This window comes from Thrips palmi, unplaced genomic scaffold, assembly GCF_012932325.1.
Source record: "Thrips palmi isolate BJ-2018 unplaced genomic scaffold, TpBJ-2018v1 HiC_scaffold_1, whole genome shotgun sequence".
Classification (NCBI taxonomy): domain Eukaryota; kingdom Metazoa; phylum Arthropoda; class Insecta; order Thysanoptera; family Thripidae; genus Thrips; species Thrips palmi.
Window position 1 is genome coordinate 7,550,107 of NW_023144620.1, and position 130,920 is coordinate 7,681,026.

At 50.6% G+C, this 130,920-nt stretch overlaps 19 protein-coding genes across 34 annotated transcripts; 8 read left to right on the forward strand and 11 right to left on the reverse strand.

The window, feature by feature from the left end:
• The first annotated feature begins 11,283 nt into the window (after positions 1-11,283).
• On the forward strand, positions 11,284-17,458 carry LOC117639447 (probable sodium/potassium/calcium exchanger CG1090). The gene is made up of 8 exons (XM_034375113.1): positions 11,284-11,455; positions 11,551-11,714; positions 13,479-13,603; positions 13,752-13,981; positions 14,122-14,436; positions 14,567-14,668; positions 14,747-14,878; positions 14,989-17,458. The coding sequence occupies exons 2-8, from the start codon at positions 11,553-11,555 to the stop codon at positions 15,186-15,188; spliced, it is 1,266 nt and encodes a 421-aa protein (XP_034231004.1). The 5' UTR covers positions 11,284-11,455; positions 11,551-11,552; the 3' UTR covers positions 15,189-17,458.
• A 64-nt stretch (positions 17,459-17,522) lies between these two features.
• Positions 17,523-20,957, reverse strand: LOC117639438. 2 transcript variants are annotated; one of them, XM_034375099.1, is made up of 3 exons: positions 20,808-20,957; positions 19,909-19,990; positions 17,523-19,822 (listed from the first exon to the last, which is right to left on the reverse strand). In XM_034375099.1, the coding sequence occupies exons 1-3, from the start codon at positions 20,939-20,941 to the stop codon at positions 18,185-18,187; spliced, it is 1,854 nt and encodes a 617-aa protein (XP_034230990.1). In that variant the 5' UTR covers positions 20,942-20,957; the 3' UTR covers positions 17,523-18,184. The 2 variants fall into 2 exon arrangements, with proteins under 2 accessions (XP_034230990.1, XP_034230980.1); XM_034375089.1 differs by lacking the exon at positions 20,808-20,957 and adding an exon at positions 20,538-20,801.
• A 643-nt stretch (positions 20,958-21,600) lies between these two features.
• Positions 21,601-28,752, forward strand: LOC117644544 (nucleolar protein dao-5-like). Of its 2 annotated transcripts, none has more exons than XM_034384097.1 (12): positions 21,601-21,787; positions 22,432-22,610; positions 22,697-22,848; positions 22,935-23,022; positions 23,105-23,142; positions 23,237-23,912; positions 23,998-24,103; positions 24,176-24,525; positions 24,635-27,154; positions 27,234-27,334; positions 27,411-27,455; positions 27,532-28,752. In XM_034384097.1, exons 2-12 carry the CDS (start codon positions 22,443-22,445, stop codon positions 27,596-27,598), a joined length of 4,311 nt encoding a protein of 1,436 aa, XP_034239988.1. In that variant the 5' UTR covers positions 21,601-21,787; positions 22,432-22,442; the 3' UTR covers positions 27,599-28,752. The 2 variants fall into 2 exon arrangements, with proteins under 2 accessions (XP_034239988.1, XP_034239997.1); XM_034384106.1 differs by lacking the exon at positions 21,601-21,787 and adding an exon at positions 21,824-22,161.
• Positions 28,747-41,668, reverse strand: LOC117644535 (pecanex-like protein 1). The gene is given in 32 exon segments (XM_034384086.1): positions 28,747-29,664; positions 29,742-29,882; positions 29,977-30,849; positions 30,852-31,102; positions 31,182-31,294; positions 31,372-31,541; positions 31,623-31,806; positions 31,902-32,053; positions 32,133-32,280; positions 32,377-32,711; positions 32,807-34,855; positions 34,938-35,169; positions 35,255-35,508; positions 35,599-35,772; positions 35,853-36,272; positions 36,357-36,643; positions 36,715-36,811; positions 36,896-37,142; positions 37,223-37,316; positions 37,416-37,438; positions 37,530-37,758; positions 37,855-37,944; positions 38,030-38,182; positions 38,272-38,346; positions 38,426-38,602; positions 38,684-39,487; positions 39,570-39,783; positions 39,871-40,085; positions 40,320-40,385; positions 40,457-40,647; positions 40,731-40,954; positions 41,405-41,668. Coding segments are annotated over 32 exon segments (8,976 nt in total). The 5' UTR covers positions 41,558-41,668; the 3' UTR covers positions 28,747-29,523.
• A 2,636-nt stretch (positions 41,669-44,304) lies between these two features.
• On the reverse strand, positions 44,305-45,036 carry LOC117644962 (phosphopantothenoylcysteine decarboxylase). Its single transcript, XM_034384798.1, has 2 exons — positions 44,708-45,036; positions 44,305-44,622 (listed from the first exon to the last, which is right to left on the reverse strand). The coding sequence occupies exons 1-2, from the start codon at positions 45,014-45,016 to the stop codon at positions 44,365-44,367; spliced, it is 567 nt and encodes a 188-aa protein (XP_034240689.1). The 5' UTR covers positions 45,017-45,036; the 3' UTR covers positions 44,305-44,364.
• Positions 45,037-45,064: 28 nt separating this feature from the next.
• LOC117644971 (cytochrome c oxidase assembly protein COX19) lies at positions 45,065-45,499 on the reverse strand. The gene has a single exon (XM_034384836.1). It carries the CDS (start codon positions 45,349-45,351, stop codon positions 45,088-45,090), a length of 264 nt encoding a protein of 87 aa, XP_034240727.1. The 5' UTR covers positions 45,352-45,499; the 3' UTR covers positions 45,065-45,087.
• A 365-nt stretch (positions 45,500-45,864) lies between these two features.
• On the forward strand, positions 45,865-51,462 carry LOC117644946. Its single transcript, XM_034384757.1, has 4 exons — positions 45,865-46,807; positions 50,557-50,689; positions 50,884-51,013; positions 51,092-51,462. The coding sequence occupies exons 1-4, from the start codon at positions 46,095-46,097 to the stop codon at positions 51,175-51,177; spliced, it is 1,062 nt and encodes a 353-aa protein (XP_034240648.1). The 5' UTR covers positions 45,865-46,094; the 3' UTR covers positions 51,178-51,462.
• A 58-nt stretch (positions 51,463-51,520) lies between these two features.
• On the reverse strand, positions 51,521-59,665 carry LOC117644886. 3 transcript variants are annotated; one of them, XR_004587678.1, is made up of 10 exons: positions 59,201-59,634; positions 58,282-59,107; positions 57,512-58,161; positions 56,372-57,390; positions 55,663-56,294; positions 55,299-55,577; positions 54,340-55,215; positions 53,012-54,245; positions 52,739-52,790; positions 51,521-51,953 (listed from the first exon to the last, which is right to left on the reverse strand). XR_004587678.1 is itself a non-coding variant. In XM_034384569.1 (9 exons), exons 2-9 carry the CDS (start codon positions 59,496-59,498, stop codon positions 54,122-54,124), a joined length of 4,704 nt encoding a protein of 1,567 aa, XP_034240460.1. In that variant the 5' UTR covers positions 59,499-59,517; positions 59,598-59,665; the 3' UTR covers positions 51,521-54,121. The 3 variants fall into 3 exon arrangements, 2 of the variants coding, with proteins under 2 accessions (XP_034240460.1, XP_034240471.1); XM_034384569.1 differs by having other exon boundaries at positions 51,521-54,245; positions 59,201-59,517; positions 59,598-59,665; XM_034384580.1 differs by having other exon boundaries at positions 51,521-54,245; positions 59,201-59,517; positions 59,592-59,654.
• A 242-nt stretch (positions 59,666-59,907) lies between these two features.
• Positions 59,908-63,265, forward strand: LOC117644925 (ATP synthase subunit beta, mitochondrial). The gene is made up of 9 exons (XM_034384668.1): positions 59,908-60,080; positions 60,943-61,122; positions 61,195-61,329; positions 61,400-61,561; positions 61,650-61,834; positions 61,909-62,190; positions 62,262-62,474; positions 62,548-62,727; positions 62,819-63,265. The coding sequence occupies exons 1-9, from the start codon at positions 59,960-59,962 to the stop codon at positions 62,936-62,938; spliced, it is 1,578 nt and encodes a 525-aa protein (XP_034240559.1). The 5' UTR covers positions 59,908-59,959; the 3' UTR covers positions 62,939-63,265.
• Positions 63,266-63,488: 223 nt separating this feature from the next.
• Positions 63,489-64,699, reverse strand: LOC117644964 (signal peptidase complex subunit 1). 2 transcript variants are annotated; one of them, XM_034384824.1, is made up of 4 exons: positions 64,509-64,699; positions 64,089-64,148; positions 63,911-63,997; positions 63,489-63,804 (listed from the first exon to the last, which is right to left on the reverse strand). In XM_034384824.1, the coding sequence occupies exons 1-4, from the start codon at positions 64,539-64,541 to the stop codon at positions 63,685-63,687; spliced, it is 300 nt and encodes a 99-aa protein (XP_034240715.1). In that variant the 5' UTR covers positions 64,542-64,699; the 3' UTR covers positions 63,489-63,684. The 2 variants fall into 2 exon arrangements, with proteins under 2 accessions (XP_034240715.1, XP_034240705.1); XM_034384814.1 differs by lacking the exon at positions 64,509-64,699 and adding an exon at positions 64,304-64,426.
• Positions 64,700-64,793: 94 nt separating this feature from the next.
• On the reverse strand, positions 64,794-70,644 carry LOC117644920 (proton-coupled folate transporter-like). 2 transcript variants are annotated; one of them, XM_034384652.1, is made up of 11 exons: positions 70,518-70,644; positions 67,039-67,365; positions 66,790-66,964; positions 66,510-66,698; positions 66,287-66,430; positions 66,075-66,212; positions 65,868-65,969; positions 65,651-65,788; positions 65,486-65,569; positions 65,252-65,408; positions 64,794-65,180 (listed from the first exon to the last, which is right to left on the reverse strand). In XM_034384652.1, the coding sequence occupies exons 1-11, from the start codon at positions 70,530-70,532 to the stop codon at positions 65,111-65,113; spliced, it is 1,539 nt and encodes a 512-aa protein (XP_034240543.1). In that variant the 5' UTR covers positions 70,533-70,644; the 3' UTR covers positions 64,794-65,110. The 2 variants fall into 2 exon arrangements, with proteins under 2 accessions (XP_034240543.1, XP_034240532.1); XM_034384641.1 differs by lacking the exon at positions 70,518-70,644 and adding an exon at positions 67,882-67,994.
• LOC117644954 lies at positions 68,858-71,313 on the forward strand. The gene is made up of 4 exons (XM_034384784.1): positions 68,858-69,176; positions 69,280-69,551; positions 69,629-69,762; positions 70,002-71,313. The coding sequence occupies exons 1-4, from the start codon at positions 69,125-69,127 to the stop codon at positions 70,150-70,152; spliced, it is 609 nt and encodes a 202-aa protein (XP_034240675.1). The 5' UTR covers positions 68,858-69,124; the 3' UTR covers positions 70,153-71,313.
• Positions 70,822-73,034, reverse strand: LOC117644937 (protein CLP1 homolog). Its single transcript, XM_034384728.1, has 8 exons — positions 72,844-73,034; positions 72,489-72,650; positions 72,192-72,414; positions 71,938-72,108; positions 71,654-71,844; positions 71,359-71,578; positions 71,186-71,279; positions 70,822-71,105 (listed from the first exon to the last, which is right to left on the reverse strand). Exons 1-8 carry the CDS (start codon positions 72,952-72,954, stop codon positions 70,994-70,996), a joined length of 1,284 nt encoding a protein of 427 aa, XP_034240619.1. The 5' UTR covers positions 72,955-73,034; the 3' UTR covers positions 70,822-70,993.
• Positions 73,035-73,066: 32 nt separating this feature from the next.
• LOC117644906 (MICOS complex subunit Mic60-like) lies at positions 73,067-78,042 on the forward strand. Of its 2 annotated transcripts, XM_034384621.1 has the most exons (15): positions 73,067-73,278; positions 73,675-73,742; positions 73,835-74,017; positions 74,104-74,144; positions 75,077-75,157; positions 75,468-75,578; positions 75,667-75,805; positions 75,896-76,100; positions 76,173-76,310; positions 76,390-76,527; positions 76,607-76,835; positions 76,921-77,079; positions 77,183-77,286; positions 77,361-77,545; positions 77,632-78,042. In XM_034384621.1, the coding sequence occupies exons 1-15, from the start codon at positions 73,234-73,236 to the stop codon at positions 77,801-77,803; spliced, it is 1,998 nt and encodes a 665-aa protein (XP_034240512.1). In that variant the 5' UTR covers positions 73,067-73,233; the 3' UTR covers positions 77,804-78,042. The 2 variants fall into 2 exon arrangements, with proteins under 2 accessions (XP_034240512.1, XP_034240521.1); XM_034384630.1 differs by lacking the exon at positions 75,077-75,157.
• A 46-nt stretch (positions 78,043-78,088) lies between these two features.
• LOC117644862 (dedicator of cytokinesis protein 1) lies at positions 78,089-90,821 on the reverse strand. 4 transcript variants are annotated; one of them, XM_034384537.1, is made up of 37 exons: positions 90,651-90,821; positions 89,426-89,606; positions 89,097-89,339; positions 88,875-88,998; positions 88,546-88,773; positions 88,217-88,458; positions 87,989-88,118; positions 87,680-87,886; positions 87,435-87,592; positions 87,237-87,354; positions 86,980-87,148; positions 86,713-86,900; positions 86,531-86,631; positions 86,310-86,453; positions 86,030-86,209; positions 85,775-85,949; positions 84,687-84,797; positions 84,144-84,299; positions 83,844-84,037; positions 83,532-83,764; positions 83,241-83,443; positions 82,917-83,159; positions 82,580-82,831; positions 82,277-82,477; positions 82,062-82,197; positions 81,829-81,922; positions 81,513-81,746; positions 81,202-81,325; positions 80,891-81,106; positions 80,684-80,808; positions 80,483-80,605; positions 80,203-80,406; positions 79,982-80,023; positions 79,644-79,800; positions 79,411-79,567; positions 79,149-79,327; positions 78,089-79,067 (listed from the first exon to the last, which is right to left on the reverse strand). In XM_034384537.1, exons 1-37 carry the CDS (start codon positions 90,694-90,696, stop codon positions 78,894-78,896), a joined length of 6,192 nt encoding a protein of 2,063 aa, XP_034240428.1. In that variant the 5' UTR covers positions 90,697-90,821; the 3' UTR covers positions 78,089-78,893. The 4 variants fall into 4 exon arrangements, with proteins under 4 accessions (XP_034240428.1, XP_034240419.1, XP_034240436.1 ...); XM_034384528.1 differs by having other exon boundaries at positions 80,203-80,415; XM_034384545.1 differs by lacking the exon at positions 79,982-80,023 and having other exon boundaries at positions 80,203-80,415.
• Positions 90,822-90,936: 115 nt separating this feature from the next.
• On the reverse strand, positions 90,937-92,928 carry LOC117644949 (heat shock protein sti1 homolog). Its single transcript, XM_034384772.1, has 6 exons — positions 92,560-92,928; positions 92,352-92,442; positions 92,112-92,276; positions 91,901-92,034; positions 91,731-91,820; positions 90,937-91,638 (listed from the first exon to the last, which is right to left on the reverse strand). Exons 1-6 carry the CDS (start codon positions 92,715-92,717, stop codon positions 91,470-91,472), a joined length of 807 nt encoding a protein of 268 aa, XP_034240663.1. The 5' UTR covers positions 92,718-92,928; the 3' UTR covers positions 90,937-91,469.
• Positions 92,929-93,062: 134 nt separating this feature from the next.
• LOC117644944 (xyloside xylosyltransferase 1) lies at positions 93,063-94,947 on the reverse strand. The gene is made up of 4 exons (XM_034384741.1): positions 94,435-94,947; positions 94,123-94,349; positions 93,760-94,006; positions 93,063-93,651 (listed from the first exon to the last, which is right to left on the reverse strand). Exons 1-4 carry the CDS (start codon positions 94,825-94,827, stop codon positions 93,445-93,447), a joined length of 1,074 nt encoding a protein of 357 aa, XP_034240632.1. The 5' UTR covers positions 94,828-94,947; the 3' UTR covers positions 93,063-93,444.
• Positions 94,948-95,071: 124 nt separating this feature from the next.
• Positions 95,072-98,901, forward strand: LOC117644888 (ATP-binding cassette sub-family B member 10, mitochondrial-like). 3 transcript variants are annotated; one of them, XM_034384604.1, is made up of 12 exons: positions 95,072-95,224; positions 95,327-95,807; positions 95,901-96,122; positions 96,229-96,431; positions 96,513-96,626; positions 96,706-96,876; positions 96,961-97,192; positions 97,276-97,565; positions 97,650-97,907; positions 98,015-98,049; positions 98,148-98,257; positions 98,344-98,901. In XM_034384604.1, the coding sequence occupies exons 2-12, from the start codon at positions 95,477-95,479 to the stop codon at positions 98,463-98,465; spliced, it is 2,088 nt and encodes a 695-aa protein (XP_034240495.1). In that variant the 5' UTR covers positions 95,072-95,224; positions 95,327-95,476; the 3' UTR covers positions 98,466-98,901. The 3 variants fall into 3 exon arrangements, with proteins under 3 accessions (XP_034240495.1, XP_034240487.1, XP_034240500.1); XM_034384596.1 differs by having other exon boundaries at positions 95,098-95,233; XM_034384609.1 differs by having other exon boundaries at positions 95,098-95,233; positions 97,279-97,565.
• Positions 98,902-99,716: 815 nt separating this feature from the next.
• Positions 99,717-108,299, forward strand: LOC117644932 (facilitated trehalose transporter Tret1-like). Of its 4 annotated transcripts, none has more exons than XM_034384682.1 (8): positions 99,717-99,859; positions 100,484-100,566; positions 105,235-105,423; positions 105,985-106,334; positions 106,462-106,893; positions 106,975-107,136; positions 107,213-107,321; positions 107,409-108,299. In XM_034384682.1, exons 2-8 carry the CDS (start codon positions 100,506-100,508, stop codon positions 107,672-107,674), a joined length of 1,569 nt encoding a protein of 522 aa, XP_034240573.1. In that variant the 5' UTR covers positions 99,717-99,859; positions 100,484-100,505; the 3' UTR covers positions 107,675-108,299. The 4 variants fall into 4 exon arrangements, with proteins under 4 accessions (XP_034240573.1, XP_034240595.1, XP_034240584.1 ...); XM_034384704.1 differs by having other exon boundaries at positions 99,850-99,896; XM_034384693.1 differs by lacking the exon at positions 99,717-99,859 and having other exon boundaries at positions 100,390-100,566.
• Positions 108,300-130,920: the final 22,621 nt, after the last annotated feature.

A 130,920-nucleotide genomic window follows, 5' to 3' on the forward strand; every position in this document is an offset into this window, starting at 1 on the left:
GGTGAGGTCACACGTTCGGTTCGAGTCCCATTTATCGACTCTGGAATTTCGACCGCCTCCACTGTTCTTCTGGCCCTGGCGCGAGCCCCGTCTGGCCGCCTGGCCGGAAGGAAAAAGGAACGACAAGGTCGGCGTAATTGTGGGCTGGGACGCCGGGTAAATGCAGGGTGTGTGCGCGCACCGCGGAGCAGCCTGTTACAGTGTACAGGTCCAACCGGGTCCGACACGCGCTCTGGCTACCAAACGCGGGCCGAGTTGAAGGCCTGTCTCTCGCACTCAAGGGGCGTCCCGTAGGGGTGCGAGAGAGACACACCACCGTGTAAATTTGGGGCCTTTAGAGCACTCGGGCGGTACGGGACGCCCCGAGAGTGGGGGTCACGGCGCGTCATCTTGATGGTGGCAGCACGACAGCACCGGTACTTCTGCTCCTAGCATCCCCGTCGGCGGCCTTCGTCCTCTCGGCACGGCGCTCCCATCCACGGCGCGCCCCAGGCTGGGCTGGGCTGGGCATGCACCCGGAGGCCCGGAGGAGCCTTAGCCTTTACGGCCTGGTGGAAGGGGGCGGGGCAGGTCGCCGGGACACCCTGCCAGCGCCTCCCCCTCTCCGCGCGCCCCAACTTCGGAAGCAACATTGCCGTGGCCCGTGGCAAAGGGAAAGGCGGGAGGAAAAAACTCGGCTGGCTGTGCCGTGTTGTCGAACAATGGTCAACTTGATTATGACGTTGATTCGATGGACCATGGCCCCCCTCCGGTGGCGCCACTCTGCGCTGGCACTCTCTCTCGCTCCCTCGCTCTCTCACTCTGAGCGCCGCTGTGCCGCCGTGCCCGTCTCTCCCGGACGGGTCGCGGTCCATGCCGGTATTTAGAAGGTCCCCGGAATAATACACACAACAAACTTCTCTTGAAAACTTTTGCCGGGACGCGGGATTGCGCGGCCCTCCTCCCCCTTTTTTTCTTTCGTCCGCACCGAAAAGCACACTCAACAAATTAAAATGAAAGAACTGGCCGATCCGCGCTGCCCCTTCTGTGCCTTATCCAACACAATCCCCGTTGTTCGCGCTCTGTGCGGCCGACGGGCCGCGGGGAGGGGAGGGGCGGGGAGGGACGGGGCAGCTGGGCCGCGTGGAGCGAAGCAGCGAGGCAACGGAGGCAACCAGGGCCGGCGTGGTGGTCGGGACGCTCCGTGGCCACTGGTCGCCTTGCCTGACTGGTCGCCCACCAAAGTGCAGCGGACAGTTTGGGGTCGTGGTGGACGGACGAAGGCCCCCTGCCTCTCCCCCCTCCCTTTCCCCTCCGGCGCCAAACTCCTTGCGCCGCTTGCGCTGCTTGCTAGCGGCCCGGCAATCCGCTGGCAGCACTCATCATTTGATATCCAATCTCCAGAGCATTATGCCGAGAGGGCGCGCTGGCGCGCTGCGAGGACGGGGCGCCGGGGAGGGGGCGGGGGAGCCGGGGCCAAAATGACAGGCCGGTCGAGGCGGGGCGGGGCGGGGCGGGGAGGTAAAGGAGTTAGGGGCTGTCGTTTCACTGTCAGATTACGATCCATCCGGTCCGCCAGCCAAAAGGGCGTCTCGTCTGCCCCGGCCTGCCTGGCCCGGCCAAAGGGCGTTGGGGGCGTTGGGGGCCTTGGGGGCGGAGGAAGGTGACAGCACGCCAAGAGAAAGGAACGGCATGCAGGCCGCCCATTCCTTTGATGCAGGATGCAATCTCGTGCGCCTTTTGAACGGAACGGAAGGGGAAGGAACACGGTAAAAACGGTACCTGGTTTTTCTAGGAACCCCCTGGAAATCGCCTATGTCTTTACCACAGTCTTCCTGGGAAAACCAGGTACCGTTTCTGCCGTGAAGTGGAGCGACCCGGCCGCGACCTCCCGAGCACACACACACACACACCGTCCCGCGAATCGACTCCCAACGCGCGGCGCTACATCGTCTGCACTAATGGCCACCGCGGCCGTTCTTATAGACTCGTGGCAAACGGCGGCTCAAGGGCGGAGCGGCGGAACACCAGTGCAGCAGTGCTGCCCTAATCCCAGCCCCGGGCAGCTCTTCCACAACTCCCCCAACAACCCATCCCCATTTCAAACTTTACTTGGCGTTCACCTCGCACTCTGCTCCGCGGAGGAATCCGAGGCATGCCGCCTTTCTTTTTCGCGCGGGGCGGCCTACGCCCAATGTGCGCGGCTGTGTCTGTGTGCGCCCCGAGTCCTTGTACAACGAGATGAAGAGCTCCCTCAGTGCGAGTGCGGCGGGGCCGGCGGGCCGCGGGGTGGGGTGCAGCAGACACAGAGGCGCCCCTCCCTTCGGCCCTCCCGCCACCCCTCCTTCCCCTTTGCCGCGGAGACCTCGCGTCGCCGCGCCGCCGCGCCGCCGCGCGCGTTGCCCGGAAAGACAATGCGTCAACGAGCCGCCAGGGTGGCTGGCTGGCTGGCTGGGCCGCGTAAGTGGGGGTGGTAATCCCATTCCTGCGGCGTGACAATTCAGCGCGCTGGTTATTCGCCCCGCCCCGCCCCGCCCCGCCCCGACCTCATTCCGAACGGCGACACGCGCGTGCAACAAAAACAACGACGGCAGGCCGATGTCTGGAGGTTGGCTTTTTTTGGTGTTCTGTATTTTTTGCGGGGAGAAGGGGGGAGTAGCGGCAGAGGTCGGGTTCACGGTGCGGCTGTGTCCGTGTGTGGTGAGTGAGTTAGTGTGTGAGTGCGTCAGTTGTGTGTGTGTGTGTGTGTGTTCCGGTCGCGCAGGCCGGCTGTGCCGGTGCTTGGCGCGGCGGGGAGGCAGGGCGGCAGGCCACAGGGCCGCAGGGTGGGATTAGGTCGTTGAAAGCCGCACATGCCCCAAGTGGGGCCCAGGGCTCTGCCCAGGGGGTCCATGGGGCGCATGGCGGCCTGTCTGGCGGCGCGGCGGCCGGCCCGGCTTGCCCGGCCCTCCGTAAGGCGCTTTGCCCCATAAGTGAGAAGCACTGCACGCCCCTTCGTCGTTAGGCCGAGGTTGTTGTTGTCGCTCTCGCTCTGTCGCGCAGGACCGCCGAGGCTCACGTTGCGTTCTCTCTCTGTCTCGCAGGACCGGCCGGCCGGGCATGGCCCTGCCCATGCCGAGCTGAGGCAGCCTGACTGCACCGCCAGCGCCACCCAGAGGCACCATGGAGGGCCCAGCGAGCCCAGCGACTCTCAGTCACGGTAAGTGCCCGGGTTCGAATCCCGGCCACCTCTCCTTTCAATTTTGCCAGTTTCCCCAAGTCGTGCGCTCAATTTATCCCCAGGTTTCCGATCGGGCGACGCGGGCCCCAATTCGCGGGGCCCGGCGTGCAGTGCACTGTGCACTCACTCGGCTGATGGGGCGAGGCGAGCGCAGCCTGGCGCAGCCTTTCCACTGCCGCGCTCGGCTTGTCGTTTCTCCCGTGCCGCGGCCCGACGATGCGGCCCGCCCGGGCGAATCCCTTTGCGTCGCTCGGCGCGCTGCGTGCGCCGTGCCGATGCCGAGCCTTGTGACTCAGCGCAGCGCACTGCATGCGGCACGGCCGTCGCTCTGTCTCTCTCGCGCCCATTCGGAAACGCCCCACAAGAGCGAGGGAGGAAGACGCCTGCGCCGTGCGTGTCCACGCTGCTGCCTGCGCTTTTCCGAGCAACCGTATTAGTCACTTGTTGCCCTCGTCATCAGGGGCTCTCCTTCCTTTCCCCTTTCCCTCCGCGTGTCCTGCCTCGGCCCGCACCGACTCCCCCCCCCCTCCTCCACGTAATTTGCACCGCACCGTGTCAATAGCAGACGAAAGCCGAGCCGCGTCGCCGGAGCCTGCTCCTCAATCAGTGTCGAGTCGACCTTTCCCTCCGCAGTCTCCGTCTCTCTCGCACGCCGTGCGGAACGCCCCGTGAGCGCGAGAGAGACAGAGAGACGTTCGGGATCGCTCTCCTCCGGCGAAGGACGAGGCGGCGCAAGCAGAGTAATACGCTGCACAAACCGGGCGGACTGGCGGACTAGTGCCGGTTGTCGAGTCGAGCAGGCGAGTGTCGAGTCGAGTGCCTTCCCCTCCCTCCCCCTCCCTTCCCTCGCCGCGCATCGTCGCGGACTGCACTGCCAGTGTGTGTGTGTGTGTGTGTGTGTGTGTGCGTGTGTGTGTGTGTGAGGCAGGAAGCAGGAAGGGCTTCGCCAGCCGCGTCAGCCTTCCAGTGGCGTCGGCCCGCCGCCGGGAAAAGGGGGGGGGGGGCTGTGCCGCTTGCGCAAAACATTTCACGCATTTACCGGTTTTGTCGCTTTCTACCAGTGTCGCTAAATTTTGGCGTCTATGCTTTACCTTTAGTCTGCACGGCCTGGTGATGATTCGCCGGCCGCCGAGCTGGAGGTGGGAGCTAGGTCTCTATCTCTCTCGCACCACTCACGGGGCGCCCCGTGCGGGGTGCGCGAGAGAGATAGACGGCGTGCTCGGCGCGGCACCCAATGAGCGGCTCGTCACTTTGCCCGCCAGAGTGGCGTCAATTTGAGCGGCAATTTCGAGCAGTCGATTGAGCGCTGTTTTCACGGCGAGAAACGGGGCGACCCGGCCAGGCGGCCAGGCAGGCAGGCAGCCAGGCGCCCCGATAATGGGTGTCCTTTTCCATTGAAAAACAGTCTGGCCGCGCGCCGCGCTGCTGACTCTGCCAGTGGAATCTTTTTTATTTGTCTCTTCCCCCGCCCCGTGCTTTCTCTCTAATTCTGCCAAACTAAATCTCCCTCCATCGATCCTCTCGCTCCCGGGCTCTCTATCTCTCCACGAATCTGCCCCCTCCCCCCCCCCTCGCTGCACTCGCTCCGATTCACACATGGCTGCACGCAGGGCGTCGCAGGGCGTCGCAGGGCTGCGGAGGGAAATGGGGTGGCGCGATAAATATATAGGCAAAGTTGGTAACACTGCGAATGCCTCCTTCCCCTCTCCTCCCCCTTTTTCTCGCTCTCTCCCTCCCACGCGCGCCTCGCCTCGCCTCGCACATCGAAACCTTGAAAGGTGTTATTAGTCCCGCAGCGAGGGATTCCTGGATTCCTGGATTCCTGGGACGGGACGCGCGGCACCTCTGCCAGCGCGATGTGGGGCCAGCGGAGCCGGGCGAGTGAAGCCTAGCCCAGCGAAGCCAGGCCAAGCCACCGTTATTAAATTCCACGCCGCGCGTCTTTAACAGTGACGTCGCCAAGAAAACTCATCAACAGTTTCTTTTTTTAACACACAAAAAAGTATGTAACTACTCTTAGTTTTATTAGTATTTGTCAAAGTGGTGAAAGGCCTAGTTTGCGAATTTAATAAACAGCGCGTGCGTCCACGGGAAGGCAATTTCAGTTTTACCGGTCTGCGAGGCGTGGGCGGGGCTGGAACGAGTTTCCCCGAGGTTGCCGAAAATGACGCCGTGCCCGTGGTCGTCGTCGTCCTCCTCGACCGGGCGGTCTGGCAAGGTCTGGCAAGGTCTGCCTGCCGGGCCGCTTTCCAGCTTCCCAGCTCCCAGTGCCGTAAAGCATCCTCACTTCGGCCGGCCGGAGGCCCATCCCATCGACCGTCCCCTGTAACTAAACCGTACCACCTAAGAGCCGTAAAAATCCGCCCCCCCCCCGCCACCTCTCCCTCCCTCCCTCCCTCTCCGTCGCTCGCCCTCCACTGTCCGCCGTGGAGTGGCTGGTTCTGCTCCCGTGTGGCTCCAGCGGCTCCAGCAGCCTCCAGCCTCCGTCGTGCTACTGTAGTCGATTTGGATGCGGTTCCCATGGCAACGCCGCTCGTCCCCCCACCCCCTTGCCGCCCCTGCCCCGCTACGGCGTCGACGCTTCGTGCCGAGCCCCCCTCGCCCCCCAGCCATTCCCACCACGCCCTTAAGCCCACCAGGCCCCCTCCGCCCCCTCCGCCCCCGCCTGCGTCGCCAGAGTGAGCGTCGCCCACCCGCCAGCCCACCAACCCACCGCCCCCTTAAGCGCTGCCGCCAAATATGACTGCCCCTTGCTTCGCTTGCTTCGCTCGGACCGTTCTTTGCTGGCTCAATCCACCGCAATGCCGTGTCCGTGGCAGTACAGCCGCAATACAACGGCATTGCCGTCGCAGCTCCCCTCGCCGCCTTGCAGTGCCGGGGCGATGGACGGAATGAAGCAGCTCGCTAACGCCCGGCCGCGCCGCGCCGCGCCGTCAGCAAGGAGGAAGAGGGCAACCAGCTCGCCAGCCAGCCCCACGCCACTGGCCCGCCACAGCCCCCCCCCCCCTTTCCAAGCCACAGCCCTGAGACCAGCACCCAGCTCCTAGTTGCATACAAGACGTTTGTTTTGCTCCACCCAGGGACCGGGGCCCGCCAAGGCCCGGGCACACCGGCAGACCCACCCCCTGGCTGTGAGAGCGGCTGGATGCTCTGCTGTGAAGTGGCGGTACAAGGCACACCCCGGGCACACCCCCTCCCCTGGGGCCCGCCTCGGCCGTCCTGGTGTCTCAATATTCACTGCCACACGGTTAGAATTCATGCAAGGGAACGACTTTGCACAAGGGCCGTCCGGGGGGCTGGAGGTCCCCGCGGCCTCCCCCTCCCCCTTTCCACTCCGTTATCCCTTCCTCGGCGCGTCTTCCCCCACCCCACCCCGCCCGCTCCGTGTCTGGAATTCCAGAATCAGCGGAGAAAAACGGCGGGTCATGAGCGGAGCCGCTGCTCGCCCCGTTTGCTTCGTTTGCGCGTTTGGGAAGTAGAAGTCGGCCGGGGCGGCTGGCGGCCAAACCCCGAACCACGCCCCGAGGCGCCCCGAGGCGGGGGCGGCCGCCGTCGCCGCGCTGCGCCACGCCCTCCTCCTCCTCCTCGTGGGATTATCCCGCTTGCCTCCCCTGTCGCCACGCACCGCGCCCGTCCCGACGCTCGTGTCCGTGTCGTGTCCGTTGTCCGTGTTCACCAGGCAGCGCGCGGTGGAGCCGGGCAGGGCCGGGTGGAGCCCCTGCGGTCGGCAGGGTAGGCAACGCGGCGCGAGGCCGAGCGCGGCGGGCCCGCCTGCCGTCACGGCGCTCTCCACTCCCGAGCGACGCCGCGAGGAGAGAGAGCTTCTTCACCTTGCGCCGTGTCCGTGCCGCGTACTGTCCGCTTTCGGCGCCACCTTCGTCTCGGGCGTCCCCGGCCCCCGGAAAGTTGTCCCTCATATTCAAACTAACGCTGGCGCCAACTTTCTCCTTCTCTCCCTGCGGCTCGCCTCGCGGGCCTTGCGGTCGTCGGTCGTTCGTCTCGCGGCGCTCCCGGCAGCAGCCGTGCCGCCGTGTGGCCGTGCCTTGCCGCCGCGGCGCCGAGAGTGTGTGGCGTAATGCCTAATCAGCAGCGAGCAGACGCGGCCCGCGGCCTAATGGTGGCACCGGGGAGGCGAGGCCGTGGCGGAGGCCGTGGCGGAGGCCGTGGCGGAGGCCGTGGCGGAGGCCGTGGCGGAAGCCTCGGAGCGCGCTCGCCTGCGCCGAGGCCGTGGACGAGGCCGCTCTCGTCTTAATGAGGCCTTCATTACGATTTGCCGCGACACGGCCCCGCCCCGGAGTAGGCGGAGTAGGCGGGGCCGGCGGGGCTTTTCCCTTTGTCTCCCCCTTCCGGTCAATGTACTCGGACAAAATGCCGGTTTAATTAGTGGAAATGCAGCGGCCTTGCATTCAAATTAGTGGGTGGGTCTCGGGCCGGCCGACTGCCCGGGCCGACTGCCTGGGCAGCGGGCGGCGGCGGGGGTGGGGGTGGGGGAGGGTGGTGCCAGTCCGGCCGGGCGCGCGCCGCCCTTGCTGGCCCACTATCGCCGCGTCTTCCACTTGGGGGCGTCCCTGAAGACCGGGCCGCCAGGGGATGGTGCCGCCCCGCCGCCCCGCCGCCCCGGCCTCAATGTCAGCGCTTAGCACGTCGTTGGCAGACGCCCCCTGCAGGGCCTGCCCTGATCCTGTATCGCCCCTCCGCCCCGGCCAGCCAGCCTGCCCGACTCGACAGCCCTGAATCTATAGCGCGCTGTGGCACGCTACGGTTCCGGTACCTAGCCCCCCCCCCCCCTTTCACCCGCCCTACCGCGACCAGACTATTCACTAAACTCGACTTGAGCCGACCACGACCACGGCCACCACGAGCGCGGGCCGGGGGGGGGGGGGGGGGGGGGGAGGGAGGGGGGAGGAGAGAGACCCTGCGGATGGCGGATGGCGAGCGCCAGCAGTCTAATTCACCCTGTCTCTCTCGCACCCCCTTCTGAATGTGTCGGGAGAGCGAGAGAGACAGAGCGACAACTAGTCGGAATAAGAGCGCTGCCGGCCCGGGCAATAGCGGAGTGGATGGTGGATGCGGTGCCGCAGGGCGAAAGCACAAATGTGGCGGAGGGGGGGAGGGGGGAGTTTGCCAAAGGAAGGGCGTGGGATCAGCACACTCCCGGCCGATGCCGGGGAGTGTAGCGAAGCAAGCGGAGTGTGGGAGAGCCGAGAGAGTGGCGTGGCTGAGCCTGCTTTCGACTCCAGCCAGGGGAAGGGATGGCAGGCGAGGGGGGCTCCGCCTCGCTAACGTGTGACATGGCAGAGGCAGGCGTGGCAGGGCAGGGTAGTTGCCAGTTTATGAAGTGCCCAAGTGCCCCCGGAGCGTGGAGCGTCACGAAGTCACCAACCAACACAGCCACGAAGAGCGCGAAGTACGTGGCGAAGAGCGCGTCCCCTCGGGTTGGAAAACAGATGGGGGAGCACGCTCTCTGGCCCGGCCCGGCCCGGCCCGGCCTGACGCCAATTCGATGCATAATTCAAAAATGGCAGTTCGGACTGGCGCGCCTCGCGCCGCCGCACTCAGCCAGCAGTCGCCAGTCCGCGACGCGAGTCGGCAGTCGGGCCGAGGCTCGGTAAACCACCGCCCTACATTCAGCGTGCTGCCATCTTTTTTGTGGCGGCGCGGCGGCAGACTCACTCTGGGGGTTTCGGATTCCGGATTAACCCCCTCCCCCTCCCCGCCAACTCGGCCTTGATTCCCATACATGTGCCACGGCGGCCGGGGAGCCGTCAAGCCGTCGCCGCCCCGACAGTCGTTCCGGCCCGCCTTTTTGCGCCCCTTGTCCTCTCGCAGGTGTGCGGACGTGGGTTCGATTCCCGGCCGTGCTGACACGTGTTTTTCTTGTCCTCGCCCTCACAGGTGCCGCGGCTCTGCGCTACCACCAGCTGCGGCGCGCGCGCCGAAAATCCTTCCGATGGCCGTTCATCTGGGCCGCCGTGGTGCTGCTGTACGCCGTGGCCACGGACATCATGGCGGCGCAGACCTCGGCCGGGCCCTCGCCGACCACGCAGGCCCCCAGACAGGTAGGTCCCCCAGGCACTCGCCGACTGGTTCCAACCGAACCGTCTTGCTGGCACTCGTGGGATGGGTGGCCCCGCAGGGATGCGAGGGATCCTATATATTTAGAGCGACGACTGGACGCTTCGTAATCGCTCGGTGGACCCGCAAAAGAGGGGTGAACTTGGCTCGCTGGCCGTTTGGCCGACTGGGCGGCATGGCCATGGCAGTGGGCAGGGCACGCCTCGCTGGCGCTGATGCGATGTGCCCCGCCACGCCCCGCCACGCCCCGCAATGGGCGGCCCTCGTCTGGCCGCTGGTCGGCCCGTCGGCGTCGGCCTGGTCGATGGCGACTTGATTGTTCTGCCTGTGAATGCCGAACGAGAACGCGAATGCGAATGCCGGCCCGGCCCGACTGAAGCTGAAGCCACCCGATGATGATGGGGTGGGACTCGGGGAGGGCGAGGCGAGGCGAGGCTGTGCCGCGGCAGAAAAGAACGAGAGAAATAGAGCAATGAATGCGGATGCGGCGCGGAACGAGCGAGTGGATGGAGCGAGCGGTGAATGGAGGCCGAGGCACGCGCCGCCGCGCCGCCGCGCCGCCGAACCGCACAACGACGACGTGCTCGTCGCAGTCGCGCGGGGATCGGGGGATCAGGGGTTCGCGCCGAGCCAGAGGCGCCAGAGCCCCCAGGGGGCGCGGCGTGGCTCCGCCAAACCGATTCCATCTCAGACTAGACATGGAATAAAAAAGGAAGAAAAAGCTGAGGTTGATTTTAAAAGTACCCCCACACGCGGCCTATTGGCGCTTGGGGTCGACCGCGACAGGGCGGCACAAAAAGAAGAATGACACACGCGCACACAGACACACGCACACGCGCGCATCCTGTTCTGTGTGTGGGTGCTTGCCGACTTCCCCTTCCACCGTACAATGAGGCGGCCGGTCCACCGGTCGGAAATTTGCCGGAAATGAACCCCGAGGGCCATTATCGGGGCGCCCCGCCCCGCCCCGTCCCGCCCCACGCCGTTGCAGTGTGCACAAAGGCAATGGCGGGGGCGCCTCCCCGCTTCACTCCGTCACTCCGTCACATCGAGTCTCGCGGCAGCATCTTGGATGGCTGCCGCCGTCAGCGCGACGCGGAGAGAGAGAGGGGGGGGTGCGGGGGAGGCTAAGCTTGAGCCTGGACAGCCCCTGCCGTGCCCGCTCTTGCGTTTCCGATAAGTAGCGCGTAATCGGGGGGAGCGATCCGCGCGCCGACAGTGGGCCGGTCTTGGTCTTGCTGCTCTGGCTGCAGCAAACTCATCCCAAAGTTGCATTCTTTGCTCAGCTCCTCTCGCACTCGCGTGGGACGCCGCGTATAGGTGCGAGAGAGACAGAGCGATGAAAACGACTCTCAGTCTGCAGAGGCTGCAGCAGGCGATGCGTCACATCCAGGCCAGCGCTGTGCCAGCTCCCCGCCCCGCCCCGCCCCGCCTGTATGGCTGTACGGCTGTATGGGCGCTGCCTATAGACCCCTCGCCCTCGGCCCTCACAGCCCTGAGAGGGGGCTCCAAGTCAAGGACCCAAGTCAGCAGGAGCTGAGCAGAGAGGCGCGGCGGGACGCGAGACGCGACGCCGCGGCGGATAGGGGATGAACCGTTCGTGGAAGGGGCGGGGGTGAGGGCGGGCCGGTTGGATCCGTAACGAGAGAGGCAGAGAGAGAAAGGTGTGCTGCCGTTGCGGGGTGGCGGGGTGGCCGGCCATCGGGAGGGTAGTGCGTTCGGTTTGGGGATGCGCCGTCTTTACTCTCGCCGACTCACGTCAAAGCACTATAATTGGACACTGCTTTCCCTCTCTGTCCGCCTTGCAGAGAGCCGCCACGTCGCCGCTGCCCAGCGCCGAGCCGGTGCGGACCACGCCACCCACGGGCTCTGGGGGACGGACCACGGCGGCGTCGGGCAAGTCCAAGGCGGCGTCCGGGCCACCCGGACGCACCACGGCGACGCCGCCGGGCCGCGTGCAGAACGTGTCCTCCACGACGCACCCGCACCCGACGTGGCGGCCGAAGCGCGCCAACTGCACGCCGCCCGCCATCGAGCAGTTCCCCGACCCGCTGATCGGGCCCTCCGCGCGGCGCCACGGCGGCCTCATCATCCACCTGCTGCTGGCCGCCTACACGTTCGTCGGGCTGGCCATCGTGTGCGACGACTACTTCGTCGCCTCCCTGGACCGCATCTGTGAGGGTAAGCCAGCGCAAGCTAGCGCAAGCCGGTGCCGCCGCCGGGGAAAAGTTGGAGTTTGAAAGGACTTTTGTGTGACGACACCCTCGTTCTGACAGAGATGAAGCTCTCCCCCGACGTGGCGGGGGCCACCTTTATGGCCGCCGGGTCGTCGGCGCCGGAGCTGGCCACCGTCATCATCGGGGTGTTCTTCGCCAAGGACGACATCGGCATCTCCGGCGTCATCGGCTCCGCCGTCTTCAACATCATGTTTGTGATCTCGGTGAGTCTGGGCGTGCCGTGCCCCAACGCTGAGAACGCCAAGCCACGCCAAGCCGCAGCAGGAGCCGCAGGAGCTGCCTGCTGTGTCTGTGTCACCCCTTCGCAGCGACCGGCGACCACAGTCGGATCTGCAGAGAAGGAGAGGACACTTGATTGCGTTGAAAATTGAGAGGCTTATTTCGGAGAGCCGCTTTAGTCCCCTCTCCTGGTCCGGGGCGGTCCGGGGGCGGCTGCGGCGGGCTGGGGCCCTCCTGTCCCTCTGTTCTCTTCTTCTATTTGTCCTCCCCGGCCGTCCCGGTCGTCCCGGTCGTCCGGGCCGTCCGCTGATCGCGTTACACCCTAGAGAAGGCGGCCGCCCCCGCCCCCACTCCCGCCCCCGGCCCCAGAGAGCCCCCTCCGTGGCAGCCCTAGAGACCCGAGGCGAGTCGAGTCGAGGGAAGAACTGTCCGGAGCCGAGCCGGGCCCCGCGTCTCCGCTCCCGCCCGAAGAGCCCAAACAATGCTGCTGGCACGTCAGACCACCAAGCCTTGCCCTGGCCAAGGCGCCAGGCACGGCACGGCGTGAGAGGCCTCAAGTCGGCTGGCCTCGCCCAGAGTCCTCGAGAGCGGGGCAAGTCGTTGCAGGCAGAGGTTTGCCACCCACACTTTTTATTGCGCGGCAGACGGGGCGCGAGCCAAGCGTCTCGTCACCTCTCGTGACTCGACTCTCGACGCGCGGCGCGCGGCCGGGCGATGGCGCGAATGGCGCGGCGACGACTTGTTTACCCGGATGCCATGCCGCTCTCGGCGTCTCGGCGTCTCGCCCGGGCCAGCCTGGGACCGGCGACGCCGAGGGGCTTTGAATTTGTTGGCTCTGCGGGCCGCACAGAGCTCCAGGGCTCCGCGCAGTGGCCGCGCAAAGGCCACATCCCTCGCAGACAAGTCGAGACTCGCTGCGTCTGCGACGGAGCACTCCGAAGGAGCACCCCCAACCCCTCCCTCTGGGGGGCCTTTTCTCCCATTCAGTTCGGCGGAGCCGCGCGCATGCATCTTGTGCTGCCGCTGCCGGCCCGGCGGGGTCATCCGTCGTCGTCGTCCCTCCTCACCCCTCCTTTCCCCGCGGTGGCGGTCGGCGGGGGAAAAGGTGCGGAGCGCGGAGCCGCGTCGCCACGGCGCTCAGGGCGACGAGGGGGACGAGGGGGACGAGGGGAAGCACGTTCCGTTCGGCTGTTCGGCGGCGACAGCCTTCAGGCTTGGCGACCGCGCTGCCTGCGGCTGCCTGCGCAAGTCGCGACCAGCAAGGACTGCCTCGTCTGCTTGCTCGGCCTGCTCGGCCTGCTTGGCCTTGGGGTGGGGACCGTGGGAACACGCCGTCTGCGCCCGGGCCGGGAAGGCTGGCAGGGCTGGCAGGGCGCGGCCCCTTCGCAATCTTTCCAATATGCCGCCGTTTTGTTTGACTATCAGTGGGCACACGGAGAGCTCGTCAGGGCGAGCAAACGAACAGGGGGCACGGCGGGGCACGGCCAGGTGCCCCTTCACTGTGCTCGCTGTGGGGGTGGAGGAAGGGTTGAGGAGATGCCGAGAATGGTGGGCGAGGTGGCCCACTTCGCGTTTCGCGGCCGCGGCCCGGCCGGGCCTTAGGTTCGGGCCTTTCCTTCCCTCCCCTCCCCCTCCCCCTCCCCAGGACGGGCAATCGGCACCTGCCCATCCAGCGGGCTCGCTTGAGGCTCGTCTCGAGTCGAGGCACTGGTAACTACAACTCATGGTTTTGGCCTTTCGGCCCGCAGGTGTGTGCCCTGTGCGCTGGCACCGTGTGCACCCTCAACTGGTTCCCGCTGTGCCGGGACTGCTTCTGGTACGCGCTCAGCATCCTGGTCATGCTGTTCGTCATCTGCAACGACCTCATATCCTGGTTCGTACTTGTCCACCCTCTGTCTCTCTCGCACTCAAGGAGCATCCCGTGTACTTGGTGCGAGAGAGACAGAGCGGCCTCCGCCCCGTACGGCGTGCGCGGAAGGACTTGAGCCAGGACTCAGCGCCGCCATGGTGCCACGCCGCAGGTTCGAGAGCCTGTTCATGCTGCTGGTGTACGTGGCGTACTGCGTGTCGCTGCACTTCAACGAGCTCGTCGAGAAGTGGGCCAACACGCTGCCCCTGCCCTGCAAGCCCGCCTCCCCCGACGAGGAGGCCCACCTGGTGACGTACCGCACCCTGGCCGAGGACCCCAACAACCCCAACAACCCCAACAACGCCAACCAGCAGCAGCAGTACCCCGACATGCAGACGAACGGTAACCATGCTGCAACTGTGAACACCAAGTACCGCCTCTCGTCCTGACTGAGTCCTCGAATAAGTTCCGGGGCTTCAGTCCTGACTAGAGGCCTAGAGCCTCGTCCTGACCCTCCGTTTGTCCGACCGCCGGCTTTGCAGGCGAGGGCGGCCAGCCCGTCGCTCCCCAGGGCGCCCCCGCGGCCCCCGGCGCTCCCGGCGCCCCAGGCCCGCAGTACTACAAGCCGAAGGAGCCCACCGGCGAGGAGGTGTCGCCGCTAGAGATGCCGCCCAACATGAACCAGATCGAGACGCTGCGCTGGTACTCCGTGTACCCCATCCACTACCTGTGCCGCCTCACCATGCCCGACTGCCGGCAGCAGCAGTACCGCCAGTGGTACCCCTTCACCTTCGTCATCTCCATGGTGTGGATCTCCTTCTACTCGTACATCATGGTCTGGATGATCACTGTCATAGGTGAGTCGCCGATCGGAGGATCATTCTTTCTCGGAGAAATCGCGTTTCCAGCTTCCCCCGCCCCCTCCTTCAACTTGAACTTCCCCCTGTAACTCCGCGCTCACTGCTTGGACTGCTTGTCGTGCCGCAGGGTCCACGCTGGGCATCCCCGACACCGTCATGGGGCTCACCTTCGTGGCCGCCGGGGTGAGCGTGCCGGACGCACTGTCCAGCCTTGCCGTCGTCAAAGAGGGTAGGTCCTGGCTGCCAAACTGGCATCGCATCACATCACAGTTCCGCCTCTATGCTAATCTCTTGCCTCCCCTCCAAGGGTACGGCGACATGGCGGTGTCGAACGCTGTCGGAAGCAACGTGTTCGACATCCTCATCTGCCTGGGACTTCCCTGGTTCTTGCAGACGGCCATCATCGCCCCGGGCAGCCACGTCAACGTGTACAGCAAAGGTAAGCATGCGTGGCGCAGGCCGAGAGGCTTATTGGAGAGGGAGCGGAGCCAAAACGGAGTCAAAATGGGGTTTGTTTGACGGATTTGCTGCACTTTTTGCTCTTTCCAGGGCTCACCTACTCCACCCTGTCCCTGCTGTCCACCGTTGTCTTCCTGGTCGTGGCGACGCACCTCAACGGATGGAAGCTCGACAAGAAGTACGGCGTGATCCTGATGCTGTGGTACTTGGCCTTTATCAGCTTCGCCAGTCTCTACGAGTTGAATGTGTTCGGGGACTTGAACCCCCCTGAGTGTCCAAGTACCTACTAGATTGGCCGAGCCGACTGCATGCCGGATTCCGTCTTTCAAAGAGAGCCGAAATGTGCTGATCACAGTTGGATTTTGAATTTTCCCCTGCTATAAGCACAAAATGATTTAAATTAAATCACTTGTTGAATGGAATAATTTAGAATGTCTGGGTGAATTAAAGCTGGAGGTCATATCAGTTGAAAAAAAAAAGCTGGTCGAGAGATATAAACCTAGGTTTGAACAATATTTGTCGTTTAGCCTGACTGCTTTTTACCCCTATTAAAAAAGCTGTCTTTGATTTATGCTGACTGTTATGTTTTGAATGTTTATATGGATTGCTTGTTGAGTTTTAGCCTAATAATTTTAGATACACTTGTTATGGCCATAAAACCTAAGATTTTTCTTTGAAAATCCATTAAATGTTAATCACAAGTTAGAATATATATTTAAATTTTAAATGTGCATCTCAACTTGATATGTATGTAGACATTATTTTGTCGCGCAAAACATAAATAGCTTTCTCATTCGCCCTAAAAATGGAGTCATATTTATTTTTGAGAAATTAATCCCTACAAGGTGCTCCAATTGTTTATTTTAAAAGAAATTTATTCAATGTAAATCAAGTGATAGAAGATTTAGTATTATGCCCCATTCATAAGAAGAAAATAGATAATAATGTCTGGAGAATTAGCATCTGAGGCTAACCAAGGATGGCTGCCTCTAAACTCTATTCTGAAATTTGAATGGGTAGTTAGGGGTGTCATACGGATGGATTGAACCTGATAAGAATAACTTTGTCATTTTGACATATTACTTCTTCTCCCATCATGTGTGGATATGTCCGCACATTTGCAATTTATCAAGAGTTCTGTCTCACCCCATTCACTCCAGCTGCTTTCTGCTGATTTTATTTTGTAGTCTGTGTGTGTTATGCTATTGTGAGTTCTGCCATTCAACAGTCATTGAAAATTTCCACAATTCCTACTCTTATCAAACCCTTTATCATTACTTATTCATATTCTCATTGTGTGATCTCAGTTGTATTGAGATCACAAGTCACTGACTGCAGTGACATTGATGTAATATTATGAAAGTATTGGAGTGACCTAAAGAAATAAGTTAATCTTCTCTCTTCATCATTATCTATCATTATTATCACAAGTAATAGACGATGCAGATCCCCATATGAGTTATGTGGTATCCAGCTAAATTTCATCACTGCATCTGCTGGAAATCAAATATGGTTGTGATAGATTAAGACATTCCAAATGTTCTTGCATTAAAATGCTGTAAATGTTGGAACCTGAAACCAACAAGCACCATGCCAAAGCAAACATCTTAGCTCAGTCAAAAACTTCAGTTTTTAGCTGGATTTTGTGACACATTTCATGGTGATAGATAACAAATGATTTTATCATGGCCTTTTGTTCTACATGGGTTTAATCATCCACATCCATTAAGGTATGAACATCAATTGCAAAGATAGAAGATTTTTTTTTTAGAAATTGTCTTGGAAACATTTTGAATGCAAGCATAATCAGTTACAATTATTGAGATTCTTTTTCTAAGGTACACCAAAGTTTGTTTATGTTACTTAATGTGAAAAGAAATGGAAGAAAACACTTCAGTTAAGTTGATTTATAGTGCAAAATATAAGAGCGGGGCTCCAGCTCTGATATACAAGTAAAATGTATTAGAGAGACAGAGTTCACTTTTGGGTGTCAATTCAAACAATGTGATTGTAAGTGTTTAGATCCATAACAAACGGCGCGAGAAGACCTCGGTTATCAGGTCAATTTCCTTGACCCTGGTTCTATGCAAAGTGACTGCCTTGCAAATGAAATAAAGCCTGATGTTAGTATTGCAGAGGGAAAGCAAAAGGCCTGTATGTTGATATACAATAGAATAGCATAAGTAGTATGATAATCCCTTGGAGTAAAGGGCTCATTAGGGGATGATACATAAATTTATTGTTAGTACATCCCTGTCATATTGCAACACGTGACAATAATTATAAGTCTTGTTACAATAGAGATAAAAGCTCATGATTGGTGATTTATTTGCCTAAAATGCAGTAAGGTCTAATCTTGACTTAAGTTAAAAATTCAACACCACAAAATGATAAACTCATGTGAAGCTTTGAGATCTATTGCCAAAGTTCTCTCCAAGTAAATAATTTGACCTGCGTTATTTCTCATTTATTACGCTGCGTGTTCAATGTGTGATGAATGTTCATTCCCTTTCTGCATATACCATCGCATTTATATAAATACAATATCAAAGTTAACGTTCTTTTGTGAAGTCCATTTGTGAAGCACCATCCTTTACCCATTCAGGAACAGGAAAAAACACAAGTAAAATGAAACATGTCTTTAATACTAAATTGAAGTACATTATGTTCAACATAAAATTTACTTAAAATACAACAAAGGAATATGAAACAAAAATCATAGCATGGAAGCTACTACTTTATCAAGAGAAATGAGTAGGTTTGGAACGTAATAATGTCCCACCAATTACCAGTGTCATGGGAAGGGCTAGCCTAAAGTAAAATGAAAAATACTGTGATCAGTCTCATACGATACATAACTTAAAAAAACAACATATGTACCAAAAAGAAATAGGATGGAACCATGGATTTACTAGACTATAAACATACTTTGTAAAGGTTCAATTTACGTCATAATTTCAGATAAAATGTTGATCAGAATACTAAAGTCATTCACAATAAAACAAACGATACAAAGACCCTAAAAGCATAATCTGCTAATACCAAGGAGAATCAAAGCAAATGAATGTTGAACTATAACACAACTTTCATGAACTAAAATGTCCAAAGAAGCTGGTAGAGAAAGTGAATTAACATATTTGCAGACACACAACACAAATTCAAGACAAAATCATTATCAGTTTAAGATACTTCCTCACCAGACTGACTATACTAAAAGCGAGCAAGTGACTAAATCAAGTAAAAGTGTGTGTTGTGTGTAAGCAAATACACAGAAAATTTACAATAATTACATAATTGAGCACCAGTTTCGGTTTACTTGTACTTCTGGTGCATCCACGGTGGAGGTGGGTGAAGCTGAAGCTTCTTCAGGAACATCAGCATCTTTCTTTTCGGCATCTGCTGCAACCTCCACATCCTTATTATCAGCATCCAATGGTTCGGTTACATCCATTTGGGGGTCAGCTAGCTGCTCCTTGACAGGTGTGCTGCTGCTCACGTAAGATCCTCGAAGTTTGTTCTTCAGTAGCATAATTGGGGAAGTTATAACAGAGAAGAAACTAGAGGTTTGACTCGCAGACGAATTATCCAAATCTGTGCTCTCCACACACATTTTCTTCTGGCCTCGATCATTCTCTTCCTCATTTTCATCTTCAGCTTTGCGCTTGACAGGAGTACTGATGTCCACATTGTCAGAAACGGATACATTGTGAACAGATACACCACCACCACAAGGAGTGAGAACTTTGAACTCATTATCCCAGGGAGAGGACTCATTGTGAAGAGATGAATTGAGAGCACTGATATTGCGAGACTTCCGCAATGATCGTCTGCCTTTCACACTGCGAATTGCAGTGCTGAAAGGTGCATCAGAATTGTTCAAACGGTCTTCATCCCAGTAAGACTCAACATATTGAGCGCTGTTATATTTTTGAGGAGTTTGTCGAGTGCGAGAACTTCTCCTCGGAGCAGGCTCAACCTCTTCCTTGTCTTCGGGCTCCAATTCATCAACGGGGGCCAGCTTGGGTGGTGTCAATTTGGACCGCTTGGAAGGAGACTTCTGGTATTTCATGTTGAGATCTTCAGATTCAGTGTCATCTTTGGAAACTGAGTTGGTATCAGAATAATCATCTACTTCATCAAAGATCTTGGGAGCTGTTTTGCTTCCTTTCCTGGCACGAGGCGTCTTCACTTTCTCATGGCTCACTTTCAGCTCAGCTTTAGTTTTAGGCGACTTGCCAATTTTAGCAGCCTTTGGGGGCTTTGGAGATTTCACCTTCTTTGGCACCTCTGCCTCTGATGCCTGCTCTGACCCAACACTCTCGTCTTCATACTCATCATTATCAACGGGTACCTCTACAGGGGCTTCCGAGTCAGTAGTGACACCATCATCAGCATCGTCATGAGATACACTCATGCTAACTTCCAGATCCTCAGCAGTGCCTTCAATGATAAGTGGCTCCATGTGTTCCCTTTCATCATAATCCATGCTGACTTCCATCTGCAAAGCTGTAGGCAGTTGTTGCTTCAGAGAACGGGCAGATGAGACAGAGGAAGAGCGACTGCTTGTAGAGTTACGCCGAGAACTCTTGAGACGCAGAACAGATTTCACGTCAGCACCATTGAAAGGTTCAGCTTGCAATTTCTCTTCAAGTGGAACTTCATTCTTCTCTGCTTGAGGATGAACAGAGTGACCATTTTCCTTGTGGTGAAAGCCATTACCATTTAGCTCTTCATTATTCCCATTTTCTGTGCTCAATTCCACCTCTTCAACATCAATGTCATCTTCTAGGCCTTCTTGTGGTTTCAAATTCTTCACTTCCATTAAACCCGCCAACGGTCTAGAAATTTGAACCTCTTCAGGATGCATAGCTTTCTTTGTGTTGATGTTGACTAAGACTGAGGATCTTGCTTTTTGCTGAGGGATCTGAAAGGGACAGCAACTGGTAAGTACTTTTTAATTCATACTTTTAAAATATTAGAAATTGATAAAAAATATTGAGAACAAATTACCTTAGAGCTTGCACCTTTCTGTTTCAAAGACTGAACAGGCTGAACATTCCTTGAAGAATGAAGGCCGTAAAAAAGATCTTTCCTGATCAACAGAACCAGAAAGAACAAAAGGGTTAGGTGGAGAATATTTTGTAACAAAGGTAGGCTAGGAGGCAGCCAGAAATAAAACAACAGATACTATCATGTTGATGTACAGAAAGATTCTTCAAATTTTGACAGAAAGAATATAAAAGAGAGCAAACTTTTACATAAGTTACAATGTCATGAGATTGCAGTATAATGCTTAACACAGCCATAAAAATACCGAAATACAGAAAGCAATAGAGTGAAGCCTAAAACCACTTGTGCACTCAGCTATACTTAAACAATGGCATGAAGCGAATATAGCACTTTCCGAAAGTATTTACTATATCCGGCTACAACTTTCAGATAGCTGCTCGAGGGTAATTATAGCATCCGAAAGGTATGTAGCGGCAGAACATTAAAACAAGAAAGTCGGTGTTAATGACCTCTGTTCCACTAGGCCGTGTAGGCCAGGCCGGGGCCATGCCAACAACTTGTAGTGAGGAATGCGACGCCGGGGCGTCGAGACTCGGGATGAACAAGCAAGAGGCGATGTTGGTATATACCTTGATAAACGCCGAGAAGACACAGTAAGCGTTTTCTCGGCAATATTGCGTTTGGTCCCTTCACCGATAAGAGACGCGGAACTGCGAGCCTTTTGCTTGAAACCAAAATGTCTGCTTTGATCCTGTTTACTTCCCGCCGCGTTGACCATCACAAACTCGAAAACGTGACTAAAGGTTTCGTAAAATCCGAATCGGGTCCCGACGCACGGCTCGCAGTTTCGGCCAAGGACCTGGTGCTTTGAGCGCACTAGAGGATAGCGAGCTACGTACTTGAGACTGGAGCCGGCGGGGTTGAAGCGAAGCTTAGAAGCTGGACACCAAGTTCCAAATTTCTGAAGTGTACCAGACTTGCAGACCACCAAGTCCGCGGCGGAAAAGGTCACCCAGTATGAGAAACTCAACATGGCTAGAATTTCTCATGACTTCTGCGCTGCCAAAGGAAAAAAAATGTCTTTCGGACCATGAGCAACTCGATTATACTCAACTAAAACTTACTATTCAAATCAAATTTTATTTTTGACACGTATCACAAATTGAAAGATATTGAATGAGCAAGTAGAACCAAACATTGTCCCCTCGTGGCAGAACTGGGTAACGAATAAGAAAACATGTAAATCACCAACCCGACCACAGCAAATTTTAAAAGGATTCCTTCTTGTAAGGGCGTACAAAAGAACAAAAATATTACGATAAATCTACAAAATAACTGTATTTTATTAACAGAAAATTCACAATAGTACTTTTCATAGACCGCAGGAGGGTAACCGCACCAAATAATAGAAGTGCTTCGTGTGACATGGTTGGTAGTACACTTAAAATAAGTTCCCGATGCTCCTCTGTTTTTGCCCGCCACTTCTCTTGATAAAGTATCAGTCCGCGTGCTGGCAAATAGATGGCAAATAGTTGCACATATATTATTTCTCAGTAAATCTGGTATAAATATTTCGGAAAAGCTCGCATGTGTCAGGGAAAACTCCCTGCAGTGACCTAGACTGTTCTATTCTTGAGCTGTGCGCCCCTCACAGCGGCCTACATTGCGAGTGCGGAATGTTGTGAATGTAGTTCAAAAAATTACGTTACAGTTCAGTCAGAGACACGCACAGTTAGTCGTTGGTGCTAAGCCGTCCGCGTACGTCCTTTTCGGGTAGAATGTTGAAGACGCGCTAACCAAATGTCTAAAATTCCCCCGTTAAGGGATTAGATCTCACGTTAAGCTCGCGTTTTATAAAGTTTCGAAGGCTAGATAAGGGGTGAGTTAATTTATTGACTTTGGCAGCGAGGAGGCGGCAAACCTCACAAAACCCACACAAGTCTCATCGTGAATTTCAATTCAAGATTGAAAGAAATGTTCCGTTTCCGTTGATTAAATAGGAATATCTTGTTTCATGGCAGCAAATCAATGTCTGAATGCACCAGTGTTTTATCAGGTCTTGTTCTTTTGGCGATAAATGCGGGTTGGCGGCAGTGCTCGCGTCCTTCCTCCTCACTCAGTTTGTTTTCAAATTCGTGGAGTTGTAACCGCCAGATGGCGGGCTCGGAGCGTTCTGCTTGTACAGTAGGCCCAATCTGAGGACCAACATTCTTTTGAACTCTTTTCTGTCGCTGTCGTGAATGACACGCTGAGGTTACTAAATTTCTATTTCGCCCCTCGTATATTTTTGTTTGGTTATCATCTGTGCAAGTCTGAACATGTCCAAGACTTGGTTACTGGACCCCTTGTTTCTGTGATCATGGTTTTTCACTCATGTACCTTACATTATTTATGAATTTTATGTTCAGTAATTTTGATTTGACATAATTTTTCTTGTGAATCTGAGAACACTGATTCCTTACTGTTTGTGTGGGGCTATTTATAGTTAGTGTTCATGACTGGTTTCTTCGTCATTGTTTCCAGGTTATTGAAAAATGATTCACGGGTACATTATTGTGCGCAAGAGGAGTGGCTCAGATGGCCCCCAGTATCCGGTAAAGAAGAGCCTGAAGATTGGTCGTGGGACACACTGCGACATAAGAATTCATGTGCAGTCAGTGTCAGAGCAGCACTGTCTTGTACTTGTGGAACAGGGGAAACGAGTCAGTACTTTTGTGCTCAATAAATTGACTCATCTGTGTTGGTAAATGCCTTGCATATTCTAGACTCTGCACTTGTTTTCATTCAGGCTCATATCCAGAACTTGAGTGCCACTTCACAAACAGTGGTGAATGGAGTCTCCATTGGGAAAGGGGCTCATCCGTTGAACCATGGTGATTCAGTTTGTGTTGGTGAAAGGTCATTTCAATGGCATTATGCACCAGGGACACCTTTCTTTGAGTGAGTTCCATTGTGTTTTAAATGAAAAGTCATTGGACCTACTTCAAACGTATTTGGTTTTTATTTGATTTCTTATTTTTGTCTAGGGGCCAAAAAGTTTCTCCTCAGAAGCGGAGGAGGTCTGAAACAGATTCTGGTGTAGGTTCCCAGAATATTGCTGTTGTTAACCCTCTGGTAAGTTGACGCCTGCATTTAAGATTTCGTTTTTTGATTTATATTCCCTAATTCATTTTATTTTACTTGTTTCTGTTATCAGTTTCACAAAAGGCGAACAATTTCGGTAGCTGAATCAAGGTGAGAGACTTTGATTTTTGACCTGCGCATCTTACTAATTTTTATTTGTCCTGGTCTCGTTCAATGTAAGCTAACTCACTTTGTCCCTTGTCAGATCTCCGAAAGTGTTACTGAAGCATGGTGCTCCTGCAGATCTCAAAGAGACCCCTCCTAAGTCCACAGATGACGTCTCATCAAAAGTCAAAACGCCAAAGTCATCTGTAAAAACTACTCCTGCTCGAATGTCTCTGGGTAAAACTCCCAAGTCCAGGCAATCTGCTGCTAATACTCCGAAAGCAAAGACTCCTGTTGCTTTTTCTCCTAAAGAGAAGACTCCTCTTAAGGTGAAAACTCCTAAATCCAGGACCCCAGTCTCCAGCTCTCCTGCAGCTAAAACCCCAAGATCTGCCATGAAAACTCCTGCTCTGAAGACCCCTGTTGTTAATTCTCCTGCTCTAAAGAGCCCTGCACGCAAGACTCCTGGTCGTAAGGCATCAGTCTCAAAAATCCCTGTTGTTAGTACTCCTGCTCTGATGAGCCCTGTGAGCAAGACTCCTGGTCGTAAGGCATCAGTCTCAAAAACCCCTGTTGTTAGTACTCCTGCTCTGATGAGCCCTGTGAGCAAGACTCCTGGTCGTAAAGCATCAGTTTCCAAAACCCCTGTTGCTAATTCCCCTGCTCTGAAGAGCCCTGGGCGCAAGACTCCTGGTCCCAAAGCATCAGTCTCAAAAACCCCTATTATGTCTCCAAAGGCTAGAACTCCAGGAGCTAAATCTTCCAGGAAGTCTAAGGTACATCTCTAGATTTCCTTTACAGTGCCATTTACAACTCATGATTTACATGATTTACCTCATCTAATTTTTGTTATCCTTTCAGTCTGTTTCAAAGTCAGCTAAAAGCACAAAGGGCTTGAAAAGAAAATTATCTTCTGCCTCTCCTGTAGCTTCAAAACGCCTGAAGATTGAATCTCCTAAATCTATTGGTATGTGAGCCTGCCAGGTTTTCTTTAAAACCAATATACAAGATGCTGACCAATGCTTTTTTTTCCCCCCAGACAAAAAGAAAATGGCGGTCCTTATGGGCATACATGGCAAATCTCCAAGGGTGGCTTCTTCATCTACACTCTCCTCTGTGAAATTAGTTTTGTCTGCCAAGAAAACTCCAGTAATTAAAGCAATTAAAACACCACGGTCCAGCACTGTCAAAAAGAGCACAGCTAAAAGCTCTGTCAAAAAAAATCTGACTAAGAGCTCAGTAAAACAAGCACGTCGGCCTTTGTTCTCAGAAGTTTTGAAGAGGAAAGCTGTTCAGAGGGCAAACACTGCTGTTAAGAAGTTGACACTTGTTCCTAGAGCCCCTCCGAAAGCAGGAGCCAAAAAAGCTGAAAAGGCTGCTCTTTCCATGGTAAGGTTTTGTTCTAAAGATTTTAATGTTTGTGATTTTGTTTGCTTATCATATTTTATTTTTATACATTTTATTTTTTTAACTACTTTTTTTTCCTTTGATGCTTTAGGAAATCCCAAAGCACTTCAAATTTGGCTCTACTGGCCATGCTAACTCGCCGGAAACAATATTTATTAGTAAGAAAGTCACCAAGACACCTGTTGTTACAAAGAAAGGCCGTAAAGAGAACTTGTTGGTTGTACATCAGAAAGAGGCCCACAATTTGTCTGGTGTTGGTGCACTGTTTAAAACTCCTGCCAAGGGCAGCGCTCTCGAGATTCCTACAAAGGGAAGCTCCCCCAAAACTCCTGCCAAGAGAAACTTGCCTAAAACTCCTGCCAAGAGAAGTTCGCTTAAAACACCTGCCACAACAAGCTCCCCCACAACTCCTGCCAAGGGAAGCTCGCCTAAAACTCCTGCCAAGAGAAGCTCGCTTAAAACTCCTGCCACAACAAGCTCCCCCACAACTCCTGCCAAGGGAAGCTCGCCTAAAACTCCTGCCAAGAGAAGCTCGCTTAAAACTCCTGCCAAAAGAAGCTCCCCCAATACCTCTGGTGCTGCAAGTGGAAACAAAATTCAAAGGCTTTCAACTAATCCTAAAGAGTCACCAGCCAACTCTTCAAGAAGGTCGATAACTAGAGATAATGAAGAAATGCTGTCAAAAAAGACGCCCATCAAGCCTGCAAGTCCACCTGCAAGTCCCAAGAACAATTCAATGTCTCCTGGAAGGTCAGCCACTCGTTCATCATCTGGAAAGAGTTCCAGTGGCAGGAGCCCTTCAGCCCCTCAGAGCGCTTTGAAATCAGCAAAGAAGGCACCAAGGATGTCATCCTCCAAAAAGTCACACGAGCTTCTCACATCAACCCCTGCCGTGTTGGGAAAGAGGCAGTCATTTGCTGAATCCGCCTTTGAATCCCCGTCAGCTTTGTTGACTGGCCACATTAGCGCACCGCAGAGTCCAGCATCTGGCAGGAAATCCAGAATGGAAATGGTAATGCCTAGAACACCCTACATTCATTCTCCTCATGCTTCTCCTTCCAAATCATCTCTTAAGAGTTCACCAACCAAGAGTCCTCCATCAGGACAAAGCAGAAATCTCTCTGTTTCTTTTAATGACAACATCCACATTCAGGTGCTTCTTCCAGGCTCTCGAAAAAGTCTTAGCTCTACAGCTTCACTTAGCTCCCCAGCTTCTCCTCGTAGTGAAGGTAACAGTGGTGCAGCTACCCCGGATATAACCACTTTTGATTTCAATAGCATAAAAACACCCAATGTCCCTCATGAAATGTTCGTTTCATCTATTTTGAGCTCCGGCGCAAGTAGCAGTAGTCAGGCTTCAGGCAGTGCTAAGAGGAAAGGTAGACCCCCTAAGACTCCTCAACATGATGTGACAAATCTGCAAGGTGTTCGTCGTCTCTTGAAAACTCCCTCCAGCCCTCCTGGTTATGTTGATGTGAAGGGTGTCAAACGACTTATGACTGCTGAATGCAAAACTCCAACTTATCTGGCTGTTGAGGGTGTAAAGAAATTATTTGGTGAAGCATCTGCTGCTGCTGGAAATGATTTATCTAGCTTTGCTGGTGTTCGGGAACTGTTTGCCTCTCCATCCCCATCCAGAAGATTCCCTTCGAAAGGGCCTAGCAAAGCTACACCCAGGAAGACTTCTCCTGTTGCCAAAATTCAAGCTGAGGTAGAGAGCAAAGGAATATCATCTGTGTCTCCATCAAAACCAGTTCGGAGATCTGTAAGTGACACAACAGAGCGAGAAGTTGCTGTTGTTTCTCCCAACAGGTCCAGGATCACACTAGTGTTGGGTTCCCGCAGAGCATCTCTGAAGACAGGCAGTGAGCAGCCTTCATCTTCTCCAACTCTCACACCTGTTGTGTCTGAAGAAAAGATTGCCCCTAAGAGAGGCAGGGGCAGGAAAGTGCAGCCTACTAAGACTTCAGAACAGTCGGTGAACACAGTTTCTTCTCCCAGAGGCATCGAACCTCTATTAGATTCTCCGCCGAAACGAAGGACTAGGAAAGCTGCCAAAGCAGCTACTCCTCTGCAAAAGTCTCCTGCAGGAGAATTGCCTAAACCAAGGGGACGTACGAAACGTACTGCTCCAGAATCTTCCCCTGCTGTTGCAGAACTGCCTCTCAAACCTGTGAGAAAGAATGCCCGATCCGCTAAAGCAACATCACCTGCCAGGAAAGTGAGCACCTCTCCTGTCAAATCAATGTCGCCTAACAAAGCAGATTCCCCAGTCAAGGCTACCTCAAGAAGAACAAGAAAAACTGTAGTTGCTAAATCACCTTCACCTGTTAAGATTTCCCCGGCCAAACGTACGCGACGGGGTGTCAAAGCTGCCACTGCAGTTGCAAGTCCAGTAAAATCCAAATCTTACAAGAGGAGTCTTTCGCCTTCTAAGGAAATTGAGTCACCATTGAAGAAAGCAAAGAAGGATTCACCGGAGAAATCCCCTGCCCAGAAAGTGGCTACAAGGAGAACGAGGAAGAATGCTTCTCCTACCCCACAGGCCTCTCCCAAGCCAAAACCTGCAACTCCTGGGAGGAAGCGGAAAGCAGTTACTTTCGAAGATGATGTAAGTTTAGCCTATCCTCAATTCACTATATTTCTAGAAAATTTCGTTTTTTATTTTTATATTTTTATCTTTACTTCAGGCTACACCTCAGAAGAAAGACAAGCCTGCCAAAGTCAATGTCAAAGCAGAATCGCCAGAGGTTGTCAGCCCCAAAGCCACTAGAGCAAAGAAGGCAGTCAAGTACGTAGTTTTTTCTTTGTTGTTTTGTTCTTTTTGGTAAAAGAGATGTCAAAAATCATTACTATTTCATTTGCAGCAAAAAAAGCCAGCCTGCAAAGAAAGCATCTCCTAAGAGGAGAAAGTAAGTCTAGGACAGTTGTAGAAATTCTTACAATGTTCTGTGTTCTGTCCTTATTGACCAAATTTTTTTCCAACAGGGCTACCAGCAAAGCAGCATCCCCTGCTGTGTCTCTATCACCAAGAAAGACTAGAAGTAGAAAGTAGACTTATAGCTCATCAATTCTCCCATAGACTGTGCATTTATAATGTAATACAGCTGCGCAGCTGAATAGGGAGGAGTGGTCAAGAGCAGAAAGTGAATTGATTTTATTCTTCAAACTTTTTTGAGGTTTTAAAAATAATCTGGAAACTTGCTTTATGTAATGCGTACGTGTGTAAACCTTTCAGTTACTCTTATTTTTACTTGCATTTTGACTCTGATTTTTTTTTCTTCTATTTTCATCAATTTTTGTGACACATTCTTTTTTCCATTATGCTTTAAGTAAACCATGATTTTATGTTGTGACTATTATTCTACTCTGATCTAGATAGGCTCATACAAATTGCTTGAGAAAGTTTTGATTGACGGCACAGTAATTAATTCCTTGAATGCACTACTTCATGAATTGTGGGAGAGCAACAGTTACGCTCAACATTAACATGTGAGTTTGATTTTGTAGAATGAAATCACTTTGTGTTCACCTCTCCATTTTATTTTTGTATTAAACTACCAACATTTACTTCTTTATTTGTTATGAAGTTAGATGTTGAAAACTGTGCAAGTACAAATTTATTTATTAGATAAAAATATTGTAACCATCTTCAAAGCTGGTATAATATATATTGTTTGTTGAGCCTCAATTGGCTGTCCTTTATTGGTTTAGATGTAGTTTCCTGAGTCAATAATTATGGTCTGTTCCCTAATTATCTAATGAGCTTTTCTGTACATTAACTTATCCTAGGAGCACAATTTATGTACTGTAACTCCAATTGCAATATTCTGTATATATTGTTCTATTCAAAATGTAATATTTAAGTTGTGAAGAAAGTGCAAGTGCTAACATTTGCACACCATCACACATGATTTTGGTTGTAATGAATTTGTTCAATACTTGTGTGTGCTAAGGAAATCCTTCAAATCTCAAGCCAAATATTTGTACCTTGAAATACCTTAACTAACTTCCTATTTTGTGCCCTCCCACTTGTTTCATGGTATGCGACCCAAAAGCAGTCTACTCTGTTTGTTTCTGTAACATCAGAGATGTGTTTGGAGTTGTAAAAATGGGTTCTGGTTTAGATCTCAGCTTTTGTTAGATTTTCAATAGTGTAGGTTTATGGTTCTTTAGTTATTTTTAGAACTGAATAAAGATGTCTATGTATTTCAATGAAAATTTATTTTACACAGCCATTTAACATTAACATAGTAGTAATCACATACAACAAGTATTCTATTTAAATCATTGCAATGATAAACTTGCACATAACGAAGAATATATTTACATTAAATCAGTCCAATGCATTAACTAATACCATATACTGTTTAACTGTGATGGTGTGTGCAGATATCAAATTTCAGGAGGAAACAGTTATAAAGTGGGTCAAGTGTGAACCAATTGTATCTGCTGTGACGAGATCGCGCTTTCTCCAAATGCAAGATTTCCAGCCTTGAAAGTCCTTTAGAAATAGCAATTAAATAAACAATATAAAAGGCTATAACATGAAAATTATAAGAAATTAACACAGATGAAGAAGAAAACAATAGCCAACTTCTTTCACTTGCTTCTATGGTGAGATGCAAAGTCAATGATATAATAAACTCAAGATTTTGAGCAGAAGAACTAATCACCTCCTTGGTCTTAGAATAAACTAAAAATTAGATTAACAAAAGCCACAGCTTACATAGCTAAGTCTACTATAAAGAGAAAAATGTAAAATAAATCACAGATTCCAGCCAAAGAAAGTTCATGGCTACATAAAGAATTTGTGAATAGTGCTTTTCTGTCTCCTTTCCTTCCACACATTCACATTAGGATGATCATTAAAACAAAGAAATTCTCATTTATTCTAGTATTCCTCCTAGTCTCATGCACCAGCAATGAAAAAATTATGAATACTATCACAAAGTAAAGTCTGCAAAGCCAAGCGCATATTCAAACTTCTGCACCCAAGTCCTGCACGCCACTTTCAGCAATGGGTACATAATAGTCACTAATCTTCACTAAAAGTATTACACGGTCAACATGTGAGCGACAGTTAGGATCTCTGTGTGATGGCACCCAGCGATGGACAACCTGAAATAAAATAATAATACAGTCAACTTTTTCGAAGGCTAGATGATGAGATGATAGGTGCAGTGCATCTTCAGTACCTGTCCTTCCATGCCTTTTTCTGGTAACCAATCCCTCCAGTACGATCTTCCTCCTCTCTGTCGCATGGACTCATCCGGCCAAGCCACATCAATTCGTCGCCCAAGATTAATTGCATCATAGACCTGATTGGGATCTACTATCTGAAGCGAATAAAAAGAAAAACAATTTTATTACTTCACATATTTTTGGAATGACAAAACGACTGCAATTTAAATCTTTAAATGCTGGTCTTACCCTGACTCTTTGGTACACAGGCTCCTCCGATTCAGCTCGTCTCTCGGACGACGACTCCCAGCCTTTTTCGCTGCTTCTATCCCACTTCTGCTCACCGCTGTGATGCTCCCGCTGCTCTCTCTGCTCCTTCTGTAGATCGCGCAGGGGAAGGTGAGACCACGCAAAGCCTTCGGTGCTGTCCTGGTCTGGCTTGCCCTCCGGGTCCTTCTGTTCCTTTTGGTCCTTCCACTCGCGCTCCTTCCACTCCTTCACAAAGCGATCACGGTCCCTGTCAGTCTCTCGGTTCCGGTCCTTGTCTTTGGCTTTATCCTCGCGCGCTCTCTCCCGGTCCCTCTCCCGGGCTCGTTCCCGGTCCCTGCTGCGCTCTTTCTCCCTGTGCTCCCGCTCCCGGTAGCGATCCCGCTCGTGGTCTCGGTCGCGATGCCTCTCCCGGCCTCGCGAGTCCCGGTCTGGGTCGCGCTCGCGACGGTCCCGCCCCCGCTCCAGGTAGGCGCGGTACCGCTCCCAGTCGCGCAGGTAGGGGTCCAGGTCCCGGCGATCCCGGTCCCGATCGGAAGAGTCCCGCCGGTCGCGATCCCTATCCCTGTCCCGGTCGCGGTCGGAGCCCCTTCGGTCACGGTCGCGCTCCCGGTCCGGGTCTCTGCGCTCTCGGTCCCGGTCCGACCCCCGGCGATCCCGATCTCTGTCATGGTCTCGCCGGTCTCGCTCTCGCTCCCGTTCAGGATCTTGTTCACGGTCGCGGTCTCTTTCCCTGTCCAACTCCCAGTCTCTCTCTCTGCCCAGGATCTTGTCTCTCTCTCGCAGGTAGTATTCCATGACGCGCTCTCTCTCCTCGCGCTCCCGGGCCCAGTCCACGTGGCCCGTCCGGGCCCGGAGCGGCAGGCCTCCGCCAGCTTGGCAGACTCGGTGGCGGTCAGCAGGGTGGCCAGGCTGGCGAGGGTGGCCGAGGAGGGCTTCCACTGGTGCAACTGGTGCACCGACCCAAGGCTTCCACGGTTACCCGTCATGGACCCCGTGCCGCCCGTGCCGCCCGCCCCTCGGCCCAGGGACCCACTGCGCACGCAGAAGGCTGAGTCCATGGACTGACTGCCTGATGTGTTCTGCCCAGTCGATGGGTGCCCATAGCCTGCCAGAGAACATGAATGCTGTGAGAATTTCTTCGCAGACATCAGGAAGGTTTGTGAACATTCTACGACCATATTTACCAGCATGGATGTTAAACGTTGTCATAGCATAAACACCATCATTGCCAAAACCCCCTTCATCTTGTGGTGCAGATCCTCCACTGGAACATCCCTCCCCACATCGTTTGCGAACTCTGCAAGAATGTCATGTGTCAATGAGCTGAACCAACGTAATTAAGAAATTAAAAAGAACGAAACGAATAAGTCCTACCTATGCCAAGTACGAATCACAGCTTTCTTCATGGCACCAAAACTCAGAGGTCCGCCAACAAGTTGACTTAGCTGCTCATTGGTATCAGCATATGAGGTTGTGAGAGGAGACACATAAATAGGATACCCAATAGGTTGATCACAAGATGAATTAATAATATTCCTCAATGCCTGCAGTTCAGAACATATTTTGAATTTACAGAAGAAATAAGCTAATAAAAACTGTGAGTTAAGCAGATGACTTTAGCCTACCTGTTTTGCATTTTGAATACTACCACGTTCTGGGTTACGGTTGCGCAAGTAAACAAGTTCTTGCTGCTGGCCAGCCCATAAACCACGAACACATTCCCGATTGATTTTGATGACACGAAAACTTAAATAACGTTTGTTTAACATGATGATTTTGTATTCATCAGAACCATCATCCAAAACATGCCTAAAAACAAATAAGTGCAAGTTTTAAAATGTTCTAAGAAGAATAAGAATAAAAATAGGTAGGACAATTTCAATCAGAGAACAAAAAGGACATACCGGAGAGCAAGAAGAGACGGAACACCAGCCAGAACAGCATTACGCCATGCAGGGTCTCCCTCATGAGAAATTACCATGCTTTGTTCATGATGAGATATTGCCGCATAGAGAGCGACAGGATCCTTGTACTCTTCAGGTGACATGAAGTGATCCTGTAACAGACATTTATTGACGATTCTACAGTTATCACCAGTTACACATTGGATAAATGTCATTTATAATTCTGCTTACTTGATGAAGCTTCAGGGACATCCGCACACCAGGTGCTACAACTTTTCGGAGGAGTTCCATATCTGTGAATATCCATTCATCTCTGACACTTGTGATCCTGAAGTCACCCTTGAAGAGAGCATGAAGTCCATACAGGAAAAATTCCACACTGTCAACAAAAGCAGAAACACCTTTTATTTTCTCCTACTATACAAATTTTGGAGCAGGGGTAAAAAATAGTAATAAAAAAATCAGTTACACTGACCTTGAAACTGTGTTATGTGAAGCTGCACCAAGCGATCTCCTGCCAAGTAGACTTAAAGCAAAGCACATAGCCACTAAAAGATTAAATTTTTCTTTGTCCATAAGTTTGTCTCTTTTAGCCAGACAATATGTGATCCATTCTAAATAAACTGAACAGAAGCTGTAAAAGGTTACACCCGATGCCCGAAAGTCATAATCTTTGTCAATATTAACATTGAAGACAGGATCCAGGTCAACAAAGTTTCTATCGGCCATTGGAAGGATGGCTTCTAAAATTTGAGGTGTAGCTAGCCACTCATCAAGTTTAGGGGAATGGATTGCATAGTATATCATACTCTGGAAAAAATGTGGAAAAAAAATGTTTAAAATACACAATATTTTTAAAAAAATATAATTTTTTTAAAATACTTTTAAAATTTGAAAACACGTACCTTAACATAATATGTAATAAGGACTTTCCTAAATTCAAAAACTTGTAGCATTGAAACAGCCGAGTTGTCAGAGATACTATAGCCTTCAAGCACATATTTAGCTGATGTAACTTCCCATGCCAACCAACGCTGGCTAAAAGCAGCATTCACACTTAAAACATGGCGAAAATGTCCAGGCTCGCAGCAACAGCAACCATCATTATCTTCAACTCCTTCCGATATAGCTGCAACTTCTCTTTGTTGGCAGTATGTTCCTCTGAACTCCAGTCCTCTCATTTGAAATGTGACAAGTCCATTGCCAAGTTCAACAATGTGCACAAGACAATTTAGATAATCTGATGCAAGGACAAAGCAATCTCCTTGCGACACTGGGCCCCACCGACCCATCATAAGATCGCCGCAAAGTGAATGCTGAAGAGATCTTGTAAGATGCTCATAAAATATTGAGTTCAAATTGTTGTCATCAGCTCCCAAGTTTCTTTCTATTTGAGATGAGAGTCTTGTGTTGGAGTGGTCCACTCTCTTGGTATTATAATCACGTTCCCAAAATTTCACAGGGCGTACATAGGAGGCAATGAAGATGGCACTTCCTAAGAAAGGCGTCAGGGGTGTGGAGAGAACGGCCGAAATGAAAGCTTGAACGAACAGCATCGCTGAGTGAGGCACTGAAAAAGGCTGGGCAAAGGCATGGAAGGCAGAGCCCCATGTTATTTGCCAAGGTGCTATGTACGTCACCACAAATTGGACTTTCAGTAGGAATTCATAAAATTTGCTGAAGATTATGCTCATTACAAAGAAGTCTACCAGGAATGTTTCACTTGCAGAAGCAAAGTCAAGTTGGAAAAATAAAACAGCAAATACAAGAATCAAATATTGAAAAGCAGTGTCTGAATAGCAGCTTCTTAAGCACTTCAAAGCACACACTGTAATGATGATTGCACCAGTTCCCGGTCCAGTTCTCTTGATTATTTCTGGAGCATCCATAGTTACTGCAGACAAAATTACAGCTGGGTACAAAACATTTCGTTCGAAGAAGCTCAGAATAACAAACATCTTCTCAAACCACATGACTCGAGCAACATTTTTGGTTTCAAATTGTCCATATTCATCTGATCGAAACACTGGCCGAGCCAGACAAAGCCAGGGAAGTTGCTTCCTTAGTTGAGGCATAATGTAATGCAGCATCAGTCCAAGAGAACTCGTGATTCCCCAAAGAACAGGGCTTAGTTTGGGTTGAAGTGCTGAGAAAACAGTGCTGCAATGAACACCAAACACAAAGACAGTTAAGAGGGTGCAGACAATCATGTCTGATTTCAAGCGTGCATTAACTGTATTCTGCAATTTCAATGGTAATGGATCCACAAGTTCATCTCCATTATTGTTTCCAAGAAATCTCTGAACATTTTCAGTTTTGTTGTCAGTAGCCTCTTGTGCCTCAACACCTCCAACACTCGCAGTTGTTGAGAGATTCTTGTTCATGTTCAATGAAAGATCCTGAGCTTCAACAGTCCTATTAGTGGCTAAAGAAGGGTTGGATATGGATGCTGACTCCGAGCCTGAAGTAGAGCGGTTGTCCACAACCCTTGCCCGAACAGTAGTTAAACTGCTTGCACTTGCTGTTGTATGCTGACGCTTCCTCCTCTGTCGTTCCCTTTTCCTTTCTTCTTCTCTTTTCTTCTCATCTTCCTTCAGTTCTTCTCGTCTTCTTTCCTCTCGCTCACGCTCGTCTTTTAAGAGTTGTTTCTTTTGTTTTCTTCCTGCTTTTTCCTCTTCGCTGAGATCAAATATGGACCAAAACTGATCCTTGAATATTGTCCATAATGGACCAGGGTCACTTGCACATCGGCTGAGGTGATATGCAGTGGCCACAAGTAACCCACAAAACACAGAGAACAGGAGGTGTTGTTGAGATCTGGGGTCACAAGGAGCACATAATCCTAAATATGCAAAACCAGCCAAGAGGCCTACAGCTACCACACTCCTTCCAACACAAAATGCAGCTGCTCCAAGAGAAGATGTGGCATTTCCACCAAATATATGAATGTCAACCTGAAGAAAAAAAGAAGGAATTATAAAAATTTGGAAACTTGCTATTGAAATATAAAGGCTGGCAGAAGGTTCAATAAACTACCTGTTCCAGAAGGTACATAGTAAATGTATTGACTTGAGGGAAGAGTCCAAAACTAAATGCAACAGGGAAACAAACAAGAACTGATGACAATGTTTCTCTGAGAGTAGCTAACAAATGGTAACTACTAAAACTGAAACCATAAAATTTCAGAGTTCTGTCATCAATCTCGCCTCCACTTTGCCAGTCAAGAAGCAGTATCATTGTACCAAGAAAACAGAAGTAGGCAGGTCGGCTGGAAATGTAAAACGAAGATAAAACCTTTTTTTTTTACTCTCTAAACCTTCAAAAGTGAATGCAAAATTTTCAGAAAGATATACCTAAAAGCTACTAGACGGTTATGTCCATGGGTTGGTGAGGCTGCATCAGGTTGAACACTCTTTAATAGAGAATACTGGCAGCCAGCAATAGTGAAACACAACAAGAAAGCCATTACATCCCGATAAAACCCTGAATATAAAAGTCCTGCTCCAATGACTGCAACAAGAAATGAGAGCACAACTGATAGTATTGTCTCCCACAAAGAAAGAGTGCGATCTAGGAGAGCCAAGAGAGCTAGTCGGTCAAACCGAATCTGGAAATGAATAAAGAAACAAATTAGTAATAATAGATTCTAGTCTAAGGAAACAAACAAAAAAAATATGAAAAAATACATGGTCATTACCTTTATATATGCCCATGGTAGAAAATAGAACTTATAAAAATGGCAAGGTTGATTACTACTTAAAGTATCTAATGTGTCTAAGAAAGGGAAACGACTCTTTGAAACAGTTATATCGGTTTCTGTCTCTCCCATGGAGCTTGTAGTCATTGGAACAGGCAGCACTCGATCAAGAAGCTGAAAAAATTATCAAAGGGTTAAAATTTGAAGGGTTTTTTAGGGAAAAATATTTAAGAGAATTATCTTTTATCACTTACAGATTGACTTAAATGAGACAATGATATGCGAGCCCGCCTTTCACGGTTAGTTTGTTCGGTGGGCAATTCAGTGTTGACATAAAAATGGTATGAGGAATCGGCACTGGTTGAACTCATAGGTAAGTACACGGAGGGAGGAGAGGCACGTAATGGATGATGTGGCTGAGCCATTAGTGCAGCGGTGGCCGCAGGGGGCTGGGAGGTAAATATGGGGTGCAGAAGGGGGTGGGGAATGTGGCAAAGAGCAGGGGGAGGTGTTGTCGCTGGAAGCACAAAGGGTGGTGATGGCGGGGCATGGGCGGCGGTAGCGGCGGTAGCAGTGTTCGGTGGATGTCCAGCTTGAGTAGATGGTCCAGGAGGGCTAAGATAGTTGGTGGGTGCAGGTGTGGCTTGTGATGTCCCAGATGCATCCACTGTTATCTGAAAATAAGCCATCATCAAGTCAGAAAACAATGAAAGCCGGAAGAATTCGCTAGTTAAGAGATAGAAAAGATCTATGCTAACCAAGTCCGCATCCACTAGTTTTTCCCAACGCTCGCGTTCACGTTCTCGGCCACGTTCGCGTTCCTGCTCACGAGTTGTGTCTCGATCTGCATTACGCTCCGCTTCACGCTCCCTGTCACGCTCCCTGTCACGCTCCCTGTCACGCTCTCTGTTGTCACGCTCCCTGTCACGAAGGCGCTCTCTTTCTCTCTCAAGCTCTACTTCAGAAAGATACCGCTGTAGCTCTCGGTATCTCCGAAGCAGCATATCTCTGGAGTAAGATTCTAGAACATCCCTCTCGCGAGAACCTGTAGAGAAAGAAAACACATGTAAATATTGGGGCATTTAAAACACTGTGGTCAAATAAAACGGAAGTTACCATGTCTTCTTCTGAGAAGCATGTTGAGAAGTTTGTTGTTCTGGGCGCTTGTGGCAGATGCAGACGATGGTGGAGCAGCCCCACCGGTTCCCGTAGTCTAACCAGTGGACATGAGAAAACACCCAACTTTATGAAAGGTCTCAATCAAATTAAAAATGGCATTCAAGTTCAATCAACTTACCTTATCATCAAATACGTATGTCATAGGGTGTCCATGCTCATCCTGAAAGACATGAACAGCACCCTGGCTTGTATCATCATGTGACGATGCAAAGTGCTGAAGACTTGGAGTGGTGAGTAACTGCATCATTGCTTTCGCATCAAACTGAGGGTCACCAGCAGCAGCACTTTGAAATAATAGGTCCAAAGTGGTGCGATGGAATCCAGAATTTCGGTTTGTTGCCAATGTCTCTCTCTGTCGCCAAATTCTGCAAATACAATGATTAAAGGTCATATTTTCCCATACCTTCAACATCAGAAGAGGCTCAAGCGCTATAAAAACATTTACCTTCTTGTTCCAGCAGCCCTTTTCAAACGGCTGGGAGGCTCCTCTTCTAATGCATCCTGGAGTATCTGTGATGTAGCTGCATCTGGTAGGTTGACTAGAAAAAAAAATTATAGAACAGAAAAGAATTTACATCCTTATACCTAAATTTAGCCCACGAAACTTTGGAGAGGATTCGCAAGCAAAAGTTGCTTACCTCTTGATGTTGCTCGGCTGGTACTGTAATGATCACACAAAAGCCAACAATTACCAACAAAATAGAAATGGAACTCTATTTCAATAAGAGAAAGAACTGATTAAAAATAAGTACCTTGGGTAGCAGTCTACATCTTGAGGTTTGGAAGGGACAATTTGAGTGTCTTGATTGGAGCCTGATGTAGTATCCATTTCCTCTGTTACAAAAGATACTGCGGCATTTGTTAGTCGACATTGTTGTCCTCCTCGATACATTGCAACTTCATTTGAACTATCTGGCTGACTGTCACCCTGTTGCCCACTGGGTGCTGATGTACTTTCAGATGTGTGATGAGTCAGCCCTCCTGAAATTATTATCATGAGTACATTAATATTATCATACATTACAAAAGCAGTAGATAAAAAATTACTAATAAAGTAAGAAACAGTAAAAAAATTACTTGATCTGTCTTTTTTGTGTCTTCGAGATTTGGGCTCTTCATATTCTGTTAGATTACTGGAAGTGGCTTCCTCTTTTTGGTCCTTTTTAGCTAGAAAGATGAAAAAGAAAAACAAGTTTATGAAAGTATGAGAAGCCATGAGAGAGGTAAAATGTAGAAAAGGGGGCTGAGTTACCTGTCCCATATGTAGCACCAACACGCTTTTTGGGTATTGCCCCTTGACTTCTATGTTGTTCAGTTGTTGAAGTCTTCTGTGCTGGTAACAATTCTGTTGATTCCAGGGCTGAATTTGGACTGGACCCACCCGAAGAATTTGAGCTTCCTTTATCTAGGTCATTAAAACAATTACAATATCATTAATTTGCTTTATTAAAGATTTATTTTAATATTGACACCAGAGAGAGTGACTGGAATTACCATGAGGAGGTGATACTGTAGTATGTCCTAGACCATCACTGTCATCTGAATGTGTGTAATTCCACTGAGCAGAAGCTGAATGAAAGGTCAAGAGAAATTGTAGCATCCAAGAGGATTATTATTACATAAAAAGATACTCTAAATGTTGCCTTACCTGGCCCATTACAAGACTTCTCTGATTCACTGTCTGTATGTTGAAAGAGCCAGTCCAATGCTATGGGACTGGTATGTTCTGAGGTTTTAGATCCCTCAACATCACTACTAGTTCCAGGTGAGGAAAGTGAGGCAATTTTTTGGCTTAATTGTTTCCAAGCAGACTTTGGTTGTTCGGCTAGAGGCAAAGAAAAACAAAAACTAAAATTAAAGCAGACTATTTGAAGCAGATGCTAAAGATAGCTTCAAATAGACTCACCCCTTTGTTCTTTGGGCAAAGATTTTGGTCGAGCAGTTTCATTACCGTCGTAACGTTCCAACCTTGCAGCTTTAGGTTTCCTGCACCAATTGGGCCTCTCCTCACCAACATCACTTGCAGCATTGTCACTTCCAACACTCTCACATTCACTGCATCCACTATCTACATCCTCAGATTCTCTTGAGTCTGTTTCTCTGTCTTTAACGTTTTCTGTTTCATCAAGATGACAATCTCCGGGCTCCAAAGCCATGGCACCCTCTGCATCCAAAAGAGCATCTTTCGAAGATGCACTGCTTTGATCTGGCTCTATGCGGGACGGATGATCATTTGAGTTGGTAACCTGTATTGAGTCTACAGACCTGGACTCAGGCAAAGGCCCATCTTTTGAAGAATATCTAATTGAAGAGCCACTATGACTTAAGGGACGCATCTGACCTTTCCTTTCGCTGTCTGTGTCATCATTAGTGTTTTTCTTAGATATGGTTGTGTCAAGTGAGACCGCTCTTGAGACCTTGTTGGTGCTACTAGAACCCTGACGGCTGAGTAGAGGAGATCTGCTGCCAGTATTATTATGGTCTTCATCTCGGTCTTCATTGTCGCTCTCGGCACAAGGGCTACTTTGCCCATCATGTTCTTCCTTTTGTTCACTGGGAAGAGAAATGGGAGAGTGTGGTTGCAGCGCTTCCAAACTGGTGGCCGATGGTGATGGCAAGGCCTGTGCTGCAGTTTCTAGTCCCGTGCTGCAGACATGTCTTATAGGGGCCTCCCCACAGTGACATTTTTGGTCTTTCCAATACAGTAAGCCTGATCAGAACAAATAGAAAGTTATTTTTTAAAATGGGGGAAATTTTGATGGCGAAGAAAAAATTAAGGGCAGTTGATTTACCTTTCTCTGGTGGAGGAAAGTTGTCAATTTTCTCAATATTACATCCTAACTCTAGAGATCCTGTTGGTTTCATGTTGTGAGCACAAGTGAGAGCCACAGTCGGAAGAACACTTAGACTGCCATTTGTAGGATGGGGAAAACGCCGGCTTGGATTATGGCTCTGTCCCACAATACTACTGTCTTCTAAAGATCCTCCATTGCAAGGAACTTGTTCCTATTACAAATAAAATTAAATCAATTTCTCCATAATATCCATAATATCTTATTTTCGCAGAGACATTAAAGCAAAGTGTTATCTTACTGAGCTTAAGGCAACAGCTCCCAGCTCCTCGTCATTGCTATTTTGTTGAGACAGTTTCTGAGTGTTTGTACTGCTGTCAGTGCTCAATGCTCTGCTTGGAAATCGCTGGACGCTACTGCCACTGACATCTTCACTAATGTCAGTGACAGTTGAAGCATCAAAGCAAGGACTCACTGCGGCATCTCTTAGCTGCACCCGTTGGCTGTTGCTTGCTCCTGTGGACAGGTAAAAAAAATTGGAATTAACGGCATACTAAATCACATGCTCTCTCACATACATAGATAACACAAACAAGGAAAATGATTATGAACATGAGAGAGGGAGAGAATGTGAGAGAAAAACACAACCCCTTCAATTCTGATTCTAATTTGAGCATTTTAATGTGACCATTACAGAAAGCTATTCAGCTTGTTGAAAATTGAGAACCTGAACTAAAGGACTCATCATACCTAGGCTGTTAACGATTTCTTCACTACTCTCAGAGCTGTTTTTGCGATGGACATCCACCTTCAAATCTAGAATCATGAAGATAACAGATTAGTTTCAGCAAACCCATAGAAGTATGAATGAAAATGTAAAGTTGTACCTATTGTGCTGCCCCCAGCTTTGAACCCGGTCTCTTTGGATGTTGAGAGGGCTGGGAAACCTGCTGAGGAGTGTATGCTGTCATCAGAGCCAGCCATTGGCTCTGTGTAAGATGTTCTGGAACTGCAGCCAGCGGGAGGCGTCTGAGTACTTTGCTTGTTTCGTACTTGCATTTCAATGCCCTCTTCAACGCTAGAAAAGAACAGCAGAAGAAGGTCAAGTACAATTACACATAGGACAGTAGTTAATTTGTAGGAAAAAAAAGCAATACAAACAGTTGGTCAAGTGCTCCCTTCCTTCTGCGTCGATTTTGACGGTTGTTATCAGCAGTTTCCGTCCCATTTTGATCCCCAACTTCGTCAACAGAAGGGGTTTCTTGAATACACTCGGAGGTGTCATACATGTGATGGAGGCCATAACTGATGAGGCGTAATACACCAAATAAGGATGCTACAATGAAGCAATATATTCCCCACACCAAGAACGTGGCAGGAAAATACTGAAAATAACACAAATGACAAAATCTTGAAAATTCAGTCACACAATAAGAAACTGAGATATGAGTGTGTCATACGCAACCACAGTGCAACAAAACATGAAGTAAATGGTGTTCTAAATTTGTTTTGACAGGACTTTAGCATGGTGTTTTCCACACACTGTAAATGATGCATTTTCAACTGTATACCCATTTACATAGGGTTCAGACTAAGGACAATACAAAAAGGAAAGACAAGTAACGTCATTAAAGACAAATGACTCGTTTAAATTGATGTAAACAGACAAAAAAGGACTTTGACCTCTTTGATTAGAAGGCAATTTTTCTGCAGCAGCTCAGCAACTTAAGACAGCTCACTAAGACACCACAGTCATTGAGAAAATCATTGACAATCGAAGGAAGTCACTGATGCAAACAATAATAAAGCTTCTGTACAAAGATAAAGAAGCTTACCAAGTAAATAGTAAAAGGCAGACACAGAAGTATGAGCCAGAGGTACAGATGAAATGTATTGCAAAATATACTTTGGTGTGGGTCATAAAACCAACCACCCGTCAAAGACGCCCACACTCCTTGGCGTAATATCTCAAGTGTCTGAGATCCCATTGTGGAGAAAATTCATTTTCCGCCTAGAAGTGTGTTTTCAATCACTTCTTGGCTGCAAACGTCCAATGCGGATGCAAGCAGCCATCTTGAAAATCATCACATGTTTGGGAACGATAGATCGACTTAACTTCCATCTCCTTTCGATATATCGTCAAGAGTGCGGAAACTGGCGGGAGGTTTGAACGGATGGAGAATACAGCACACACAACAGCTCTTGTTCGATGCGTAATTTAGTGTTTGTGCGGCTCGCTCGAACTGCATAATGGCACAGTGCCACACAGCGAAATTTTTCAGCTGAGATAATTGGGAAGGGGGAGGGTCTGGAGACCGTTGACAGTCTGAAATCCGCAAGTAAGGCGGGGGAATTCCAGATTGCACTCCATCCGCGGCAACAAAGCTCACCGCTCATGCGATCCAATGAGTAGTTACGTGGAGCGAGGAAATGGTTTAGGTCTCAATAAAATGTACGGTGCAACAAATTTGCGCTGCAAAAGAATAAATGTGTGTGTAGTGGAAGAGAGAGAGAGACAGAGAGCGCACGCGCGCACGAGGGAGGGGGACAACAACAAGCGGAAAAGTACCGACACTTCCATCCAGCTGTGAGGTGAGGTAGAGAGGGAAGTACGGGTCACTGCGGGCCACTCGCACCCCCGCGCCTTCCCCTCTTGCCTGCCTTGCCTGCCTTGCCCCCGGTCGTCCGTGCGGTCCGTGCTCGGACAGCTGCACGGCACGGCTTGGCGGCTGCCTATCCTATCCGTGTCGTCAGCAAGCACGCCGCCGCAATGATAATATTAACAGAAGCGCGCCATCGCAAGCAAGGACGCCGTCGTGCCAAGCGAGTTCCCCTCATCGCCGGCGCGCCTCGCCGCGCCCCGCCGCGCCCCGCGCCCGCCCCGCCCCGCCTAGCCCCGCCACGCCCGGCATCGCGCTGCGGTCGCGGGCTGGGCTCGGGGCAGCAGGGGCAGCCCGTCAGCCCGATGGGGCCGATGGGGCCCGCGCTCGCCGCTCGCTTCGCAGCAGCAGTTTGTGGTGGTCGGTGTCGGTGCGTGGCTCGCCCCGGCGATCGCCTCGCCACGCCTTGGGCTTGGCTGCCTCGGCCCCGTCGTGCTGTCGTGCCCATGTCGCGGACAGCACCGTGAGGCTGCAGCGACGCCAGCGCCGACGCCATGACCCTCCAGTTCCTCGGCTATGCCCTGCCGGGCACCGTCATGTTCCTCTTCGGCGTGGGCTGGTGTTGGGGGCACGCGCTCCCCGCCCTGCCCGCGTCCAGGATCGCGGCGGCCCGGCGGCACAAGACCTTCCCCGGGCTGCTTCGCCTGGACCGGCACCCGGTGCAGGGCGTGCTCAAGCTAGTCGTGTCCCTGGTGGGCATCGTCGGCTCCCTGTTCGCCGCCTACCCTGACGGCTCCTTCCAGTACGTGGGCGACATGCCGTTCGCCACCGTGTACCTGTTCTTCGCCTTGTCCGGCGCCGTGGACGTGCTGGCGTGCTACTGGCCGGATGCCGTGAGCCGCGGCCACGCGCGCCTCGTGCTGGCGCTGGCCTTCTTCATGGAGGCCTTCCTGTTCTACGGCTGGGAGATGGGCCTGGCTGGTTTGGCGGGGCCGCAGAGTTCGGCCGAGGGCCACTTCTCGCTGCAGCTGCTGGTGGCCGTGATGGTGACGTGCGGCCTGGCCACGGCGTTGTGCGCGCTGCTGGACGGCGGCGGCCGCGAGGTGGCCGACGCGGTGCGGTGCGCGGGCTGCGTGGTGCACGCCACCTGGCTCTACCACTGCGGAGTGCTGCTGTACTGGCCGCTCTCGTCGGCGTCCCCGCCAGAGGCAGGGGCGGCAGGGGCCTCGCTGCGAGCGGTGCAGGCCACGCAGTGGGTCACGCTGTGCTTCGCCTGGCACTGTGCCGCCGCTGCGTCGCTGCTGCTAGTCTTCCTGGTGGGTCGCAGGTCGCCGTGCTCCAGGAAGCGGCGCTCGCAGCCGCCGCCGCCGCCCCTGCCGTACCCGCACCCGTTCGGCAGCCCAGTGCCCCAGCTCCAGCCCCACGGCCCGCACGTCGTGCCTCACGGCGTGCCTCACGGCGTGCCTCACGGCGTGCCTCACGGCGTGCCGCACCAGCCCCGCGGCCCCTCGGCGAGCCCCTCCTTCCCGCAGCACTCGTGCGTCCTGTGCGACGCGTCCACGACCAGCTCGTACCACCGCAACGGGTCCTTGGTCTTAGTGTAGGGCAGCAGGCTGATTCCGAAGCAGAGTCGAATCGCTCTGTCTCGGGGCGTCTCGATAGAGTGCAAGCTACGACGGGGCTCTCTGGCGCGACCGCGACGAACGGATGCCCGCCTTCTGGAAAGCGATAGGGAAGTCCGAGTCCCCGCGCGTCCCGCATCTGTCGCTCGCTCGCTTTTCTCTGAGGGGATTTGCTCAATTTGTCTTGTGCTGTTGACCTGCTTGGACGCAGCGGGACTTTTCTAGTTAATGGCTGTGATGTTATGTTTGTTATCCAGAGCAAGTCAATTATGAGACAGTCTGTGATTTATAGATCTAGTGAATTAACTAATTAGAAGTACACGATGTAAAGCCATGTTCTTTTGTACTGTTGAAAGGGATCAAATGTCATGAAATTTGTGTAACTCTTAGACTATAAGATATGTAAGACAAAAAATGTAATCTGAAGGTAATGTTTTGGCTTTTACCAAGAATAAAATACTTTAAAAGAATATTTGAATCAAAAACTAGGATTTTTTAAAAAAGAGAATAAGGTTGAAGCTAGTGGTTACAAAGCTTTAATTACCAACCCATACAACATTTACAATATAAGAGTTAAACAGTACTAATGGTCCCCAATAATGCATTAACAATAGTATCTAGTTCTGCCATAGCACCGAGACCTGTATCACCGCACACTAAAGTTTTGGCAATACAGGGAACTTCGGTGTAGCCCCAACTCTTCAAAATACATATTTGTGATGCTGTCACTGGATGCTCCCACATCCGAGTGTTCATAGCCGGGCAGAAAAGAAGAGGTTTCCTCACATCCCATGCACGGATGACACATGTCAGTAGGTTGTCGCATATACCCTAAAAGAAAAAAAAAACAAATGTAATGTGTTAAAATGCACTAAGATACAAAAAAAAAAGAAACAACAAATTTAAAATACTTTACCTGTGCTATTTTAGCAAGAGTGTTGGCGTCTAATGGTGCAATGAGTATGGCATCTGCCCATTTACCCAAGTCAATGTGCAGGACTGGGTCGCCTCTCTTCTTCCACATGGACCATTCATCAGAGTCTTGGAAAACTTCAACACCATCAGGTATATCACCGGCACTGAAGAAATGCTGAGCATGTTCAGTGACAACAACACGCACTACCGTCCCATGCTTTAAAATTTCGTCAAGCAATGGTTTCAGTTTGATAGTTGCTACGCTGCCTGTGCAGCACAGCAGCACATTTTTCTTATTCTTCTCCATCATTCAAGACAAGCAGCTGCGATAAGAGATCACGTGGGCACCGGTGGTGCTAGTAAACAGAACAGGAAGTAACCTCACTTCTGTATCACTTTTGACTTAGTTTCAACATCATCTAAGCCGAGGGTTCTCCAATCTTCTTTGGTCATCAAATTGTTGTTCATTCGGCAATCTAAATATAACTTTATTTCCTCTCGGCACTTAGTATTGTCCTGTTTGTTGGTGGCCAAACATTTCATGTAAGTACTCATCAAATTCTTGCAAACACCATCATGATCCAAAGGGAAACTTCCCTTATCCGGCGGAGTTGGCACAAAGCGTGGTTTAGCAAACTGAGCCATTTGTCGAAAACCACACTGTTCTACGTATTATTCACTGTGATCTCATGCTCTTCTAAGCGTGACAATTAAAATAAATGAGAGGTTTAGACTTGCAGCAGATTCGACTCTCCGTCCGCTGCCACTGCAGACGACAAACTTTAAGTTATGAAAAATATGTAAGTCACATAAATATGAGAAACCTAGTGCGCGTAAAAAGTTTTGAATGAAGTACCATGACCGAGAATATGATTCAGACAGTTTTTCAGCTATGGGCTTACACAATAAGGGGTCATTTCATGAAAAGTTGTTATAGATACGGGGTCACTCGACCTGAGAAGGCGCCGCTCAAATCCGTTTTTATTTTTGGAACGCTGCGCAGACTGGTCTGTGCCGCCAACCAATCAGAGGCCGCCGGAGAGGGGAGGAGGAGGAGGGAAGTCGGAAAGAGGAAGGAGAAGGAGAGCGGAGGGCGGAAGAGAGGGAAAAGGAGAGGCTGCGGAGAGGGGGAAGCGAGGGGAGGGGAGGTGCATCCATTCATTCCCAGGCCCAGGCCGGGTGCAGTCTGAAGGGAAGGAAGGGCGAGGCACGAGTGTGAGTCAGTGCGGCGCTGCACCGTGAGGAGTGCGTGACTGCGTGGCGCGTGTCGGCGCGTGCGTGCGTGGCGTGTCGTGCTGTCTTGATGGTGGCCGGGCCTCGCGACTGGCCCCATGGACTGGCGGGGCACCGCGGGAGGACTCTGGACGATGCTGTCATGACACGTGACCATGTCTGCTGGCGACGCTGAGGCTGACGCTGAGGAAAAGCTGCGGGCGGTGCGCCGCCTGCTGCACGACGTCAACGAGAGCGCGCTGCGGGACGGGGCGGACGTCGAGGACCTGTACCAAGTGTTCCTCCAGTCGCTGGCCCCGGCCCCCGCGGTGACACAGGCGGCGTTGCGCAAGAGGGCCAAAGGCGGACGGCGAGGTTATGGCGGGGAGCTGTCAGTGGGCTGGCGCCACTGGAACTGGGCCCACTGGACTCTGCCTGTTGTCATCGTGGTGCTGGCCCTTGCCCTGGCAGGGCTGGGGCTCTACAGTGAAGACGTAGTGAACAGTGCCCTGGGTGTGAGGTGTGTGGTGCCGAACAACTTCCTGGTGTGGGAGGCGACAAGGCCCATTGCTGACTGTAACATTTGCAGAGGCATCAGCAACGTAATACTGTTGTCCAATATTACTCGCAAGCAGTTTGCCCAGTACGCCTATTCGTACCGTCCAATATTGGTGAAGGGAGCTGCAGCGCAATGGCCTGCCATGAGGACGTTCAGTTACGACTACTTCAAACAGCTCTACAAGTCCACTGAAGGGGCATATGAATCTGTCGAAGATGAATGCCAGCTCCTCACTTTCAAGACTGAATTCCTCTCGCTCAAAGAAGTGTTTTCTATGTCAAGATCAAGGGTATTGAACCTGGATGGGGAGCACCCCTGGTACATTGGCTGGTAAGAAGTACAATATTATTATTATTTGCACATTTATACAATATATTTTTCGCCTTTCCTTTTTTTTGGGGGTGGGGGGGCTTCTAGTTGAACAGATTTTATTTGAACTTTTGTGGTGTATTATGTAGTTCAGCAGATGTAGATTGTAATTTGTCATGCAGTGGGTTGTTGATCAGGGGGCAAGCGGCGGAGGGAAGTACCGGCTGCGCATTAGAACCCCCTTTCCCCTCGACGGGGACGTGGGGCCGGGGACCGTGACAGCCGTGACGGTCTCGGTGCTCTCCTCGACACCGACGCAGGAGGGTCGCCCTGGCTGCTTACCCGACACCCACAAATACTACACATCTCACCTTAGTCGAGCCCACCCCGCGCCGCGCCAGCCGCGCCGGATCGTGTTAGAGGGAGAGAGCCACGGGCGCTGTCTCTCGTCCTCACCGGCTCAGCCTACATTTTGACTGGCCCTAATTGCGTGCCATGGAGATGCCTGGAGAGCATCGGAGCCCTTTTCCCCTGCCCCACCCACATGTCGGTCCTTCGGGAGGGCCTCCAGGGCGTGCAGGGCGTGCCCGCGGTGCGTCCTCAGTCCTGGCGGTCCTGGCCGTCCTTTGGCGGTGGCCGCGCCGGCCGCTGGGTGGGCTGTAGTACGGCCATCACGGCCTGTTCTGTCGAGTGGCGAGGCGACAAGGACAAGGGCGGCCACACCTATCTCTCTCGCACTCATGGCGTTCCGTGTAGGCGCGAGAGAGACAGAGCAACGGAACGCTGTCCCGAATGAGCCTCTTGGAGCTTTCCCGCCGCGACGTCGTGCTTTTTCCTGGTGGGGCACGCGGAGCTGCACCGCGCGGCACCCCGTGGAGGCCGTGGAGGCCGTCGCCTTGGTCCTCGGCCGTCGCGGTCCTCGGCGGCCCGGCCCGCGCCCCGCGCCCCGCGCCGCGCCCCGGTTCCACGGATTCCACGGCCGGTTCCGGTCTGAGGAGACGGAAAGGGTTAATGACCCGCTGGGAACACAATGACGGGGGGGAGGGTGGAGGGGGTGTGTCGGTGTGTCCCCGCGTCCCCGCCCTGTCTCGTCGTCCCGTGGAGAACCGCGCCGGGCGACGCCGCGCCGCCGGGCCCAGCGCAGCCGTCTGAGCGCAGCCGTCTGTGCTGTCATGCGACCACCTCGACCCGTTACTTCCCACAGATTGAAGGCGTTTGTTGTCCGCCGCCCCGCCACGCCCCGCCCCGCCACGCCACGCCCCCTTGCCCGCGGACACCCAGGAACACCTTGACCTTGCCCAGGCAAAGGCGCGGACGTGTGTCCAGGACCTGCCCAGGATGCATTCTCGGCAGACGTGGAATCGGCGGCAGTCGGACTCATTTCGATTTTCGAAGGACAGGGACGGTTGGGATCAAAGGCCCCCTGATGCTCTCTCCCGTACCCACCTGGCGTCCCGCTGCGGCGTGGTGGGGCGGGGCGGGGCGGGGCGCACAGGACACAGAGGACATCCATTGATCGTTGTCGGGGACGTCGTGCTAGTCCCCGCAGACGAGACTTGCACGCCAGGGGAGGGGCCGTGGCCCGACCCGACCCGTCCCGGCGGCCCAAATGTCTTGGCCTCAATGTCGGGTCCTCTCCTCCATGTAGAGGGAATCTCTGCCGCGCCGGGTTGGCGGGGGCGCCACGTGTGCCGCAACGCCAAGGCCGTGCCGCCGTGCCGGTGCCACCCTTTCTAGGCTTTCTAGGGCGAGCCAAAGAGTCTCGCGTGACGGCGACACGGCGTCAGCAGTTTAGTTCCGTCCAGCGCTTCGTCGCTGTCTGTCGCGCGCTAACGGGGCGTTCTGCAGAGGTGGGAGAGGGACAGATTGACGTACCCTCCACTGGGGTGTGAGAGGGACACATTGACACAGGCGCAGCCCAGCGCAGCCTGTCGAGTCGAGTGTGGCCTTTGCAACGCACCGTCCGCCCCCTTTCCCTTGCGGGAGAAGTCCACCATCCGTTGCGGGCTTTACGGGCAGGGGCAGGTCGTGCGAATGTTCGCGCGCGATGCCGGGGCAAGGTGTTTGTTTTGCGAGCTACGCGTCTAATTTTAGTGTGTAAGCGAAAGTGTTTGGCGGGTGAGGCGCGAGGCCGTGGCTGCAGCCGATGATGCGCGTCGCGGGGCGGGGCGGGGTGGTCGGGGGTTCAGGCGGCCGCTGCTTCCTCCCCGTCTCCTGACAGATTTGTGTGCCGCTAACGGTTCGCGCGCGTCCAGATTTGGACCGAAATATCTAATTAAGTTCTCGCTCACCCCTCTCCTTCCGGTCGGCGTGAGCGGTGCGCGGCCCGCCCGCCCCGTTTTTTCCCGTCCTCCCTTGTCTTGCCTTGTTATCCAACGGCGAGATCCGGCTTCCCTCTCGTCCTCTCCACCCGTTGGGGGAAAAGGGGTGATGATTGCGCTGGGGTGGGTTTCGCGCGGTGTGTGATAGTTTTTGCCGTGTACCGGTGTGAGGCGGTGAGGCCACCCGGATGGCAATGGCACCCACCGCGGCGGGGGCGGCGGCCAGCCAGGGTCCCGACGTCATTGCGTCACTTACACCCGCACGTGCTATCCGGCTTGCCACGCCACGCCACACCGGGGCCGGGACTCCAATGTCGCCTCGTGCGCCTCGTGCCTGGGCCTCCCGGGCCATGCCATCCCTTGCGGGCGCTGGCGGGGGAAGGGGGCAGCCGTACGTATCTTGAGCAGGAAGCGATGACTTGGTCGTCTCGAGGGGAAAGAGTGTGCTTCCTTCCCCCTTCTATCCGCCCGCCCTCCATGGGCACGCTTTCTTGCCAGCAAATAAAAAACGCACTTCGCCACTAAAGTGGGTTTGTTGACCCTAAATGTACTACGCCCCTCGAAATCCTCCGCCGTGCCCTCCCCGGGAATGCATTCGTCCCCCATCGAGCGGAGCGCGCCCAGCCCCACCATGTGTGTGTGCCTGTTTGCCTTGGGCCTGCTTTCGCGTGCCGGTTCTCCAATTTATATATACTTACGCTGGTTTCCTCAAACAAACGCAAAGTCTCTTTGTTTGCCGGTCAATCGGTGCCCCGCCCGCCCCGCCCCGCCCCCGGCAGCAGCCCTAGGAGCGTGCCAGTGTGCCCGCCTCGTTCACCTGGCGGGTAGGACGGTGGCTATGCCTGGGCTGGGCCGGGGTGCGGCAACAAAACGTCCTTTTCTTGTGGCTTGTGGCGAACAAAGGCAGCGGGATAAGTTGGGGCCGGTCTCTTCTTCAATCTGGCTCTCGAGGGGCGTGCCGTGTGGTGTAGGTGTTGGGGTGGCTGAACGGACGAAACGCGATGATGGGCTCCTCCGTATAGGCAGCTCGATTCCGAGTAGCTCTATCGCCCTCGCTCTCTCACTCTCCACGACGGCCCCGAGTGCGAGAGAGACAGCGCTGAGACGAGAATGGAGCTGCAGCAGGCTGCGGGCTGCATCTGTCCCTGTCTGGGACGGGCCGGAAGGTTCCGGCAGGTAGGCGGGGCCTCTAGGCTAGGCGGGGTGAGGTGCCAGTTGGCTTGCCTCGCCTTGCTGGCTTGCCCCGAAATTGACGACTTGAAACACTGGGTGAAGGCGACCTGGCCGTTTCGGAGCTGTTTCTATCAAACATTAGTCGTGTTATCAAACTTGTGGGGCGGCCGGGCGAGGCGCCTGGCAAGCGCCACCCTGGTCACGACGGCTCACCCAACCACCACCAGGACGTCCAGGCTCGGTGGCTCATGGTACGATATGGGTTGTTGGTTGCAGGAGCAACTGCCACCCCAGCATCCTGGCGGCAATGCGCAGCCAGTACTCCAGGCCGCAGTTCCTGCCGGCGGACGCTGAGCACGCCCACCACGACTTCATCTTCATGGGGTACTCTCAGGGCGCCGCTATGCATGTGAGTTGCTGCCAGGGCCCTTCCAGAAACGACGTGACTTGAGATTTCACGGTCATTGTTGCCAACCCAAAGTTCTGATTAAAATCGAGTCACGGCAGGACAAATAAATCGTGGACGAGCCCCTCCTCATTTTCTATCATGGAATGTGTGGTCTTCCCCCTCCCCCTAAAAAAGCTCATTTGCGTCTGTTTCAGCTCGACTACATCAGCCGTCTGATGTGGCAGGCCCAGCTCAAGGGGCACAAGACATGGATGCTGACACCCCCGCCGGAGTGCGAACACGTTTGCTCTTCTTTTTCCTTCCGCGCGGATCCAGGTGACATTGGTATGTTTGTTTCCCCCTTTTTTCTTTTTGGTGTGAGGTATGGTGTGCCCTTTCCTCTCATAGTTTTCCCTCTTGCAGTTCTGTTGGACACGCGGCAATGGTACCACAAAACCCAAATCGACGGAAAGGAATTTAGTCTCACGGTCAGTTCGGAATATGGCTGATTCGATTTCACATAATTCCACTTTGTCAATCAAATTGTTTCTTGTCAGATAAGTTACCTCACTGTGAACCAGTATTCCCCAAAGGCTTTTGTTAGTTTTAAGTAGATATGTTCAAGGAAACTTGTGATTTTAAGTTTGTTTTTGTACTTATTTGTGATATGGTTCTTAATTTATTTACTTTGATGTGCCAATGATTACTTTTACTGTCACAATTTTGCTGTAAGTTATGGTGCCATAAAGTATCTGTGCGCTTTTGTAAGATAATAAATGTTAGATTGGAATGAAGTTTATGAATTTCCATCCTGTGAAACGTTTCAAAATAGGAAAATAAGTAGAAATAACGAGTTATTTCATTGACTTTTATTGTAAAATAATCTGGAAGTATACAGGATACTCTCTTTCACACTGATCAAACTTGGAAGTTATGCCACAAAGGTTCAGGAAGGGGCTACGTACCCTTGAAGATGCGATTGAAGAGTAATATTTAACTTCTTCGTGCTATTTTTTAGGGGCAGATAAATGGTTGCACTGCACTGAAAATCAAACAATTGTTGTTTTTTTTTCATCCATGTTGGGAGAACTCCGCAGAGATTCCCCTGAAATCTTCTTTCTTGTCATGACTTAATTGTGTCTTGAGGACTTCCATCAATCACTGCACTGAGGACGGGCTTGTACTTCATTTCAGTTTCTTCTTGGGTTTCAGTCCTTTTTTGGAGCTTGTCAGTCTTCCATCTTCTGGTTGGTGTTCTGCCAGGTGTAGCGCCGCAATTGTCACACTAATAATGTGAAAAGATTCAATTTTCTTCAGCAACATACAGACACAGGATGCAAAGTGCAAGACTTGCAGATATTTTTTTTAAAAATGACCAATCAGGGGGGGGGGGGAATAATGGCTGTTAAACAATGTGCTTATAACTCGGTTAGTTTGGATAACCCAAATTACGGCAGAACATTGTGCAAACCTGAATGAATCGGCATATTAGACAAGAGGATGGTGAATACATTTTGATTGATACAAGATAAAAGTATACGTAGTACAAACGTTTTTGTTTTAAGCCATCCTCCTGTCTACTTCATTCATCAGATTTTTTATGGGGGGGGAAAAAAAGAAAAAAACTACAATCTATGGAGATCTGCAAATTACATAAAACTAAAGCCTACTATATCAGTCTGACAAAACAGCATATCAGCATTTTATGCTCTTTTCACCTTGTCCAAGGTAAGGGGGGAAACAACCCATCAATGAACTTAAATTGAGCAAAGCCATTACAAACACCAACACCAAGCTGTGACAAGGAGGTGGATGATGCAAATAATAAGAAATTCAGAATGTTAATAGGAGAAACTTAACACAAAAGCACAAATGCTGATTCAGGAATACAACATGACTAAGGCAATAAATATAATACCAAATCAAATTTGTTTCTTTTTTTGTTTGGAATTTATGTTATTGGCAGTAACAGGTTAAGCAATTTGATGAGGCAGACAAAGTTGAGCTTGCATGATGGGAGCAAACAGAAAGAGAAGAAAGAAAACTAAAAGAATAAGAAATGCAGCTTACCCAGGTGTGTTTGTGAGTGCTGACAGGTTTCCTGGTGGATTAAATGACATGGCTGAAACATAGAGGACATTGGTGAAATTTGAATTAAAAGAGCTAAATTAAACAATTCCCTGGAAAAGTGAAAAGACCAACTACTATCATTTATCCAAAAAATCAAAAAGGTAAATAAAATTAATTCATAAAATTTTCTAAGAAATAAAATTCTAGTATCATGATTATGGAGTATTGGGGCGGGAGTGGGGCATGGGACAGCTTGTTACAGCTAGTACTCACCACTAAAAAAGGCGCAATGAAGTGAAAAGTAACTGCCATCCAATCTGGCAGCTATGACAAGCCTCAGCTAAAAAAATACTCATTAATATGACAGTTGAGAATGCGAAACGTATTGCTACAATATAAACAGTGAGTCATGAAGTGATTGTTTGACAGCCTTTCACTTAAACTTACATAAAAAATAACATTATCACATGCGTTTTATTGATATATGATAGCTACTTAATTGAAGCAGAATTTGCATTGGATATGAAGACAGATAATCAAAATTGATTTAGAAAATAAATTCTTATTCAGAAAAACACAACAAGTGGAGATTGGGGAGCATGGAGAGGGATTGCTTTATCTAACAAGATTTGAGGTAATGTGTGCATCTATTTTGAAGTGTACCAATCTTTCTTCTAAGCGAAAATGTTCATTGAATAAAATGCACCACAAGGGTTGATCTGCAGATGTCAGTGCCTGTGTCTAAATCAGGGACTGGACTAGAGGAAGAACGAAAATCAAGCAAATACATATCTACTCTAAGTATGAGGGCTCTCATGCCTTAAGTACACCAAACGGTACCAAACGGTAACAGCAAAAATATTTCATCCACTATATTAAAAATATGATGACAAGATCTACAGGGCAAAAATCCCATTCACACAAACCCAATTTTTCTCCTAACTAAAATTGGCAAAAACAAAAGCAATTATATACAGAGTCAAAACATGTCAAAAACTTAATGAAAATATCAACTGAAAAAATACTTAAAATAGAAAACCATCAGGTACCCTTCTAAATAATCACAGCCACAATTACAAATGGCTATGCTGTAATACCAGATTTGGCACTTATTAATGAACGGGAGCAGAATGGTGACGCTATATAAGGATATTATTTTGTTGACTAATGCAAATGATAAAATAATCTAACAGTGGTGAAAGGATACTCTTCTAAAGAAAAAGACAAATTTTATCCGGAACAGAGACTAGATGATCCAACAATCAAAATGATGGAATCTGATATTACTATTCATATTCCAGAACCCTTGCCTTTCCAAGGTAAGTTACCTTCCAGTAAGATTCACCATCACAACTGTACTTCTCACCACAGCCAGGTGTATATTTATTGATGTTGGTGTATGTACTGACAATCTGTGTCCTGACACTTCCCATTGAGATCATAAGGACAAAGAATAGCATAGGGATCCAGGACATCTTCTTTGAATTTCTCCTTTGAACTGACGCTGCTGTAAATTTTTAAAAAAATTATGCCATATAACAAGACTACTATTCACTGTATAACCACAATAGTTTCAACTATACGCTAATTGTCAATGTTACCTGAAAACATTTAATCCATTCAGAGGGGAAACATAATCCTTCAGGAAATTTCTTGATGAAGCAAGGGTTTTATCATTCCCAGTTGCATGTTTTTTATGACTGGCTTCTTTGCCAACTGAAGGTGGATCTCTAGTATTTGTGGCATTAATATCGATTGGGATGTCATCATAGTATGATTCAAAGCCAACAATGTTTCTACTGGAAGCAGCATTTTGGCAAACATTTTCACTACTTCCCTCAGAGGGTGTGTTCACTGGGTCTGTTTCTGGTGCACTTAAACTTGAACCGGGGCTGACAAGCATATCAACAACATCTGTATTCCCACTACAATTTTTGCTTTTCTTTTCTGCTTCCTCACCATCAGTTGATATGTCCATGTCAGATGAATATTGCCTGATATCGAGACTTGGTGCTTGCTTATTTGAACTTTTGAACTTCCTTGATTTTCTTGTATTTAAGCGTTTGTTTGCCAAATTAAGTGTTGCTTTGGCACTTCTAATTTTGTTTGAAGCTAGTCGCATGCTTATAGCTTTGGAAATCAAGGCAGGGTCTACTTGCAATGAAGTCTTTCCATGCACAGAAGATAATGCATCTGATGTTGAACCTGTTGCGGGACTTTTCACTTGGATTGCCCCAGGAGCTACCCTTAGTTTCTCCTGCGCTGAAGCCTTGAGTGAGGGAGCTGGAGCTTGATTAGCTGATTTCAAATTCTCAGCACTTGAGTCTGAAAAAAGCTTTATAAGGCAATCTTCTGCTCTTTTCTCCAAAACATTCCTTCTCGACCGTTCAGCAGTTTTCCTTCGTGCAAGATCTTGAGTCTTTTCATGGACTTGTTTCAGCTGTAGATGCATTGCATCAGCTTTAGCTCCAGGACTCCTAAAAAGTATTACAGGAGAAAATTATAAAATTAAATTGGAGGAAAAAAGGAAAAAGAAGTAAGCAACAGACAAAAAAAGTACCTGTAACTTTTCCCAATCTGTTTTGAACCTAATTCAGTGCATGATTTAGATAAAGCAACACAACGACGATGTCTTGAGGATAGTTCTTTCTGACGCTCAGCCACCTTTTGCACTAAACTAGTTACTGTCACGTTTTGCGCTTTCCATCGACCAGCAGCTAGACAAAGTTTATCTATAAGACTTGAAACCTCTCCCGCTGTTTGTGATTGCGCCTCTAATGATTGGTCGACCTGAGAAAGTAGTTTAGAAAGAGCTGACAGTTCACTTAGAACATGCGACCTATTAGAAAACACACACACACATTCATTAAGCATGGAAAGAAGGAATACCACAAGAATATTTTCAACAAGAAAATAACACTAACCTTTCTAAAACAAGACTTTCCTCAAGACTTGAGAGGCTTGATGGATTCGGTGCAACTGCTGTGCTTGTTTTGATTGTTTTTTGTGGTTCTAGCACCGTTTTTGTTAAGTTTGGGAGACTAGTGGCACTGAGGTTTGAAACATTTGCTAAAGCAGTTTTACCTTTCAGAAGTTGCGTGTCTCTTGGTAGCTTACTAAAATCTGTTTGCGATGAACTTTGAGAAACTGCTACTTTTCCAGTATCAGACGATGTTTGACGAGCATTTACGTTCATGACTTTAGGAGAGGTTCGAGGTGCTGCAGCTTTCACATTTTTAAGAGTAGAAGTTGAAACAGGCTGTTTTAAAATAATGGAAGATGCAGAGGTGTTAACAGCTTTTGAGTCCCTTTTGAGTACTGAAGCTTCTGAGGTCTGTGACCTGCTATGGGAGGACAAAACTACTTTGCTTGGACCCTTATTGATTAGATTTGTATTCTTTTGATGGGTTGAAGTGTTCATCTGTGTACCAATAGAAACACTTGGTGGAACCCGTTTCTGTTCAATTGATATTTGTCGCTGCTTTTCAAGTGTGGCAATTTGTTGCTTCAAACGACGATATTCTTCTTGTTGTGAAGCTGGAAGGTGTTTCACTGCCTAAAATTGAATCAAGTACATAAACACACAAAAATCACTTGCTAACAGACAGAACTCAATAAAATAGGTAAACTTACCACAGGAGTGCCATTTGATGGAGTTGATTTCAAGCCCAACGAAGACTTAGACTTGGATATGGCTTCTTGCGAACTGCGAACACCTTTTAAGAATCGCTCTACACTGCTTTCCAAGTCTGCCAAATTTTCAGCAAAAGGTTTCCTTCCATTTTCATCTTGAATGGGTAGTTTGCTTTTAATAGTTGCCGATGAGGTTGCTTTTCCTCTGATGACAGGCTTTGATTTGTTTCCAGGACTTATCATTTTTGGTGGGTTAACTTCTAGCTCCTTCAAATGTAATAGCCATTTTTCTTTATTTTCAATACACTTTTGCCCAAGAGCTTCTGCTTCTGAATAGTCTTCACAGCTATCTGAATCCTCACCCAGGTTCACAATTACTCTTTTAACAGTAGCCGCAGTTGTCACAGCTACGACAGGAGTTGTGGATCTTCGCAAGGTTGGCGACTCTGAAGTGGCAACAGCCATGGGTTTTGGAGTACTTGTCTTCGTGAAAATATTTTTGGGTAATTTTACTTTTGCTTGTACTTTCTCAATAGGAGCACTCTTTGGCAAGGCTTGACTTCTTTTATTCACTGTTTCTGGTTCTAGTTTCTTCTGTTTAGGTAAATTCTCTTTTTTTCTCGCCATATTGAGAAGCAGTCGTTGTCTGAGCATTTTTTCTTCTTCCTCTAAAGATACTTGATTAGGTTTAGCTATTTCTTCTTCGTCTTTCCTAGTTGTTTCAGAAACATTTGGACTGCACGATGGATTTGAATCTGCTGGACATACTGTCAAAGGTACAGGATCATCTCCAGCTCCAGCTTTGTTTTCTACTCTATCTTCCTCACTGTATGAAGACTGTGTAGCTGCAGGAACCAATTCATCACATTCAGGCTCAATATCTATCACGACTGGGACCTCTATGAGATTTGAACTAATTTCATTGGAAGCATCACCCAAAGTGCAACAGTCAACATTAACAATACTTGTAAGTTTTTCTTGCTCAGTGCTGAAAGTGCCCACAGACTGTTCAGGAGGTTCTAAAGCAGGAAAAGATATTAAATTTAAGTTAAAAAACACACACACACCAAAACAAAACAAAACAAAAAAACCCAAAAAAAAACTTTACACACAGCATGTGCATTGGATGAATGATCATACCTGATAGAAGTTGCTGAAAGTATGGAGGTAATGGAGGGAGGGCTAGAAGATCTTGAGATTGTTCATACCCTGTGTTCATGAAACTTCCAGTATGATACAAATTGTTTTGGAAACCAGTATCTAATGGTTGGTCAGCATAAAGCAAGTCTAAATCAGGTGGAGGTGGAGGAGGAAGCAGGTCCTGAAGGGATGACTCCAGAATAGGAGATCCTGTAGGATCAGAAGGGGAGTAGCACTCAGGGTAAGGAATGGGGGAGGAAATGTGATCAGGTATGGGGTCAGATGGGGAGTAACAGTCAGGATAATGATTAGGGGAGGAGAAGTGGTTAGGTATGGGGTCAGATGGGGAGTAGCAGTCAGGAACAGGATCAGATGGTGAGTAGTGGATGATTGGATCAACAAAGGCATCCTCGTCATCAGTCTCAGCAAGTTCCATGTCCACCGGAGTCATTACTTCGTCGGGAGAAGGAACTGAAAATGGTATGGGAATTTCATCTAAAGGTGACAGTGGATCTTCCTTACTGATCCTGCTGTTGATCTTGATACTAATTTTTTTGCGAGTCTTTAACTTTTTTATAAAGGCTGTTTTTAGGGCAGCCAATCTTAATTGCAGCACATCAGCATCCTCTGGCGGAGAAGGTTCATGCTTCCTGTTAAAAAATGAAAAATATTATCTTTAGCTTGGTTTGAAAATCTAGATAGTATAACATTAAGTTGTTGATAGCAATCAGAAAAAAAAGGGGGGGGACAGGTTCAGGAATGTAGCTTACTTTGACTGCAGGGCCAGGAGGCGAAGATGGCTTATATCATCATCTTCATCATTCTCAGAATTAACCACAATATCAGTTTTTTCAGTATTTGAAGGTACATAAAGTGAGGTGTCAGAGGTGGGTGCTCTCTTAGGTAAAGAAGTATTAGAACTAGTATGGTTCTTTTCCTTAGACATATTTTGTTGGTTGCTATCTACTTCTTCATTATCTGTCAGGACTACAATTTCAGGAGCAGGCTTATCAAGGAGATACGCAGGAGGTTCCTCGGTTTGGGTACTTCCATTTTGTACTTGCTTGCTCGATTCCTCAGTCTTTGATGAATTGTCCAAGGCTATGTTTTCATCCTGAGCAAAACTAATATTGCTTTGATTTTGGTCCTTTGAATGGGTTTCTTCATGTACAGATGGCATGGCACCCATATTCAACAGTCTTTGTCTCAAGCTACTTGACTCTGAATGACTCTCAGAATTTTCCATAGCTATTAGCCTTGTTTCTTTTGCAACAGAATGCAAAACTTTCATCAAAGGACATTTTTCAGAATGATGAGATCTGCGCTTTGATGGAATGTATGTGGACTCTGGACTGGAGCTTGATTTTCTTTTGAATCTTGCAGTCTTGGAGGACGTCTTCCGTGAAGACCTATGGTAAGGTGCTCTACCGGTTGTTCTTTCATCACTATCAATACTACTACAACTAGAATCTCTGCGTAAAGGTGAGACATCCTTGAAATCTACTAGAGCATTTTCACTGGATTCTTTCCGACGGCGATGCACTCTTGCAGGAGATGTATGGCGAACATGACGGTTTTCCTTCCCTTCTGTTAAACCTGTAGTGTTCAGAACAAACAAACAAAGAGGTGGTAATAGAGATGCAAGAGCGTATTGAACATCACATGTAGCGAGAAGAAAGAGAGACAAACCTGTCCTAGAAATTTTTGTTTTAACTCGTGTAGAAGAACCAATGGTGTGGGTACTCTTGTTGGTACCAGAAGTTCTTCTACGAGCAGTCCGAGCCCTGCGAAGCTCAAAGTGGCGAATGTCCCGTTCATAACTGTCTTTCCTTGTAGGCAGGGGGTAAACATCAAGGCTTGTGCTTGTTGTGCTACTCCGATGAGGACTGCTGCCGTCCAGAAAAATTATGTCATCATCGTCGTCTTCTATTTCACCTTCTTCTGGACCATCATCATCTTGGATCACAGGAGGATTGGGGACGGACATTGTCACATATCTTGCAAATCTATGACATACACAAGGTAACTTGCAATGACTTTGAAAACGAAGTACAATTATCACAGATGGTAATTTCCCTACATTTACCTAACCAACCAGACCAGCTGAACACTACTCTTTTGTTTGTTTCTACAGCGTTGAGCACTAGCGCGCGCGCGCGCGCCACTCAAACTTGAAACTTTTAGTCAACTTTCTATCTTGCTGCAGTGCTTCAATTTTGGAGACAATAAAAACTAGAGATTATTTTTCCGAAATTGACTTGAGACAAGTCGAAGACAATTTTAGAAAAGGCGTTTCCAATTTTTTAATTCGGGGAAAGAGACCACATCTGACCATTAAGCCTAAATTACGTGGTGGATTTCTGAAGGTACTCGGAGACAGGCGAACGATCACGTGACTGAAAGTTCCTCTTCACTTTTAGTCACAGTCCCCACCCCTCTACAGCAGCCATGATGTTAAGTGCGGTTTCTCGAGCTACTGCTGGGGTTCTGAGGGTGGCAAAACCCGCCCTAAACCCCCAGCTTGTCCAAAATGAAGCTGCTAAACTTGTGGGTGCCATCTCTGTCAACCGTAAGTATGAAATTTCCGCTGAAACTTGGTTACTGAACTCGGAAACCGTGTGCTCTTCAAGTGCCCCCTGGCACCCGTGGCCCGAAACCTTGCGGTGTACCGGGCGAGGGATAGCTCGATTTTTACCCCGTATCAAACCGTTTTCTGGGTTAGATTCCCTGAGACACCCGCAATTCCGAGCGCTGTCTTGCCTATTTTGGTGGTGTTTGACTGAATTGGAGTGTCCTGACTGAGGATTGGTAGTCTACAGTGGCACAGGCTCGGTGACCGTTTCGCGACGGATGAAGGGCTTCTGCTAGCACTTAGCCTATCCGTGCCTAGAGGTCCAGCCTCTTCGGCAACTTGTCCTTCTTTCATCTAGGCAAGTCTTTTCCTTGCTCGATTCCATTCGCCTGCTGTCAAGCTTTCGACGACGAGTCGTCCTCAACCCACGGTTTCTTTAATTTCGGCGTTTCTCGTGCGGGAGGTCATCCAGGTCCGCGCACGGTGGGATTCTGGGTCTGCCCATTCATTTGTTTATTGGTTAGGCCTATCAAGTCGGTTCCACCTTCCTAATTGCCCTCTTTCGGTCTCCAATTCTTTGAAATCAATTTTCCCGTTTGGGAAGTGTTGTCCTACGACTTCTGATTTTAGGTTAGCCCCACTGCACTACTAGATGTCCTCTTTCCCCTTGCTCCTATTGTAATAATTCAGGTTTCTGAAAACTTTTAAATATTCTTATGGTACTCCAGTACTTTTCATGTTTTGAGTAAATTATTTTTAACATATTCAATTTTTGTGCAATCAAGTTATAGGCACTATGCTGTATCATTCTGTTTCCCTATCCTTCTATTTCTGACCTTTCTCTGACCCTCCGTTCCAGAGCGCACAAACTATGCCACCGCTGCCGCCCCCAAGGCTAAGGGAGCCAAGGGCAAGGTTGTGGCTGTCATTGGTGCCGTTGTGGACGTCCAGTTCGAAGATGAGCTCCCTTCCATCCTGAACGCCCTTGAGGTCCAGAACCGAAGCCCCCGATTGGTTCTGGAGGTCGCTCAGCATCTCGGTAAGTTTAGGCCTGGATGGGATCTAATTTTGAAGTCTTTGAAAACCTTACTGACAAATTTTTCACTTGCAGGTGAGAATGTTGTTCGTACCATTGCCATGGACGGTACCGAGGGTCTGGTGCGTGGCCAGGATGTGCTTGACTCTGGCAACCCCATCATGATCCCTGTGGGTGCTGAGACTTTGGGCAGAATCATCAACGTCATCGGTATGCTGAAATCTTTCATTGCTCCAATCATTTTTATGTCACATCTCTACATTCCTGATTTTCTTATTAGGTGAGCCCATTGATGAGCGTGGACCTGTTGGCTCCAAGAACTTTGCCGCCATCCACGCTGAAGCCCCTGAGTTCGTTGAAATGAGTGTCGAACAGGAAATTCTGGTCACTGGTATTAAGGTCGTCGATCTCCTGGCTCCCTATGCCAAGGGTGGAAAGATCGGTGAGTGGCTTGTGTTGATTACTAAGCTGTTATTAAGCTGTTTCATGATCTTTAGCCATTCACCTTATACCTTCAATTCTTTCCTCAGGTCTGTTCGGTGGTGCTGGTGTCGGCAAAACTGTATTGATTATGGAACTTATTAACAACGTTGCCAAGGCCCATGGTGGTTACTCTGTATTTGCTGGTGTTGGTGAGCGCACTCGCGAGGGCAATGACTTGTACCATGAAATGATTGAGTCTGGTGTCATCTCCCTGAAGGACAAGACCTCTAAGGTAATTTTCGTTTTCCACAATGGAAAGGTACCACTAGTATGACAAGGCCCTTAATTCTCTGTTTTCTGTTTAAGGTCGCCCTTGTATACGGTCAGATGAACGAGCCCCCAGGCGCCCGTGCCCGTGTTGCCCTGACTGGTCTCACCGTAGCCGAGTATTTCCGTGATCAGGAGGGTCAGGATGTACTTCTCTTCATCGACAACATTTTCCGATTCACTCAGGCTGGTTCTGAGGTATCTGCCCTGCTGGGTCGTATCCCCTCCGCTGTCGGTTACCAGCCCACCCTGGCCACTGACATGGGTAGCATGCAGGAGAGAATTACCACCACCAAGAAGGGATCCATCACATCAGTACAGGTATTGCCATCTTGTCACACAGTGTTTCATTCAAAATTTTGTATCAGATCACTAAGCCTGGTTTTCTTTAGGCCATCTACGTGCCTGCTGATGATTTGACTGATCCTGCCCCTGCCACAACCTTCGCTCACTTGGACGCCACCACTGTCTTGTCCCGTGCCATTGCTGAGCTGGGTATCTACCCTGCTGTGGATCCTCTGGATTCTACCTCCCGTATCATGGACCCCAACATCATTGGTGCTGAGCACTACAATGTTGCCCGTGGTGTACAGAAGATCCTGCAGGTACTATCCACTTCCCGAAAACCGGTACTTTACATGTAAGATAAGAATGGTTCTAATGCCTCTTTTGCTGTAGGATTACAAGTCCCTGCAAGATATCATTGCCATCTTGGGTATGGATGAACTGTCAGAAGAAGATAAGTTGACTGTCGCCCGCGCCCGAAAGATCCAGAGGTTCCTCTCCCAGCCCTTCCAGGTTGCTGAGGTCTTCACTGGTCACGCAGGAAAGCTTGTCCCCCTTGTTGAGACCATCAAGGTAAGAATTTTTACAAATTGAAGCATAAGTGCAGCAGTAAAATGTTTCCAAAGAATTTGCTAACAATTTTTTTTTTTTTAAATCTTTGCAGGGATTCCAGCAGATCCTCAATGGTAACTACGATCACCTGCCTGAGGTTGCCTTCTACATGGTTGGACCTATTGAAGAGGTTGTTGAGAAGGCCGAGAGGTTGGCAGCTGAAGCTAAATAAATGCTCCTGTGATGTAATTATTAATGAACATTTCCTGTGCACTAGCGGCTATGTATCGCTGAAATAGTATGGCTGATAAATAGTAGACCTGTACAGGTGGGGATAAACCCTTCCATAAATCTGGCACATTCAGATCAACAGTACAAAATTAAGTTGGGCAGTTTTCAATCAAATCCATCTGATGTAGGGACCTAACTCAGCCCAACATTGCTGTGGAGGTGTGGTGCAGCTCATTATAGTAATGAGTTGCAACCTTGTTGATGATCGAACATACCTCATGTAAATAAGTGACTATTTGTAATGAACGAATAAAATCTCCACAAATCTTACTTTGTTAGTGACTCATGACCCCTAGTCCTTTTGTCCATTACTGCAGTACAGCAGTATGTATTTCAATTCTGCTCTCGGAGGAGGTTCCAAAAGGTGATAACAATCCAAGTGTAATTGATCTTGGTGGTAGTCAGTTGTGAGCTGGCAGTAGATAAGCACAGCTGATTTCACTAAAATGGATAGAACCTGAATTTTGGTTGAACAAGAAAAAAAGTCAGGCTTCACAATAAAATCAATTTATTGAGACTGTTCACACATGTATAACAAAACAGTAGTACTCTAAAACCCAAAAAATGAAGACAGCACAAAACAATGAGAGATCCAGTGGATGAATCGCCCTTAACACAAATCAAACATGGAATGGAACGGCAAGGTGAGAACCAAAGCAAGACAATTCAAAACAGAAAATACTATGACTACTTCTTTTTCTTGGTCTTTGGCGACTGAGTCTCCGACCCTTCTTCTCGGGGTGCAGGTCTGGGTTTCTGCCAGGGTAGAGGTTTTCTTCTGTACATGGGCCATGGTGGAACAGTGAGCTGTCCAAAAACATAAGATTAAGCATTAAAAGTTTCAGGAAAAAAATTGAAAAAAAAAAAAGGAATTTTTTTTGTAATTATTCTTTAAAAAAATGTTGCTACTTACACAGGCAGCTAAGAAAAATCCTGCAAATAGCACGTAAACGGTCTCTGAAAATTGCTGAATTATGTATCCCCAGACGAGGCCAACAACCTATCGAAAAGAAGACAATACAACAATAGTGAAAGATTAAAAAAATATGAATGAGACATAAATTTTAAACGCTTAAGTAAATTGAACTTACCCCAAATAATGTTATAATAAGCCTTGAAATCTTTTCCGATCGGCCCTGGCCATCATAGTCCTGAAAACATAAAATTGAAGTTCTGGCATTAGGATTCAAGGTTCTTATTTTCAGATCCGAGGAAAAGTTGTTCACAAAGTACGTAGCCCCTCTCATTTACTTATTCATAATGAAAACAACAAACAATGAACAGAGGATGACAGATGGATACGAACTAAATTCCATGATCTGTATTCCTTCATAGCATAGTGATTCATAGAAGAATTCAAAAGTGAGGTGCAGCCGATGAGTAGGCCGGTGTGGTTCCAACTACCACACGCAGAGAACTCAAAGTTAACTTTAAAGGAGATCAAAAATGCATATGCGGCTGTAGGTGGTTATGGTATGTGAAAATATTGCATAGGTAGGGCAAAATCTTACCATATGAGTAGGTATATTTGAAAAGAAGTCCATACTGCCGAATTAAATAATGGTTACTTTTCTACGTGAAGTGTAAAGAGTATTCCTTTTTTGTTTGACTGCCACGTATTTAAAATCGGTGTTTATGCCGTCGTCTGTTGTTGAAGTACCAAATGGAGTTTTCAGTTTGGAAGGGGCAAGGGGAAAGAGGGAGGGGGGGGGGGGAGCCGGAGGAGTGTGAATAGAGGATTTCGACTGACAATAAGGGAGACAGAAAACTTCGCGCCAAAAAATTTGAAAACGAAGTGACGGTGTTCAAACGAACTTTACTTCAATAAATGAACAATACAGCCATGCAAAATATTTCAAAAAGAGATTTTTTGTTGTAAAACATATACACATGTATTGGAATTTCAATAGTACTCGATTCCGTGATAAAAACATTTTAAAACTAGAAATAATGATAGCAATAGTGAAGAGAGGGAATGTTCAAAACAATAAATGAGGAGTCATGATGACTATTTATAACTTAAAAGACAACAGTTGAAAATGGATGGGCTATCAAAGTAAATCATTAAGTACAAATTTAAACAACAGGAATAACACAGCCTAGGAGTAACATATCACTTTCCTTCGGCATCTAATGCTTGGATATCTGACGAAAATGTCTTCTTCATAGAAAAATGAACAATCCTAAACATCGATAAAATTTGATTATTTTCAAGACACTTACAAAAGTATGCTCAACTCAGATCTGTACTTACAAAATGAAGATGAAAACAAGACCCTGTGAGGCTACTGTAACCCAGTAAATTGCAGCTGGGTATGAATTCAATGTAGCATGGTACACTTGAGTATATATGACGCTTGACACTAGGGGAACTGCACTATCAGCCACCGCAAGGATGGCAAACACTTTACCTGACAAAAAGAATCAGTAGTTAAAAATAACTGAAAATTAGAAGAGACCACCGCAAACATTTGTTTCAATTACTTGCCTCTTTCCTCAAAAGATACCACTTTTGAAGTCATAGATCGCAGCACAGGTGCTACAGTGGGACCAAGTGATGATACCCCAGCACCTGCAGAAACGAGCCGTTTACAATATTACAATATTTAAAAGTACATTTCTTTGGACAAAGTAATAAAAATAAAACTCTTACCAAAGTAGAAAAGCCAAGGAACTTCGGCTAAAGCAAATATTACTCTTGCTATGGCATGAGCTGGAGCTCCTATCAGCACTATTACTGAATCTTTCAGACCGCACAGTTTGGTCAATAATGGTGCTCCCAAAAGAGTTACTGCAACATATTTTGAAATTTTAAAAACATTTTTTTAAAAAAATTAGCTCTCAGTATATTAAGAGAGTGGAATACTCACCAACAGCATAAGTGGCAGTTTGAAAAGTGCGAAAGTCACTAAATTCACTTACACTCCATTTGAATTGTTTTTGGGTGTATAAAAATGACATTTGGCGTTCATCTGATGAAATGAAAAATAAATTTAAGTACAACATGAGACAGTGAGATCTTGCAATATGAGTTAACATAAAAAATGATAAAATTGGAAATAATTTCAGACACTCACTGCGCTGGAAGGTATATAGTCCCATTGAAAGGATGATAAGAAGGAGATAGAGGCGGCCATGATTTGCTCGCGGTCTGACTACTGCTCTAAGAGAGTCCACAACATGTTTCCAATCAAAGAAATCCGTGCAAATGTTAACTGGAAAATTGTTCAACATCAGTTCTTAGTGCCTTTTAATTTAAACAAGACTAAATTTAAAAAAACAAACTTACCACCCTTTAGTGGTTTTTGAGAATCAGCTGTTTGCCACTTGAGTCTTACGAGACTGTAGAGGAACGTACATGTCATAATGACAGTGTTAATTATGAACATAATAGTGAAGGATCTGTTCACAACAGATCTGAAAAGATATGAGCCTGTCACAAAAATAACAAAACCCTGTCAAAGCCGGTACCAAAGCAACCCAGAGGGAAGTCCCCAAAATACTGCCCCTACCAAGAGCAATGCCCGTGGGCATGGAGGCGAGGTACGACCCGTCCAGGATGGCGATGCGAAGCGTGCGGTCCGCCGTGGACGAGATGTCCGCCATGTAGCTGAAGGTGGACGCGAAGATGGCCAGGTTGCTGCCCGTCAGGGCGGCGGGGAAGCTGGCCAGCGCCAGCACCGTCTCCAGGCGCCACGTTACTGCGACGGGACAGTGTAAAAGTCAACCGTGGCTCGACGGGGGTGAGAATTCCACTCCAACTTGGCACCGGCCTGGGCCTTCTCTCCTCACCTTGCGTGGACACCAGCGTGAGCATGGCGAAGTAGTAGATCTGTCCGGCCAGCCCCAGCAGCAGCAGCAGCTTCCGGCCGCGGCGGTCGCTCCAGGAGCCCAGGAACAGAGCGAGGATGAAGGGCACCGCGTTGGACGCGATGCCGTTGTACTGGTAGAAGGACGCCACCTCAATCTGGAGGCACAAAGAGTTGCCGGACTACCGCACTGCCAATACCGACCCAGCGCTGGTCCTACTCTCTCACCGACCTGCACTCGGCTCAGGTCGTCCTCGTTCCCCTTGTCCCTGATGTGGCTGCACACGTAGTCGGACAGGTTGAGGTGTGCTCGGCAGGCCCGGTCGACGTAGAAGTCCTGCTCCACGACGGACGTGAGCATGAAGGCGAACATGTAGGAGAAGAGGACGGGCTCCACGGTGACGCAGCGAGCGGCGCGCCACAGCCCGCTGCAGCACGACGCCGCCCCGTGGCGTCTGTTGCCCAGAGCGACGTCGACGCCGTGGTCATCTGGTGACGACGCGGACCTCTTGGCCTCCGGGCCGGGCTGGCCAGGCGCCGGGGCTTCTAGAGGCTCGGCCTGCAACGGCAAGGAGACGTGGCGTGACCATCAAAGAGCGGACAAGACGATTGACAAGTCAAGTTTGGGGAAGGCCGAGGGGACGCCCGTGAGATAGGCAACGCGCTGGGCCCGAGTGCGTGACGGGCCGGCCTGGCGGCCAGGCGGTTCTGGGTGACTTGGGTGACATAAGCGCACAAACACAAACAGAAGCAGGCCGGCGATGAAGAAATGGGCAGCCGGGCTCACGCCCCCGCTCCCCTGCGCTCCCCCGCCGCGGGCAGTCAAGGGGACGTCCTTGCCCTTCCCTCGCGAGGACTAATATCGACAACGAGACAGCGAGAGAGCCAGTGGACGCTTGCGTACTGTACCCCCAAAGTACTACCCGCAAAAATCTGGCGTAGTGTGGGGAGTCATGCGAGTACATGCAACTTGCCGGAGGTAGAGACAAGGAGAGAGGGGCTGGCCCTCGGGCTGGCCGGGTTCTGTCCAGGCATGCCCCTTGCTGGCTCCGGAGAGACACACTGGACTGCTCACCATGTCGGATCTGCCTCGGAGCGACGACAGGACAGAGGCAGCGTGAGAGCGCGAGTCTGACCTAACTCTGTCGCTCCACTCGGCGTTATGCTGACTGATATCGCCGCGACGTCTGCCGCCCCCGCCCCGCCCCGCCCCGCCCCGCGAAGGCATCAAATGCCCTCATTGAGCTGCCGGCCAGTGTGGCCACCGACCAGTCTGCCGCGCTAGGCAAACAACAGCAGGGCGCCAGACACAGGATACGACAGGGTAGCCCAGCAGGCTGTTTCCGAAAGAGTCATTTCCTCGCCCTATTTCTGTCGCACTCAAGGGGAGATGGCGATCGCGTTGACGCGGCTGCGGCTTGGTTCCGCCCTGGTCGCTCTGTCTGTCTCTCTCGCACCCCAGCGGGACGCTCCACGAGTGCGAGAGAGACAGAGCGAGGAAAGCACTGTTTGGAATCGGCCGGCAGGTTGCGTGGGCGGCCCGGCGTTAATCTAGCTGCATCTGACAAGCGCGCCGATGTAAGCACTCAACCGAGAGCGCGTGCGGCGAGGCGGCCAAGCAAAGGCAAGTGTCTACAGAGTGGCCAGAGATAAGCCCAAGCCCCAATCCCTGGCCGCTCTAGAGCGGCTCTACGAATCGAGAATACATTGTCGCGGAAAACGGACTGCTATCTTGGCCAAATAACCCGACCTCGGCGCACTCCAGGTGCATCCGGCGCACCCAACCCGTGTTTTGAAAAGGAAAGTGGGCAGGGATTCGAACCCGAGCGGCGCTGGGATCGGTAGGAGGGGTCGGTTGTGCTCCTGGGCCTCTGGGGCAGTGCGGCAGTGTGCCCCGCCCCGGCTAGGCCCGGCCGGCGCGGAGAGGCAAGAGGTGGGCTCGAGACAAAGAAGGGGAAGGGGGGAGGGGGTCGCGGGGGCACTGACCTACCGGTCGAGCGCGCCGTGCGCCGCGGCGGCGTGGCGTGAATCGTCTGCCGGGCCGAGGATTCCGTCCGGTCCGGTCCGGCAGTTTGCCTGGAGACGATGGGCACGTCGCGGCACCCCGCAAGCCTCACAAGCTACGCAAGTCGCAACGAGGCGTCGTGAGTGACGTTCGGACGCACGCCGACTGGCTCCACCTGGCTCTCTGGTCCCGACGCCGACGCCCTGACGGACCCGAAGGACAGGCCAGACACACCGCGGAGCCACGGGCACAGCCGCTCCGGTCCCTCCCAGTCCCTCCGCGAGGGCGGCACCGCGGCCCAGCCACAGCCACCATGGCCCGCGCCACCGCCGTCCTCCTCGCCGCCGCATCCTGGCTCGCTTGCGGTATGCCAACGACCGCCCACTCTTCCATGCATTCATTCAGCCGGCCATTCAATCATTCATGCCTTCTCATTCATTCATTCACCCATCGCCTGTCGACCCGCAGGTGTGCTGGGCGCGGAGCCCGAGTGGCAGAACTGGGAGAGCGACGTTACCGAGTCCATGGGCATCGGGCCCTCGTTGACGGGGTACCGGCAAGTCAGCCTGCGCTGCGCCGCCGACCACATGGAGGTCCACATCGAGATGGAGGAGGACTTCGACGGCGTGCTGTACACGAGGGGGGCCTTCTACAGCCAGGAGAAGCCCTGCTTCCTGGACGCTGAGGGTGGCCGCAACTTCACCCTCAGACTTCCCTTCGCCAAGTGCAAGACGCGCAACGTGCGTTCTCGACTCGATGCCCCGACGTGCTCCGACTGGAAGACCGTAGGTAACCGACCCCGTGGCTTCTGTTCCAGGACGACAACGTGTACTCCAACACCATCGTGGTGCAGTACGACGACGAGCTCATCATGCCGGGGGACGCCGCCTTCAAGCTGGAGTGCAACTTCCGCAAGCCCAAGGACTTCACCGTTTCGGCAGGGCTGGCCGGGTAAGTAAAGTAGAGTACTCCCAGTTTGTGGCAAAGCGCTCGGCGGGAGGTTTGCGGTGACTGTGCGCTTCAGGGCCTCTAGTGCCCGGCGGGTAGGCCACCACCCGTGCCGCAACACACCGGTGTGAGTGGTGGCCATGGTGGCCTACCTCGAAGGCGACCCCCGCCAGCCCACAACAAACGTCCCTGTCCTGTCAGCGAGACCTCTCGGACTAATCTGATGTCACAAATCGTTGCAGAGAGCCCGCCTCGTCCCGAATAAGTTTGGAAGACGCCGATCCGGCAGCGCAAGCAAAATCGAAAGAAGCCATCGTAACAGCGACCAGTGACTCAAGCAAAGTTATATTTACGCCAGACAGCGCCAAAGCTCCTCCAAAAGACGAACTTTGAATCGCAGCCAAGCCGAAAACAAACAAGAACTTTGTTTGAAATCAGTTTGCATTCCCCCGCGGTCTAACATTATACGCAGAACTCACGACTGCCTATAAACTAGGTCATTAGACTGTACAACACCAAACGCGCAAAACGCAATTATCTCAAGTGTCTCACGATGACAAGTCACGAACTGGTAACGGTCGAGAATCGAGAATCAACGCGCAGCACCACAGAAAAAGAGTTAAGGAAACCCATGATGAAACATTTCATGCGACCGAGTGCTGGAGACAGTAAGAGGTTAGACTGGCTCCACCACCGTAGAGTTTCGGTCAGGAATAAGATTTTATGACATGAACGAATAGAAAAATACCCCTACTTGCCTCTGGTATGGCCATGATGATGAAAAAACATCATAGACTCCCCGGAAGCATGGTCACATAGCACCCATGTTTGCGTAACAAGGTGGTGAAAGGGTGCTGCGCTCTGACGACCTCAAAGGCATGCAAGTTACCGCCTGGACTGCAAATAATCGGAAGGTTCGAAATGTTGCGAGGCCGTGCTAATTTGCTGGAGGACTTCGGCATTGTGTAACCACGTTTAAATCTTTTCAATTTGAGACATTTGTGATTGTAGAAGTAAAACAGCAGAAATAAGGCTGAGAGCAAGTTTTATTCAATTATCAGATTTCAGTTTTTTTTCTTTTAATTTAAAATTAAACAATGGAGTAGCACAATGTACATGATGATTAACAGTTGATTTACAGTGTCACACACAGAAAACAATGTCTTTAAACAAAAGTCTTAAAGGCAACACATTAAAAAAAAATAACAACACAAAACAAAATATTATTTGTTCACTACTGACTGTCCATATATTGAACTTCAGATAACAAAAGTAAAGTTTGGGGAAGAGGTCGTGGTTGAGGTGATAAAACAGTCATCATTTGTCTTTCTGGATCAACTTTAGTTCTGAAATTAAAAATCAAATGTGAGTTATTAATTCAAAATTATCTTCCTAAAATTTACAATAATGAAGACTGTGTACTTACACACAAATGAATCCAGCTACATTGCTTTGAATTACTTCTTCCTCTAATGAATTTGCAAAGCTTACTGCCAAAATGTGATTGAGAATGCCCATGCCTGGATATAGAAAATAAACATTATTGCAAAAAAAACAGTGTTTGTAACATTAGCTTGAAGAAAGTAAACTCCATCATACCTGGCTGCATCTGTACAAGTTTAGTTTTATTGTCATCTGCTTTCATACCCAGTGGCATACAAGAATCTGGCAAGGATGGAGCTCCAATTTTATAAATTTTCACATCACTGAAGCGGACATCAAATGAATGGGGATACATAGGAGACCGTAGCCCATAAAAATACTCCTTTACTCTTGAATCCCGAGCCTCTGATCTTGCAGCTTTATTTCTTTCAACAACCTGGGGAAAAAAATTAAATTATGATTCATGCCAAACCATGTCAGCTAAAGAATATTTCGGGACCAGGCTGCTTACCCCGCCACTCTTTGGAAGGAAGACAACACGAACAAAAGGTGGCATATCTCTGACTAATTCATTATACAGTCTTTCCTGATCCAATACAACAATAACATCAACTTCAAATGCTTGTGCAATATGAGTGAGTGACCGGTAGCCACTTTGTTTTACCCAACCACAAGTGTTTATGATCACTCCAGAAACATTGGCTGAAAACAAAAGAAAGGTCCTTGATATATCCAAGACTGCCAATAAACACGGAAGCAATCTCTGGAAGTAAACAACAATAGAGTGATAGGTACCTTTCCGATTTGCTTGCATTCTTTCTTTGATACATTCTGCTAAAGTTGATACAAGTGTGTTGAAGAGTTTTATATTACCGCTGGGTGATTTGTGCCCAAAGTGATATACAATGGGAGCTTGTTGTGAGAACCCCTCTTCAACTGCAGCTGGTCTTTCAACCAACAGGGCCCCTGAAAAATCAAAACAATGACTAAGTTAGAAGGAAACATTTGAAGAAACCTAAAGTAAATTGTTCATAGAATACATCCCATACCAATAGTTCCAGGAATAGAAACATGGCTCTGACCAACATCAAGATCAACAAAAATGGGGCGTCGCCCCATACGAACTCCATAGTTCAGTAGAAGCCGACAAAGAGTAGATTTGCCAACATCTTGTGGACCAACAACCATTAGGACAGGTCCATGAAGTTCACTGTTCTCTTCTGCTTTCCTTCGTAACTGCTCAAGGCCAGCATGGCAATTTAAGTACATAACCTGAGGGAAGAAGGGAAATAGATAAAATATATACTTGTACTTGTGAAAGACCATAAACAAAAATGAAAACAAACCATGGGTGTCTCTTTGGCAATGTAACAGCCTTCCGCTTTTCCTCGTAGTTCTATAGTTGCTCCTTGCCAGGTAAATACAGCTATTTTAGCTCCAGACAGGAATGTGTATTCCTTTTCTTTGACTAGTTCAGTTCCGAAAACTTCTGCCATTCCAGCACGAACCTGAAAATAAATGATGTGAACGCATAGTACAAATAAATGAAGATATTTTAACCTACTACCATGGCAACACGTATATTAATTTTTAAACGTTGTCAAAAGGACACAAAAAACAACGCATAACATAATAAATAAACTATGTTTGACAGTGACAGGAGGTTATGATTGTGACAACATACGGTGAAAAGGATCTTACCGACATGATGACCTTATTCTTTCCTTCAACTTCGAAACGGAGTTCATGTTCAGGTCCTAATTCAAACGTCTGGACAGAGTCAGTAGATCCTTCAGCCGAAGGAGCACTCATTTTTGGCGATTAAAAATTTCAAGGTTTGGGAGAAACAAACACACTCGTCACACCGTGTACTGTAGTACATTCAATCACATTCACGTTCCATTCCACGCCCGCCCCCCCCCTTTTTATCCCACCCCCCACCACTAGTTTCTAGTGCAGGCAGACCCGAACTCCCACATCCACACACAATATTCAATGCATTTTCGGGACACTGCAGTGGGAATCTCGACACTCGACCGCGTAAAATTTTGGCTTCTCAGACAAATTTAAATATTCTTTTATCAAATCAACATGATGCGAGTTAGTTCCCGGTTGCCTGGTTACATCCATATACAGGTTAGTTCATTGATAACCTTCACTCTGAAGGATAAGAAACATTTAGTAATCTGCCGTATTTGCTATTTCTTGATGTTGTCAGTTTGTTAAACATTATCTAATCGAGTTGTCCATCGTTAAATCATAATTTTTGTTTGTTGTCACCGTGGCTAAGCCAAACATGGTATCTATGAACTTCAAATATAAAGGCTGTCACCTATTTGTCAAAATTGGCCATTAATATCTCCCTCTTATGGGAGGAAGAATCATGTTTAAAACCTAAGCCACCTTTCACATGGGCCTGATATGATGACACATTTTCTGAAGTCCGCGTTTTCTCATGATGCTTGTATTCTCACAACGATGTCGCTAATGTCTTCTACCTTAAAGGCGCTTAAAAACAAATTTTTATTTCAGATTCGTAATCTACCTTTCAAGCCTACCAATGTAACCAGCCGCTTAGCTTCTCAGTATCCCCCTCAACCGTGAGTTTGAACTTGCATTTGATTGCAGAAATAATGGGTCATTGTAAACATTGAAGTACCGTTTGATTATGGATTTTATATGTTGGGTGCAGGAAGAAGTCTCGAATTGGACTCTACACTTTTGGCACGGTTCTCCTAGCATCTGGAGGCGCCCTACTTTATGCAAAATATGATGAGGACTTTCGTAAGCAAGTTGTCGAAGTTGTGCCATATGCAGATGATGGAATAAAACTCATCTTTCAAGAGGAAAAAGCTATAACTGAATCCATCTCAACGTTAGTATAGTTAAATTTTATTAAGCTGTTGATATTAGGGACCTTTTGTTTCTCATTTGTAACTAAAAAAACTGTTTGCTTGACAGAGCTCTAGGTATTACTCCAGATGCAGCAACTGATCAGAGAGGTAGGTAATGGTTGATTCAACATATCCTCCTTGTGCAAAAATATATGAATAGCATGGCTTCAGAAAACTCTTCTCAATCAGGTACACATTTCCCCTGTCTTGACCAGCTTTACTGTGCAACCTAATTTAGCAGCTTTTATACGCAAAGTCAGCCAACAAGAAAAAAATTCAATAATTCAACTTTCAATTAATTTCTGTTTTTCAGATTTTAAGTTTGTTAAGAAGGTCCACAAGAACATGGTTCATGCCAAAACTTAAAATTTCTTGTCTTAATTTATTTTGTGTGTGTGTGTGGAGAAGGAGAAGGGAAGTCATGGGTGAATTAACCAAATATTTTTTGAACAATCCCTAATTCCTGATTGTGTTTACCTATTTTCCACCTCCACCTCTTTGTCCTTTATTCAAAAGGCCGCATTTTAATTGATAGAAAAGGTTTGGCTAGCATCCACACAATCAAACAATGGCTGCGTCTTATATTCAAGGCTGTCGTTTATTCCGGTAAATACTGTGTGCTAAATTTTTAAAAATTGTTGCCTGTCTCAATCTAAAATTGTCAATATTTATGTACTTAGGTTCAGATTATGAAATGTGTCCTTATCTTAATCTGGCAACGTAGCTCCCAATTTAATAGAAGGTTGCTGTAGCACTGGGAGCACATTCGATGTAACAAACAATTTAACAAAACAGTGGAATGAACTATTTACTGATGTGCCTACTCTCACTTGTTTCAACACCTTTCACAAGTCTTTATACTTGCTTTTCCATTTGCTAACAATGTCCATTTCTTTAGTATAGATTAATATAATGTCTTTGTCCGATGCTCCTTTATTTGTGCATTTTCTGATGTGACTAATTGTGGATGTGCTTTTCTGTGTGATTACCAATGTTTGCTTGTCTGTTTTGCTTCCCTGCACTGTTCCCATGCAATGCAGCTCCTGAGGTTAAATCTGAGAAGGTTGCTAAACCACCCAAACCTGTTGAAGATAAACCTGCTAAGTCATCCTCTGCTCAAAGTGAGTGTTTGCAGACTGTAAAGTAAGCAAGAAAATAGATATTTATGAAGCCAATTGTTCTGTTACAAACATGTCAGTCTTACTCAAGTTTCTGTTTTTTATTTTTCTCTTCTTTATTCCTCCTAAGTTGTAGTCCTACCAAATGCCAATTCTATATGTGGTGCAAGATGAGTGTGAATTCACATGTGTTTTGGTATTTTGGTTTATTTTTTGTGGCTAATATTTTGATTTGAGCCACTAATACATTATTTGAAGAATGAAGTAAGATTAATTCTTATCTCTCAAACACGTAACTTTTATTTGATTTTAGCTTTCCGATCGGTCTTGTCTGTGGAGGATCTCCAGGGAATTGAAAAAACCATTGCTGATTCTGCTATTTCATTATCCAAGTCATACAAAATAATTGGCAAGCTCCTGAAAGGTAAGGATATACTACTTGTACAGTTTCTACTATTCTAGAGATACTGAGTATCTATTAATCCTTTCTGTTTTTATTTTAATTTTCAAAGAGCAACTAACCATTGTGTCAGAAATTGTCGACAAAAGCTCTGAACGTCTGAACCCAGATTTGGCATCTGTGATCCAGGAAAAATCTGGCAAGTTGAGCCAGGCTCTATCAGAAGAAGAAGCTAAAGTTAAAAGCACCTTGTAAGCCTAAGCCTTACTTGTTAATCCAATTTTATTAGTCATGCTCTTTTTCTGCTTTTATCATTAAAACCATACCCTGTTTTATTGTAGGGACAAAGTCAATGAACTGAGGCTGAAAGTTGGTACCAGTAGACTGGAGGGTCCCCGTGACATTGTGGAGTTGAGTAAACGAAGAATAGATCAGTCTGCAGCTGCCATGAGAGAGTCAGCCTCTCGTATCAGTGAAGATCGAAATCTATTACACCTGGCAGATCGTACCTGGGAAAAACTCGAAACCTCTCGAAAAACCTTTGCTGTACGTATAACTTTTGCTCAATTGTTTCCAACTTATTACATTTGTTATTATCTAATTCAAGAACCACTTTAGGAGGAACTACACATACTTTTTCCGTCTCTGGACATACCTAAGAGGATATTAAATTTGGAAAAACCACAAGTTGACCTCTTTCTCCTTTATGCTTACATGCAAGTGAAATTGTATCAAGACCGTCTTTGTGACAGTGAAGTGAGTATTTCTCTGGTCCTTAATTCCTAACTTGTCACAAAATTGTTTATATGGTTTAAGTTTGGTTTCTTGTTATTAGAGGAAAAGATCAGCTAGAATTAAAAGAGCGTTGTCATCGTTTGCATCATCAGAGGAGGACCAAGAACGCATTGGCAATGAGGTGTCTGACAAAGTCATTCAACTTAAGCAAGAAATGGAGAAGGAACTTAAAGAAAGGGTACTAGAACTGAAGTTTGGTTTCTTTTAATACTTACACATTTTCTACTGCTTTTTCATTGCTTATGATTATTATTAAGGTTGTACAAATAAAAGCAGAATGTGAGGCTGAGATCACGCGACACCTTGCTAGAGCCACTGAAGCACACCTCCTTACTGTCCGTGATATGGAGGAGCAGCAAGAGGCTAAGCTAGTACAGAAACATGCTGCTATAATGCAAGATTTAGTCCAAACCACGGAGAAGAGAAATGTCAAAGTGTTAACAGATATGCAGAAGCAAATGTCTGAGATAAATGAGCTTGTCAAAGGTAGGAGATGTATTTTGAGCTTTGAAACTTTCTCAGAATGATCTGTTACATTTATTTTATATTGTTTCAAATGTGTTATGTACAGCTCGTGCTGATGCAGATCAATCTGCTCACCGCGCTCAAATGCTCTGGGCAGCTTGTCATTCGGTGGTACGATCTCTTAGAAGATTGCAACCACTGAAGCACTATGAAGACAAGGTTGTTTCCATCAAAGGAGAAATAGAAGCACTGAGCTCCGCCAGTTGTAGGTTCCTCTGAAAATTGATTTCAACATTGCAACCAAGAGCCATGTCTCATGTTGTAACCGAATTGTTCACATCTCAACTTGCTTTTTTTATCTTTTGCAGTGGCAAATGACCAACTTGTTTCAGTTATCATCAGTGGTATTCCTGAAGAAGCTGTCAAGCGTGGAGTTTTCACTGAGGAGGCACTTATTGAGCGATTTAAGAAGGTACTGTCTGAAATAAAAATGCATAACCCCTTCTATTCTGTCCTCTAAATATAATTTTTCCCGTTGTGTTTTAGGTTGAGAAGGTCACCAAAGGAGTATCCCTTGTGCCAGAAAATGGAGGAAGTCTGTCCCTGTACTTCCTATCATGGGCTCAAAGTTTTTTGTTGAGTACTGTCAGGGACCACACCCCTTCATCAGTTAAATTATCACAGCCAGTTCCTTCAGATATTTCCACTTTAGAAGCCATTCAAGAAGCAAGGTAATATTCCTGTGTTTTTAGTACCATTTTCAACCCTTCTTTTTTAACAACAACAAAAACTTAGTTTATCCTAATCATATTTGCAGATATTGGGTTGATCGAGGAGATCTCTTGCAAGCCCTTCGTTATATGAATTTACTGAAGGGATATTCTCGAAGAATAGCTGCTGATTGGATCAAAGAGACAAGGATCCATCTTGAAACTCTTCAAGCTGCAGAGGCATTAATGGCTCATGCTGTTTCAATTGGGATGTTGTAAACCCAAACAATAAGAAAGTGTTTGCACTTACTTTTTTATTGTTGTCTTTTTTTTAGGCCTCCTTGTTCTTTAGTACCTGACTTCTCAGTTGTTGAAATGACATACTCATGTCTGCTTAATTACTGTTACTCCATTGAGGCACTCATTTCCGAAAAAATAGGGTTTCTTTTACAGCAAACTCTGCTGATCAGATCATTGTTATTCAATCTTGGCCAGTTAATTAAAATTGAAAAGAATCACTTTTTTTCTCAATTATTATCTTTATTGCCACACAATATATACACAGATCAAGTTATAAAGAGCAGTACGTAGAATATCATCACATACAAAGTTCATTTCAATAATTGAAATCACATAAATCAGCCTATAAAATTGTGCCCAAAAGTAATAAAAATTCAAAGCTTTGCGGTAGTCAAAAGCTGGGTAACAAATAGCCAGTGAGGAGGGATGAGAATCTTGTTTTTTTTTTTCATCATTATCATGATGCAAAGGCACAAAGTAACATGTTATTTCAGAGTCTTACAGTTAATCTTTTCCAGCAAATTTGGGGTAAAGAAATTAACTTTGTTTACAATAGAGAAATTGGATCTCTACTTCAAAGCAGCTGAATACAGGTGCTTAGCTCCATCACAGCCTGATACTCAATGAATTAAAGGAAGATTCCCCTCCTTTTCCTATTTTTGCTGTGCAAAGTAAAACAAGTCTACAATAAAATACAATGGTATTCATTTAAAATGATGATAGAACAATAATTAAACTAGAGAAATCTCATTCAATTCATCATTGCCTGATTACTAGTTCCCACTAAATTTCATGATATGTATACTAGTTTTAATTCTATCTAATATCATTATTAATTAATACTCACAAATCACTGTCACATAAAACATTGACGACATTTTGACCAGACTAAAATCTCCATTGTTCACTGGGAGTCGCGGGAGCCTGCACTGTGGCAGCCCGCTGCTTCAGCCCTAACCGTGCCTACTTTGAAGCTGCCTCAGGGCTGGACTGTGGGACTGTTTTTGGAAATGTACTGATGCAAGAAGCTGTTGTTGGCCAAACCTTGTGAGGGTTTGGCCGCGTCTTGTCATGGGGCCGCGTCGTCAGGGTCCGGCGGCTCGGAGACTGGGGGATGGGGCGCGGGCGGGGCCGGCGGGGCCGCGGCAGCACTGCCACTTCCCTCAGCGACAGGACCGACAGGACTTGCGCTGAAGGAGGGAACTGCCGGGGGCGTCTCTTCTTGGGGAGTCGGAGGCAGGGCCTGGGGCAACAAAACGACTCGTACAGCTTTACAGGCGTACATTCAGATGTAGCAGGCACGGACAGCCGAAGGAAACCTTACCTTCGCCCTGAGACTAGGAGTTGAGGGTACACTCTTGACATGGTCCGGTGTACCAAACAAATTGCAATAGTCTGCCTCAGCGTCCACGTCTATACTTCTATCTAGGGACGTGTCAAGGGAAGCGTCTCGAACCTTCAACGGAAGTGGAGGGGGCGCACCGTCATCTTCACTGGTTGTTCCTGGAGGCAAGCAAGAGGAGCATTGTGAAAGGGTACGCATGCAGTAGCATGCAAGCAGGCAGGTCCGCAAGGCATAAACGTACCGACGGAATCTCGATTACTGCTAGTTCCTGAATGACTTCCCGACTGGCCCCCGATAGAAGGAGTCACACTTGGGGTAAACTGGCCACTTGAAGGACGGCTTAGGCTGAGTCGCTTTTCTCTCTCCACCTCAGATCTCAGAGGCCTTTGTGGAGTAAGCTGAAAATTTTAAAATTTAACACCAAACATTTCTTTGGTAAAATGGTTCTTTAACTGCTAAATGGATGTCAACTACCTCTTGACGAAGTTCAAACACAGGTCCAACAGAGTGGATGGTTGATGTTGACAAACTTGGAGAAAAGTGTGCTGGAGAAGTTGTTTCTGTAGTGTACCACTGACTATTCCCATTGTTTAATATATTTCCAGAGCCACCTATGCTTGTGTTCGAATCTCTGTAACAGAAGCATATAAAATTTTCACATTTCGTAAGTGGAGCACCTGTGCAAACACTAAACAAAATAATTGCAAAAAATAACATATTCTGAGGCATATTTCAGCTCAACAAAGCAAAACGAACAAAGGTTTCAAATATTGTTCAATTTAAGTGCTAAACATATATAAGCTATATCGTACCGCCGTGCATCCTTAGCAGATTTGCGACTAGCATGACGCAGACTGAAACAAAGGAAAAGAAAAGCCCGTGCAGTCAATGTCGCAAGCAGTCCAACTTTCCCAAAGACAGCTGTCTGAGCACAATGCAAATACAGCAGTGAAATCACCAACATAGCAAAAACCAAGCAAAACGAGCACTTAGCATGGTTGGAAAAGAAGACTAAATGTATATGTGATTTTACCTCACTGCCTTACGAGACAGACGACTACGTTTCCCTTCAGACTTCCGTGACTCTTTATCCTTCTCTTTATCGCGCTCATTTTCTTTCTCAGCATAAACAGGGGTGTCAGTCATATCAGTAGAAATAGATGCTGATCGCCCAAATTTGACACTGTTTGAACTAGGAGATCCACTCAGACTAGAAGTACTTCGATTATTAGAAGAACTGTGGGAACTGGTAAAAATATTATTTCAAAACAAAAATTTACACAAAATTGATTATAACTGCAATTTATACTTACTAGTGCCTTCCTAGTGTCCCGGAAGATCCTAAATTACCAGAAAAGTTGAATGCAAGACTTTTCAGAGTAGCAACTTGTGAGCGAGTTAAACTTCCTCGCATGCGATTGTTAATGTTTTGCGGTCTGAAACATTGGTTTAGGCATTATATAAATCAAATATTTGGTCAAATGATTTCCAATCCAAGAATAAAAGAGCCTTACTCTGGAGTGGTGAGGCTTCCCTCTGACACACGGTTGGAGAAGGAGTCTTCTCCAAATCCTGAGCTAGTGCTACTTGATGGCCTCACTGAAGACCATTGGGGGCTGTCAAGTTTCAAGTCGCAGGTCTGTCCCAAGAATTATTGATAAGTAAGTCAAATAACTGGCAGCTTAACTAACAATTTGAGACAAAGTGAATTAACAACAAACCTTCTTTCCATGCTTGGCTTCAACTTGGCTTTGCATCTCTCGGAAACATTGCTCAAGACGCTGTTGGAAAGGTCCAAGGCTGATTGGTGCTCTTTGCTTATGTAACTGAACACCAACTTCCAGCAAAGGCACTTGGCTTGCAATAAGATCTTTCAAATTTGCTAACTGCTTAGCCTCCTCTGGATGCGCAGCTGCATATTCCACAGTGAAAAACGCCTGGTAGAGAGCATATGGGCACAATTATTCAAATGCCATAAAATAATTTACTAATAAATAACAACACTCCACCAGATCGATAGAAAGCAGTTTACCTTTTCGTAGTTTGTAATGCCACCCATTACAGCAGCATCTAGTATGCCACTTAATTTCATACTTAGAGGATTCACTGGCAAGTTTGGTTCATTGTGATGTGCAATGACTAGTTCTTGCAAACTCCTGCAATTATCCAATAAGAACAAATCGTTAGCTACCCTTTATACAAGAAATAATGCTCAACTACACTGAGAGCAGCGAAACAGACCACATGTAAGCCACTGAGAGAAAGGAACGGGTAAAGAATTTGAGGCTGACTGCTGGTAGGGAAAGGCAGAAGAGGGCGAGCTGCTCTTAACAAATTACTTACTTATTTGCTGCCTCCATTGTTTCAATGGCATTCCGTAGAGGACTTATTTCATATGTTTCAGATGAAGTCACAGGAAACCAGCGTAAGATACCAGGCAAGGGGTATGAGGTAACAAGAACTGTTCGTTCAAGCCAAAGACTTGCGAATTCGTTCATGTCAGAGTCTTCACTGGGTAGCAAGGGATCTCTTCTTTGAAATGGGCGAGAGAACCTGAACTTCTGGACGTTGTTAACACTGTAAAAAATATCTTAATCAGAAAATGTCCCTTCATCAAACTTCATTTCACAGACATTTTTGCAAAAAGCTGATGGTGTACCGATGATAACGAAGAATTTGATCATTGATGGGTCTTCCAGTAAGCCTTTGCTGTCTTTCACCCATTACTGGCTCGACTTTGTTTATTTGAACAACTAAGAAAGAGTTAAGGCATACCACCAAATCACAAAGCTCTCCCCCCCAAAAAAAACAACAAAAAAAAACAACACAAAAGTGAGAAAAGGCAAGCATCACGCAAGTTGTTTTTTAAGGTTGAATAAATGTAAAGGATACATTGTTGCATAGATTCTGTGATGTCTTCACCTGGTGGTGTCAACTTATTCATAAGCTCTGCATTTGGAAGCTGATTCAATGTGCGGTTGCAGAAGTCAGTTAAACGTTCATACTCTTTACCACGGTAAACAAACACCTGAAAAAGTATGCATGAAACCGTCATTGATTTTCTGATTCATTTTTTGACAGTCAGATTTTGATTGAATGATTCTTACCTTGTTCTGAAGAAAAGCAGGAAATCCTTTCCCATAATAAGCCACCCTGAAATACTCTGGCTCTGGGCGCACTTGTTTCATAATGCAGTCATAGAAACGAGCCCTTCGTCTCAGCAATTCACTTAATTGAGTATAATCCATCACTTCTTCTTCATATTGTCTTTCAAGTTCTTTGCAAACAACTAATGCCATCTCCCACATCTGTGCAGGCATTATAGAATTGGTGAAAAACAAAATTCAGTAGAATACAACCCCTATAGTTTAGTGTCATGTACAAATAACAAATGCAACAGAATAACGTACCTTTCCTTTGTCAAAAAACTTGATGATGTCATAATAGAGAGCCTCCTTAAGTTGACGATGTGTGTGACAGTATGCATGTCGTGGAGATCTCAGAAGAGGGGGCAAGGAGGCATCTGACCACTGCAAAAGTTGACTGTGCAACCGTAATGTATGAGCAGCTTCCGTAAAGTTATCACAATCTAGGTGTAAGTCACACAGTTTGTTAACATATCTTATATACATTTCCTTTCTGTTGATTTCACTGTAGAAGTCCTGTGGAAATATTTCATTTGAATCATCTCACTTCAAAATTAACATCACAATTTGGTTTTAAAAAAAATTAATATTGTGCACTCACAAGCAGATTGACAGTGCAGCTCATTCTGTTTTCTTTATTCTCATCATTGATTACACAGCGATATTCCAACAGACGCTCCATGAGTCGTGTCACAGTTGTCACAAAGCGCATTCCTTGATCGCGCATAGTGGAATGGCTTTGGCACAAGTGCATCATACTGCTGTGAAATAGTTCTTTATAGTGCTCATCACCACGACCACCTTCCACTAAAGTGTCTAGCTTTGCAATCATTTCATTTTCAAACTGCAAATAAAATAAGGCTATAATATGTTCTACATAAGTGGACCAACAAAATCATTTAAGTTGTGCAATGGGAGTGTTTACCTCAGAGAAATGTGCTTTAATATGGCTTGAGTCTCTTTTAGTGTCTGAGAACCCTTCCCCTGGATGGCGAGATGAATAAAACTCACATTGCATCATATCAAAGAAAATTGGTATGGTAGCTTTGCGGAGTTCAGTTTCTGGTATGAGAGTCATCTCTAGGAAGGGACCAACCAAGCCAGGAACAAATTGAATTTTAGCTTGACCTGTATAAAAAGGAATTTGTATGATACAATAAACAGTAGAAAAGGGCATACAAAGACAAACATCAAAATTGGAGGAAGAAGAACTTACCCAAATTAAACCACATGCTACGAATTTCAAATCCAGTCTCTCTTCTCATGTCTCTATAACGAGATACAATTCGAGCTCTTTTATTGCAGCTGAAATTGTCTAGTTGAAGAGCTGGTTGAGTTAAGAAAGCAATAGCACAATGGAAAAAGTTGTTCCATGCTTGATGTTCAAATGGTTGGAAAAAATGGTCACGTATGGTATGGGAGAAAAAGCGCAAGGCTTTCAATATAACACTGAATAGAACAAGACCAAGTTAGATTTTAAAGAAGGATTAAATTAATTTAATAGGATGCAAACAGAGAGATCTATTACCTGTTTTGGAGCATTATCATTTCAGACCAATCCTGAGGAAAGACAGGGCGGGACACCAAATCTTTGAAAACCAACAAGATTTCCATTAGGAAATCAAGCAAGTCAGTATTGGTTGGAAAATGTGAAATATAAAGCTCAAAATGATGTGCAGTCATTTGCCTGAAAATCGCCAACATCACTGCCACCAAATTTCCCTAAAAAGAAGTAACAAAGTTTCAAATGTGACAATCATCTTGTGACAATTATTACCAAACCTACACCGCAAAATCAGACTGCAGAAAGGAAAGGTATTGTGCTCACCACAAGTGGGCTTTCTCTATCCATTGCTATAGTTGTTTGGATAACAGTACGAAGAGTTGTTAACATCACTTCTGTTACATCGTGTATTGTTGGCCCAACATCAGCAGAGAAGAGCAAGTCCATTATATCGCTTAATATCTTCACACACAGCTCAACCTACAAACAAATGACCAATTGAGAACACTCACTGATTCATAGATTGTTTATAGGCTAAACATTTAAGATAAAGCCATGCCATTAGAAACACACAGTACTTCACGCAGATAACAAAAAAACATTAAAAGAGTATTTAGAATGCATGTTTAAAATAAATCCACTCCAACAAAACAAGGCAGGCTAGTTGTGTTGGCAGCCTGCTTGCTAGAGGTGTTTTGCCAGTTTTTGACAATTAACTTGGACATTTACTTAAATCAGTTTGTTGAGAAAAAAACTTAAACAAAAGAGCACTAAACCACAAAACCCCTTCAAATTAATTTTTGAAAAATCCCATTTGCTGCCCATCTTGAAGATATGGCTAGAACTTAAATGCTGTTCATAACTCACCTCCTCAGCATACCCATGATGTTCATGTAGCTTATACTTGCTGGCACCCAACACCTTGGCAATCTTGGCTACAGATTTGGATTTTTGCCGATAATCAAAGCCCAGGCGACCCTAAGTACCACAACACCACACACCACTAAAATTTACAGCACCCAAACGACCCCCCAACTACAGTTACACCAAACAAACAAAACTAGTATCAGCAAAGGAAATCAAGAGTTTTCAACAAAAACACAAAGAAAGAAACAATAACATGCTACATTAGGTTCTTTACAGGTAAAATAAAAGCAAATATAAGTATTAACAGTATTCCCTTGTACATAAACCAGCCATTTCTTTTTTTTTTCAAAGTTTGACCAACTGTAGGATATTCTGGCAGGTGGGCTATATTCAAGAGAATAAAACTAACAAAACAAACCAGAAAATATTTTGGAAAGATCACAAAGCAGCTTATCTTATGGAACCAGAGTTACGATATGAATAAAGACAACTTCAAGCTTAAAATGATTTGAAAACTATTAACTGTTGAACTGAACAGAACAATACAATAGCGGTAGAGCTAGAGGAAGTTTGATGAATGGCATGCACATGCAAATTTTCTCCCATGCTTACCTCCCACTGATCCATGTCTTCTGAAGCCAAAAAGAACACAAGCCAAATACCAATAAATAATCCACCAATAAGCAATCCTGAATCAATGCTATCCTTAACTCAATTTTTTTTAACCATGCAAAAATGTAACAGACAAGCTACATGAACACATTGATCTCTCAGCAAATAAGGCTTCTTTCATAAAAGACATAACAGAGTCAAAGCACCAAAGTTTCCACTGGGTACAATATTCACACTTAAATTAAACTTAAATCATGCAACAAAAAATAGACAATTTTCAGTAAAGAGAGACAAGACTACATTGCCCAAACCACTCATGAAACCCACTTCAAAGAAAAGAGACCCCAACAGTAAAATATAAGCTTGAAATTAACAGTTACCAGGTTGCATAAGAAAGTGTAACAGCTCATTGGAATTACAGGAGACGGAAGACTGTTACAAAGAATATACCACAGAGGGCAAAAGCTATAACATACCTCTTCTCGGGATTCCAGAAGTTCTTTTATTCTGATGGTGAAGCCTGGAAGTAAGATGCTCCTGCATTCTGGCATTTTGAAGAGCTGACTATGGACAATGTCATCGATAGTCATCATCTTTTGTTTGGTAAGTCTCCCTGGAGGTACTGAAGCAATTAATTCTAATAGATGAGAACTGTAACATTTGGAAATCAAACATAAGTATTTGACACACCAATTAACTACAGCTTTAGATTTTTAAATTAAATAATTTACCTTAGCTGTTTTGCATTGAAAACACTAAGTATATCAGGAATACATAACGGCAGGTACTTAAGACAAGCTCCCTGAGCCAATAATGTATGATCCGTATTATGGCTCATCATAGCAGAAAGAGACCGAAGGAACTGTTGAAGGGATACTTCAAACTGTTGTTGACCTTTCATTTCATTCATTCTGAAAAAGGGTAATAACATAAATAAAATCAGTGTTGTTTTTTTCTCAATATCAGGATCTCAAAAAATCTATTTTGAGAATATTTTGCAATGAATCTTACTGAGAGAAGAGCAAGCGAGATCGCACTACAAATCGAATGCAATATTGTAATGATGACTTCATGGTTTTCAATAACAGATCCTTATCTCTTGGGTCAGAAGAATTTGCATTTTCCACATGATAGCGCAGCACAACCAAAAGTTTACTAAGGGGAGAAAAAAATGACATATGAGAATGCTTCTGTTCTGACCAGTAGTACACATCATATAACCCAACACTCACTTGTATGCTAGAGTGGCACAAAAACTTTCTTGGATATAGAGGTCCAAAACAGGTTGAAAATGTTGATATTTTCGGTCAGACACCAAACCAATGATATAAAGCTGAAGAGAGAGAAAAGAGCTAGTTATAAAATCCATGGTATATTATTTTGAACTTACTTTAATTAATATTATTTAACTCACCAAGCATTCAAAAACCATGTTGTCATACAAATCTGAATCTGAGTTTTGCATTAGAATATCAAACAGTGCATCTAAAACATCTTGCAAAAATTTCACCACCTCCTCACCCTCAACTTTCATGAGAGCTAAAAGCGAATCCTTGAGCGCCTCAGGTTTAGAGCTCCATTTCAAAAGGCCTAATAAATCAACTGTGAAAAGAGACAGATAAATGCAACAATGCAGCATTTCACTTTTTTAGAGAAAATAATAATGAAATGCAGTACAAACCATTTTGAGTGAGTTTTGTTGAACAGACATTAGTGTTTATAATGAAACAGTCCTTGCTGGACAATGAGAGGCCAGAAAGAGATGGCTTGACCCCATCAGCCAATTCTGACCGAGTTGCTGGTAACTTCAAATGTGCTAAATTTGAGTCATCATACTTTTTGTGATCAATCTGATAAAAAAAAGAGGAAAGCAAGAAAAAACGACAGATTAAAAAAAAATTGGAATAGAGAAAATAATGAAATAATTTTGATTATTACTTTATAAACGAGCAGCTCATGTTGAGTGTCATGAAGTGTGGTTCCGTTTTTCTGCATGAGCGGGACATAAGATAGTGCAAAGGGCTTTTCTGCTCGGTCCTTAGCCTCATTTGATGATCTAAATAAGATAAAATTAACAATGCAGTAAAGAAAACTGCTAGCTACAACTCAACAAAGATAAAATATTCGTGTCAATACCTGTGCTTGAACGTAAATAATAAATGGCTACTCTTGAAGTCATCTATGGGGATTGCTACCTTAAACGTTTCATTCCACCTTGGTTTATCTTCATGATAATATATAACAGAATGATATTCAGTTTGCAAAGGAAGACCACCTCCCATCAAAATCACTTCCTAAAATGACAAATACCAGACAGCTTATTAATATCATGACAAAGGACTTCAAATCCAAGACATGCAACTGCATAAAGCTTCCCTTACCTCTAACACTTGTCCATTTTCTTTACACACACAAACAGTCACTTCAACATTCTTGTCAGTAGATTTACTGCCTTTGGAAAACTCCCCACTCTGGAGTGTGAGATATAGATCATTTCGCACATCACCTGGAAGAATTACTTCAGGAAAACCCATCTTCCTTGCAATTGCTACACTACCCAAGACTAAATGAGGATTTTCTTCGCGAGCCTGAAAAAAGTAGCATTAAGGTTTAATGTGTATACCAATCATTGGAAATAAGAACCAGGTGCTGTTTTGTCTGGTTAATTACCCAGAGAAAAATCAACTTACTTGCTTTAAGTCACCTCTTAATAACTTTAGACTAGCAGATAGGCCATGGCCTTTGTGTTCCCGTTGGGTCAACTCCTTCAAAGTGAGAATACGTTTCAAAGTACCTTCCAAGTCGTCTCTATCTCCACATCTGTAAATAGTATACTTAGAATATTGTGTTTTGTTTTTGGGTTAAAATAAAAGTAAATATGTGGAACACCACTGCAATGAGTAACATGAGTAACTGACTGGAGTAATGGGATGAAGTGATGAGTCTCTTCATCAGTTTCAATTCGTCCAGATAGAAAAAGAGTAATATCTATAGCTGCTACTCCGTATGGACGCCTTAACACAATTGCATCACCAACAACACTACTTGCGATGGACTTTCTATTTTTCTGCTCAGTTTCACGAGAATCCATAGCACCTAATCGAACCACATTAACAACTAAGTACACCTTTTCTCGTTGAAGGTCTCTGCTGCCAAGATCCTAAAACAGACAAATGTGTTTACTAACTTCACAAGGTGTTATTAAAAATTCATTATAAGTTGAGCAATTACACAAACAGGCACTTACAGTAAAGAGAACCCGAAGATTATGTAACTGATCAGGATCTTTGGTAAAACTATCTTTGTTCCAGCGCACAACATAATTCTCAGTGAAGACTCGACCCTCCTTAGCATCATAAAGTGCCATTAAAAGTTCAGTATCTTCAGAGATCTTACACACAAAGTTTCTCAGAGACACAAACAAGGTGTATGAATAATGAGAAACCACCTTAGATGTCTTCTTTAAAGATCCACACTAAAAGGGTGGGAAAGATTAACAGATAATTACTCAGTATAACTCTTCCAGTTACAAATTATGAACTTGTCCTGAATAGCCAAAACGATTTTGAAACTTACTGTGGCTTTGCGGATACGGTCAGTTGCCAATTCATGATGATGGAAAAGCTCTAGAGTAGATGTAACTTCAGGATTAAGAATGTTCCCTTGGTCGTCTCTTACCACCATATCAAGATTCAGAATTCTGATAAGAGAAAATATGTAGAACAATTAGAAATGGGTAATCAGACTCATTTGAACTACATGGAAATATGCCTAGAGTACAAGGAAATAAACTCTTACTTGTTTCCAACATCAATCATTGATGTGACTTGTTTCTTCATCTGACGCAGTTCATCCACTGGGAGCGTGCCAGATAAAATCTTGGAACGGCAACGAATTAAATCTAAAATGCGCCGCTCCATTGATTTGAACTGATCGGAGTGTGTCACATATAGCCACTTCCATATTGTACCCCATTCTTTTAACACAGATGTCATCTCTTGTACAACTTGGGGTTGTTTGAGAATAGGGAATTCAGACATTCTGGGATACAATAAAAGAGAACCCATCAGTTAAGAGACAAAGTAGGTAGTAGTAAGGAAAAAAAAGTAGAAAGTAAAATTTCATACCCCGATTTATCTGTGATAGATTCGGCCACATGAATGTAAGCTTTGGGGAAAATCCCACGAATTGCTCGGTTTTTGGTAGAACATCCGAAGTACCAATCTCCATTCTGTTCCAGTAAGTGAACAGATTCACCCACGGTGAGAGATATTCTGTATGGCAACTGTTGGTTAAAATTGTGAATAGCTGAAAACAGAAAAAGAAAGAAATATAATCAGAGAAAATAGAATTTACAACAATCAAAAAATTACAAGTTCAAGATAATTATTGAACCATATTTTTGAACCAAAGACATGATTTTATCTCCAATACAATTCAAAAGAATAAGACCGTGAGCTTAATGTTCAAGCAGTAGTATGAAGCTACAATGACTTTGGTTTCCTGTGGAGCACGTCCCTTCAATTTATTTATCTAGTCCCCTGTGCAAGGTTCTACTTACGCTTGCCGGGGTCACAAAGAGGATGTGCCAATAAAGATATAACGTAGGGAAGGGGGAGCTCAATATGTAATTGAGCACAAGAGCAAGGCAGGGGACAGATTCAGCATGTAAACTTAGCAATGCAAAAAATATAGTTTTAGGTCTTGGAATCAACTATAAGCTAAGTGGCATTGACCTAAACAATTTTCTTTTATATATATAAAAAAAATGGAACATGATTCTTTAGTAGGGGTATTCTCATAAACCATTTCAGGGGGTTTACAAAGATAGTTTGGAAGAATGATAAGAGTACATTTAGACTAAAACCATTCCAGAAAAATGTGCTTTCCTTTGATGAAGTATTGAAGGAATTGACAAATTTCATAGAATCTCCAGAAGGGAGCTGTCATATGCAAGGTTAGAAAAATAAACGGACTCAGAATGTGTACAGAAACTGACAAAAGAAGCAATTTCAGATAAGTTGAGCTAAAGTAAGCCTACTGTATACAAAAGAGACTTAAACTCCATTTATTATTATAAATGCTTGGGTCAGTGTTGTTGATCTTGTTCTTGATTATCCCAAAACACAACCTGAAACCGTAAGAAAGAGGAGTTCCATCTCCTGAACGCAACACAAAGCTTGTTTTTAGAGAGCGAAGTAATAGATGCGACAGAAAAAGCCATAAAAATTTAAAAAAGCAAAACAATATCTATTTGTTTACTTCCTAGGCACCTGCCTAACCCTGTGCACACATACGCAAAAGGTCCATTCTCATCGAGATAAATGTCATGAACAATAACATGTAACCCACCAATTCCATATCTGTCCTTTTCTCGAACTGGCTTCCACTTGGTCATGATGATGGCACAAATTTCACATCAGAGGATAAATCACTGAACGCATATCCCCCACAGCGCAGCGCCCAGCCCCATGTTATTGTTACTAACGCAGCCACCGCCACCGCCTTTCTTTTTCTTCTGGCGGTGCGGTGCGGGGGAGGGTGGACTTTTGGGAAGGTGGGGGCAGTCAAGTCAGAGTAGGGGCAGAGGAGGGGAGGTAGGGGAGGAGAGTCAGGGGGAAGTGCAATTTTCACTCAGTTGCATCTGTATAAATTATTTATTGAACTACGGGCTTCATCACTATGACTAAGTTAACATCGCTGGTGTATAAATAATAAATAAATATGTAAATTACAGGTGTTCAGAAGGCACTAATCAAGAGATAAATGTCATGTCAACAATAAAACTGATAAAAAAATAGATCAAAATACAAGCATAACAATTCATTTCGTTACCCTAAATAAGAGAATCAGAACAGGCCTTGTAGTTCAATTTCAGATCTCTTAATACACATTCAGAATACAAGGAAATACAGATCTAAATGGAAATACAATTCTGCCATCTAAGTTCCTAACAAAACAGGAAATAGAAAATGAAAATTCCTTTGAAGAGGTGAACAAAAAACGCTTGAGATGAATTACATACTGAACAAAACATTAAGACAAGTAGGAACCTAAGATATAGCCACCATGTTTTTTCCTTGCTGGATGTGTACAACAAGAAGATACACTGTTGGCAAAAAAGTCTCTACCCATTTTCACTCCATTAGGAAAAAGAGCAAAATGATGAATTTACTTATTCATCACTCGATCTGGATAACGTATTTTAATGCCTTTGTTTCCAGATAGGTCTTGTCCTTGTAAATGTCGCATAGCTTTGGATGCACCATCGGATTCTACATAATTGACAAACACAAAAAATTTTGAGAAGTCGGCTTTTATACTTTTTACTTTTCCATACCTGCAAGGGAAAGAGATAAAAGAGCTTTTGAGAGTTAAGAACAAATTTGATATACTTATATAAGCTCTGCAAATATATAAATTAAAACTCACTTTGAAAATATTTTTTTAAGATCATCATCACTAACTTTTTCTTTCATATTTCCAACCCAAATCGAACAGCACTTCTTGGGATTATCAGGGCTGTAACACAAGATTTAATTACAACACAGGTAACTCAAAATCTACTTGGTTCTAAACTAGAGGGTTGAACATGAACATACTCTTCGAGTGGATCATAATGCCCAGGAATTGCATAAACTTGAACTGGTTTTTGGACAGCAGTATCTTCATCCGATTCATATATTTCTCCATCATCATCTGGGAATGCACCTTCCCGTAACAAGGTTTTTGCCTCCTGCGAACATAGGAAATTTAAAACTATGCACTTCATAACAAAGCAAGACAAGAAACCTGTTCTATATACCAAGTTACCTCAAAATCTTTGGCCATGGATAATGCATTGCCAGCTTGATATCTGCTGAATCCAAGACTACATAAATGCTGAATTTGAACCTCATTAAGCTCATTAATAGCATCCAAGCATGTGTTGTCGAGTTCTAGGACACGTCGAAAACATTTTTCTGCCTCTCTAAATTTCTGTGAACCCAAAACATCAAAATTGAACTAAAACTGTACAAGGGCAAAACACATTACGGAAGAGACGGAACATACTTTCATGGAAGCAAGTATCTCGCCTTGCCGAAAGTGACCACGAGGATATTCTGGAAAGTGACTTGTCATAAAATCAGCATCTGCTAAAGCTCTGATGAAAAAAACAACCACACAGGCACATAGAATTAGTTTTCTATAAATAAAAATAAATTTAATTACGAGCGCTTGGGTTTAAAGGAAAATTGTACAGGTTAGGAAATCTCAATACCTTTTGAAATCATTCATTAAAAAGTAACAACGAGCCCTATTGTTATAAAACTTTTTTTCTCGTGGGTAACTTTTAATTGCTTCATCCCAAACAGAAATTGCACCGGGCCAATCTCTTAATATAGACTTTTGGTAGCCTTTGTGACCAAGGGCCTCCATAATAATAAGTATCTTATCAACAGAATAAGTAAGTATAAATAGTTTTGATCTGAGAGTGATAACAAAATTTAGCTATTTCATTCAACAATACGAGTTACAGCCAAGAAAAACTATGAATAATCTTCAATTTGATTGAAGGGTTTGATGTAAATACTGATCTCCGGCCCCAAGCGGGCCGCCTCAAAACGTCAACAACTTCATCGTGCGCATACAGGCTACCGTTATTGTCAGTTACGACCTAGAATTTGAGATTGATTCCAGTTTGATTTGTTGTCATAGGCATTTCTTTTTGCGTAATTTTGCGAGTGGCAAGCGGGTGTGGGTAAAAGAGACATTAACATTCACTTTCCATGGCATGATACTTGTTCTTTAATTTCATTCTTATAAAATAATAAATAGTCTCTTTAAAGCAGATCAGATCACATTACAAAAATGAAGAAAAAAAAGTCACATATACAATGTTAAAAGGGAAGTCAACATAAATAATACAAAACAAGGCAGCTTCAGAGTTCTACAACTAAACAATTGCTAGAAAAACAATAATAAAGAGTGTCCCTACATAAAAATATTTAAAATATTAAAATCTCTTTGTGTACTGAACTTCACAATATTATAAAATATCCACAAACCTACTCAACAACAACAAAAAATAATTATAAAACATTGCCTCACCAACATAACTTAAAATAGGAAAGAGAAAACCTGCGTAATATTTGTGATGCAATTACTAGGAAGCAGGAATAGGAGTGTTACAATTGCCGTGCCACACATGAATCTTTCCTTCACAGTGTGCATATTGAGGCATGACCTCTCGGTATCCATGTTCACTCCACCAAGGGCATAATTGTCTATTCCAATTGCATGGAAGAACAGACACCAGCTCTGGGTGCTCGAAGCCCAAAAGGGTATAAAAATCTTGGTCACCCAAGTGTCCCTAGAGAGGAAAAGAAAGAAAGATTAGTCATTTTTTAGATGAGATAAAATAATAAAAATTTTAGAGTTCATTAGGAATGATATGGTGCCATAACAAAATTCTACTTACTTTAAAACTGTACTTCTGGGCAAGTGCAGTTACATTTGAAGCTTGAATAAGCTGGGGGTATTGTGCTGACATCCTTAGCTTGTCCAGCACAAATAAAATCACACCACTATTCAATCCTGGATACCCTCCCGTTACGATTGGGTCACCAATCTTAGATGTAGGGTTTTGCGAACGGTAAGTATAGAGTACATGGCGGTACACTGGTGAGAGCTCGGGAGCCAGGGCAAAAAGTGTATCATTTCCAAAACTGTAAAAACGAACATTTCTTGGTCAAACAAGGGTAGAAAAAATTCAATAATTACTCCATACATGAAATGGGAAGTTCCAATCACAAAACATCGAAATTGTGAGAAGAAGACCCACCTATCAAATAGGTTGAATAATTTCCCGACATCTGACCGCAGCTTGGTGTCAATATCAAACATAACCGCCCTTGTCATTGTTGACGGGGCAATGTGATGCAAGCCCAATGACAAAAAGAAAAGAGAATCACTGTAGTATGATCCCGGTTGAGAGCTGAAATGTGGCTGCATAGCGGCAACAAGTGACTTAAGATCCTTGGCAATCTGGTTTACATCGTAGAACGTGACCTAGAAACATACCAAAATTAACTTCTTGAAACAACAGTATGCACAAGCGAAAAGGATGACATTTAAAACAAACAAAAGAACATACCTTCATGCCTTTTTTCAAGGTTTCCTTCACGCCCTGTAGTATTTCCTGGGCAATCCTTTGACTGGAGGTGTCGACAATAACATGAAGTGAAACAACAACACTGTTGGCACTCTCAAGTAACGAGTGGGAAAATGTAAGCAGCTTGTACTTCATGGGGGCGTTTCCAGCTGCCTTAGTGAATATGCACCAAACATCTACTTCTTCTTTGGGCGTCGAGTTACTTGAATTGACTAAAAATGAAGCGAACGGCTTCGATCCGTCACTAGCCGGAGCCATCGTCTCGTCTGCGCTATTACGATTCAATAGCGAGTCTGAGGTATTATACACATAAAATAAAACAAGAAATGTGACTACTACGACTAAGTTGATCAATACTTTGTGAAAAACTCGCATCTAGAGAAGAGGGACATAATAAAATGAAACTTTGAGTCACCTGTGTACTCAGGTGTTACTATTGTTTGTTGTTAGTTACGTTACGCATAGTTCACGGGGGAGGGGGAGGTAGGGAGGGGGGACTCTTATTCGCAGTAAGACCAGTTCAAGTTAGACAACTATAAACTATAATAATGTTACTAAATGGGTACAGAGCATATTCGGTAGACATTCTTTCTTTAATAAATGTTCTCTTCCAAATGATTTAACTGAGAATTTTCTTCAATCATTAGTAATGGTTTTACTCAACCTCCGGCAAAGTTATCGCGAAGCGTTGTCGCTTGTTTTGTGTGATAGGTTGGTAATGTGTACTTGTCTGCTTGCGCGCTAGCTCCGAAGTTCTCGGTGTTTTGTTATGGTAATTATGGTAATGGTGGTGATTCTTGGTTTTATTGCGTGGTTAAGCTGCCTCTTCTATTTTCTCGTTTATAAATTTGTTATTCTTTTCTGTTTGTTTCAGGGCTATGACTGTATCCATCAAGTTTCAATGGTGTACATAACCTTCGTAACTTTGGGAGATTCTCATACAGGAGAACTTCACAATACGGCGTAGAATTTTAACTGTCATGCCAAGCTGATATAAAAGTTTAACTCATCTCACTCCGTCAAAATGATTGCCCTTCTCAAATCCGCCCGAAGCTCATTTATATCACACCAGATTCTCATCAGCTGTAATCGCTCACACATAACCACAACAGTAAGACAATTCTATGGATTAAACCATTTGAGACCTGGTATTCAGCGAGTGGACATCAGAAATATCTTAAGCACCCAGGCCTATGTCCTGCGTAAAAATGTTAACCTTGGACTGTCAAAAATGTACTATTCTAAAGGTGTACAAACCAATGTGGCATCAAGTGGGTCAAAATTGAAACAAATTGATAGACAGTACTTAAAGCGATTAATATCCTTAGCAAAACCTGAAAGGTGGAAACTAGCAGGTCAGTCCACAAAAGTCCATTCTTTCTGTCATACTTTAAAAAAAAATATTGCTGAATGTTTCTAAAATTTATTGTTTTCTGTTTCTTTTCTAGGTGGTATTTTATTCTTATTGGTTTCTAGTGCAGTCACCATGTCTGTTCCCTTTGCAATTGGAAAGCTTATTGACATGATAAATGAACAGTTAAAGAGTTCATCTGAAATGGATAAAGAAAAATTGCAAAAACAGCTAAGTCAATTTTGTGGTGTGCTGTTACTAGTTTTTGCTTTAGGAGGGGCATGCAATGCAGGGAGAGTATTTCTGATGAATACTGCAGGTGAGATTTTTATAATCATCTGCTATGAATTTAAGCTGGTACCCATGAGAAAAGTGTTCTCAGACTTACCACATGGTATTTCTCTTCAATATTTTATTTCAATCAGGTCAGAGAATATCAAAGTCAATTAGAGAGAAAGTATATCAGTCTATGATAAGACAAGAAACCGCATTTTTTGACCGTCACAAAACTGGTGAGCTGTTAAGTAGACTGTCATCAGATACATTGACTGTCAGTGAACTACTGTCTGTAAAATTCTCTGATGGTGTAAGGAGTATAATAAGTGTATCTGCTGGATTAACCATGATGGTATGCTAAAAAGTAATTATTTAATTGAAAACTACGTTCTTTAAGACTACTTAATTTTAAGACTTCTTTTTAATTTTATAGTTCTACACTTCAACCAAGCTGTCTTTCCTAACATTGGTCGGTGTGGTACCGCCGATTGCTTTTCTTCTAGTTGTAGTGGGGAAGTACATTCGGATCCTATCTAAGCAAGTCCAGGTATGTGAAATTGTGATCAACTTAAAACTCATTTCAACCACTTTCTTGAATTGTGTTAATATTTTCTCATTTCCTGCAGGGCTCATTAGCTGCTGCAAATCAAGTAGCAGAGGAGCGGTTTTCTAATATCCGTGTTGTGAAAACATTTGGACATGAAAAATATGAGTGCAATTTATACTCCAAGAAGCTGGAGGATCTATTGCAACTGGTATACAAAGAGGCAAAAGTGCGGGCATTATTTTTTGGCTTGGTAAGGTCCTTTTCACCTGTTCTAAGGTTATCATCTATTCATATTTATATCAGAATGTCATGTCTAATTCTTTTTACATTGCAGACTGGATTTAGTGGAAATGTAGTGCTTGTGAGTGCCCTGTATGTTGGAGCACCAATGTTAGGTGACTCCACAGTAACAGTTGGACAACTCAGTTCTTTTCTAATCTATGCAGGGTATGTGAGCCTGTCTGCAAGTGGTATTGCCAACCTGTGGAGTGATGTGAACAAGGGACTTGGAGCTAGTGCACACTTGTGGGATATTTTAGACCGTAAATCTGACTACACATACAATGGTAAAGTATCCAAATAAAATTTAAAAGACCATGAAGGTATTTGATTGGGTGCTAATGCATAATCTTTGTTTGTTTCTTGTCAGCAGGTGGAATAATTCCTGAAAGTAAGCCACGAGGTCAAGTTGAATTTGAAAATGTCACATTTGCCTATCCATCCAGATCTGATGTGACTGTACTGAATGGCTTGAATCTTAGTATTCCTGCTGGGGCAATGACAGCAGTTGTTGGTGGTAGTGGATCAGGGAAGTCTACTATTGCATCACTTCTCCTGCGATTTTACTACCCGCACAGTGGACAGATTTTATTTGATGGTCAAAGTGTGAAAGAACTTGATTGGACTTGGTTGCGGAAAAATGTTGCATTGGTCAGCCAAGTAAGGACCAGCAAAGGATTTGGATTAAATCCGGATTCCTCACTTACTCGATTAATTAATCCATACGGTGCCCTTTTCTTTCAGGAACCAGTTCTCTTTTCAGGCTCAATCCGTGACAATATAGCTTATGGGTCAGTAGTATGTGATGAACCAAGTGATGCAAGTACTGACATATTCTCCAGAATTCCAGAAGAAGAAATTTGGAAAGCAGCTAAAATTGCAAATGCTGATAAATTTATAAGTATGTTGCCAAATGGCTTAGATACAATTGTTGGTGAGAGAGGTATAACATTATCAGGAGGCCAGAGGCAAAGAATAGCAATTGCTCGTGCACTAATGAGAGTGAGTGTTTTGGTTATATTTCTGCAGGCACTTTGCTTGGAAGGGCCGTTTTTATTGCATTTCTTTGTATTTATTAATTTTTAAAAACTCATTCCACATTTTGCCAGGATCCCAAAGTCCTACTCCTAGATGAGGCTACGAGGTAGGTTCATTCATCCCTAAAAAGACTAGATCTGATTTTTAAAAAATACTGTCGTTTCTTTCCAGCATTTATGAATAAGTTTGGCTTTCATTTTGCAGTGCATTGGATGCTGAAAGTGAACATTTGGTTCAAGATGCCCTTGAAAAAATAATGCTTGGTCGTACAGTGTTAGTTATCGCACATCGCTTGTCTACCGTTCGCAATGCAGGTAAGTTCCAAAGATATAATGAAGTTTTCTCTTCCTTTATCTTCTCGTTATGGAGTTTTCTTCAAACAACTTTTCTTCAATTGCAGACCAAATAGCAGTTCTAGAAAATGGAGGCATTGCAGAACTGGGGTCATATGATGAGCTAATGGCTAAGGAAAATGGTGCCTTCAAAACATTAGTTCGTTTGCAAACCTTTCAAACATCTTAATTAAGTTTTAGTTGAAGCATTTGATTGAATGAATTTTTGGTATAAGTTGTTTTGACTGAACATTTACTAATGTTAGAGGTTTGGTACAGGTGATGGTATTTCTTTGCAATTCATCCATGTCCTAAATAAGTACTCAAAGAATTCAAATGTAATTTTAAAACATGCATGCATTGCATGACTTCAAAACCTATATAGACTGATTCTTTTAAATTTTTTTTTTTTTTTGAAAAAGTATTTATTGATTTAGGTGGGAGAAAATTTAAATTGTTTCATATTTTTGTTGAGGTTTTTACCTGTTTATTTTATTTTATTGTAAATGTATATTTTTCACAAGCAGTGCCCTGTGAACAAAACATTAATTTCTCGGACAAGTGCAATACCATAAGGAGAGATTTTGAGGTATCATGGCTGTTAATAAAGTTGTCAAAAGCGTGAATGTGTTTCTTAGCTTTGTATATTCCCTAACAAGTTAATCACAGAATTCCATGCTGTAAAGATGCAAAGCATTGTCAGACTCAGCAGTTCACCAAAACCGAGGCCCGGCCCAACGAGGGAAAGGATGACCCCATAAACTGACGGGTTTTGGTCGTGCCGTCTCTCTCGCGCCCGTAGGGAATGACCCATGAGCGCACCAGACAGCGACGCCGCGGGCCGTGCATCTAACTGCTGGCTGGCAGGGTCCATCCTATTCATCAAGCCGATTAGGGACTCGGGGGGCGACTGCCCGACCAAACGGACCAAACGCAGCTGGACGGAGGACCGAAGGACCGAACCGGCCAGCGGGCCCTTGCTGGCCTCAGCCCTTGCTGGCCTCAGCCCTTGCTGGCCTCAGCCCTTGCTGGCCTCAGCCCTAGCTGGCCATAGCTCCTTTCCTTTGAGCAAGCCAATCGATCCGGCCTGCCCGAGCAAGGCCAAGGGTGGTGCCCCGATCCGCCACCTTTGTCAACCGACTGCAAACAGACGGCACTGGAAAACTTTCCGACTGTCTGGCCGGCCTGGCCTGGCCTGGCATTGTTCCAATGGTCCGCACTGCCCCGCCACACCCCGTTCGTCAGAGGTCCGGGTGAGCCATAATTTCGCTCGCTGCGTACCGAGTTGGAGGTCCGGGCGGAAACATTCCTGGATGGATCTGTTCCGAACGGTGGCCCCGGAGACGTGGCGGCGCTCGGTCGGCCCCGGCCCGGCCAGCCAGCCCTCGCCCCCCAGCCAGACCGCTGCCCCGGGCCGCAGCCCCGCAGCGTGGCAGCGCGTAGTGCGGCGTGGGACCCCACCAGGACTCGACTAGACGACTCGACTCAAAGAGTGCGGGCTTCGCCGGGCAGCGGCGCGATCCTCTCTGGGTCACTGGACAGCGGACGGCAAAGCTCCACACATCGTGCTCACAGTTCCCGGCGGTAGGTCACAGAGAGAACAGAGAGGGAGTGGCGCCCGGTAAGTAGGCAATGCGTGCAACACTGCTCGCCTGTGCGGCATCCCGCGCTCGACCGGCTCAGCGACAAGCCGCTGGAGTCCTGGAGACTGATGCCGAGAGTCGTTTTCGTCGCCGTCTCTCTCGCACCTACACGGGACGCCCTATGCGTGCGAGAGAGACCGAGCGACGAAAACGACTCTCGGCATCAGTCTCCAGGACTCCAGCTGCCAAACAGTGTAATCACGCGGGGACCGGAAGTTGCTGCGGCTCTGCTCCAGGCTCATTCGTTGCCGCTCCAGTCTTGGTTGAGGGTCTTAGCTTTTGGAAGAGACAAAGAACAAGAGCAGTGTTTCTATGCAGGCCAGGCAGGCCATGCAGGCGCGCGGAGTCGGGGCCCGAAGGGGCGTCTCCGCATGCGTAGGCACAAACGGCAGCGACGGCAACTTCCATGCTGCAGCAGCCGATGCCAGGCTGCCAGGCCGAGAGGGGGGCTATCGAACGCCAACAGGGCGTGCGTCTGAACCGCCACGCCGCCACGCCAAGCAGAGGCAGGCGGAGAGGCGCTGTGCTTCGTTCCTCTCTTCTCTGACCTACGCTTCTCTTCCAGGTTGTGCGAGTTTCGCGTCAAGATGGTGTCCGGGAGCGGCGCGCGCGACAGGGCGCCCTGCTGCGAAGCGAAGAGCCCCCAGAGTGAGTAAGAGTCTCAGCTCTGTCTCTCTCGCACCCCTACAGCACGCCCCACGAAGCGACTCTTGGGTGGGTCCATGGCCCATCACTCTTTGCAGACCATTACCTCGCGGCGTTTTCGTCGGCGGCTCCAAGCTTGTGCCATGCTTGTGTTTACAAGGCGCTTTAACTGCTTCCCTTCGAGTCCGTCATGAGGGGCCACGGGTGGACCGGGGCCTGCACCTCACTCACACGTGCCTGCGAACGCGACCACCAGTCAACCAGCAACATTGCCGCTACCACGTTAGAGCCAAATCGTCACGCTGGAAAGTGTGCCTGTTCTTTGGATTACCAATTGCCTTAATTCGAGAATTGATTATTTTCGGTGCTCGACGAGCACTCTGATTTCCTAGTCACGTGCACGCGCGCTGGCCCCGCGTGCGCGTGCCAGGCGGGAAGTCCGCCACGCCGCGCCGCGCGTCAGGTACCCTCGTCCTCATGGTCCTCGTGGTCCTCATGGCAGTCGCTAATGGCGATGGCGGCGCCTCGCGCTGCTCAGCGCCCCGAGGTCCGCGTCGCCAGATGCGCGCGAAGGCCATGGAGGGCGTCGTCAATCTCAGCGTGCCCTCCGCATGTGGTTTACAGCCGTGACAGTGCGGAGTGGAGCGGAGCGACTGTGAGGGAGCGCAGGGAGACGCTAGGGCGTTGGCCGAGGCGCCACCGCCACTGCAGGCAGGCTGCAGGCACACTTCCCTCAATCCACCTAGTCGCCGCACTCGCGCCAATTGTTGGAATCAAACCTACGGCACCCTTACGGAACACCTCACGAGTGCGAGAGTGACAAATTGACGAAAGTTCTGTTCCCGGAACTGGCCTGCGGTTCCCACCCCAGGTTCTCGCGGTGCGGTGCAACCAGTGGAACACACACACGGCCGCGCGGCGTGCTGGCGGCGTGGGAGTGGCTATCTGTATGCAGCCGCTCCAGCCGCGGAGTTTGAACCCCGAGGTCGAGTCCCCGGCACCGCGAGTGAGCACGGCGAGGACAGGTCGCTTTGGCCTGATTTTGACGTCGTCCTGGGATGCAGCTTGCGCGCCGCGGTGCGTCGCCGTGGCCGCCGCACGCGGTGCCTATCTCCCTCAGCCCGGCGCAGCGCCACGCAGCGCCACGCAGCGCGCCAAGGGCCCCGATAACGGCCTCGCCATGACGGCACCGTGCGGCACCCTGACACAGTGTGGCCAGCGGCGTGCCGGGGCCAGGTCGGGCCCAGGGGCCAGGTCGGGCCCAGGGGCCAGGTCGAGCCAGGTCGGGCCCAGGTCGGGCCTGACTTGACGTCGCCGAGCTCGTTGCACTGGTTGCACTCGCACCCCTTCCGCGCGGCCACCCTTGCAGCACTGTCTGAGGCTCCCACCTCCCGGTGCAGTCATGAGAGAAGGGCGCCCTTCTCTCATGGTGCGGTGCACTGCCTCGCACCGCCCCCACCAAGGCCCTCCCTACCGACACCACTTTGTGCGCGGGTGCAATGCGAAACACCCTTCGGCGGCGCACTGCCACGACGGCGAGACCGCCGATGACACGGCCTGTCGCGGGGCGCGGCGGGGCGTGGCGTGGCGTTGTCGGCTTCCTCGGACCAGATTACTGGCGCCACGCGGTGTGCCCCCTCCCCGCGCGGCGTGCGCGCGCAACGGCACGCCGGTAAAGAGGCGCGATGAACGTGCGGGGCGCGGCGGGGCGCGGCGGGGCGGGGCCCTACAGCGGATGAACGCGCGCGTTTAGGTCTTGGTGCCCGGCTGCCCGGCCGCGCGTCGCGGCCGTCGTCGCGGGGCGCCAATCCGATGCAGAGCGGCAGTGCGGCAGTCGCGAGGCGTCGGTTCGACGGGGCGGGATAAGATAGGCGCGAGGCAGCACCGCGCAGCACCGCGCACCGGTACGACAGGTACACCGCGCCGCGCACCACGCCGCCAAGGCCATTCAACTCCACGCCGAGGGACGTCCAGGCTGCTGAGCAGGGAGGCGCGCGGATCCAGGTGAGGGCTGCAGCCTTCTGCCTCGCTCTTGCACTCCTACAGGTGGCCTCACGCGTGCGAGGGAGACGAGCCACGATACCTGCGTCCTTTTCGTGGCTGTCTCTCTCGCACGCATGGGGAGTCTGATGGGTGTGAGAGAGACAGAGTGACGTTCGCCGCCAGGCTCTTGCGTCCATCGCGGTGCCCGACGGACATTTGACAGTGCGTGGGACGACCGTCGCGGAGTGCCGATGTCGTCCCTGCGTCGGGCCTTGGGCAAAAAGTTGCTACATTATAAGATAGAGTGTGTCTTTTAATCGATAAATGTGATGAGGTTTCGTCGCGCCCCGCCCCGCCCCGCGCCGAAACATTCGTTTTGGCAGCCGACCCCAAGGTCGCGACTCTCAACAGCGTGGCGTATATGCCTTTCCGTCACCGGGGAGTGTGGAGTTAGTAGGTGTGTACCGTAGACAAACAAACGGGCCGCGCGAAGTCACCGCGCAAACCGAGCATAAAGCGCGCAAAACCTCGGCCCGGCCCGGCGGCACCCCGTTGCCGGTTCGCGGCGTTCGCGGTGTCGGCGTGATACTGTACCGCGGTTGAAGTGAAGGACCTGCCGAGCCCCTAGTTCCGGCGGTCGCTTTCCTCCTGCTATTTGCGTACTAACTGTATCGCGAGGGCCTCCTCCAACAGTCTCTTGAACCCGCCGCAGAAAAATGTCGTTTGGGGATCATTCGGGCCGCTTCGGGCTTCGGGCTTCGGGCCCCGAGCGGCGCTGTCGTCGTGCCAACCGGCCGAATAATGGAAACGGGCCGGTCGCATTATAATTGGCGACGGCCCAGCAGTGCCCGGCCGTGCTCGGCGGGCGAGGAGTAGGCAAATCCCGAAACGCGGCGTGGAAAGTCCCCCGCCCCAACGCACCCAAATGGTAGGAGGGCCTTTTGATAGGGTTCTCCCCCCTCCCCCCGGAAAGGCCACACGACACCGCGGGGGCTGCATAGCCACTTTGCTGCTTATCACGCCCCGCCCACGAAAAATCGTCGCCGATAACGCTTGACCCACCGAGTCAGAATCCTGTGTCAAACCGTGGAATTTTTCTTGTACAGCTCATATGTCTTTGGTCTTCTTATTGTTTGGGCAGCCGTATAGCCAATGCCGAGGGAGCCGCACGGCTTTTTAGTTTGCTCAAGCCTATCCGAAAATAGTAGAAAAGCGAGACACGTTTGTTTGTTTCCCATTATTGCTTGTCGCGAATCCTTATCCTCCGCGCGACCTTTGCATAACCGACCGGGCATGGGCGCCACGGCCCTGAAAGAACGGCTCAGTCCTCCCATCCTCATGTTCAAACACAATTTCTAAAAAAGTAAAAAAAAAAATAAAAATGCCTTGAACGAAAGCACTTGTGGAACGTTAATGATCGCTCGGTATCAATACGACATTACGACAGAAGATTATCTTAATCCCCTTTGACAGTTGCCAAATTTTATCTCGTGTGATTTGGAGAGTCAGCTAAATTATTTTCAAGGCCAGCTTCACTTGACAGCACATTTCAGTAATTTTTAAAATTACTTTTTCTTTTTGTGAAGGGCCCGAGATGAAGGCTTGGTCTTATCGGGGGGGTCAATGATGAAACACTTGAACACCCACAGCATGTAGTTCCTACGCGGTGCAATCATTCACGAGGCTAAATCCAGGAATCCGTCGCCGTGCCTGAGGCGGGCCGCGAGCATCATCGCCACCTTCGATATAAAAACAGGCGGCCTTGGTGGTGGGCCTGCCGCGCCTGTCGCGTCGCCATCATCATCATCATCATCATCATCAACGCTGTTAGGCCTATGCAGACCTTTAGCGGTTCGAGTCGAGAAGGGCTTATCGAGGCTGGCTGAGTGGGTGGGCACGGGCGGGCCGCGCGCTCTGCCTTTTGCACTGCGGTGTGTTTATCTAGGATAAGCGACATCGGGTCCGCTGCCCCTCCCCTCCCCTCCCCCAACCCTCTCTTTCGTTGATTGCCTTTCAGCCGTTCGCGGGAGCGGGCTTATTCACAGTGTTTGCTATAGATAGCGCTACTGTGGCCCGGCTCAGGATTCCTGACAATAGAAATGTAGAAACGACATCGTATATTTAGTACCGGGCGAAAACTCGAAATAATCGGGTGGGCAGAAGGATTTTTTTTTGTTGGTGTGGTGGTGGTGATCGGCAGGCTCGTTTGGGCGCGAAAGCCCCCGACTGTGTGACTGTGACGGCAATAGGACCCGTTTCTCACGGCCCGCGCCGCGCCGCGCCGTCCGGGTCCCGGCCAATGCATCGGGCGCGGCGTGGCAGTGACAGCGCGGCCGCCTCGACGCGGACTTTCGCGGCCGCGGAGGAAGTGCCGCAAGAGAGCATTGGAAGCGAGGGGGAGGAAGGTTCACTGGTCACTTGCACCCGCCAAGGCCGCCAAGGCTGCCAAGGCCCTCCCCGAGAGGTGCCGGGCCGTGCCGTGCCGGGCGCACGCCTGCCACGTAGGTGTCAAGGGGAAATTGGGGGAGGGGGGCGCCGACTCATGGACCGGGCCCAGCCTAATGATCGAGCAGCACATGGCTGTTAAATATGGATTCGCGCGGCGCGGCCGGCACGCTCGGCATCTGGCATGCACGCCGCGCGCCGACGTCCGAAAAGACTTGTGAGAGTGACTGTCTTCCGTTGCAGGCGCGGACGACGTGTTCATCGCCGGCGACGTCAAGGACGCCGACATGTCGGTCAAGCTGCAGAAGATCAGCGCCGAGGGCCATGTGGACCCCCTCATCTACAAGGGGACGACGGAGGCGCTGGAGGCGGGCACGGGCAAGGGCGCGTCCCCGCCCGCGCACTGGCACGTCTTCTGGGCCGCGGGCGCCGGTGAGCACGCCATCGCCGCGGCTTCGCGGCCAGCGTCTTTGTGTTTGTTTGCCTGTTGTCTCCGCCGCCCGAGCCTCCATGTTGAAGACTGTGCGTTTGTGCTTTCCCGCTGCTGTCTTGTCCGCTTCCAGCCAGGGCCTGGCCGCCCCGGCATCCCCCCGGAGCTCCTCAGGGCCCTCCCCTCCGCCGCTTGGACCCTAGCGATGCTTAGTGCTGAGTGTGGCTGCGCGGCTGCGCGGCTGCGCGGCCGGGTCGCAAGGTTAGTTCACACTGGTGTGGCGAGGGCTTCCGGCCTGCACGTCCTGGTGGCGGTGTGAACAAGGGCACCATCAACAGGGTGTACAGCACTATGAGTCGGCGAAACAGGGCGCTGCACGTCACGCGCACCCCGCAGACCCGTTCCTAAAAACGAGAGAACGGTCTTGGAACGAGAAAATGCTTGCCCGGCGGCCTACCTCGCAGGCGCTAAAGACAAGGCTGTGGCCGCGAACAGGAGCGCGAGTTCTAGGTCCCGCGGACTGTGGAAGCACTTCTTGGCTAACCGGAACCGCCTGCTTGCAGCTAACCTGATCGCGCTGGCCGCGGGCTGCGTGCTGTGCTGGACCTCACCGTCCATCTCCAAGTTCTCGGGCCCCAACGCCACCTTCGAGCTGACGGACAGCGAGGCGGCGTGGGTGGGCAGCCTGACGCCCCTGGGCGCCGCGGTGGGGCCCATCCCGGCCGGCATCCTGGCCGACAAGCTGGGCCGCAAGCCCACCATGCTGGGCGACTCGGTGCTGCTCTTCATCTCCTGGGCCCTCATCGCCTTCGCCAACTCGCCCGCCATGCTGTACGCCGCCAGGTTCATCGCCGGCCTCGCCACCGGCTGCATCTTCGCCGTGCTGCCCATGTACATCGGGGAGATCGCCGTGGTCAGTCCACCAGTCTCGCTGTAAACAGCGCCTCGTCGTCACCCTGTCTCTCGTGGGGTACGAGTGAGACAGAGCGACGAGGGAGCGCGACCACGCGGTTCTAAAGTTCTCTTTCTCGGGTGCGCAGGACAGCGTGCGCTCCACGCTGGGGTCCATGATGCAGCTGTCGCTGACGGTGGGCTTCATGGTGCCCTTCGCGCTGGGGCCCTACGTGTCCGTCACGTGGCTGGCCATCGCGTCCGGCATCGTGCCCGTGCTGTTCGCCGCGGCCTTCTTCTCCATGCCCGAGTCGCCGAGCGTGCTGCTGATGCGTGGCGACACCGTCGAGGCCTCGGACGCACTGCAGTGGCTGCGCGGCCAGGACCGCACCAGCATCATGCCCGAGCTGCGCAAGCTGGAGGACGAGGCGCAGGAGGCCATGAAGAGGAAGAAGCCCCTTCTGCAGTCCTTCATGCAGATCTTCGCGACCCGCGGCAACATCAAGGCCTTCGTCTTCGGCTGCGGCCTGCTGTTCTTCCAGCAGTTCTCCGGCATCAACGCCGTGCTGTTCTACGCGCAGGTGAGTGCAGGGTCAGCTAGTCGCCCCCCCCCCCCCCCTCACGGAGGCAACCACTAACCCGTCGTCTCCCTCGTCCCGCAGAGCATCTTCAAGAAGACCGGCTCCAGCCTGGCGCCTGAAATCTGCACCATCATCATCGGCCTGGTGCAGATCGTGGCCTCGGCCGGCACCCTCCTGCTGACGTCGCGCTTCAGCATGAAGTTCCTCCTCATCTTCTCCGGGCTGGGAATGGCGGTCGCCCATGTGAGTATGCGGCTTCGGGCGGAGGACCACTGTGGGCAACCGCGAATGCAAGCTCTCAATGAACGTCTCGTTGCAGGCGCTGCTGGGCTACTTCTTCCACCTGCTCGTCACCGACCAGGACGTGTCCTCGGTGGGCGCGCTGCCCGTCGGCTCGCTCGTCTTCTACATCATCGTGTACTGCTTCGGTGAGCGAACGCTTCGTGGCTGGCTGCCCCGGCTGGGGCCTGGCGGGCTGCCTCGGTGTCATCGGCACGCTGTCTCTCTGTCCGCAGGCTTCGGCCCGCTGCCCTGGGCCGTGATGGGCGAGGTGTTCGCCGCCGACGTGAAGGCCATCTCGTCGTCCGTGTGCGCGTCCTTCTGCTGGCTGCTGGGCTTCCTCGTCACGCAGTTCTTCGGGCTGCTGCTCAACGTGCTGGGCGACGACATCACCTTCTGGGGGCTGGGCGGCTGCTGCGTGCTCGCCTCCCTCTTCACCCTGCTGCTGCCCAACACCAGGGGCAAGTCCCTGCAGGAGATCCAAGAGATGCTGAACCGCTGAGGGCCGCCGCGTGGTCGCCGCTAGGCCGACGCGTGGCCGCCAGAAGACTGCCCCACGGCTACGCCTTGCCGAGTGGCTGCCAATCGGTTGCCCTGTCAAAGGCGATCTGCTCAAGAACGGGTTGCTGCCGCATCACGCAGCAACTCAAGACTCACGACGCCATCCCGCGCAGCGACGCCATCTTACTCCCCTTGGCTTTGGCGCGCTGCGCGAAAGACATTTCCGAGTGGCGGCTGTGACTGGCGGGAGCCCACTGCCACTACAGTGTGCCCCGCCATGGAGCCACCAAAGTGAGACGAGACGGGCGTTGTCGCATTTATTGGTCCGATCCTGCGCGTCCTCGCCAGTCGTGACCGTGACTCTTTCTGTGATTGCTAAGCTTCGACGATTCCAGTGTGCAGCTAGTCATTCGCGGCGTCGCCCTCCACGCCCTCGGAGGCCGAGCCGCGCGCAGTGTAGCTGCAGGCCCACGACGGGCCGAGCGGAGTGAAACGCTAACAGTATTATGCCCCAATATATTCTTGTATTATTTTATTTTCTCACGTGACCCGGTGCCGCATAGAGCGCCGAAATAATGTAAGCTGTGAATTGTGTCTAGCAAGTAAAGATGGTGTTCATCTCCTGAGTGCGTGTCCCTGTCTCCGTGAGGTTATGCAGCCCAACGCACACCAGCGCTGTCTCTGCCCCGGGCGAGGGCAGGCAGCCCAACGCACACCAGCGCCGCTGTGGCTGCCGCACTGCAAGGCGTCCGTTCCTCGACGATCCGACCAGTGGCGCCACCTAGCGGCCGGGCGGCGAGGCAGAAGCTAGGTGCCACACCACCGCCACCTCCAGGACGCCACGCCGCGCCGCCACGCCAGGGGCGTACGACTGCAGACCATCGTTTTCAGTGCCTTTTTCACGGCTCGTTCGGTGGTCCTTCCTGGGCCGAACGGGAAATCCCCCCGCCCCGTGCTATGTCACCCCCTGCTCTGTAGCCACAGTGTAGTGGGTCCTACGGCGCGCGCTCGGCTCGGGCGTGCGGGTCATCCAGGTGAACTGCCCCTCCACCCCCTCCCCTCCCCCTCTGGCCGCGCAGAGCGGCGCAGAGCGCAGAGCCTCAAGAGGACGAGGCAGTTATTAGTTCTCTTCATGATGAAGAATGGAATGTCTGAGGATGAATGGGGGTCGACCCGGACTCCCCGGACTCCACTTGCGCGGCGCGTGCGGTTACACGGCGAAAGAGGGAGGGGGGGAGGGGGGGTGTACTTCAAGTCAGGCTGAATTCAGTCTGCGCAAACACGACGGTACAGCGGCAGCGACTCCAACTACAGCACTTCGTCATTGCCGGATCTGCCTAGGCATGGCCTCGGCATGGCCTGGCCTGCGCTGCTCTGGACTCCGGAGCACCGCCCGATAATTCACTCTCCCATCATTTCTTTTATTTTCCATATATATTTTTTTACAGTGGCCTAATGAGACTCGTATTTATTCCGCTGCCCCACTAATAGACAAGGTAGCAGGCCTAGCAGGTTGCAGCTCATGCGTGCAGTTCGATAGCCTCTGCCGCTCGGCGCGCTCTCTTGGCCGCCGAAGCAGGCGAAGCCCTCCCTCCCCGAGTCTGAGATGAATGCATAATTGGAGCATGTGTGGTCTATCGGCTCGGCGGGCTCAGCTCCCGTCGGGGTGCCGTCAGAGCCCCGCCAGGGCCCCGCTGGGGCCGGCTCCTTGTTTTCCTTATTTTACATATTTTATTCAGGGCGGAGAATCAAAGTCTTTTTTAGACGGGGCTATCGATTGCAAATCAGCCGTGTGCCGGTGTTCCTGCGGGATTGCGCAAGACGCCTTTTGCAGTGCGGGCGACGTGCCGCAGAGGAGGCGGAGATTAGGCCGAAGACACCCATCGCTCACCGCGGACTGCGCTGCGCACTGCGCGCTGCCCGGGGCTGCCCGGCTCGGCCCGGACTGACCCTTCGAGCGACCAGACGCAACACGCTGCATACTTATCGGCCCGGGCCAAGCCGTGGCGACGAGACATGCAACTGCAACTGCAGCAACACGAATGCCCGGCAGCAGCTGCTCGTGGGAGGCGTGGGGGGCGTGGGGGACACCGAGGGAAGGCCGCGGCACGCCGGAGCGGCACGCCGGCACGCCGGAGCGCTGCCCATTCTTGGAGAGCCCGATCGGCGCGGTGCGGTGCGGCGGCATTGGGCGGCATGCTGCGGCCCAGCGGCCCAGCGCAAGGGAGTCGCAATCACTCGCGTCGCCGGATCGCCGGCGCGGCTCCCTTTTCGGTGGCGTGGCGCGGCGCCGTGGCGGCGAGCGTGAGCGTGGTGTGCACGGGCACGGGGCGGAGGGACCGACCGGCCCGCGTCCGGGTGGCGGCCAGTGGCGGCATGGCGAGAGGGAGAGGCGTCGCAATGCGTGTTGTCGCGCCCCAGCCCCGCGTGCCGCCGCCAAGGTACATTCCGAACAGTTGCTTTCGTCGCTCTGTCTCTCTCACACTCACGGGGCGCCCCGGAAGGGTGCGAGAGAGACAGGCGTGCGGAATCAGATCACAGCCGCAAGCACAGCAGCCTCTGCTCGGCGATGCTCGGCGGGCCGGCGGGACCGGCGGCAGGTTGCCTTGCCTTCCCCGCAGCAGCAGCCCGCCGGCCCGAGGGCCTTTAGGCGCCTTTAGGCCTTTAGCGGTGACTGAGTGAGTACACGCCGCGCGCCGCACACAGGCCGGGCGTGGCCGAGCCGCCTGCCGCCGTGCCACGGCGCGGCGCGAGACGCATCAGCTGCAACTGGGTCACACACACGCACGCACGCACACAGAAGCCCGCGCGCTTTGTTTTGTGTGGAGCCACTCCGTACATGGAAAGGTATCCATCACGTACTGCATGGCCCTAGCGGGGAGCGGGCCGCGGGGCCGCGGGGCGTGGCGGTCCTCTCCGCACGTCTTTGCCGTCTTTGCAGCACGCGCCCGCCGCCCCGCTCCGCCGCGAGGCGAAGAAGGCCCTCACGGCGGCACCCGATTCGCCGACCCGGCTTCGATAAAGGAGCCCGCGCAATTAGTGCGCGTGCCAAACGAGCCCACAATGGCGCGCCGTCCTGCAGGAGGCCCTGCTCTGCCTCACTGGGATGAAAGGCGCCGACGTCGCGGACAATGCCCTGCTGCCGGTGGGCGCAAGAGTGGCCGTGTGCCCGAGGTCCACGTCGACGAGTGCGAGTCCCAGGAAATGCCTTTGGGCGTGACATCCCCCGCGACCCCACGGCCCCACGGCCCGGTGCCGTTCCAGGTTCCCCGACGTCATGCCCGCAGTGTGTCATCTCGCGCAGTAATCAATTTAACGCCGCGCAGCAGGAATGTATGTACACGGCGAGGCGCGGCGGGGCGCGGCGGGGAGGGAGATGAAAGAGTGAGACAGAGGATTCGCTGGAATGGATGCCATTTCTCGGTAACCGCCGCCCCGCCGTCCCCGTCGCCGCCATCGTCCTCGTCCTCGTCCCCGCGGCGAGGCGCGGCGTGGCGCGGCACTGCCACCTGCCCGCTGGGGTTCATCGAGGTGCCGGAGGTGAAGGATGGCCCATTCGGGCTGACGCTGTCGCGCTGTCGTTCGCGCGTCGTCGTCTAGGAACTCGGCCGCAAAAACAATCCCGCCGAAGTTGGGAGTTACACGGCCGCCTCGCCTTGCCCGAGGCTTCGCCTTGCTGCCCTCGTCCGAGGTGGCGGGGCGGCGGTGCAGTGCAGCCCGGTAATGGAATCACTTTACTCCACGAATACTGAAATCAGCGAACCAGTTTCCGGCCGTCGCGAGAGAGTGAGGGAGACAAAGAGAGCCGCCTCCGACGGCTCCGGGACGCCAAATTTCTCATACCCGTCGATTAAGGCCGATAAATAAACGCCTGCGCCCCGCCGCCCCGCCACGCCTCCAGGTCCCCTCTCCCTCTGGTCCCTGGTCCCACGCCGCGTCCCGCGACGCCACCTTGCGGCTGGCGGCATCCATCACTGCACCGCGTGGCCCGGCCAGCCTGGCGGGGCGGATTGGGTGGAAAAGGGAACAACAGCGCCAGACAGCGCACGGCGCGCCATTCCACACTCGGGGACCAGACAGGACACGACTGGAGGACGGCGTCCCATTGGGATCCGTTTTCATGGTTTTCACTTCCGCGGCAAACTTGAATGCGGAGCCGTTTTTACTTTTACGGTGGATTCGTACACGGCCCAGCACGCGTCTTATGTTCCGGCGCGGCGCGGCGCTCGGTCGGGTGCCTCCTTGCCCTGCCTGCCCCGCCTGCCGCAGCTCTGGACGGTAACCCGGAATGGCCAGAGTATTTCGAGGGCACGCGGCGCTTTGACGATCTCGGGGGAAGAGCAAGGGAGGGGAGGGGGAGCTTCATCGCTCTGTCTCGCTCGCACCAATACAGGGCGCCCGATGAGTGCGAGAGAGACAAGCGGCGTGGTCTAGCCCGTAATGGTAATGGCACGTGGCTAGGCAGTCCCGTCGACAGGGCTGCGCCCGGGCTGCCTACCCGCCGGGCGCTCCAAGCGGCTAGCTACTGCTCTGTCGGTGCCGACCGGCGGCCACCCTGTAGCTGTCCAGTGAGGTGCGATGCAGCGCGAAGGGCTGCCAGTGTGCTGTCACAAGGCTGCCGCACCGCCGTCTCATTCCCAAGGCCCGTTTTGTCGCTGTCTCTGTCGCACTCGTGGGGTGCCCCGTACGGGTGCGAGAGAGACAGAGCGACGGGACGGTCTTTCGGAACCAGACGGCTGTCTCATTAATCCACACTGCCTGCAGTGTAGGGACCGCCTGCAAGGATTAGCGCCGCACGCAAGCACGGCGGCGCTCGCGTCGAAAAAGAAAATACACGAATAAAAACAAAAACAAACGGGAAAAAGTGGAATGGTACCCACTCCGGTTGGGCCGCGTTGGCGGAATGCGCGCAGGGCGTAACTCGATCTAGTGACGAGTCCCCGCTGCGACCGGCCTCCGGGCCGAGTGAATCATAACAACAAACAAACACATTTAGCACATTAACACGTTTCGGCATTCCGGCAGAATAGACGGCGACAGCCTCGGGCCGCAAGCAGAGGCCTGGAAGGCTGGAAGGCGCGCGCCCAGCAGTCAGCCCTGCCAGCGCGCCCTTGCCACGCCTTGGGTATCGAGGTATTTCTTATTGGCCACTTTGTTGCTTTTTTTCTCGCGCGCCGAATAAACGAAGTAGCGAGTGTCATCGTCGAGGAAACGGTTTGAGTAGCAGTCCAAAGAGCCGCGGAGCGAGCAGGAGGCACCGCCGGCACCGCCGCGCCGGGGCGGGCCGCGCCGGGCCGGCGTCTAGCTGCATCTAATGGCCATCGCCGGCCATCTAAAGGGCCTCTAAACCGCGCGTAACAACTCTAAACTGCACACACACACTCACACACACAGCGCCAGTTGCGGTACCGTGCGCCGCCGCGCCGCTGCATTGTAGTCGATGATGCATCAGTCAGTGTGCAGAAGTCCATTTGCGCGTGGATGGATGTACTCGGCGCTTAGGACTTGGAACTGCTGCCCGGTGAAGCGTTCCCTTACTCACTCACTCACAGCAGAGGGTTGGACGGACGGCGACCGAACAACGAAACACGAAACGGTCCTCAACGAGGTAACTGGGTTTATCCCTCGCCCGGTGTGGTCCGGTCCAACTTTTGCAACGACCTGTACCCGCAACCCGCGCAGCTACCGGAGCGTTTAATCAGCCGCTCTGTCCGGAGGCCCACTAGTCCGGGGGTCTGGAAGTCCGGGGCATGCCGGGGAGTCCGCTTCATAAAAGTGTTGCATTCTGTCGGTAGCGGGCGGCCCGGGGATAATTTCCGATAGCTATCTGCAAATCACGCTCGCGTCGCACGAGTCGCACGCACGGCCTGGCGCTGGCGCCACCTGTGGGGCCCGGCTCTCTCTCCTCTGTCTCTCTCGCACTCACGGGGCGCTCCTGCAGGGTGCGAGAGAGACAGACTGCCCAGCCCGGCCGGCCTATAGGCGAAGTATTTATGGCGACCCCGGCGAGTTATGAAGCGACGAGGATAACTCAATGCGATGCCGGAGACTCGTTGGTGCAGAGCTGCACTCGCCGGTCGCGGCACCGCGGTACAGGCCCGGCCGAAAGCGCGCTCTGTCTCTCTCGCACTCCCACGGGACGCCCCGTGAGTGCGAGGGAGACAGAGCGACTGGAGTCGCCCTGCAGGGCCGGCGGGCCCGGGCTGTACCAGGTAAGTGTCCGCTGTTGGTGTAGGTCGGTTGGTGTTGCCGGTTGGTTGGCCTGCCGGGCGGGAGTTTAGTTTAGTGCGCCGCTAATGGGGCTGCTACGCGGCGATACGGAGTATGAAAAATAGAGCGACGCGCCGCAAAGTGGAGAGGCTTTCCTCGTTCTCGGGCAGGCCAAGCCTCAGGCCAAGCAGGCCCAGGAGGCCCGACCCAGCCCGGCCCGTCTTGCAAAACAAGGAACGGACTTTACTCTTGTGCGGAGCAAAATGGAAGCATGCGTCGATACCGTCGCGTGGCGGTTCGAAACGAAATGGAAATTAGCGCTCGCTTCGACTTGGCATTTGAGGCAGCTAAACTTGGGAAAGTCCGCTGCTCGTGCGGCTGGAGGACTCCATATGCACTCGGCCTGGCGGTGCCGGTGCCATTACCCCGATGACGAGGATGGGCTGATCGGGGCGGACCGGGGCGGACCGGGATGGGCGCAACCACCACAAGCAAGACGCAACGGAGGCCGCGCATCGCACATGCCTGCGCGCCAGCGGACTCACTCCGAGAGTCGCTCTGTCTCTCTCGCACCCGTACGCGAAGCCCCATGAGTGCGAGAGAGACAGAGCGGCGAAAACGACGGTCGGAATCAGCTCGCCGGGGATTGGCCCAATCAGCCATTCACGAGGCCATTCATAGCGCTCCGCATGCTCCGCGGCGTTTCCCCGGTCCCGGATGTCGGACCGTCGGACCACGCCACTGTGAATGGCATGGGTCGGCCGAGACGGTGGAACGCGGTGGAACGATCCGCATCGGCCGCACACCGCGGTAGTACATCTTTGCAATCGAAAGAAAACGCGCCGGTTTTGACTTTGCTTCAGGTCGGCTTCTGGGAGCCTACACCGTCCACACGTCTTCGCTTCCCGAATGTTGGTAGCAACCAGTGGCCGCAGGTAGTTGCGCTCGGCCTTGGTGCCCTCGGGGCCCTTACACGGTGTAGTGCACATGCAGCAGGGCGAGCAGGGCGAGCAGGGAGGCGCCGGGGAACGGCGGGGCGTGGCGCGCAGTGGTCGCGCAGTGGTCGCGCGATTCGGAGAAATAAAACAAGGGGGTGGCTGGCTGTGGCCCGCGGGGCGCGGCGGAGCGGGGCGCGGCGGCGGCAGGCATTTTAATGACCTATGTCAAGGGCTCGGAAACAAAGCGCACGGAATTCGCGCATAAATTATTTTCTGCTATACACCGCAGCAGCACGCGTGCCGCACCACTGTCGTGGCGCAAGGTGCGAGGCGGGCACCCCGCCCCGCCCCGCCCCGCCACGTCGGCGCGGTGGCGCGCGGACACCGTCGCAACCACGGTTCGTTAAACGGCTGCTGCTAATCCGGACCCTCTAACTATTGCGAACCGCTTCTCCGTCGTCACATGCCGAGTGATTCTGAAGGATGAATTCGTCGCCCTGTCGCTCTCACACCCCCAAGAGTGCGACAGAGACAAAGCGACGATCGACGAGCGTTCGGACTCGCTCGGGAGAAATGAGAACAGCACGGCGAGGAGACTCTGCTCCTGGCCAGCGGCTTGCGGGTTCATCCTGCACGTCGCTCCGTCTCTCTCGCGCCCGTGGGGCGTCCAGTAGGGGTGCGAGGGAGACAGCGCTAAAAGTGTTCGGAGCGCGCCTGGGCTGGCAGGGCTGGCCGCAGACGCGTGCCGGGGGCTACGCCGGGCCGGCCGGGCCACGCGGCCCATTCCGTCCGCGGTACGGCGGTACGGTACGGCTCTGCATCGTGCCGTGGCGCGCGGCGCCTCTCCAGAGCCTTATAGGTGCAGCCCATTAGGCAGTGGCGCGCCATGGCGGTGCGGTGCGCGGCGTGCCGCCTGACCTATACCCCCGCACGCAAGCGGCCAGGGGGATCGCCGCCGACAAAGTATGAGAAATTCCGCGCGGGTATTCCGATTGAAAGTGACGCCTCCGAGGCATTTCCCGAGTAGAGTCCCCGTGGTCCACGCCGTGGTCCACGGCCCGGGGCCTGGCAGGCAGCCAGGCAGGCAGCCAGGCAGGCAGCCCGGCCATCGGTTTCCACGCTGTTAACAAGGCGGTGGTGGAAACGGGCTCGTTGTGGTCCAAATAAGAGGGCAGTGCTGATGAGAGGGCGCTGTCCGCCCGGACGACGGCCGAAATGCGGCGATCGCAGCGCCACCCTGCGGCACCCTGCGGCCGCTGGAGGAAAGCGTGTGAACCTGTCGCCCTGTCGTCGGGGAGGTGTGAAGGGGCGTGGCGGTGGGCGTGGCAATGGGCTGTGGGTTTTGGGCTTGGACTCCACCACGACGCCGAGGTATTCATCAATTTTATTCCATTTTCGGCTCGCGCTCGCGGCCACGGCCATGGGCCTCTTGAGGACGACGACGGCTGGCCCTCGCCGCGCCCCGCCGCGCCTCGCCGCGCCTCTGTATGCTGATTGATCTGGGAGCGCCGCGCTTATTCAAATAGCTCGCGTCGCCGTGTCGCCGTGCCGTGCCGTGCCGCGGCTCGCGGGGCACGTTCACGTCGATCGTCGCTTCGATTGTCGCTGTCGCCGCCGCGTCGCCGCGTCGTCGGGCCAGTGCGTCGCAGTGCGTGCACCCCGTGGGAAGCACACCGCACCAAACTCCAAGCCCCGTCTTTGACGATGTCGAGAAATAGGGTGTGTAGGTCACCCTTAACCTAAAATTTTCCAAGTTAACTGCAGAATGTAGTGCGAAATTTGGCGCAGCCATGCCCCCACGCTCCGTAGGTGCGTACATCGGATCTAAAGGTCCCGGTAGTCCCGGACACGGACAGGCCTGGGTGCCCTGCGCCAATCCGCTCCGCGCCGCCGTGCCGCTGTCGGTGCCGTGTCCCGATCCAATAACCTTTCGCCGTGCCAAGCCTTCTGCCTTCTGTCCGCTATAAATCTCTTGACGAAAGTCAATAACGGGGCAGCGAGTCAAGCCAGCCCCCATGGCCCCCATGGCCCCATCGACACCCTGGGACCCTGGGCCCAGATCGCCGAGGCTGGTTGCGGACTCTGCTTTCGTCGCCCGGTCTCTTCCGCGCACATGGGGCGCTCCGAGGGGTGCGAGAGAGACAGCAACGACGGCGTGCTCGGAATGGGACTGCAGCCGGCGGGCAGTCGGACGGGCAAAATCGCTTGTAGACGGCGACGGGTGTTACCTCCAAGTAATAAGCGTAACTTACCCACCGCTTAGGCCGAGCCCCGGGCCGAGACCACCGAGCCCTAGGAGACATTAACCACTATAATTCACGGGCACATTGTCCCGATTGGCTCACGGACGCATGACACACTCACACGCACGCACACACACACGCCGTCCATTCACACGAATGCAAACAATCCATTGACACTGCATACATAGTACCCAGCGTCGGCATAACGCTGTGGCCGTACGTGCAATCGGATGCAATCAGATGCAATCAAACGTAAACGCCTCGAAACGAGCGCGCGCACTCGCACGCACTCACTCTCTCTCTCTCTCTCTCTCTCTCTCTCTCTCTCTCTCTCTCTCTCTCTCTCTCTCTGGCGCGTTTCCCGTCACTCGCCTCGGAAGAAAGGGGTCGGGATGCGCCCATTCAGGTGATAAGTGCCATAACGTTGTCACGTCCCATCGATTTGCGCCCCGAGAATTGAATTGAATTGCCACGCCGCGCGTGCGAGTGTGTGAGTGAGCGCGTGTGTGTGTCTGTGTGCGCCGGTGTGTGTGCGCACGCGCGTAGGATCCCGCTCCTGCTTGCAGGGCAGAAAACAAACAAAAAAAAGGTGTGCGTGTGTCTTTTATTTGCGACTTCATCTCGAAGGTCCTGTTTTTTCCTCGTCAGTGCTGCTGGTAGTGCTGGTGCATCGAATCAACGAATCATCCGTCGTAGAGGTTCCAGTCTGAAATACTTAGCCGGTCGCTTCGGCCCGTCGGTTCTTATATTTTCTCCCGACGTAAATAAATCTATAACCTCTCCTCCGGTGTACTCGTCAGCCCGGCACGCCGTGCCCCGCCGTGCCACACCCCATCAAAGCTCATTAATACCGCGATGCCTCCTCGCAACCGCGACGGCCCGGCGCTCTTTAGCGGCTCGGCGCGGCACGGCGCGGCAAAGCGTCCGAAGAAATTAAAGAGCTCGGAACCAGTGTGACGAGGCGGCGGCGGGGCGGCGCGCATCCCGAACACGACGGCAACAGTAGTTGAACACCCGCCGAGCTTCCTCGGAATTTGCATAAATTAACGTCACTTGTCGTCGCGGCGCGTGTACACTGTACACACTGCGCGCACTTTGGCGGCCGCCCTGCCGTCCCGTCCCCGTCTCACCCTTTTGGGCCTTGAATGGCGTTCCGTGGAGATAGCGCGTGTTTGGCACGTAGCACTTTCTCGGCCGGCCTGCCGAAAGGCCCCGCCAAAAGGCCCGGCCGGCCCGGCCCCACCACTGTGCGAGAGCTGCGAGAGCACGCCACTCTCTTTGTATGGAAATGCATTAGGATTTTGACCCGGGCCGGGCCTGATTGAAAACCTGCTCGGTACACCGCCGAAATTGCGACGGTGAGAGACTCGCGGAGTGGCTTCGACTTTTCGAACCAGCAGCAGTGGAGAGTCGTTCGTTCGTCCCTCACTTGCGCGTCGAAGGGGCCCAGGAGAATGTCAACTCGCGGACGGCTCGTTATGACGACGGTTCCATTCGATTCCCCTACACGGGAAAAGGGGAATCGTGACGCAAAGCACGGCCTACTTGATGCGGCCTGGCGGGGAGGCGGGTAGGTGGCCGGCCAAACGTCTCGTCACTGCGGGTAAATATTGACGTTAATGTGGGCAAGTAGTGACTGGACTCTATTTCCCGCTCACGACCCAGCGCGGCCCGGCCCGGCCCCGCACGGCCCGGCACGGCCCAGCAATGGAGTTAACAAACTAAAGCCAACAGGTATTGTCGCTATCGTCACGCCTTATCCCCTTTGTTGTCAATAACAATATGTCACGCCCGCGGCAGTGTTGTGCTTGCCCGCCCCGCCCCGCCCCGCCCCGCCCCGCCCCGCCCCGCCCCGCCCCGCTCCTCATCACCCGATCCTTGTGCCCGAGTACCAGAGACCGGAGGTACCGGAACCGCGTTAGCTTTTAAGCAGCGCAAAAAGAAAGGCAAAAGAGGTTTGCTCGGAGGGCGCGACCTCCGTGTGGTGCGGCCTCCGACACCTCAAAGCTCGTCAAAGCGCCTACACTTTGCTGTCCTTTGCCGCAGCTAGTTGAGCGAAAACCGCAGTCGCCAACGGGGAGCTCGCGGCCGAGGGAGTTTCTAGCGCTCTCGGAAGCTCGACGACCTGACGCGCAAGGATCACTAAAAAAGGAACGAGGAAAAATAAACGAAAAACCCTTGGTTCTGCCTGTCTCCTGCTCCGGTTTTTCGCCATTTCTAGTTGAGTTGAATGATCACAAACGGACCTGAGCGTCGTCGTGAGAGACTTGGTTCCGCGCACATTCGGCCGGGTTAATGCCATGCGGGCATGCCCGGTGGCCGGTCGGCGCTCTGTCCCTGTCGCACTCGCGGTGCGTCCCGCAGGCCGCGGGAGTGCGAGAGAGAGGACGGCCTGCTGGCACGGCGCTGGCACACCGCGCAGCCATAACTCGTCCATTGACTAGCCGGGTTCCTACTTGAAGCGCCCCTTTGTCTTCGTCGTGCTCGCTGCTGCCGCGCTGCCGCCGCCGCGTCGCCCACCCCGAGTCCAGCAGGCCGAGCAGGCCGCACGCTGCCTACCTCCCCGGCGGGCCGCGTGTAGTAAATCACATTTGCATTGCGGCAGGTCGCCTCCGAACGGGGCCTCGTCGCCGCCTGTCTCTGTCGCACTCCTACGGGACGCCCTGCGCGTGCGGCGGAGACAGAGCGACGAAGCCACTGTTCGGAAGCAGCCGCCGCTAGATATACGCGTTGCACTTTTCTCGCCCTCCCGCGTCGAAGTCTCCGCGTTGCTTCGCGTCCGCGTCCAGTCCCGGACCGGGTCTGGATCGCCTCTGTAAACACGCGCGCTCGACGCGCCATAATTGGAAGTGGCGGGCGATAAGGGAACTACTCGGAGCTCCACTTGGTCGGGTTGATACCATTACGGCCCCGCCCCGCCCCGCCCCGCCCCGCCCCCAGGCCAGGCGGGCCGCCCTTCTTCAAATAATGTCTCTGACGCACGGCGGCTCACGACGCGACACGCCGTGCCGCGGTGCCGGCCCCCTCGTGTGTCCCGGTGGCCTGGTGGGCCCGCTGGAAGTCGTGGAGGCGTGGCGGCCGGGCCGGGGCGGGGCGAGACTGATGTTGGTGGAAATGCGGTGCGGTAATTGAATGCCGTAGGTAGCGCTTTGCTCGAGCGGGTGTGTGTGTGTGTGTGTGTGCGAGGACAGGTACAGGTGCACACGCGTGTCGCTGCACGTGCGTGCGTGCCGCAGTGTGTGGCGATGTGAAGGATCGCGCGCCCCCCGCCGCACACACCTCAGTACCTTTAATCGCCCCCGCTTTACCGCTGTCCCGTGCTCGGAGCCTGATGCTGGGGTTCGAGTCCCGGCGGGGGCGCGCGTACTTTTTACTTTTTCGCGCATCTCGTCAGTCCGCCACCGCCGGTTCCTGAATACTTACAGTGTTGGTTTTGGAGTGCGTGCAAATGGGTTGAGCCGTCGCTCCGATTCGACGACTGAAGTGGCTGCAGTGGCGTCCCGGCCGAGGTTGCCGTCAAGCCTCTCCCCGCCGCGCCGCGCCTCGCCGCCAGCCCCCGCCAGCCTCCGCCAGTGCGGTGGCGTGCGGTAACTGGATACTCTGCGGCGAGGCGCTGGTCGCGCAGCCCGCGCCCCGGACTGGCTCAAATTAGATGTGCCGGCCGATGATGAAGTTGTCCCTGTCGTGGGCCGGGCGTGCCGGGCGTGCCGGGCGTTGGACACGAAGGGTTAGCCACGCAGGCACTGCGGCCAGGCAGCGCACTGCCAGCCCACGCAGTGTAGCGCCACGCGAGCCACGCGAGGCGCGCGGGACAAAAATCGCACTGCGGAGCGAAAAGGGGTTTTAAAGTGGAGTGTTTAATTGAGAGCCGCCTGCGGGGTAGGCAAAGCATCCTACAGCCGACATCGGCGTGCCGCGGGTCTGCCTACCCGCAACCCGTCAGGCGCTCGCCGGGTAGGCAGGCCCGCCTGCTTAGCCTTTCTGAACGCCGAGGCCGTCAAAGACCCTCAAACGAGCGCCCGAAACGTCCACCCCACCGCTTTAAATTCCGGCGCGCGTGCTTCGCAGCCCGACGTGATGCATGGCGGTGGCGGCCTGCTTGGCCTCCGCGCCGCTCCGCACACACGGCGCGTCGCGACGCCTGGCCGCGAATTACGACCGGGGCCGCGCCAACGCCGCCAACGCCGCCGCCAGCCGGAATAAGAAGAAGGCCGTGATCCTGGCCGGGCGAAGCGACGCCAATCCGGCACGCGCGGCGCGATGGCCTGCTGGCCCGACGGGCCGATCACACCGTCGTGGCCCTGGAGCGCTCTGGAGCGCCCTGGAGCCTGCAGGCCTGGAGGTGGCGGCCGAGGCACCGCGGCCTTTCCCACATTCGATTCGGTGCGGCCAATCTATTTATCTCGCCCCGGCCGCCCCGCGCTCGCCGCGCTCCCCATGCTCGCCGTGGCCGCGGCCGCAGCGGGGCGATGGGCATCTGCGCGAGAAATGAGCCGAGTGATTACGCTGTAAGTGTTTAATGGTGTGTCTGCTTTTCATCCGCTGCTGCTCCCGCCCGCTCGGCCCGCCCCGGCACGACACTGTCGACACAGTGCGGCCCCGGACGGGACGCCAATCGTTCCTGGCAATCGGATGCGATACAGGGAGGCCAACCCCCGCCGCTCCGCCGCCCCGCCGCCCTGTCCCTCACTCCGAACAGCGCTTCGTCGCGGTGTCTCTCTCGCACCCCTGCCGGACGCCCCGCGAGCGTGAGAGAGACAGAGCGACGACGGCACCGCTCGGAAGCACCCCGCCGTCGAACCGTGCCGGAAATAATATGCCCTCCCTTATCTCACGATGGCCGCGCCGATTGGCGCGCGACCCCACGTTCCGACCGGGCACCCGAAGCGGACCCGAAGAGGACCCGAAGCGGACCCGAAGTGACACTGCCGACGATTTCGCGGCAACCTGCTGGAACCGATTTGGTGTCGATTTGCTGCCGGCCCTGGTAGTGTATCCTCCTGGCCTCCTGGAAGGCGGCCGCGTGGCGAGCGGCGCCGCCGAGGCGAGGTCGACCGAGGTGTCCTTCGAGGCCCACATCGACCAGCCACCCCCGCGCCGCACGCACCTGTTCTACATGCCCCTCTGGTCTGTCTGTCTGTCTGTCTGTCTGTCTGTCTGTCTGTCTGTCTGTCTGTCTGTCTGTCTGTCTGTCTGTCTGTCTGTCTGTCCGCCTGACTGTCTGCAGTCTGTCTCCGTCTTGCTCTGTGTGGCACATTCCCGATTTTCCCCGGCCGTCAGCGCCTCTTCCCGACGCTCTATCTTGCTCCGTTCTACCTCCAAGTATCCTCCGTGAGTGTCTTCCCGTCCTCCTCTTCGCCCGTCTTTCTCTCTCTGTGTGTGTGTGTGTGTGTGCGTGAGTGTGCTCGCGACGGTGTTGTCATTCCCATTTGGAGGCTGGCTCGGCGGGGGAGAGCTCGGGAGAGCCACGAGGCCAACGAAATGGGGATCCCCGCCGTGGAAGTGAGACTTTGGAAGACAGGCGGGCGGACGGGCGGACGGACGGACAGAAACAGACAGACAGACCGGCGGCGCCAGCGGCCCGCATGGCGTGCAGTGCGGGATCACTCCAAATTAAATCGTGTGCGCGCTTCGCCGCTTTGCCGCTTCGCTGCCGTTGCGAAAACGCCGCTAGATTTATTCGTTAATTTCAATATGGCGCCGCCTCTCCGCTGCAGTGGCGCAGTGGCCGCGCATATGGATGCCGCGAGTCTATTTATTATGCCGCGGTGAACGGCCGGACGGCCTGCACGAGGAGGCTCTCCTTGTTGTGGAGCGCTCCTCCCTGTGGGGGTGAGTGATTCAGGGGGCTGTTATAGAAGGTCACGTCGCCGGGCCCGGTCGTTGCCGGGCTTTGGGGCATGCGGTGCCAGCGGCTGATGCCGAACATTGCCCCGTCGCGCTGTCTCTCTCGCACCCCTGCGGCACGCCCCGCGGGCGCGAGAGAGACGCAGCGATGCGAGCGCCGCCCGGAATCGTCCGGCTGGCATTCTGGAATCGGTGCGGGACGCGGCGGGACGCAGATAGCGGGGTCATGCGCGCGCCGCACAGTGTGGCGGTCGCGGCGGCGTCGGCGGCGCGGTTAACGGCCAGGGCCTCGTTGTGCTCGCCGGGGTCCCCGAATCCTAAACGTCGCCGGGGTCCCCGACGACATGACTCAGACGGCGCGACCTGAGCGGCATTTCGGGCCGCATCGGCTTGGCTTCGAGTTTCCACTGGCGGCGCGGGACACAGCACACAGTCCGGGCACAGCGAGGCGCGGGTCGCGCTCGCTCATTCGTCATTCGAACTGCGTGGCGCGCGGCGCGCACGGCCGCACGCGCGGAGCGCGAGGCGGAGCGTCACCGTGCCCCGGGCTGGGCCAGGCCTGGGCCAGCGGCGCCGCCAAGAGAAGCGATGCTCTCGCCGCTAGCGATACATACCCGAGCGAAGCGGACATCAGTCCGGGATGACTCAGAGCCTCGACGGGGTCCTCGACGGGGTCCTCGGCGGGGTCCTCGGCGAGCAGCGCCCGCCTCCCTCCCTCCTTGACCCCGAGCAGCACGCCGTGCTGCAACAAGCGACATGCGTTGTAGCTGGCCGCGCCTGGCCGCGCCTGGCCGTGCCGCGCGGTGTTCGGGGAATTTCAACGCCGGAGCGAGGCTGGCTGGCTGGCTGGCCGGCCGGTGCCGGCGTCGCACGATATGAGAAATCGAGCCTCTCGAGCCCTCCGCAATGCGGGCTATGCAGCGCCTTGGAAAAACAATCTCCGCGCCTCCGCTGTGGGAATCGGCGGCTGTGAATCCCGGAGACCCGGGTTCTAATCCCGACGCCTCGTCGTTTTCTTCTTTTCCGGCGTGGCTGCGTGGCCCTGGAAGCAGCCCGCTGGCCGTTAGGTCGCCGCTGCACCTCTAGCTGCACCTGCGGCCGAAGATCATAAAAATGGTGGCGCCACTGTGCGATCGGGCGGCCGGGCGACGAGCGCGTTAGCATACGCGGAGGCGGCGAGGCGGGCGGCGAGGCGGGCGCCGCGAAAACAGTCGTACGCCACGCCGGCATCCATTCGCCACGGCGTGCTTGCTGTGCTCGCTCGGCGCCAACGCGCTGGCCGCCTCGGAGAAGTGCCGCATCGTGGCGCCCAGGCCCGCCAGTTACAGGCGGCCAATCAATGGCGGGGGCTTTGTGCGCCGGAAAGGATGCCAAGTGATCAGCCGCCGGTCTGCGCGACTGGGAGGCGCTGCGAGGCTCCAATGCCAACGCCTCCCTCGCAAAGCGCGTCAAGCCCCAGCCGTGCCAGCCACGCCAGCGGGCCGCCAGCGTGCCAGACGCCGGTCGACTGGCCGGCCGGGCCGGGCCGCCAGCATTGTTTCTTTCACCCACAGTTTGCCTGGCTGCCTGCCTGCCTGGGCGGCTCATCGCGGAAGTCCCGCCTATTTGCTCCTACACTTACAACGCGCGGACACTGCAAATTCCAAGTCTCGCGCCTACGGGGCACGCAGTCAATCTCGTTGCTTTTTATTGTTTTGTTTTTTAAGCGTCATTTTGCGGATTCTCTTTCTCCAAGGCAGGTAACACACTCTCAATAAAAGGTAAAATCGTACAAAATGGCCCGGTTGCAAATTTTAATTGAGATAGGTTATGACGTAATAATCAATATTTTTACGGCGCTCATTTTTAAGGCACGATGTAGCCTTATTTGGTTATCACATTGACTAAACGCGATTTTAAAATTCGTTACTTTACTCTACGGCAGTGGTTCTCAACCTTAGGGTCGCGACCCCAAGTGGGGCCGCGAAAAAATTTTAAGGGGTCGCGGCGAGGTAGCTGGGGTCGTGTTTTGGGCCGATTTTAAGCAGCCACTGCGTCTGATCCGAGGCGGGCATTTTGCTCCCTCAACCGGCAATTGGTCTTTGAACCTTCCTTTAGCATGCCTTTGTTACGGAGTGTGATTATCAGTCTTAGTTTGGGAGCAGTATTGTCTCAAAGTTTACCAAAACGGTCAGAAATGTCTTTGAAAAATCGTGTTTTGGGCCTATTTTAAGCAGCCACTGCGTCTGACCCGAGGCGGTATTTCGTCCTCCTTCAACGGGCAATTGGTCTTTGGACCTTCTTTTAGCATGCCTTTGTTACGGAGTGTGATTATCAGTCTTAGTTTGGGAGCAGTATTGTCTCAAAGTTGGCCGAAACGCTCAGAAATGTCTTTGAAAAATCGTTGTGCCTGTTTTGGTCAACTTTGAGACAATACTGCTCCCAAACTAAGACTGATAATCGCATTCCGTAACAGAGGCATGCTAAAGGAAGGTCCAAAGAACAATTGCCCGTTGAGGGAGCAAAATGCCCGCCTCGGATCAGACGCAGTGGCTGCTTAAAATCGACCCAAAACATGATTTTTTTAAGACATTTCTGAGCGTTTTGGCCAACTTTGAGACAATACTGCTCCCAAACTAAGACTGATAATCGCACTCCGTAACAGAGGCATGCTAAAGGAAGGTCCAAAGACCAATTGCCCGTTGAGGGAGCAAAATGCCCGCCTCGGATCAGACGCAGTGGCATGCTAAAGGAGGGGTCCCGTGGGGTCGCGAAACTTTTCCTGGGGGTCGCGGAAATTTTTGGCCACAAATTTGGGGTCGCGAGCCGAGAAAGGTTGAGAACCGCTGCTCTACGGTGTATCGTTGAGTGTGTTCACTGCTCCCTCGTGTCCTCTCACGGTGGATTTCTTTTCTGAGCAGTGCAACAAAAGAGGTCCACGCCTCTTCACGAGGGCCGTGTCTACTTTTCTGTGGATCCGGGCAGCAGGAGGGGCGTTACAACGGTGTGTCGGTGTGTCGCGGTGCGGGCAGGGCGAGAGGCAGGGCGAGAGGCAGGGCGCTACAGGCGTGGCCCAGCGCGTCCACCCACACAGTGGCAAAGAAAAGTGTCGCGCGCGCCGCCCTATTAGTAATGTGAATAGCCAATTTGGACCGTTTAGCGCCCCGCTGGGGGTCCTCCCCTTTTGGTCGCGCGGCTGAAACTGTTGTTGTTGGCCTGGGCCTTGTTGTCGTTGGCCTGGTCCTGGTTGGCGTGGCCCTGGCTGTTGCTGCCTGGTGCGGCGCCGGGTCGTGAGGGCGCCACACCACGCCACACACCGCTGGATCGAGTCGATGGCGGCTGGCCGCTAAATCTGTCTCCGTCCCTCCCACGCGGCGTGTCAGGTCGCGGCCCGGGCGACGCGGTCAGGTCCTGATTAAGCAGGCCGTGATTAGTGGCCCATTGTGATCCTACGCAGGACAGGGCGACAGGGCGGCCCGCGGTGTTGGCATGGACCGGCACGGACGCGGCACGGACGCGGCACGCCGTGACCCCAGCGCCCTCCACGAAAAAGAGGCCGGAAAATAAAGGGAGACTAATTTGCCAGTGTATGACCGACGACAAGCAGGCAGGGCGGGGAGGGGAAAAGGCGCGCGGCTAGGTTCGGTTAATTGCCGCTGCACCTTGAGCAAGGCGGTGCGCGCCGTTCATTTGTTGCCACGTTCCTGGCCCCAGCCCCTGTCTCTCTCGCTCTCCCGGGACGCCCCCTGCGGGAGCGAGAGAGACCTCCCGGCCGGACTGGCGGTCCGCAGTGGTACCGCAGTGGCCGTTGCGGCCGTTGCGCGGCAAAATCCACAACACCGGAGGCGTCCAACCTAACGAGCTCCACTTAGACTTTCCTACACGGATCATCAGCCAGCCGGCCAGACGCTGGGCGGGGCCGCGGAGCGGAATGACGCCGAGTGATTTTTCCTTGACAAATCTCCGGCCGACACTTCGGCTGTGGCGCCAAAGCGCCGCGGAGGTGTTTCCCACGTTGCTCGCCAACCTTCCGACAAGCACTCGTAATGATTTCGGTTTCAGGTTGACCTTTCTCGAAGCCAAGAGCATTTCTCGAAGCCAGGAGCATTTCTTGAAGCCACGAGCGTTTCCTAACCTCTTTGAGACATCACTCTACCGCTTCATTCCCAAATTCCCCAGGCCCCCTCTTGTAAAGACGGGTAGGAATTTGGCAGGACCAGGACGGCAGCGCGCAGCAGGCCCCAAAGCAACTGCACGGACTGTGATTACTTTCATTGCACTGATTAGCATAATGCCATTTCGGCCACTGGGGCCATGACTGGGGCGGGGCCGGCCTGGAAATTGGGATGGGATTGAACGTGTCGTGGCCTGAAGGACGGCGCATTAAAGCAATGTTTGGCAAGCCCGGCCCTGGTCAGGCCCTCGCCAGGCCCGTGCAATTAGCATACTGTATTGACAACATAATTGTGGCGTGTAATGGATGTTGCGTTGCGACAGGTGCTTCCATCCGGGTGGCATCGCCACGGCATCGCGACGTCCTTCGCGTCCACTGCATTAGAATACAATAAGCAGGGCGCCGACAGGAGGCAGTGCACCGGAAGAGCGGACGCGTTCGAGACTAGGAGGGCAGATCGTTGCTATGACACTGCCGAGTGGAGAGCGCAAGGGAGCGACTCTTTTGGTCTCAGGAGACGGGAGACTTCTCATGGCTGACGCATTTTATGTACATTCTTGTCCGTGGTGCAGTTTCTGGGGAGCCGATTGCACCTAGGCTATTTCATTGCCCCGGTGCAAGAGGGAGAGAGGGCGACGAAACGCCGTCGTTCGGAGTCCACCAGGTGCCGCGCCACACCCCGTCGCCAAGCGCTGCAGGCGCCACCCGTACGTGCGGCCGGCGCATTAAACAAACACTGTGAATAGCGCAGTGACACCACCAACCGCCGCGTCGTTAATTTTAAAGCGACTGTGCGAGCGAGAGCGCGCGCCACCAAATTGATTCCGCCCCGACATGCGCCGCAGCGTCCAGCCAAATGCCCGCCGCGTCGCAGCGTAGCGCAGCGCAGCGCCTTCTTGAAATATTCGCTGACGCGCCGCCGTCGCTGTCGCCAGACCCAAACGGTTCTCATAATTTTTTTTCTCGCAGTGACGCAACGGTCTGTGGGCGTAGCGAGGATGATCCTGGACGGACGCAGCGAAAGTGTACGGCAAACGGGCAGGAGGGGGGAGGTCGATCTGTCTCGGCATGGCCGTGCGCGACTGTATAAGGCACGCCGCGACCGCGCAGAGAGCGCGCGCGCTGGCGAGAGAGAGAGAGAGAGAGAGAGAGAGAGAGAGAGAGAGAGAGAGAGAGAGAGAGAGAGAGAGAGAAAAGCCCGCCGGTGACGAATCGTGATTCAAATGTGTGTTCGTCAATTACCTGCAGCGCGTCACCCTGTCAACGGCCTTATTGGCAGCGGTATGGGCAGCCGTGGGGGCGGCCGGACTATTTCATGGCGTCTGCACAATACGCTCTGTGTGTGTGTGTGTGTGTGTGTGAGTGTGCCGTCTAAATGAGTCCTCAATGAAGTCGGCGCGCAAACATCGATGAACAAAGGCACTTGAATCACCGTGTTCCCCTTGGAGCTTGGCTGTCGCGCGCGTCGCGCGCTGTGCCGCGCGCTGCTCCGCTGGCGGCGAGCAGGCGCAGCAGGCCGAGAGGCAAGTAAGCCGAGAGGCCGGCAAGGCTAGGGAATCCCTCGGCGTGACAGATCGTGGCGGCCGAGAGGCAGGCGAAGCAGGCCACGCTCGTGGCCACACCGCGCGCCGCCACCGGCCAGCCAGCCCCGTGACAGGCGCCACCTGGCGGCGCGGCGTCGAACCAAAACGGCGGCGGGGCGTGGGAACGCGGGAACGCCGCGCCAAAATTTCCATCGCGCGGCGAAAAAACGGCCACGACCGCGCGGCCCAAAAAGTCGGCCCTACATGGCGTCGAACCTCGACCCCGGTCCCCCAGCCGCCGGGACAAAAAAAAAAGCAGCCTCCGATAAACATCTAATTGAACGACCGCCTCGCGGCACCGCACGCCGCGAGCGCCAAGCGAATCGGATCCAATCCGATCACTGTCGCCAAACGAGTGCCGAATGAGTGGGGCGATACCGCGACGGTTATGGCCGCCCGGCCGCCTGGCCGACGGCTGGACTACCCAAGGGCTACCGGGCTTTATCCCAGCCGCCATCGTCCACTGTTAAATCAGCCCTCGAGTAAGTGCAGCCACGCCGCAGCGCCCCGGGCGGCGCGGGACAGCCTCATACTTTTCTTGCTCGTGCGGCGGCGGCGGCTGTGCGTGGAGGCACTCCAGGCGCAGTCTCGCCAAAGAGGGTCATCTTGACGCCACACTGGCGTTTGGCCCTGATGAAAATATTCTTCAATCGGCATCGAATCTGTTTCCCTGCCGCCCGTTCACCGCGAGGCCTGATTAGACTGGATCAGGATTCGACCGGCGCGCGGAATGGCGAGATAAAGCTAACCTAGTTCAGGACAGCCTACGCGCTTCCTGCGCCGGAAGAAAGGGATGACGTAGTCGGCCACGCCACCAGGCCGCCACGCGCGTGGGCGCCGGGTCCGCGGTCGGCCGTGGCCTGTGGTCCCAGTGGGTCCCAGTGGGTCCCACGTATAGCGAACGCGCGGCGCCGCCCCGCCATCCAAACCTCGAGGAGCTCCTCAAGGCCCCGGACTCTCCGGATGAATCGGTCGTTTGCAAGAGAGACACAGAAGCACTCCTCTTACCTTCATTGCGAGCTCGATTTGGTCGTTCCAGAAATTGATCAACACCACCCGATGTTGGCCGAAATTCGATCTCGGAAGAATCATCGCTCGCGCGCGTTGAAGCGGTGGAAGTGTGGAGCCGGCGAGGCGGCTGCCCGGCACTCTGTGATTACTCAGCCGGCCCAGCCCAGCCCTGCCCCGCCCTGCCCGGACGGGCGGCCGGCGGGCCGCGTAACCACGGTGCATTACAGGCCTAGATTGCCATAGGCGCGTAATAGGCGGAGATTAGGCCGGTAGCGCACCGCTAAATATTTGAATATTGCCGCGCGGAGGCGAGGCGCGGCGAGGCGCGGTCTAATGAAGCGTTCCGCCACTGCGTTTCTCCAATTCCACTTCACTTCCACACTGCTAATTAACGCCTGGCTGCTGTTTGCCCAGTGCCTCGGCACGGCGCGGCACGGCGCGGCAGAGCCCGGCGCGGCACGGCACGGCCCGGCACGCCGCGGCGACTAGTCAGCCGTTAACGGCCGGCTGGTGCCGAACACTGCTTTCGTCGCTCTGGCTCTCTCGCGCTCGTTGGGTGGCCCGCCAGGGCGCGAGAGGGATAGAGACACTGTCGGAAGCAGCCTCCCTGGCGTCGCGCCCAGCGCGGCGGTGGCAGGATACACACGCTGGATTTGTGGGTACCGAGCACGCCGCCGCGGCTCCCCAGCGCGTGGTCCTGCTCAACAGCAGCGCTTTCATCGCTGCCTCTCTCGCAGCGCAGCGGCTCGGCCCGTGGGTGCGAGTGAGACAGAGCGTGGAATGAGCCCGGAGGTCGATCTGAGGCTGCTAATCTCCGGATCTGGCTCCGCGGCGCTCGGCGGCCAGTGTGCGCGCGCAGTTTAAAAAGTGATTTGACGAGGAAGAGAATAAGTTGGCGGAGGAAAAATGCGTGCCCACGCGCGGACGGCCCGGCCCGGCCCCGCCGCCACTCCCGCGCGGACTGGAGACTGGAGGCCCACGCACGGCCTGGCTGCCTGGCTGCCTGCCTGCCTGCCTGCCTGCCTGCCTGCCTTCAGGTTCGTGTGCCAATGACGCATGCATGATTCAGATTCGGCGGCGGGCCGACTGCCTTTGGCTTTGGCTCTGGCCTCCCTTCGGCCAGCCCTGGCCACGACCAACCGCAGGCAATGTCGCGTGGTGGGCGCGAGGCGGCGCGAAGCGAATCGCGTCGGTACACTGCTCGAAGGGGCCGTCTCTCTCCGCGGCCTGAAGGACGTCCCATTTCAGAATGAGTGCGAGGA

Excerpts from the sequence above, each read along its gene's own strand:
- LOC117639447 (XM_034375113.1), top strand. The coding sequence starts at position 11,553 with ATGAAGCTCTCCCCCGACGTGGCGGGGGCCACCTTTATGGCCGCCGGG. Across the intron at positions 14,437-14,566 it reads CTGGATGATCACTGTCATAG|GGTCCACGCTGGGCATCCCC; the intron begins GTGAGTCGCCGA and ends GTCGTGCCGCAG. Across the intron at positions 14,669-14,746 it reads CCTTGCCGTCGTCAAAGAGG|GGTACGGCGACATGGCGGTG; the intron begins GTAGGTCCTGGC and ends CTCCCCTCCAAG.
- LOC117639438 (XM_034375089.1), bottom strand. The coding sequence starts at position 20,686 with ATGGTCAACGCGGCGGGAAGTAAACAGGATCAAAGCAGACATTTTGGT. Across the intron at positions 19,991-20,537 it reads TCTTCTCGGCGTTTATCAAG|GAAAGATCTTTTTTACGGCC; the intron begins GTATATACCAAC and ends TCTGTTGATCAG. Across the intron at positions 19,823-19,908 it reads AGAAAGGTGCAAGCTCTAAG|ATCCCTCAGCAAAAAGCAAG; the intron begins GTAATTTGTTCT and ends TGTCCCTTTCAG.
- LOC117644544 (XM_034384097.1), top strand. The coding sequence starts at position 22,443 with ATGATTCACGGGTACATTATTGTGCGCAAGAGGAGTGGCTCAGATGGC. Across the intron at positions 22,611-22,696 it reads TTGTGGAACAGGGGAAACGA|GCTCATATCCAGAACTTGAG; the intron begins GTCAGTACTTTT and ends GTTTTCATTCAG. Across the intron at positions 24,104-24,175 it reads TGAATCTCCTAAATCTATTG|ACAAAAAGAAAATGGCGGTC; the intron begins GTATGTGAGCCT and ends TTTTCCCCCCAG.
- LOC117644962 (XM_034384798.1), bottom strand. The coding sequence starts at position 45,016 with ATGATGGAGAAGAATAAGAAAAATGTGCTGCTGTGCTGCACAGGCAGC. Across the intron at positions 44,623-44,707 it reads CTCTTGCTAAAATAGCACAG|GGTATATGCGACAACCTACT; the intron begins GTAAAGTATTTT and ends TTTTTCTTTTAG.
- LOC117644971 (XM_034384836.1), bottom strand. The coding sequence starts at position 45,351 with ATGGCTCAGTTTGCTAAACCACGCTTTGTGCCAACTCCGCCGGATAAG.
- LOC117644946 (XM_034384757.1), top strand. The coding sequence starts at position 46,095 with ATGTCTGCTGGCGACGCTGAGGCTGACGCTGAGGAAAAGCTGCGGGCG. Across the intron at positions 50,690-50,883 it reads CTCAGGGCGCCGCTATGCAT|CTCGACTACATCAGCCGTCT; the intron begins GTGAGTTGCTGC and ends CGTCTGTTTCAG. Across the intron at positions 51,014-51,091 it reads CGCGGATCCAGGTGACATTG|TTCTGTTGGACACGCGGCAA; the intron begins GTATGTTTGTTT and ends TCCCTCTTGCAG.
- LOC117644886 (XM_034384569.1), bottom strand. The coding sequence starts at position 59,498 with ATGTCCGTCCCCAATCCTCCTGTGATCCAAGATGATGATGGTCCAGAA. Across the intron at positions 58,162-58,281 it reads CTCCTGGCCCTGCAGTCAAA|GAAGCATGAACCTTCTCCGC; the intron begins GTAAGCTACATT and ends ATTTTTTAACAG. Across the intron at positions 56,295-56,371 it reads CATCAAATGGCACTCCTGTG|GCAGTGAAACACCTTCCAGC; the intron begins GTAAGTTTACCT and ends ATTCAATTTTAG.
- LOC117644925 (XM_034384668.1), top strand. The coding sequence starts at position 59,960 with ATGATGTTAAGTGCGGTTTCTCGAGCTACTGCTGGGGTTCTGAGGGTG. Across the intron at positions 62,191-62,261 it reads GATCCATCACATCAGTACAG|GCCATCTACGTGCCTGCTGA; the intron begins GTATTGCCATCT and ends GGTTTTCTTTAG. Across the intron at positions 62,728-62,818 it reads CCCTTGTTGAGACCATCAAG|GGATTCCAGCAGATCCTCAA; the intron begins GTAAGAATTTTT and ends AAATCTTTGCAG.
- LOC117644964 (XM_034384814.1), bottom strand. The coding sequence starts at position 64,345 with ATGAATCACTATGCTATGAAGGAATACAGATCATGGAATTTA. Across the intron at positions 64,149-64,303 it reads AATACAGATCATGGAATTTA|GACTATGATGGCCAGGGCCG; the intron begins GTTCGTATCCAT and ends TTATGTTTTCAG. Across the intron at positions 63,998-64,088 it reads TTATTATAACATTATTTGGG|GTTGTTGGCCTCGTCTGGGG; the intron begins GTAAGTTCAATT and ends TCTTTTCGATAG.
- LOC117644954 (XM_034384784.1), top strand. The coding sequence starts at position 69,125 with ATGGCCCGCGCCACCGCCGTCCTCCTCGCCGCCGCATCCTGGCTCGCT. Across the intron at positions 69,552-69,628 it reads CCAAGTGCAAGACGCGCAAC|GACGACAACGTGTACTCCAA; the intron begins GTGCGTTCTCGA and ends CTTCTGTTCCAG. Across the intron at positions 69,763-70,001 it reads GTTTCGGCAGGGCTGGCCGG|AGAGCCCGCCTCGTCCCGAA; the intron begins GTAAGTAAAGTA and ends AAATCGTTGCAG.
- LOC117644920 (XM_034384652.1), bottom strand. Across the intron at positions 65,409-65,485 it reads GGTATCTTTTGAGGAAAGAG|GTAAAGTGTTTGCCATCCTT; the intron begins GCAAGTAATTGA and ends TCTTTTTGTCAG. Across the intron at positions 65,181-65,251 it reads CTTGTTTTCATCTTCATTTT|GATTGTTCATTTTTCTATGA; the intron begins GTAAGTACAGAT and ends ATCGATGTTTAG.
- LOC117644937 (XM_034384728.1), bottom strand. The coding sequence starts at position 72,954 with ATGAGTGCTCCTTCGGCTGAAGGATCTACTGACTCTGTCCAGACGTTT. Across the intron at positions 72,109-72,191 it reads TTCTATTCCTGGAACTATTG|GGGCCCTGTTGGTTGAAAGA; the intron begins GTATGGGATGTA and ends TTGATTTTTCAG. Across the intron at positions 71,106-71,185 it reads GTAGCTGGATTCATTTGTGT|AACTAAAGTTGATCCAGAAA; the intron begins GTAAGTACACAG and ends TTTTAATTTCAG.
- LOC117644906 (XM_034384621.1), top strand. The coding sequence starts at position 73,234 with ATGATGCGAGTTAGTTCCCGGTTGCCTGGTTACATCCATATACAG. Across the intron at positions 77,080-77,182 it reads AGCACTGAGCTCCGCCAGTT|TGGCAAATGACCAACTTGTT; the intron begins GTAGGTTCCTCT and ends TATCTTTTGCAG. Across the intron at positions 77,546-77,631 it reads GAAGCCATTCAAGAAGCAAG|ATATTGGGTTGATCGAGGAG; the intron begins GTAATATTCCTG and ends TCATATTTGCAG.
- LOC117644862 (XM_034384528.1), bottom strand. The coding sequence starts at position 90,696 with ATGACCAAGTGGAAGCCAGTTCGAGAAAAGGACAGATATGGAATTG. Across the intron at positions 81,107-81,201 it reads GCATTACAAACTACGAAAAG|GCGTTTTTCACTGTGGAATA; the intron begins GTAAACTGCTTT and ends GCTCTCTACCAG. Across the intron at positions 79,328-79,410 it reads CAGTAATCGAGATTCCGTCG|GAACAACCAGTGAAGATGAC; the intron begins GTACGTTTATGC and ends GCTTGCCTCCAG.
- LOC117644949 (XM_034384772.1), bottom strand. The coding sequence starts at position 92,717 with ATGGAGGCCCTTGGTCACAAAGGCTACCAAAAGTCTATATTAAGAGAT. Across the intron at positions 91,821-91,900 it reads CATTATGATCCACTCGAAGA|CCCTGATAATCCCAAGAAGT; the intron begins GTATGTTCATGT and ends CTTGTGTTACAG. Across the intron at positions 91,639-91,730 it reads CTTAAAAAAATATTTTCAAA|GTATGGAAAAGTAAAAAGTA; the intron begins GTGAGTTTTAAT and ends TTTCCCTTGCAG.
- LOC117644944 (XM_034384741.1), bottom strand. The coding sequence starts at position 94,827 with ATGCGAGTTTTTCACAAAGTATTGATCAACTTAGTCGTAGTAGTCACA. Across the intron at positions 94,350-94,434 it reads CCTTGAAAAAAGGCATGAAG|GTCACGTTCTACGATGTAAA; the intron begins GTATGTTCTTTT and ends GTATGTTTCTAG. Across the intron at positions 94,007-94,122 it reads TTATTCAACCTATTTGATAG|TTTTGGAAATGATACACTTT; the intron begins GTGGGTCTTCTT and ends TCGTTTTTACAG.
- LOC117644888 (XM_034384604.1), top strand. The coding sequence starts at position 95,477 with ATGATTGCCCTTCTCAAATCCGCCCGAAGCTCATTTATATCACACCAG. Across the intron at positions 96,627-96,705 it reads TCCTATCTAAGCAAGTCCAG|GGCTCATTAGCTGCTGCAAA; the intron begins GTATGTGAAATT and ends CATTTCCTGCAG. Across the intron at positions 97,908-98,014 it reads TTGCTCGTGCACTAATGAGA|GATCCCAAAGTCCTACTCCT; the intron begins GTGAGTGTTTTG and ends ACATTTTGCCAG.
- LOC117644932 (XM_034384682.1), top strand. The coding sequence starts at position 100,506 with ATGGTGTCCGGGAGCGGCGCGCGCGACAGGGCGCCCTGCTGCGAAGCG. Across the intron at positions 106,335-106,461 it reads ACATCGGGGAGATCGCCGTG|GACAGCGTGCGCTCCACGCT; the intron begins GTCAGTCCACCA and ends TCGGGTGCGCAG. Across the intron at positions 106,894-106,974 it reads CCGTGCTGTTCTACGCGCAG|AGCATCTTCAAGAAGACCGG; the intron begins GTGAGTGCAGGG and ends CTCGTCCCGCAG.